At 44.3% G+C, this 144179-nt stretch overlaps 1 protein-coding gene across 1 annotated transcript; it reads right to left on the bottom strand.

Moving 5' to 3' along the window:
• Positions 1–506: 506 nt before the first annotated feature.
• NFATC3 (nuclear factor of activated T cells 3) lies at positions 507–76780 on the bottom strand. Its single transcript, XM_055000350.1, has 10 exons — positions 76429–76780; positions 62952–64089; positions 52590–52752; positions 36689–36888; positions 33909–34081; positions 31085–31225; positions 28052–28107; positions 27287–27413; positions 18634–19701; positions 507–4079 (listed from the first exon to the last, which is right to left on the bottom strand). Exons 1-10 carry the CDS (start codon positions 76568–76570, stop codon positions 3955–3957), a joined length of 3333 nt encoding a protein of 1110 aa, XP_054856325.1. The 5' UTR covers positions 76571–76780; the 3' UTR covers positions 507–3954.
• Positions 76781–144179: the final 67399 nt, after the last annotated feature.

Below are 144179 nucleotides of genomic sequence, written 5' to 3' on the forward strand. Positions count from 1 at the left end.
ACCTGCTAGGTCTTTTAAAATATTGTTTCAACCACACACAAGCCATTCATGGAAGGGTAGCAGTTCCCGCTAGGCATCCCATTTACCAGCCCAGGGCAGGGAATTACAAGCCCCAGCCTCAATTGAGGAGCGTGATGAAAAACATGGCCTCCACATGACACTAGGAATTTCTGCTAGTCTCTATGGTAAAGACCATAGAGACTAGGGTAGGCTGCCTACAGGGTCACCTGGAAGTGACATAATCTCTTCAAACTCCATCCTCATCAGGCATTCTCCCTCACCCCAAATCTCCTGGCACTTGACAAGGAACCCTAGGTCTCATGCAGTTGGGATGAAGGGGGCATTGCTGGCTGTTTCCCAGCCATCTACCATCATAATGTTTGGTCATGTTCAGGAGCAAATTGTGATGCCTGGGTAAGTCGTATGAGTTCTCTATCCCTTGCACAAACAAAACATGGTCCAAAACAGAATATACACTTCCACAGAAAGAGAGACTGTTATGCATTTTCTTCTTTATTTCAACACTATGATTCAAGAGCCTAAAATGCAAGTTCTTCCCTTTGTATTTCTGCATGTAGCACTGCAATCATAACTTACAAAAGGTTTAATACACAAAATGTACATTAAAATTACAATACAAGGCTCTGTAAACATCTAAAATGTAACCTTTAGTCTTAAATCATTATTGTCCCACATTGTTAAATACAAAATTTCAATTCTGAACAATCTCCAAACCTCAAAGGAATGACATTCTTTCTGTGTATCAAAAATAGAGTTTTCAAAGCTCTGTTTGCACCCAAACAAAATGTGTCATTTTTTCCTCTTCTTTAATCTTTGGTTTTAAAAATGGCAGTTCCATTTCCATATTGAAGAGTTTATTACAAGTGCCAGATTGTGGTCAAACTTTGGTAAAAACTAAACCTACTCTGACAGCCCATATCAAATGGGCCACATATTCCCCCCCGCATTTGATTTAGAAACTTCTACTTTTTCTGTAAAAAGGGGGGGATTAGTAATTTCCCTGCTATTTTAAAAATTTGGACTCCAGCATTGAAAGCAATTGTACATTTTGAAGTGGGGGAGGCTAGCAAAGGAGATTCCAAAGTGCCTGAGACTCAGGCTGCTACTGAAAAAAATGTAAATTTGCATAGTCCAATGGAGATCATGAGCTTTTCATACCCACTACATTTCACAAGATCAACAGTCTTACCTATAGCATCACACAAGCAATAAAACAAAATTAAGACCCTTGTACTGAAGCTTTTACAAGGCAAAAATACAACAGTTTTTAGTACCGAAATCTATATTTTTTTTGTTTTAAATAGGAAAGCATTTCTACTTCTACAGGCATCAAGGTATTTAAAAGGCATCAGAAGATTGCATGAGCATTCTACCAACTCCGCAGGCACAAAACCCCGTGTCTCAGTGAGCGTGCAAGGTGGCTCCTTGCTGAGCCGGAGAGAGGTTGTGACGCTGCAGAACTTGCTGGATTGCCCACTTAGTGCATAGCAAGTCAGGATGGGTTGGGCTCCCACATTTTAGGTACAGTATCAATTCAAAAGAACTCAGGAGGACCTAGACGGAGAAAAGGCTCTACCCTCCCTACCATCAAGGAGCAGAAAACCCCACAGAGTACAAAAAAGCTCAGAAACCTGAAATATTCCAGTAACCATCGGTTACTGCAGACTCATTACAGGAGCAAAAACTGGAATACAGCCACTGTTACGAGGGAAAATGGCTTATACTAGTTCAAGGGAGTGAAATGCTACAAAATGTAACGAGCTATACTCCCAGTTTTTACAAAATGTTTTAAAGTCAGCAAAACAGGACACAGATTTGATTACAACAGCACCTCCACCTCTCCTCTCAAAAACAGAATTACCTTGACCCTTGTGATTTCGAAATATGGCAACGCAGGAACCCCTAGCAAATGGGAATGTTATGCATCTTGGGAGCAAACTGAAAGTGGATCTACCAGTTGGGGACACCGCCAAAAAGTGTGAGCCACTCAAATAAAATTTCCACCAGATTAAAATATTAAAGATAGCATTTTCCTATCAAAGCAACCCCCCCCCACTTGAAATACAGATTCTAATATGTATTTCGTTTCCCATCTCTGAATATGAACACGTTTTATTAGAATTATTGTTTTCATGTTCAAAAGTACAGGGGGACAAATTTGTGCTGTGCTTGGATAGACAACGGAGTGGCAGGAAACTGCAACCCAGGGGCCAAGCTGGTCTGCAGACAGTCCGGTCAGGCTACAATTTATCAATCCCTCTTCTAACGCCAAGTGCTGATGTAAACTTCTTCTTCACAGGAGACAAAACAATTAGACACTGATAGCTTCCTATTCACAAGTTCTCTGGAGGGACCCCTGGACAGACATTTTGTCAACAGTAAGCATGCTGACAAAGGTATGAAAAATAAAGGGGTGTTCTAGTTATGGATCACCTTTAAATGGGGAATCAAAAATTCAGATCCAGTTAAGACTTAGGTGGCAATGCAATTCACCAAGAACAACAAAAAGGGAGTTCATTTTTCACCTCATGAAAAGAGGATTTTTCACAATTTAGAGTATCCACATTCTAGGCTGGCCAAAACTGAATAAAGTTCTGTTTTCATTGTCACCAGAATATTATCTCTATGAACAGAGCAACAAAAATTCTAATATCAAGCCCCTCTAGTGACATTTCTGATATTAAACACTTGGGTTCCATATACAACACTCTGCGTGGTCCAAATCAAACAAGCCCAGAGAATTTTTCAAAATCTGAAATATTTTTCATAAACTTATCAAAATCAGTTTCACCCCCTTTATTACACACTGTACTTAATCTGACTTTACATCGACTCCTATGAAAAATAAACAGCCAGAATCCCATCGAGAAAATATTCTGAAGTAGCAAGTTTGAGTAAGAGGTTTATCCACCAAAATAAGTGGACAGAGTTTAAAAAATAACCCTACCTGAGGGATTTCAAGACAACATTTCTGTGGGGATAACTCCTTAAAACTATTCTGACCAAACAGTGTTACTATAGAGTAGGACATCTAAACGTTGGTTTTAAAGCCAGCCCCCATCTTAGTTTTCTGCTTATGAGTATTTCTATAAATTGTTCTGAACACATAACGCTGTTTCAGTTATAGGGGCCTGTGCTGGCAAGGGGGGGGGGTCACCTATAAAGTTATAAAAGTTGTATCTCGGAATGTCATTTCTATCCCAATATTTCCATGATGGAATGGTCTCTTTTCAGCCTACCAAATGCTTTTAAAAAAATGTGTAGAGAACACAAACCTACAATTTGGCTTTGCTTCCTATAAATCCAAAGAAAATGCTAATAATCTTATACACGACCCTTCCAAGGCATTGGCTTAAGATGACAAGGTACTTTTGTGCCTCTGGAAGATTTCATTTATTTTTTTAAAAAGTTCTCTTTAAAACAATATAAGCTTAAAGGCTCTTCAAAACGACCCCCAAAAGGTATACAAATTTATATTACAATCCTAATCTCTCTCCTAAAGAAAAAGCAGCATACGAAGATGTGTATTTTACAAAATCCCCCCCCCCCACATTCAGTACTGTGCATATTGAGAGCGAAAAAACTACTTCTCCATACATTAAGCACTTAATATAAAAGTATTCTATTCAAATGCACAAAAACAAGCAAAGCTCATTGGTGGTGGTGGTTTCTCCCCCCAAGGTTAAAGTCGCTTGTGCTGCTCCTGTGTCCATTTTTACCAATGTTTACAGCATCCAAGGAAGCTAAAATCAGACCGCTCCGGTCTCCAAGCCAGAAGTATCACCCTCCCCCCCCACCCTCCCCAAAACAGCCACACCGCTCCAGATCATCAAGGCCACAAAGTCGGAAGCACAGTAAGTCTAAGGAAGGGATGAAGCAGTCTTCGGAGGAAAAGTGCAGCACGGTCTGGATCGCTTCCCACAAGCTGAGCTGCTACTGAACGCCATCCGATAGGCCCGCCTCTAGAGACGCAGGACACGTGTGCGGAGGATGGATGGCCACCGCGGCTCCATGGGACACGGAAATCTGCGACATGTCTCTTCCTATGATTTCATTCACTGAAAGGCAGGGGAAGAAAAAATAGGTCAATGTGTTTTTCCAGCTCTTGTAAAGGCTTTCTGGGGAGAGCTTTAAAAGAAAAAAAAAAGCCACTCACTCATGTTAAATAAAATTATAACTTCAAGGTTTAAAGACTTGTAATGCTAGTGTTTTTTTCTAAATAAACCAAAAATATATGTAGACTAAGAAACTCTGGGAAACGGCAGGTAAGATCACGAGCCAGCCATTTTTAGAACTGGCTAAGCGCTCCGTTAGATCTGATCTAGTCCACCAGCAGAAGGGCCAGGGCTGATTAGGAGAACTGTGACTTTGGCATCCTCCCATCCACTAGAGAGAAATGAGAAGTTATCCCCTTGAAATCTGTAGTTCACTGGGACAGGATATTACTTCTCCAGGTTGTTGGCTGCTCTAGGCTAAACACACCAATCGTCTGGGCTCAGTAGAAGGCAGCACTCCTGTCACTCAACACAGACTTTTTTGGCTCCTCTCTAACTTGGCACTCGAGACAGTTACTTCGATTTGCCTAGTGGCCAGGCCAGCCCTTGAGAGGTGCATTGTTCTGGTAGAAGAGACTATTGCATCAGGAAAGGATCACTGGCCAGAGGAAAGGGTCACCGTGGGATCCAACCCTGTGTCTTGCATTTGCTAGCTTTTTGCTGCAGCTCAAGTTTATTTCATGGTTGTGAAAACTAAGAAGAACTTATGCAACAAGCAACAGCCTCTCTCAACAGCTGGCCTTTGTCTCTCTGGCAGCTCAGCTCACCAGACAGGAGCCACAGAAATGTTGAGGGCCACCAAGGTCTTGGAAACAGCCCCATCAAAGTATATCCAGACGACACTCCAACACACGCACTTCACTGGAACTGTTCTGAGCAGCAACATGCAAGGCCACAAAAATGTTTTTTTCTCTATTGCCCACCTGAAAGATGATTCTTTCCTGTCTACTTCCAACCTTGGTTTTATCGTGGAAGAAAACAGTCATTTCCCATTTTACTGTACGGACAGACCCTTGAGGGTATTACTGCAAAGTACCAGCAAAAGTTCACAGGCAGGGGAAAGAAGGGTTGCAGCATTCTCTAGTCTGTTGTCCTAAGCTGTTCCAACAGTACTCCTCCACCTCCAATTTCTCCTCTTCTCTCCGATTAGTAATATGGCGAATCTGGAACGAGCTGGAGAAAGCACTGGAACGCCTCCAATTTTGGCTAGCACAAACATTTCCAGTAGATTTAATGTACAGAGGCGTCTGCGAACAGCACACTTGGATCTCTACCATCATCATTTCCATACGCTGCTCAAATTGGACAGTTCCTTACATAGCCAAGTCTCTGCAGCCTTTCACCTACTTTACCACAGCCAGGAAGTAGACTGATGACTGTGAGCCTAACAATCATAAAGACAGGGCCTTTTCTGTGGTGGCACTTTCCTTTGGAATGCCTTCCCCCCTTGTGATTCACCTGGTACCTAACTTTACTGTTTTTTTTTTTTTAAGGATCAGATCAAAGCACATCTCTCCCTCCCCCCCCCCACCTCAGTTTTAATTAGGGCTTTTATCTTATCAGCTTTTAAATGGTCTGCTTCTGTTTTATGGATAGATTTTATGCTGCTTATGCCCAGTTACTTGTTTTTATATTTTAGTTTTTAATTGAAAGTTGCCTCAAACAGGCAAAACAGCATAGAAATATCCTAAATAAATTAAAAAATAAGGAAATAATATGTCAACAAACTCTAACAGTCACTATAGCAAAAACTATTTCATCAACAGCTTTCAATCCAGTCATATTTTATTTCATTTTTCTATCTTAATGGCAGGCATCATGTGAAATTAATAACCCACTTAAGTGATTCAATGCATGCCTGGCACACCTCTAAAATTGTTAACTAAACAGAATGTATGTCGACACACTGTTGAATGACAACAGATTACATATATTTTGCACTTTCATTCTGTCATTTTGATTTTAAGAAGCCGTTTTGTGATGCTGGTTTTAATGAATGAATACAGGAACAGAGTAGTGACAGCAACCTGATACACCACCAGTTATGAACAAAATGCTGCTATTGAACCCACTGCTGTTCAAGTCAATGGCTGCGGCTCCTTGCTACTGCTACATTCCTGATAAGCAGGGCTTTTTTTCAGCGGGAACGCAGTGGAACGGCATTCTGGCACCTCTTAAAAATGGTCACATGGCCGGTGGCCCCGCCCTCTGTCTGGAGATCAAGGGGTGGGGCCACCGGCCATGTGACCATTTTCACCAAGGGCAATTTAAACTTTAAAAAACTCCCCCCTTGTTCCAGCTGACCCAAAGTGATGTCATTGTGCAGTCTTGAGTTCCACCACCTCTTTTCCCCCCAAAAAGCCCTGCTGATAAGAAATGGCAACACGTGAATCCAGCAAAGAAGTTGGATTTAGAAGCAGATTGCTGCTAATTTTCAGCTCTTATAGCTTAGATCCTGCACCGTATTTTGTGCTTCCACAGCTAAACCTCTGCTATAAACTGCTCAGGACAGAAATAGTAAGAGCGAAACAGCAAAAGGCAGAACAGTATGATATCATTAAGTCATAGTGAATGAAAACAAAGAGCAACCCAGGACCTGAATTTAAAATTCAAAGCCAAAGGTTTAACAAAAAGTTTAAAACAGAGCAAATCATTACAACAGCCTTATCTTGCATTGATATTGGCTATTATCTGGTCACTGAGTCAGCAACAGAAATCTATCATTGCAAAATGGAGTATAAATATTTTAAAAATAAATAATGCAGACAGATTTTGGCACACTACTTTTGGCTTTTAGTTACTGCTATTCCAAAAGGGTTAAATCCCACTTTTTTAAAAAAATGAGAAGAAAAACTGATAAAAGAAGGCAAAAATGGGATAACTCACACTAAAGTTCTTTTGTCCAAAGCCAGAATAAAGGAATCATAAAAATTACTGAAGGTGACTCTAAACTAAGAGATACTGAGGAAGCATCTATGCTCTGCAGTAGCAGAGAAAAACCTGATGGTTAGGCGCTCCTCCCCTGCTCACTGCACTGAAAAAGGCAGGAAAAATTAGCACATGGTGGGGTCAGGGAGCGCTTCTCGTGTTCTGAAGAGCTCTGGAAGTTTCTCCCATCGAAGGCTTGCCCGCACACACAGCCCCCCCCATGTGGAACTGCACTGTGACAATAACAATGAATCCTATGAGAACAATCTGCCCATTGCACTCTAACCGCCACAGCCACTAGCAAGTCTTAAAGGTAAAGGTAGTCCCCCTGTGAAAGCACCGAGCCATTACTGACGCATGGGGGGACATCACATCCGGACGTTTTCTTGGCAGACTTTTTATGGGGTGGTTTGCCATTGTCTTCCCCAGTCATCTACACTTTCCCCCCAGGAACCTGGGTACTCATTTTACTGACCTCGGAAGGATGGAAGGCTGAGTCAACCTTGAGTCGGCTATCTGAACTCGGTTTCTGCCAGGATCGAACTCAGGTCGTGAGCAGAGCTTGGGCTGCAGTACTGCAGCTTACCACTCTGCGCCACGGGGTCTTAGGCACTCCAATAGCAAAAATTTTGGCTGCAGTTAGGAAGTGCACTGGTTAATATCACTTCTAAGGGAACTGCATTTAGAGTATGCTGTTAGAATGGATGGATGGAGTCGATGTTTACTAAAAACAGAGTGGCAAACGATTCACCTGATAAACTACCAGACTGGTAGGAGCATCAGCAAGAAGGGAACAGAATACATTAGCACAGGACGTTTACAGAGATGGGTTGTGTTTATATGTATTTTCAGAGGGATACTTGAGGGGAAAGAGTGGTGATTCTATACCACAGGCGTTGAGAGGAAGGAAAGCAAAATGGGACTCCTGTTTGCATGAGCCTGCAGATTTGGAATTCCAGACTACTTAATTACCTGCTGACTATTTAGAAATTATTTTGAGGGAGTATAGTGGTGAGCAGAACAGATGGCAAGTGACATTTGATGAAGTTGCTGGAATGAACTGCCTTGCCTTTTGATCTTTAAGGTAGAAGTATATTAGCAGGCAAGCTTTACAAATATTTAGTTCGGGCGTTTTTATGGCACCCTTGCTGCAAGGAGCTAATACATAGCTCTTCCTTTTTCCATTTTACCTTCACAACAGCCCTGTGAGGTAGGTTAGGCTGAAAGAGTGACTGGACCAAGGTCACCCAATAATTTTTATGATATGTGGGGATTGAAACTCTGATCTTCCTAGTTAAATTCTAATGTTCTAACTACTATGCTCCAATGCCCTCTACAAATCTGGTTTTATATGGTAAAACCCCATCCCAATGGACAAGAGGAGAATGATGTTAAGTTTCTTTGTATCCCAACCAGGGAGAAAGGCAGGGTATAAATGAAGTGAACAAAACCAACCAACCAACCAACTTGCGCAAGCACATCTAGATTCTAAGGCCACTAATCCTGCCCAGAGTGTTAAGTGACACATCCATATAACTAATGAGAGAAACATTAATTTCATGCAGGGACCATCCAGGAAGCAGAAAAGGTTTGCTTAAACCGGTTGTTCAGCAGAATTCCTCACTCCTCCTCAGTGCCTTTCACCGGCCCTTCCCTTGCTAGGGTGCAATCGGTCCTCGTTTGGATATGGGCCTTGCAGTCGCCACCACTTACTCTGGAACACATTACAAAAGTGGCGAGGATGGCTCCCTCCTGACTGACCTTGCAGAGGTGCTGTGAAACAGATTTCAGGAAGGAAATTCAGGGCTGGTGAAACACTGTTTTGGACTAAAAAGAAAAAGGGATGCACATCTGACCGACTGAAAGCCTGGACATGGGCTCTGAAATCCCATTTATTACAGTTTGCTGTCTTTGTCTGTTTAGTGGGTTTATTGATTTAGTTACTTTTAAAATTTATTTTGCTACTCACCTTGGGAGAACAGCTTAGAAGTATTTTAAACACGCATAAATGACTACGGAAACTATTCCCTTTTAAAACTATGCTCAGGAAGCCACAAACAGAACTCAGAAATGACCATAAGGTTACTGCGTTTGTTACTCTAAAAGTCTAATGACGGGAGTGGGTTAACACAGGAGCTCAGTCAACAATTCTCCCTATGGCCAAAGGCTGCCAAGGGCTCAGAGTTGCTGCTACAATCCACTCACCAAAAGCCATCCGCTCACTAACTCTTCAGTAGCGCCCTACTACAGCACTAGAGAGGAACTATGAAGTTGCTACAACTTCCCTTTCACTGCAACTTCCTTGTTCTTTTCTGCTCTTGCAAGAAGCCGTCTGACTGTGCCTGGCTCTGAATGAGTAGAAAGCATCGCTGAGGGAGGACTGGGAGAGAGAATGCTGCAGATGGCTGTAAGAATCAATAGCTGCTGTTATATAAGGCTTTCTGACCACCCAGTCATGGGCTCCTGAGTCAGCCTGCCCAGAGGCATGCAGTTTATCATTTGCCTGTCCATCTTGGGTGAGTAGCAACACCTCTGAATTCACTGTCAAGTGATACACTGTATGGATGTTACAGCCAAGCTGATTTTTCACAGGTTTTGTTCCATGGAAGATATTTATATATTTGATTCGGGAAAGTCATTCAATTTCTGCAGAATTAAACAACTTCCTCCTTCTGGCCCGAGTCTGGATATTAATCACATACCTGACAGAGCTGGACGAATCCCACTCCCCAGTGTTTAACGCCTCTGAGAGGTCAAGAGGCCTGACAGAAAGAGAGCCCTGCAACTGAGCTCGCTTGACCAAGCTCTTCCAACTGCTCCAACCCCACTGAAGTTCTTGCATCATTATGTAACCTCAGTACGTCTTTTCCAGCTTATGTGACTGGTAACAAACCTTCCCTAGTCCCACTCTACCTAAAGTCTCATGGGCTCAGAGGAGGGCTAGAAAAAGCATCCAAAGGAACTCGGACAAAACTTTAGCTCATTGGACTGGAGAGCTTGAGCAGACATGCTGCTTTACTAAAACTTGGGAGGTTCTCCATCCAAACGACCCTTCAGACTGCACACTCCCATACAGTCTTCAAATGCTGCCTCATGAGCTTCTACACACTTCTTTCTAGTGTTCAGAGCCTGAATAAAATACATGAAATTGTAGGGAGTCAGACAAAGACATACCGCAACATCCAAGCGCTTTGAAACAATGAAAAGTGGAAACAAAAGGAGAATGGGATGTTCCTTTCCTTCCACATCTGAGGGTCCCCCACCTCTTAGAGACCTAATTCTCAACCTGGCACTGTGTGTTGATCAAGATACAACAGGGCCAGTTGTGAATTGGGCAGGTGTTTCTGCAGATCTGGGGGAAAGTTCCAGTCTTGAATAAGAATATACAGGGGTCATTTCGTAGAAAAAGAGCTGCAGGAACTCATCAGCATAACTCATTAGCATATGCCACACCCCTTGCCATCACCGGAAGTGTGTCATTAGCATAACTGGTTTGCATATGCCACACCCCCTGGCCTTACCTATCCTGGCTGTTTTGGACCCAATCCTGGCCATTTTGGGCCCAATCCAGGCCAAAACGGGCCCCAAATGGCCAAAAATCAGGTGGGCAGGGCCACCTGACATGTGACCTCTTTGGAGAACTACCGGAACTGCGTTCCTGCGTGTTCCCCCTCAAAATGAGCCCTGAGAATATAAATTCTACAAGTAACAAAGGGGGCGGGGAGTAACAACCCCAAACCTATAAATGAATTTGCTAAGCAGATATCTCAACCAACAAAAAAGAAATGTCAATTGAGAGCTCATGACAGTACACTGCAAGATCTCAGCCACCACTTTGGGATTGCTAGGCAACCTGTGTTAACATTGCCTACAAGCTGATGGAGAGGGGTGCCCGTGCTTTCCACTCCCCCATTCATCAACTGGATGGCCTCAAATCCAGGGGGAAGGGGGAGAACAGAAGGGTAAGAAACAGAGACCAGCAGGGGTGGGTGGGATTCCCCCCACCCTCATAAATTATCACAGAACAGCGCCTCCTTTTGTTATTTATAATTGTTTTTTTAATTCAGAATCATTTTTTAGGAATCTGCCAGTAAGAGTTCTAAATTTTAGAGTAAATGGATCCACATGAAAATAATTTCGACCCTTTTCTAGATCACACTGTCAAAACTTATTGTAAAAATACTCACCTATTTCAGGGTGGTCAAGGCTGCTGGGTGATAAAATGCTTCCTTCAGTAAAAAAAAAACATGTTCACTAGACTGAAAGGGCAGATGAGTCAACTGAATAAATGATCCCTCCAAAAGAAAGGGGCAGAAGCCAGATTAAGGTGCCCTAAACTCTGTTAAAGTGAAAAAACAAGACCCTCTGGAAGCAAAGAAAAAACTTAAAAGTCTTATATTGATATTTGTAACTTAATATGCGCACACAGCGGAGAACTGTGCCAACTTTACACACTCCCACTACCTACAATCAGAGAGTTGGAAATGTCCCTAAGGGCCATCGAGTCCACTGTTTCCTAACCTGTGAGTTAGGCCCCAAAAGTGGGTAGTGAAGCCTCTGAAAAGTGGGTTGCAGGCTGGCCCTTCCTGACGACAGTTCCTGCTCTTTGCACCCTTCTCTCTCTCTCCTCTTCTTCCTTTCCATCTTCTCACATTTTTGCTTCTCCCTTCCTCTTCGTGACAATAACGAGGGGGTCTGGCGACTAGTAACTTTACAATAATAGTGAAAGAAGAGGGGCAAGTCTGGAGAGTAGGTGGGACCTGTTCAGTGCATGGAAAAGTCAGAGGAGTGAAAGAGATGGTGTGCGTGTACAGGTTTGGCCTTGGCACTGCTCCTTCAGCAGCCCAACCCTTTGCCCAGCTCCCTGAAGCGTCTCACTGCCCTCTACCTGCTGGGAGGGATGAACTGCACTACGCCACTTGTCCTACCTCTTTGTCAACATCTGCCATCCTCCCACATCTCCTCAACCCTGTGCCCCACCCACCCTACCTTCTCAAACTCCTGGGCCAGCCCGGGATGGGTCACCATAACAAAGTAAATTTGTCCAGACAATACCTGTTTTAACTTCAGAAGGACCATTTAAACAGTGGCAAAAGGATATATCAACATTTATATGGAAAGGAGAAAAAACCAAGAGTTAAATACAAAATTTTACAAGATGCAAAGGAGAGAGGGGCTTAGGTCTACCAGACTTGAAGTTGTATTTCGCTGCCTCGTGTCTAATGTGGATGAAGGAAGGGATGCTTCTGAGAAATGATAGGCTCTTGACTTTGGAAGGTCATGACCTGAGATGTGGATGGCATGCTTATTTGTGGAATGATAAAGTGAAGGTCAACGTAGACTTTAAAAATCATTATATTAGGAGAGCCATTTTGAGAATTTGGTATAAATATAAACTGAGACTATCATAGAAGACACCGCTTTGGATTTCAACACAGAAAGCTTTCTATAGATGTGAAATGATAACCAAACAGAGATGGTTGATATATGGAGAATTAATAGAGTTCTCACAAGAAGATTGTAAACTGAAGACAAGGGAAAATTTAATAGCTAAAGGCTATAAATGTGAATGGTTTTTCTATGCACAATTGCTAAAAAGGTTTAAATTATATAAAAAATTATGGGGCTTTGATTATGATAAAGCAGTCTGGAAAAGAGCTTTGTACAAATGATAAGAACATTATTGCCAAAATGTACAAACTTTTGTTGAAATTTGAAACAGAAGAATCTGAAAGATCGTATGGTAAAATGGGCTAAAAATTTTGGGTATAATATTCCAATGGACCAGTGGGAAAATATGTGGGTAAAGGGGCTCGAATTCACACTTAAAGAAAATTTCTATAAAATGATGTATTGGTAGTATATGTCTCCTGATAAATTAGCAAAAATGAGCAAAGGTATGCCAAACGTTGGAAATGTGAGCAATATGAAGGAACATTTTATCATCTTTGGTGGACTTGTCTTAAAGCAAAAAAAAATTGGTCACAAATTCTTATGATGATACAGACAATTTTGAAAATCAATATACAATTTAAATCAGAAGCCTTTTTGTTGGGATTAATGGACAAACAGTTGGAAAACAAACATGGTATTCTATTTCTATATAAGACAATGATGGCTAGGCTTTTATACGTGCAAAAATGGAAAAGTACAGTATTGCCTTCAATGGATGACTGGATTGTGAAAATGATGAAGTTAGCGGAGATGGCTAAACTTACAGCTCTGATAAAACACCGTCTACTTTCATGGTTAAATGGAAATACCTTACTGATTTTCATTTCTTTCTCTTTTTTCTCTATTCTTTAATTTTTTCTTTCTCCGCCCCTTTATTGGGCTTTTAATCTTATTAATAAAATTGTTTTTTTAAACAAAAAAAGTCAATTTGGACTTGTGGGGTACATTTCACATTTGCATCTACACAAAGAAAACAGTATGCACAGGTCCCATTTGCATGCTCTGTATACCTTGATTTTATAGCATACAAGTCACACATCAAGTTAGATTTGTTAGACACTCAAGTGTCAGATGAGGCCAAGAGCATGAAAGAGGTGGGGTGACAAGACCCTAACTCCACACTTGTATTTTAAAGGTCATCCCTAGGATATGCACACCAACCCCTGCTTTAAACAGGAGCATCTGAAGTCAGCCAAAATCTGCTTTGATCCTCACGTATAGTACACAGAATTGTTTTCTGAAGTAGCAAGATAGGAACTACTCAGGTTTCTTGGCCCACCTCCTACATTTTGTTCGTTCCCCTCACTTGTTAGCAGAAGCACAACATGTGCCGCCAAACCAAATCTCAGACAGCAATCCTCTAAGCATGGTTAGTGAGGCACTGCCTGCTTTTTTGGCTGCTGGTTTTATGACTTAGTCTAGTTTTGAAGAGGGTGGGAATAGTTTTACTGAGTTGTGTTACTGACCTATTATATTGATTTAAATTCTTAATTGCTACCCTTTTTGTTGTTAGCCACCAAGGTTGCTTCTGCATTACAGCCAGTATCGGTCTTCATCTCTCATTTGCAATATTAGAATGTTACAGGTTTTGTGATATAAAAAAATAGTTTAACTTAGCTGTGCTGTGTCGGTAAACAGATTCACAAATGCAAAAAGAATTAAAGATTAAATTAGCGAAGCCTCAAGGACAACAACGATCATAATGGAGCCTGGGGCTTTTTTTCCCTGCACAATCTATCTGTATCTACATGCAAAAGACTAACAGCGGTGATAAGGTTACAAGTCCCTCTAACTATACAAGCTTTGGCAATACAATATATTTAGCTTTATCTTTTGTTGTACACAACCAGCAAGAGGTATCATGTCAACTTTCAGTATAGCAGCAGGCCAGGATATAATTAACTTGTACTGTGAAGAAACAAGCTGCAATTGCTGGTTTGTGATCAAGAGGACATGAGGAAGACAAGTATTACACATGTCTTGGAAAAAAAGTCCCACCACAAGCAGCACAGGAGCTCCTAATAAACAATTAAAATTAAAAGTCGATTTGTTGTCCTGTATTATTTCCATATAGGGTCTGATCTATTACACACAGAAGTTATACAAACTGAGCACATCACTTAATTTACTGATCAGCATTGAATGCCATTATAAAAACCCAGCACTGAACAAGAGAAGCCACAGAAGATCTTCAAACTATCTACCAGCTACCAGCAGGACAATATATGAAAGGCTTCCCATAAAGGCAGTTCACATGTCACCCTATGAATGACGGAAAGCTTGTAGTGACTTACACTGTGTCATCCACCTTAAGTCTCAGCGAGAAAGGCAGAATATAAATAACACAAATAAATAAATATTCAAGTCTCACTGTGGATGTCCGGGAGTCTAGAAGGGAGGGAGCAGACTCCATTTCGCCAGCATCCAGTGTAAGACATGATGACCAGAGAAGTTTGACTTCTCTTTGCCTACCTCCACAGGGCACCTGGAAAAAGTGGTGCTGGAGGATGCCTGGTAGCAGCAATGTCTCGCTTTAAGGCACCACCTAACAATGTCATTCTAAGCAAAGTCACATCCTTCTAAGCCCACTTGTGTCAATGGACTTAGAAAACTGTAATTCTGCTTAGGATGTCTCTGTAAATCTACACGCTCTGGCAGGGGCTTCTGTCCAAAACGAAGTCCCCCAGTGCCGTCACAGCAGTTAGTACCGAACGTAGCTCGACAGATGGCACCTGCAGAAATGCATAGCAGCGCCTCCGAGAAAAGCTACAGTCAAGTAGCTTTCTCTCTCTCTCTCTTATTCCTTGACATCTCTGCCAACATGGATTCAGGAGACTGACCAGCTGCCTACACGGTTCAGCCCTCTGTTTTTTACCGGTAACACAATCCTATGAGACGGACACTCTTAGCCTGCTATGACCTAAGGTCATTCCGAAAGCGCCACAGCTGATCGGAGATCTGAACTCAGGTCTCCCCAGTCTTATCTGCACCACTCTATGCTTGCACTGGAGGTGAAGCTACTATGCCCTCTAGCACATGAACTTGGGGGGCAGCCTAGCCAGTGAGCTTCCAAGACCTGCTCCTGAGCACTGCAAAGACACAATACTGCTAGTGAATTAAATAAGGCTGTAGTATAAGTTAATGGACTAGCTCCAATGATGACTCCTATTCTAAACAGAAATCCGAGAGGGGGTGGGGCTAGCTTTCGGTTTTTATCTAGGATAAAGGCATAGCCCTATTACTTGGCTTTCTAATCTGCAGCTTTATGTAATGGGAGGGACAACAGAAAAGGAAGTGAAAAATGATTAGCAAAAGGTCCATCAACCTAATTCTGAAGATACCTTCAGACTAACATAACCTCTTAAACTGGTAGGGGAGAAGCCATGGCTCAGTCTAGCGTATCTGCTTTGCATGCCTAAGGTCCAAGGTTTAATTCCTGGCATCTCCAGTTTAAAGGATCAGGTAACTGAGATGTGAAAGACTTCAACCAGAGACCCTGGACAACTGCTGCCAGTTAGGGAAGACAACACTTTGATAGACCAATGGTCTGACTAAGGCAGCTTCATGTTTTGGTTAATAAAGGTCTTTTCCACATAGAGCTTTTTCATTGGTTCTAGCCCAATACTGCACTGATTTCTCTCCAGAGTTCTGCATGTATGATCAAAATACCCCAATTCAGTCTCCAAACTGCTTCTCCGACTATTTTGCATTCTGCACAGAAAAAGACTGCATCTGTCACAGAAACGATCCTTGGCTTTTCTGCAGCTTTTCTCCCTGCACGCACACCCCAATGTCCCCCCACTCCCTGAAGTGAAACTACAGCTTTCTTGAAGTGCAAAATGCTTTCTTTGGTGTGAAGCCTAGCCCTGGCCCTAACTTTCACCCTCTCCTTTATCCCCACACACCCTGATTGGTTGAACAGCAACCAATTCAGTTTTTTCATGAATTAAAAAAATTTAAACTACAACATTACAACGCTGGTGCCTAAAAACAAACTGATGGGGGGGGGGGGAAGGCTGCAATATGTCTAACTCAAAAAACTCTGCAGAGAGCCCTGAACCCCACTTGAAACGTTAAAGTTTCCCTCTGTGCTTCCCATACGTTTAACTCCATTTTTCTGGCATTTAATTTTTTTTTTACATAGCAATGTCAGTGCCTTAAACAAACAACAAAAAACTTGTAAGTTTCTCAGCTGATCAACTGAATAAACTGAGGTGTCCTCAGCAAATCAACCAACAAAGCTGATGTTTTCTCCCAAAATTCTGCAGCAGAAATGGGGCATTTTTCTAGTGCAGAAAAAATCCTTGCAGATCAAATATCCAGAAAACCCAGCATAAGTGTGCATATGGAAAACTGGATTGACATCAATATTACAGTTACACTAAAAAAGATTTCCCCCAAAAAATGTAAAAGCATCTTCTTCATGGAGAAGCATGTCACACAAATAAGAGATTTTTACAATCACAGAAGCTCCCCAGAGGCTACATTTAAAAGAACTTATGGTTAAGAAACAGTATGGAAATAATTTAGAAAAGTAAAATAAAATTAATTGCATTTCTACTTATTATTATCATCAGTGACCCTCTTGTCTGCATCAATATTACAGTTACACTAAAAAAGATTTCCCCCCCCAAAATGTAAAAGCATCTTCTTGACTCATTTCTATATTTTTAAGTTAAGCTGAAATATGCATTTTAACTACATAAACAGATGAAGCTGCCTTATACAAGTCAGACCGCTGTGCTTCAGTGTCAATGGCACTGACTCTCCAAGCGCACAGGCAAAGGCCTTTCACATCACTTACTACCAGATCCTTTTAACAGTAGATGCTGGGGATTGAACCTAGGACCTTCTGCATGAGAAGTAGGTGCTCTACCACGGAGACGTGGCCCCTCCCCAAATGAAAGCCTGAAAATGGACACCGCAGCTCAGCCCCACTCACTAGTAATTGTGATTCTGGATATCGCACGGGGAAGGAGAGACAGTTGGGTGTTGTGGTTAAGAGTGGCAGGGCTCTAATCTGGAGAACTGGGTCTGATTCCCTTCTCCTCCACCTGAAGCCAGCTGGGAGATGCTGGGTCAGTCACAGCTCTTCCAGAACTCTCTAAGCCCCACCCACCTCACAGGGTGGTTGTTGTGGAGATAATAACACACTTTGTAAACAGCTCTGAGTAGGCGTTAAGTTGTCTGAGGGGCAGAATATAATATTATTCTACTCATAAGAACTTTAAAGGCAAAAATCAGTCAGTTCTTATTCTGTACAGAAATTTGGAGTTCATTATGCATATTTGACTAGGAAATGTTACGAGTAACTTATTTTAAAGTCTTGTTTTACTCTTACGTTACTGGATTAACAGGTAAAGCTTCTGCAGTTAGTCCAGTTTAAGTCTAGTCCAGTTATGCTGACCTTACTAGTTTGCGAAGCAGATTTTAGAAATATCCATTTTTCTATACTAATTATCATGACGATATTATTCAGACATTTAATGTGTGTGCAAGACAAACCACACAAAAATTCTACATACCTAGCAGTTTTGAAAGGATAAAGCATAAAGTGAACACATATGAATAAAGCTCCAAGTAATATTCTTTATTCAGCTGCCATGACTTGTACCTCATGTATGAAAGATTTAGCCAGTCACCCAAACCAAGGAGCAGCCAATTTTATGCTATTGCAAGACAATCTGAAAACAAATTGTACAATTCACTAGTAAAAACAGCTTTTTCCTATGCTTTTTGGGCCAGTTCAAAATACCAAAGAGGAACTACCTTAAGTAGCTTATCAAGGCAAGACATATTCATATAGGAATTTCCACACACAGGTGAATCCATCCAGCTTTTTTCACTCAATCTTGCACAATTCCCCTCCTTACTACACTCCACCACCCACACAGCTTTGGTCGAGGCAGGTTCCATGACACTCAGAACGGCCACTTCGGTGACCAAATGGGACTCTCCCCTCCTTTTTCAATGGATGAAAAGCTGGTTGGGTCTAACTTAACATGCTAACAAAATGTGCATTTTCCCAACTGCACCTTCATTGCTTCGCCCAACACTGTTGCAAACAATACAGCTCACAAGAATCCAAAGTATACCAAGCCTTGCAGAACAGAATCCTTATTCCACAGTTATCACACGATTTAACCTCCAACCCCAGACAGAAAAAGATACTTACCATCATCTAAGGTGATGTCTTGCAGCCCTATTGTCTGAAAATTCAGCTCTCTATCTTCAGGTTCAGGCTTTACGTTAATCGCTGTCTCCTCTGGTGAAAATGGAGACGCATCACAAACGTTATGATGTATCAAGGATGAAGCTGCAGCAATTCCTCCTAAACCTGGACTGTGTGCCTGAGGCGACTGCTGCCCAGAGTGGCCAACAGCAGTTGGAGGCGGAGGTGAGGAGGCAGGTCCTGAGCTAGAAGTCTGGTAAGGCATAGGCTGCAGTTGCGGAGAAGATGGTCCAGATCGTGGTGAATGGACCATAGAATGAGAAGATTTGGGGGACGGTGAGGAAGTGTTACCTGGATTTGAAGAATGGTAAGCGACCTGCTGCAGCTGAGCGGAAGGGTGTCCAAGGGACTGAGTCATTACAGAAGAGGCAGAACTTTGCCGGGGATTTGGACAATGATACCCCACCGATTGCAGGTGAGGAGACGATTGTCTATGTTGAGCAGGGTGCGATGAAGGATGGCCTCCCGCTACAGCTGGAGTTGACACTGAACCCAGATTTGAAGAATGATACGGCATCGGTGGTAGAGATTGGCAGCTAAGGTTTATCAACTGAGGTACAGCTGCTGCATCTTGTTGAAACGAAATTGCATCAAATCCTTGGCCAGCAGAGGCAGAGTTCATGGGAAGACCAGACTGTCCGTTAAACATAACATTCGATTGCATAGGCTGGTAGGAAGGCCTCGCAGAAGGTGCTGACGTGACCTGAAAAGACTGGTGGACTACAGCTGAAGACAAAACAGGATGCTCTTCACCTGTGCTAATGTTTCTACCTTGGATGTGAGACATCGGGGATACCGTGGAGGACACCAGAGGTGTATATGCTTGCTGAACTGGGCATACAAGGCTCCTGGATGAAGTAGAAAGTAAACTCTCATGGGAGAGCCCAGAATCTGGTGAAGATAGCTGAGCTTGAAGAGAAGGAAGTCCTTTAACACCAGTACAACGAGTCAGGGACAATGAGGGAACTGAAGACAAATCCATTTCGTCTCTGTTCTCTTGTTTCAGTACAACTGTAAAGTTAGGAAACCAATGAAATTAAAATTCATGAGGTACAATGTTCACCACATTAACATGTAAGACGCTGCACTGTCCTAAGTTGGAACCCTGGCACATCTAGCCGTGCGCTCTTAACACAGAAAAATAGCTGCAATTAAGATACCAAGATAGGTATTTTCCCCAGCTGTCCTATTCAAGGCCCTGTTTTAAGGGGAAGTAGATTAACTGAGGATATTCTGCATTCACTTGCTATACTTCCATTTAGTATGCAAGAATGAAACTATTGCAATAAAAGGAAGAACAGTAAATTTGCTTTCAAACATGTATCTGTGCATACTGAGATAGTGTTTATCTTACAACTGTATGCCCCACTACTTTACAGATTTTGAAATTTTTCACTCTGAACAAGTCTTATAGCGCTATCTTGTGAAAAAAATATCAAGAGGGAGAAGCATGTCACACAAATAAGAGATTTTTACAAGCACAGAAGCTCCCCAGAGGCTACATATAAAAGAACTTATGGTTAAGAAACAGTAGGGAAATAATTTAGAAAAGTAAAATTAAATTAATTGCATTTCTACTTATTATTATATTCAGCAGTGACCCTCTTGTCTGCAAAAGCTGTTTCCCCTTTTTTATTAAGTTTTTATTTTATTAAAATTGTTACACCTTGTCTTTCCTCATAAAAACGGACCCAAGGCAACCTTCTTCCCAACCTTCCTGGAATTATTTAACCAATATTTACTGTGAGGGGGGGGGTGTCTTAGTCTGCAGCTATCTGGACCCAAACATGAAACTGGTGGAAACTCAAGAAACTGACCATAATACTAGACAGCCACAACACACTGGCAGGAGAAGTCTGTGTGTGTGTGCGCCACCAGAAGTATTTACAGTTTTTAACATCCAGCTGAATGAGCAATATAATTTATTTTTATCATCATCATCATCTTTTTTTTTTTTTTTTTTGAAAAATTTTTATTGGGTTAGAATCCATTATTTCCACATTTACATTCAATTTTCCCCAATTTTTTCATCTCTAACCCCCTCCCTTTCCCCCCCCTTTTTGTTGACTTCCAACAGCTTTCCAACCCTTTGTCCCCTTTCCCTTACTTTTATTAGCTTCCTCTATCTAAAACAAATATATATTCTCCATTATTCTAAGCAGTACATCCTTAACTATTTTTTAACATTATATGCCCAAACTGTAAGCCTTTGTTTCTATCTTAGATAAACAATTTATCCCAATTTTTCAATTTCAGGTATTTCTATATATCATAAACCATATAGATCATACATTCGTTTATATCAAACAATTTGACTTATTCTCTATATATATTACTCATTCTATCTTTTTATAATAGTTCTATATATCTCTCCTCACGTAGTCAATCAATTTGACCCATCTATATCTTCAGACATTCAGTTTGGTACAAAACTTGTCAGAAAAAAAAGAAAATATTGTTAGTTAATCGCTCCTTATATTTAGTCCTTATAATTAATTATTTTCTCTATGTTCTGTTTGTTAACCTATATATATCTATATATATGTCAATCTATTAATCTGACTGCTTATTAATTCACATTTATCTCTTCTCCCCCCGGTAAAGTCTCCCCCCTCTACTTCAATACTTCAGTAGTTCTCAAACTGCCACAGTTTTCCTCCCACCTCCCATTTCTTCTCCAGGTATTGTTTCAGCTTCTCCCAGTCTGTGTTGAACTGCCCTGAGTCCAGATCTCTCAATTTTCTTGTCATCTTGTCCATTTCAGCCATATACAGCAATTTGTAAGTCCAATCTTCAATAGTTGGCACTTCTTGTACTTTCCATTTTTGCGCATACAAAAGTCTAGCTGCTGCTGTCATATAAAATATCAACGTCCTGTGTTGGGCTGGAATTCCCTCCATTCCCAAGTTCAGTAGCAGGAGTTCTGGGTTCTTATTAATTTGAAATTGTAAAATTTCACTCATTTCTCTTATTATTTCCCCCCAGTACTGCCTGGCTACCTCACACGACCACCACATATGATAGAGGGAGCCCTCATGCTTCTTACATTTCCAGCATTTATTAGAAGTATTCAAATTCCCTAGCGCAATCTTCTTTGGTGTCATGTACCAACGATAGATCATTTTATGAATGTTCTCTTTGATATTAATACATGTCGTTGTCTTCATTGTAGTTTTCCACAAGTATTCCCATGCCTCCATTGTTATTTCTTTATTAAAGTTTATAGCCCATTTCACCATTTGTGTTTTAACTATCTCATCCTCGGTATACCACTTCAACAGTACTTGGTATACCTTGGATATTCTTTTCTTATCTTCTTTAAGAAGGGTCTGCTCTAGTTCCGAATTCTCTATTCGTATACCTCCCTTTACAGAGTCCGAATTATATAAGTCTCTGATCTGTCTATACTGGAACCAATCGTAGTTAGGTGATAGTTCCTCTTGTGTCTTTATTCTAAGTTTGGATGCTTCAGTTTTAGTTATTTCTTTATACGTTAAACATTGTTGTTCATTATCAACAGCTCTCGGGTCTATCACCTCATATGGAACCACCCACAAAGGGGTTCCTTCTTGTAAATAAATTCTGTACTTCTTCCAGATTATGTATAGACTTCTCCGAACAAAGTGATGCAGGAACATCGAGTTGACCTTTACTTTGTCATGCCATAAATATGCGTGCCATCCAAATATTTTTTTATATCCCTCTAGGGCTAATAGTTTCTTGTTCTTTAATGTCATCCATTCTTTCAACCAAACTAGGCAGATTGCATCATGATAAAGTCTCAGATTGGGCAGTTGCATTCCGCCTCTTTCCTTTGCATCTTGTAAAACTTTCACTTTCACTCGAGGCTTCTTGCCTGCCCAAACAAAATCTGATATTTTCCTCTGCCATTTTTCAAATTGTTTGGAGTCTCTGATGATTGGTATTGTCTGTAGCAAAAACATTACTCTTGGTAACACATTCATCTTAACTGCTGCAATCCTACCCAACCATGACAAATTCAATCTATTCCATTTAATCAAGTCTCTCTCTATCTGAGTCCATAGTTTTTCATAATTGTTTTTGAATAGATCTATGTTCTTTGCAGTTAATTCGACTCCCAAATATTTCACTTTACTTGTTACTTCACAATCCGTTGTTTCCATTAACAATTGTTGTTTCTGCTTAGTCATATTTTTGCATAATATCTTTGACTTCTTTTTGTTAATGAAGAAACCTGCCAAGTCTCCAAACTCCTTGATCTTATCTATCACTCTTGGCATGTTCTCCAATGGGTCCTCTACAATTAACATTATGTCATCCGCAAATGCTCTGACCTTGTATGAATAGTCCTTTATTTTTATTCCACGAATTTCATCATCTTGACGTATTTGTATCATCAGAATCTCCAATACTAAAATGAACAACAATGGAGATAACGGGCAACCTTGTCTTGTTCCTTTACTTATCGTCAATTTCTTGGTCAATTCATCATTCACCACAATTGCTGCAGTCTGGTCTCTATAAATTTCCTTAATTGCTCTGATGAATCTTTCTCCCAATTGTAGCTTTTCCATAGTGGCAAACATAAAGTCCCAGTTTAAATTGTCAAACGCTTTTTCAGCGTCAACAAAAAAGAAACCAACCTCTTTGTCACAACGCTTGTCATAATATTCAATAGCATTGATCACTGTCCTTAAGTTGTCTCTTATTTGTCTGTCTGGCAAAAAGCCTGCTTGTTCCTCCTCTATGACTTCCGAGAGCCACCCCTTCAATCTCTCCGCCAATATCTTCGCAAAAATTTTGTAGTCATTGTTGAGTAGCGATATAGGTCTATAATTTTTCACATTAGTCAGGTCTTGGCCCTCTTTTGGGATCAATGATATATTCGCTTCACTCCAAGTTTCTGGAATCCTTTGATCCCTTAAAACCCCATTCATCACCTCTTTTAGGAATGGTGCCAGTTCATTAGCCATTGTCTTATAGAATTTAGCCGTAAGTCCATCTGGCCCTGGCGCCTTTCCTAGATTTGCAGATTGTATTGCCTTACTTATTTCCTCGTCAGTTACTTCACTATTCAACTTATTTCTCCAAGCTTCCGAGATTTCTGGAAGTTTGGTTTTCTCCAAATATGACGCTAGTGATTCTTTGTTTACTTCTTTTTTATTATACAGCTTAGCGTAAAATTTATAAAAGGCTCTACTAATGGTAGCCTGCTCCAAATACGTTTTGTTATCTTCGCAAATTTTATTTATTATCTTCTTTTCCCTTTTCTTCTTCAATTGCCATGCCAGGTACTTCCCAGGTTTATTAGCACCCTCAAACGCTTTTTGATTCAGTCTTTTGAGATTCCACTCCAATTCTTTATTGCTCATTGCTGTTAGCTGTTCTTGAAGTATTTTAATTTCCTGGTATACCTTCTTTTTCCCTGGTCTCTTTTTTAGCTGTGTTTCTTTGGCTTTTATTTTCTCCTCAATCTCTTGTCTTTTCTCCTCTTTCTTCTTTCTTGCTCTACCATTTAAGTCCATTAGTATGCCCCTTACAACCGCCTTGTAAGCATCCCAAACTTTATTGGTTGGTACTTCTTTATTCACGTTGTATTGTATAAAAAACTTTGTCTCTCTTCTCAGTATTTCCATATTCTCTCTTTCCTGTAACAAGTCCTCATTTATTCTCCATGCTTTCCTTTTTCTCTTTTTTCCAAATTTCCACATAATTGGGTTGTGATCTGAGCCTACCATAGGCATTATTTCTACCTCCTTAGTCCATAATGCTAAGTCTTTTGAGGCCCAGATCATATCAATTCTTGATAATGTAGAATGCCTTGCAGAATAAAAAGTAAACTGTCTGCTTTTAGGATATTCTCTCCTCCATACATCTTCAAGAGTCTCTTGTTGAATCAACTCAAAAAAAAGCTTTGGTAATAGTCCTCTTTTCTTTTGTGCCGTTGTAGTCTTTTTGTCTAGTTCCAAGTCTGTCACTCCATTGAAGTCTCCAGCAAGAATTATCTGGTCGTATGCAAGATCGTCTAAATGCTTCCTTAAATCCTCAAAGAAGCTTTCTTTTGCACCGTTAGGTGCATAAAGTCCGACTACCAACACTCTCTTTAAATTCCAAATACATTCCACTGCTACAAATCTAGCTTCCACATCTCTCATAACAAATTTTGGCTGTAGCTCCTCTTTTATGTACAACACCACTCCTCTTTTTTTCTTGTTGGAGGCCGCTACATATTCTTTGCCCAATTTTCCAGATTTTAAATATTTTACATCCTGCTTTCTGATATGGGTCTCTTGCAAACAAACAATGTCACATTTTTGTTTTAGTAGCCAGTGAAAAGTATTTTTCCTCTTATTCGGTGAGTTTAGTCCATTTACATTCCAAGATAATACTTTACACTCCATACTCATGATCTTGTTGGTAAGTCTTTTTCATTGTCCTTAATAAATCGCTCCATCTCTCGCTCAGATCTGATGCGTTTTTTGGCCCCTCCAAACTCAAAGGACACTCCTTCCGGTAACTCCCATCTGTACCTGATTTTCATGTCCTTCAAAATCTGAATTAGCACTTTATATTTTTTCCGGTCCAGTAACACTGATCTGGGCAATTCCTTCATTATAATAATCGTCTTGCCATCAATCTCCAATGGATCTTGAAACTGTTTTGTCACAATCCTCTCTTTCATATTTCGTGTTGTAAACTGCACAATCACATCTCTTGGTAGTTTCCTCTGGGTTGCTATTCTCGAATTCACACGGTATGCCACATCTAGGATAGCCACAACTTCCTCCTCCTCCTTCCCCAGGTACTCAGCCAACACCTCAGTCATCTGTTCTTGCGCTGACTTTCCTTCCACTTCTGGCAAGCCACGAAAACGTAGCTGCTTCTCCATATGTTTAGTTTCTGCAACTGACATTCTCCCCTTCACCAATCTCATCTCTGTTTGTTGCGTGTCTGCTAAATTCTCCATCGCGTCTTCTACTGTTTTAACTCTCTGCTGCGTTCCTTGTAATTCACTTCGTATTGTTTCCATACCTTTTTTCACTTCTGACAGCTCCGATTTTACTGTCTGTGTAACCTCTTTAACCTCTTTTATCAGCTCCAATTTCGTGTCCTTAAGTTCTTTAATCATATCTAAAAGTTTTTTGTCCAGGTTTTTATCCAGGTTTTCTATTGCCGATTGCCACTCTTTTTTTGACATCGTGGGGCTTGCTTTAGCTCGCTCCCACGAATCCGCTCTCTTCCTTAACTCCGTGGCGTAAAATTTAACGTTTTTCTATTTTAAATGTCCCGGTCTTCTTATAGAAATTAAGTTTTAAAGAGTCCAAAATGTCGGGCGTCTTTTCTCTATGGTTTCTCTATGATTTTGTAATCCAAGATGGCCTACTTCCTCTTCCGCTGAAGCCGCGACCCTTCCCCTTTCAAAAATGGCGATTCCCTACTTCCTGCCCTCCAGCAAGGGCCGCTTCTCTCCAGCCACTCTATTGTTATTACGCACTTCCTGTCTCCCGTCTTCCCACAGCAGATCTCGCGATGGTGTCTTTTTCTCACAGCTCCAAAGCCACAGGTATTCAAAACAATAGTCCCATTTCTTTAATAACTTCTTTAAACTTAGTCTCTTTTTAAATTCGATTCCTGCCGAGTCTTCCCCTCCTTTTCACTAGTCTGTTGCAGTTTAAAAATCTACTTTTTTTCCTCTCTGTTTTTATCAATCTGTCCCGTCTCAGAAGATAATGATCTTTACCTTCTCTTCACTTTTCTCGGGTTGTAATCGCTGTTTCGATTTTAAGTTCTCCTCTCAGCTTCTTCCCCCAATCGATGCTTGGGTATGTAGGTCTTATGCCAGCCGAATTGGCCCCAAAACTGCCGCAGAGATTATAGCCGACCCGTCGCAAGGTGGGACCTCAAGGATCGGGGGGAGACTCGCTGTGTAGAGCCCCCCCTCGTCCGAGATCTAGCTCACCCTAGGGTCTTGAGCGTTCTTTGCCTGCTCCCCGCCTGAGAGCAGTCGGCCGCGGGCTATTTTCACCCCGCCGGCCGGTTAAAACGGCAGTCCGGTCAGCTCCGCAAGTGGAGCTGCGTTAGACCTCCATGGATCCCAAACAGGAAGTCCAATCATCATCATCAATATCAATAACCACCACCAATTTATGTGCTGCCCTTCAGGACGACTTAACGTCCACTCAGAGTGGTTTACAAAGTGTGTTATTATTATCCTCACAACAACCACCCTGTGAGGTGGGTGGGGCTGAGAGAGCTCTGGAAGAGCTGTGCCTGACCCAACGTCACCCAGCTGGCTTCAAGTGGAGGAGTAGGGAATCAAACCCAGTTCTCCAGATTAGAGTCCTGCCGCTCTTTGCCACTACACTAAACGGGCTCTCTCCTGATTTGCCCATTCAGCTGCGTGTTCAGCTGCAGTAAAACATTCAAATACTGCATGCATCCTTCTCTACCACCCAGTTGTAGACTGGGTCAAAATCCAACTCAAGCCCTGAAAAAATGCACATGCCCAAATTTTGCTTTGAAACCCAATTTAAGGGCCATAGTAAACAAAAGAAAAATTAAGAACTTTTTGAACATCACCCACTGTGCTACAATCAGAGAAAAGTGTACATACTTGGTGTGTAAGTAAAACGTTGAGATTGGCTTTTTTTCCTCTTGCCATTGCAAACATAGAACTGGACCTGGACAGCAGTTGAAACCGCTTTGTTGTGGTATGGAGGAACTTCAAGAACAATTGTAGTCTGAATGGAAAAAATGAATACGCTTTATGTGAAAAAAGTTAAGGGCACACCTTCAGAAAACACTTTCTTCCTCACAAGCCACCACATACCCTGCTCATGTGCCATGCTGTCAAGAAAGAGTCACTGGACTACAGAACAGAGCCTTTTAAGTGGTGGTCCCTTTTTCCTTTTCATGAAAAGCCTGTTAGGCCACCAAACCACCGACATGCATGCTATTGCAGCCACCAGAGCCCAAACAACTCTGTCCCCTTGTCACCCGCCCGCAACACTATCATTTGTTATTTTTGCACAGCATCAACTAGGCCAGTCTGGGCTCTGACATTTCTCAGTTGAGCACTGCCTGGAAGATGTTAGCTAGAGTGAGGGGATGGGGAAGAAACAGAAGGCATCGACAGGAGCAGGATCTTTCCCCCTCCCGCCAGGTCCATCTCCCTTCCTCAGAGCCAGCTCCCGAGTTCCACAAACACATCTGCATATCTGCTAACCGATACGTCAATGAATTCCATTACTTTCCCTTAGTTATCACTGATTTCTAGCATAATGATAAGGTTACCCACATTTGTCAAGCTAATTATGAGGTACCAATATTAAAATAAAGACAACTAAAATTAAGAATCCCCATTTTAACGAAATCTCACCTCTTGGCTCCTCTCCCTAATTATTTTTCCTTCTACCTCCCACTGAGGCCGTCCATCTGGTAAAATAAAGTTTAAAGTGTCAAATTATTCAAAAATCATCCAGCTGATAAGGACAGATAAATAACACAGAGATAAATAACACACAAACTGCAAAAATACTTAATAGCCATTTTCATCTGGGAACAAGATATTTTTTTTACTGAAAGACATCTTCAATAGAGGTGCTGAGAAAAGGTGGAACAAAAGGTGAAGGGAGAAGAAAGAACTTGTACATGGCAGGAATCAGATGGCACAGAAAGGGCAGTGCCGTACAAGGGAGGTTTCAAAGAAGAAGTGGGGCAGAGTAGTTGCCTCAGCAAGCAATGCTGTTCTGGCACAGGGCGGAAGCAGTCCCAGAATTGCAGCAAGGAATAACTAAAGTAAGGCATACAGTGACAGGACGTTTCGACCCAGTTACAGAGATGGGTACTGATAGAATTCTAGTATCTACGGGCCAAGCTACAAGTGACGCCTGACACAGGCTGGACACTAGTCAACTTCCCTCAAATTTTGATGGGAAATGTAGGCGTCCTGGTCTTACAGTTTGGCTCTCTGACTGCTGTCCAACAGATTTTTCAACTGTCACTTATCCAACATTCCGCCAAGCTGCCTACATTTCCCATCAAAACTTGAGGGAAGCAGACAAGTGTCTAACCCGTGTCATTTGTCACTTGTAGTTTGGTCCTATGAAGGCAACTATTCTGGATCCTTGTGCATCCTGGCTACTAACATCTTGTAAAGACTGCATAAAGGTGTCTTTGATGCCTATCATAAATCAATCACTAGCTCAAGGCACCTTCCCTCAGCCTCTCAGACAGGTCGTCATCCACCTACAAGTTTAAAAAACTCATCTTTGGACAAAAATGATGTAGCCAATTATCACCCAATCTCTAATCAACCCTTTCTGGGCATCGGTTATCAGGCTCAATTCAAGGTCATGACTATCACATTCATGGCCTTGGCCCCTCATATCTGTGTGACCACCTCTCCTGTTTTGCCAAGGCAGCTTTGTTCATCTTGACAGGGCCTTCTGTAGATACCACACTATAGTTGGATAAAATCAACAGCTGCCCACACACGTGCTCTCTCTAAAATGGTTTGCCTGAGGAGGTCAGGAATGCTCCCACTCACTTGGCTTTTCACAAACTACACAAGACTAAATTATTCAGGAGGGCTTTCTACCCAGATTATAAGGGTGTGTCATAAGAAGTAGCTCAAAAAGATGCATTGGCAGGGACAGGGACTACACACTACACTGTTGGGTACTGTCTGCTAATGTAGACATGTGCCCACCTACTAGGGCGTTTCCATGTTGCTAAACATACCATGTAAATTAGTTATGCTTGGTTTAGAAAGACTTCATCGTTGTGCTTTCGCTTTATGCTTGTTTTCTTTTCTTTTTTTTGCTACCATACTCAATTGTATGTTTCTCTGAATGTTCTGACTGTTGTTTGTTACTGTGCTTTGCTCAGCGAATGTCCTCGCTGTTAATTATATTGTATTTTCACTTGTAGTGGGTAATCCGCTTTGGATCTCAGTGAGAAAGGCAGACTATAAGTAGCAACAACAACAACTAGGAGATGTAGAGTTAAAGGGCCACACTAGATGCAACATCTGCTGAAGTCAGTGAACGAACAGACCCACAGCTGGGCAAATGTGTTGTCCAGCCCATCCCATCCCCTGCCACAGCAGTTTTGGCTTAGGAAAATACTGTGTGGGGAGGAGACCGAAGCCTTTCCTATCTCTGCATCACACTCTCGTGCTAAATCAGATTGGGGGATCTTGGGAACATTAGTTCCCCAACGTCCTGTTATGTCTCTAGAGAGTTGGGTTGGGGAGCAAGAGCCAACTGGTGGCAGACGTCAAGTCTACCCTGCCCTGACAGCTACTTCACACATCACAAAAAAGCAAATCCACCAAGTGCCGCAAAAATGAGAAGTAGGCCCTTGCTGTGGAAAGGTCCTGCACCAAGTCTGAGAATATTTGGGTAAATGTGCATTATTCTTCTTTTTAAAGAGAGAGACACAGAGACAGAGAGAGAGCAGCACTGGAAACAGAGAGAGAGAAGCAGCAGCATTCGGAACTCCTGGGTTTATCCAATTTTCTGTTTTCTACCCGTACCTTCTTCTCAGCTTGGTTTAAAATCTGAGCTGCCATACACCTTAGGCTTAGAACACGGTCTGATGCCAGCTGAAGTCTTTTCCTTTTTCTCATCAGTACACAATTGCTTATTATAAAGGCTGCTGCTTGTGATTTCAATATACTGCTAACAGCTGGAGAAATGCACAGCTGCAATAAAGCAACTATACCATGGTTTTACGGATGGTGTTCTCGCATCAAGTGTATTCAATCACACGGATATTTTAGTGACAGCAGCTCTATATAATGTACTGAAAACATTACAGCTTTTCATACTTCAGCATCAAGAGGCATGTAAGATTACTTTTGGAGGGATTTTTAATTAAGTTTGTCTCTATGGGAGACAAACTGAGGAAAGGAGACTACATTATTTCTTCTTTCCAAAACTAGGGGAGGGGAGGGGGATGGACAAACTTCTTCTTTTCCTAACATCTTTAAGAATTAATGTTTTGGAGAACACCACAGATCAATGCTCCATGCAACTTGTACCTAGCTAAAAAGAGAATTTGGGAGAGAGTTTTTTTAGAGTATCCACTAAAGTATTATGAACATACGGGGCTGAGTTTATTAGATATTGTTCAACATCAGTCACACCACCTTAGTTCTTAAATTCTGATGCTACATAAAGGGCTGGGAACTAGCACAAGAAAGATACCAATATACTATATATAGAATTTAAACATGCATGCATAAAAATAAAAAACAAACCTCTCTCTACACCTGTGTTTTAGTGTACGGTATCAGTATCGTATTTATAAGGAGACAGGATGTGTTAGTTACAACATAAACATCTTCCACTATTCCACCAGACCTCAAATTAAGCCACGTCTTACTATTTAGAACAGATAAACGTACCTTGCCCTTTTTCAAGAAATATTATTTTTGATTCTGGAAGGAAGTTAGATCCAGTAACCGCCATTTCGTGCCCTCCATTTACTGAGCAACTGCTGATGCTGTATTTCTCTATCTGAGGAAGTTCTTGAGCTGATCTCTGAGCTTTGAGAAAAAGGGTATACAAAAATATGTAAGTATTCTGGTTGTTGTACCCATTCTTTCAAATTATGCCTAAGCAATAAGAAGCAAAAACTTCATTAACCTCTCTCTATAAAATATAGGTGCTGGACATAGGATTTTTCTCCCACTACAGATGCTAATTTTCTGCTCCTTACACTCCTGCTCTATCAAGCAAATGACAACATTATAGCTAGCTTCCTGACACTGATTTGGCAATACTGCTCCCATTCTCTGCTTGGATTATAAAAACTCCTACTTTTTCCCACTCCCGTCCTTGAATGTGATGAAGGAAGGTTTGACTCTTGAAAGCTCATACCCTGGAAATCTAGTTGGTCTCTAATGTGCAACTGGACTCAATCTTGCTCTTTTTTTTTTTTTTTAAAGAAAAACACCATTTTTTTAAAACACGCTAATTTTAAAATTTCAGGTGTAAGAGATTCACAATCAATATTACTTGCAGGGCTTTTTTCAGCTGGAAGGCAGTGGAGCGGAGTTCCGGCACCTCTTGGAAATGGTCACATGGCCGGTGGCCCCGCCCCCTGATCTCCAGAGGGCAATCTAAACTCCCCTCTGTCTGGAGATCAGGGGGCGGGGCCACCGACCCTTTTCACCGGTGATTTAAACTTTAAAAAACTCCACCCTTGTTCCAGCTGACCCAAAGTGACATCACTGTGCGGTCCTGAGTACCACTACCTCTTTTCCCAGAAAAAAAGACCTGATTACTTGTAACCTTTACTGTTCTTCCCATTCATATATAATGATTCTAAGTTACTACTACCCTGTCATACAATTTTTTGATGCAAATGTTATGGAAAAGTTTGTTTTGCAGCAAAGAGAAAAACAAAAACAAAAACAGGCAGACATATAGGCATCATAAAGCAGCATGAAAAGCCTTTATAAGAAAAATGTTAAAAATGTTACAAAGAACGTATCACCTTAATTCAGAAATAGACTTTAATGCTAATTAAATACAGTGTGTGAGAGTAATATGTGCAGTCAAGCTGCTTCTGACACATGGTGACCCTACGAATGAAAGTCCTCCAAAAGGTCGTATCATGAACAGACTTGCTCAGATCTTGCAAACTGGAGGAACTGTCTTCCTTTATCGAGTCAAGCCATCTCATCTTGCATCTTCCTCTTTTCCTGCAGCCTTTCACCTTTCCTAGCATTGTTGACTTTTCCAGAGAGTCTTGTCTTCTCATGACGTGACCAAGTACAATAGCCTCAGTTTTGTCATTTTAGCTTCTAGGGAGAATTCAGGCTTGATTTGACCTAGAATCCACTTATTTGTCTTTTGGGCTGTCCATGGTACCCACAAAACTCTTCTCCAGCACCACATTTCAAATGAATCAATTTTTTTCCTGTCGGCTTTCTTCACTGTCCAACTGTCACATCCACACATAGTAACAGGGAATACCATAGTGTGGATTATCTTGATCGCGGTCCCCAGAGAGATATCCTTATCCTTAAGGATCTTTTCTAGTTTTCTCATGGCTGGTCTTCCAAGTCTCAATCTTCTTTTGATTTTTTGGTTGCGCTCTCTCTTTTGGTTGATGATTGAGCCAAGGAATAAAAAAACCTTTATTTCAATTTCTTCACTGTCAATAAAATTGTGTAATTCTTGAACAGTCACTATTTTGTCTTCTTGATGTTCAGATGTAATCCTGCGTTTGTATTTTCTCTTTTAATCTTCAACAGAAATTGTTTCAAGTCTTCACCGTTTTCTGCCAGTAATATAGGGTCATCTGCATATCTCAAATTTTTAATATTTCTTCCACAATTTTCACTCCGCCTTCTTCTAAATCTAATCCATCTTTCCTTATATGTTCTGCATATAGGTTGAACAAATAGGGAGATAATATACATCCTTGTCTGACACCTTTGCCAAGTGGAAACTGTTTAGTTTCCCCATATTTTGTTCTGACCGCAGCCTCTTGTCTAGAGTACAGGTTGCGCATCAAAACAACCAGATGCTGTAGCACGCCCATTTCTTTTAACACCATCCATAGCTTTTCATGACCCACAACATCGAAAGCATTGCTACACTCTATGTGCAACTGAATCAACCTCCCCCCATCCATGGGCCATAATCAGTAAAGTTATAGATCACTGAAAATACAGTATAAACATAAGTTGTAAATCCTCTGACAGCAAATAAACATCTTTATACAAGTCTATTCTTGCCATGGTGCATTCTAACAGCATAAGTAACAAAAGGCATCTGTAATTCCATACGGTTTTTTTTTCTTTTTCAAGCTCCTGGTCACCTGCTTCATACTTCAGTCACACTCTGGTTTTCTCCTCAACGGGGAACCAAAGTGGCCCACGTCATTCTCCCCCCCTCCATTTTATCCTCCCAAGAGCCCTGTAAGAGAGGTTAGGCTGAGAGTGGCCCAAGGTCACCTAGCAAGCTTACGTGATGGAGCAGGGATTTGAACCTGGACCTCCCAAATACTAGTCTGACACTCTGACCACTATACAACACTCTCTCCCAATTTCAAAATTTGATAACAAATCTTAGAGATTAGAGTATGAAACTTCAGCTATTTGTAAGTTGGTTTAAGTATAGTTAGTGTTTACGCTTGAAATTCACTGCTTCTATAAACCACAATTTTGATTCTCTAAATAAACAGCAAAGGTATTTATAACTAGGAAAAAAACTTACAGCATTCAACAGGTATCGAAGCAACTTGGAGGGACAGGACTTTTCCACTAGGCTGTGGGATGTGTACCCGGAACACAAGTCGGACCCTTGTATTTTTCCTTCCAATATCTGTCTCACCCTTACGAAGTTCTATATCAGAATTGCGGAGTTTCAAAATGCCTGCACAATCAATACTGTGGAGAACCACAGGAAACACAGCAGCGTTACAAGCCATTTGTTACTCATTAAAAACAAGACATATTCTACAAGAAGATTTTCCTGTTTGGAAACTTGTCAAATACAAAGAAAACGGAAAAGTCACAGCCAATATATTCTTCTTTTGTTCATCCTGTACATTGCACGGCTGGCCTGTAGTCTAAGTGTGAAGTGATGTATTTATCCCCTTTCAACTTATGTGAAATATAAACTAACAGCAATTAACAGCCAAACAAAGGAATTCCTCTTCAGAGCTACGCTCCTCCCCCCCCAAAAGAAACTGGACTATATTTTCCTATGAATAATCTGGAAATGTTGTAGGAAAGTTTTTTTTAAAAAAAAAATCACTTTTGGTACGAGTAAAATGTTTTTTTAAGAAAATGCTTTAGTAATTCAAAATGCACTTTATGATGACTGTTATGTAATAGCTACAGCATTAGATTAGATGCTAATCCTATACAGCATATTCTCAAGGACATTTATTGTTTAAATTATTTTATTCACAATTAATAGGCTACAGAATTAGGGGTATGCAGGTAAAAAGTTATCCTTTTAATTCCGTATCAGAAAGGGCATGCTTATTGTTAAATACGTAGTATACTGTATCAGAAAGTCATTCCAAATAGACTAGAACAATACTCCTGATAATAAAAAGAAAAGTGGGCCCTTCCCTATACAAAATTTAAAACTTTTTTGGGGGGGGGGGAGACCCTAAGAGAAAGTTGTCAACTTACATCTGAGAGTCAGGCCTCAGCTCTTTAAAATTTTAAGGGGGCATTATTTTCTATGGGGGAAAACCTGAAGCCCAAAATTTTCATGCCCCCCACCTCCAACAGAAAAATGATACTTTCGCTCATTACTTCAAAATTTCCAGAAACTTTACACTTCTACTCTTTACTCCTCCATGCAAGCATTAGAAAGTGGCAGAATACTCCTATAACAAAATCATATCAAAGTATCTTCATATTGCACATTTTTAAATTGGTAAAATTAAATTGGGCACAATGTGCACGCACTCTTATTGCATCACAGGCTTACAGCAGAAATGACATGTTCGTCATTAGGGGCCATGACAAGTTAGAATGCCACTAATCCTTTGCATATATTAACTGTACAAAATCAATAAAATGTACAAATGTTTCTCGCTAAAACTGCACATACCTAACTACAAAAGGAGAACTTTATGCTTTTGCTACAACACTATGGTTCTTAAAGTGTTGCCAGTGGATGCAGTAAAAAATTATTGTGATTAAATTGGTTTAATCAGTTTATGAGGAAGAAACAAAATATTCTGCTCAGGTAGTCACATCTGGACACAGCAAGAGATTGGGAGCTTCACTAAAAGTTTCCCAAACCAAGACACTTCACATCAGGATCCCAAACCAGAATAATCCACACACAAAAGGAAGAGGGAAGTAACTTGAAGGCACCGGATTCATGCATGTTACAAACAGAAGCTTGATAAAAATGTCAATTCCGCTCTCAAGTAGCTGCCACAGCATCTTGTGGGATCCAAAGCACTGTACATAAAAAGCAGCATTAAAAAGATGACAGACTGCACAGGCTCTGCTGTGTATGAGCCAGGGCAACCAGGCCAGCTGGGGCAAATGGGAGAAGATATAACTGTCAGTTTATAGTAGCAAAAGATCCTCTTGCAGCCAGGCAATCTGGGAAATGATCTGCAATTACGGGATGGTTACTCTTTACTGCCCAGTGTGAAAATATCTCCATCTCTTTGATTTGGTAATGCCTTTCTAATGGATCAGAGGGTTCAGATCCACAAACTCACAGTAGTTAGTCTACCCTGGGACACGAGTGAGCTGGGCTCTGACAAAGTGCTGTCCCTTTGTCTTTGTGTGCACACATGCATGTGTGTGCACACATAAGACGGTGATGATGTACTCACCCAACAGTGTCCACACTGGAGCTGACATGCAGAAACCGTACGTTCTTCTTAACTAGAAACTATTACTTATTTTCCTTAAGCCTGTGCTTTAGTCCTGCACCTGTATCACCACAGGGTTGTTCTTTGTAATGATAAAGTTATTCCTTAATTAGGAGCATTGTCTCAATTTCTCTTGCACACTCCAATTACTCACCAGTGCTAATACCTTGGGAGCAGCTGTCCTGCCAGGCAGCTGCTCAGTCCCAAGGGGAAGTCCCTTAAGAGGCACTGGGGGGGGGGGGCGCAAATATCCACGGTTGGTGGCACACAATGCAAAGAGACTCCAGTGTTCTCCTTTGCATTGAAAGGAAACCAGGGCACAAACTCCCCAACCTCAGCCTTCCAGTTGGGGTCGCATATCAGTGAGAGGGTCTCGCTAGGGGTGGGTCAAGGGTGAGGAAAAATGTAACAGGCTTGTTCTTTGCTTGTTTCAGACTTAGAAGGCAGTCCAAAACTCTTACATCAAACAGAAATGTTTAGCAATAAAGTGACTAATGAAAAGATAATCCTAGAAGAAAATTGAGAAAAGTTAGTTTCCCTAAGAGATCGTACCCTGTGACTCATTTGTAATGCCTACCTGGCAACTGATAAGACTTGGACTACAATTTACTGACTGGCTTGGGAAAGTCTTCCGACATACCTGGCTGACATATTGTTTTCAGGAAGCAGTGGAATTTCCAGGACTTTTGTGCTTGTAATAATTATTTCTTGACTTGCAGTAGCAACTGTTTTCCCTGTGATTCTGTGCACCTGGTAGAAGGCATGCGGCCTTAAGTAGCGATCATCCGCTGTCCCAATGAACATCTGTAGGTTTACTGGCTTTTCACTATAACCCAGGAGCTGATAAAAAAAGAAAGACGAAATATTCAAATATTGACTTGCATTATCTGGTAATTGTGCCATTTTTTTTTTAAAGGGAAGACAAGTCACAAAGAAGCACAGTTTTACTCCCCAAGCCCAAATATATAAACTGGCAGCTGAATCTGAGATGCATGTCAATACAAAACTTTTTTTAAATGCTCAGTTTTCTTTTTGTGCCATTACTTAAAACTTCACACATGATTTTTCAATAAATAATACTTGGCTCTTAGCACTTAAAACCGGGGTTCTACAACCTACTGCTCTAGAGTCAAATGTGACTCAGTGGGGGACCAAATATTGTTCTTTTAAAAAAAACATCAAATCAGGTTAAAGTACATTGGAAGGATAGATGGGATCCTAGAATAAGGCAAAGATTTTTATGGGAATAAAGAGCTTCTTAGAGATGTATTGTCGAAGGCTTTCACGGCCGGAGAACGATGGTTGTTTAAGAATGAACAGAGCATGGTTTCCAGTTCTGAAAAACACCAGGCTAACAAAACACTCTACACCCGACAATAGCCCTGCGGAGAAGATTAGCACATCAAGCACCAATCCATATGCAAAAGAACCTCCTCAGGATACAGTGAAGCCTCCCTCCATTAGCATTCCACACCCTGGGAAACTCTTACAGGATGACTCAGCTCAACCCCACCCCTCCTGAGTAGATACAAATGACCTGCCAACACCTTTTCCACACTGTGACACTGAGAGATCTCCGTCTTTTGGTGCTACACCTCTGAAGATGCCAGCCACAGCTGCTGGCGAAACGTCAGGAACTACAATGCCAAGACCACGGCAATACAGCCCGGAAAACCCACAACAACCATCCTTCTTAGAGATGCTTCACAAAAAAAAGGGAATGATAGAGGTGGTAGCCTAGAATTCAAGTGCAAACCATGTGCAGATTGATGGTTGTTGTGGGTTTTCCGGGCTGTATTGCCGTGGCCTTGGCATTGTAGTTCCTGACGTTTCGCCAGCAGCTGTGGCTGGCATCTTAAGCTGCTGGCGAAACGTCAGGAACTACAATGCCAAGACCACGGCAATACAGCCTGGAAAACCCACAACAACCATCGTTCTCCGGCCATGAAAGCCTTCGACAATACATGTGCAGATTTATGCCAGTGTGCTAAAACAATTGAGCAGTGTGGCCCTATGTATATTTATTACTCATTGTTAAACCTTGTCTGTGCCCCTTCCTAATAAAGGACTGCCAGCAACCAGCGTCTGGGCTGCAGAAACATTATAGGTCAATGAGTCATTCATCATTAATATATATTAATCATTATTTTATATATAGTTTCAGTTATGCAAACAGGCTCTTATAAGAGTTTTGTGGATCTCTTACTCTGAAGTCTGACTTTAGTTCTTTCCCTGTAAAATTGTTAAAAAAAAAACACCCTTCTTAAGGCTGTTCAGAGGGCTTTGCATATGCTCTTAGCAATCTTTGTAATGACCATGTAAGATAAAAAATGTATTTTAAACATCCCTTTATTGTAAATAGGAAGCTACAGCTGAGGAAACAGCAGTGTCTTATCACAAATTCTAGTAAGTTCACTGCAGGGGGTGGGAGGGAACTAAACTAGGAACTTCCAGGCTCACAAATGATGGGCCATTTTAAACAACGGATATCCACAACCAGTTTCCTCACTTAAAAAAATAAAATAAAATAGCAACTTCAACGTGTCTTATACTTGGCTCTTCCAGCCAGGTAGCATGGTGTAGTGGTTACTGGTTAGTGCTGAATTAGGAAATGGGAGACTCAAGTTTGACTCCCCTCCCTGCTATAGAAGCTTACTGAGAGCGGGACCACAAGTGACACCTGACACTGGTTGGACACTAGTCAGCTTCCCTCAAGTTTTGATGGGAAATGTAGGCGTCCTGGTCTTGCAGCTTGACTCTCTGACTGCTGTCCGATGGACTTTTCAACTGTCACTTGTCCAACATTCCGCCAAGCTGCCTACATTTCCCATCAAAACTTGAGGGAAGCTGGCAAGTGTCCAACCTGTGTCAGGCGTCACTTGTGGTCCCGCTCTGAGTAACTTCGGGCCAGTCACACACAAACTAACCCAACTTCACTGAGCTGATATGAGCATCAAATGGAGGCAAAGGGAACAATGTAAACCACGTGCAGCCCTCCCCACTAGAGAGAAAGGTGGGGTATAGGAGAAGGCAATAAATAAATATAAGTTATACTTGGCTCTCCCATCCTAACTTTCAGCAGGGCTCTCAAAAATCCCAACAAGTGACAAGTAAGCAAGCTAAATAAACGAGGGCCCCTCAGTAAAGCCAAGTTCCATGTGGATTTCAGCATGACACTGTAACATCAAGTTACAGCAGAGAAAATCCACTACTTGGCAGCAAGTAGTGGATTTCCATCTGAACTGGCCCAGGTAAGAAAAATAGCACTTTAACACTTTATGAAGGAGTCTGGCCTTAGTGCCCCGCTACCCTGCTTTTTTTTTTTTTTTTGCAAACTCCAGCAGCCGCTGAGAAGAACATGATGTTATAGACTAAGATATTTTAAGGAAGCAGCAATGTGCTGTATCAACTGTACTAATCTTAAATTAACTACCATTTAATGCAAAGCGCTTGCAAAACTCACTGTGGTGTATACTATTTATTCCCCAGTATTTCAAGGAATTGTGTTGGTTGGAAGGTCTTAGAACTGACCTGAAACAACTACAACTGCATTGGTTGCCAGTGGAGTACTGGATCAGATTCAAGGTTCTGGTATTGACCTATAAGGCCCTGTGCAGACTGGGACCAGTGTATCTACGGGACCGTCTCTCCCCATATATTCCCCGGAGGACACTCCGATCAGGGGACAAACAGCTGTTGGTGGTCCCTGGCCCCAAGGAGGCCTGCCTAGCCTCGACTAGAGCCAGGGCCTTTTGTGTCCTGGCTCCCACCTGGTGGAACGCTCCGTCTGCTGAAATCAGGGCCCGGCAGGACCTACTATCTTTTTGCCAGGCCTGCAAGACAGAGTTGTTCCACTAGGCATATGGCTGAGGCTGGGCCTCCGCCGGCCTGGACAAAAGGGGTGTATAAATCTTAACCTACCCCGTGAAGGCTGCCCACCATACTGTTTTAAATGTGTTGTTTTTAATGAACATGAATGTTTAATTGTATTTTTAATATGTTGTTATCCGCCCTGAGCCCGCTCGCGGGGAGGGCGGAATACAAATTTGAAATTATTTTAAAAATACAATGGAATAGGTCTCTTACTCTTGAGAAAAAGCACTTTACCAATCTGGGGCCAAATAAGTTCAAATTATATGATGGTTCGGGGAAAAAAAACATCAATGAGATTTGACAAAGAACTTGAAACCGTGTACAAAATATGAGACTGGATAATGGATTATTATTTTCCAAACTGGGATACAACTATACAGGAGTCATGTTTGGCACGGGACTTGCCCACTAATTCCCACATGGTCTCACACCCAACAGCTTATTCATGTACCTTTCCCTTCAACAAACCTTCATAAAGGTAAGAACACATGCCACCATTAAGTACTAACAGAACCTTATCCTTAACTGCTGCATCAACATATGAGTACCTTTGGTGTTAAATGGAAATGCACTTTACTGGGCTACCTTAGGACCTTGCACACTGAGTGTTTTACTCTATTCTCCTCCCTCTCACCTCATCACTTATAGTGCAATCCTAAACAGAGATACCCCAGTCCAGGCTTCAACTGGAGTAACTCTGCTTAGGACTGAGTTGTTGGCTGGTATCTCAGTATAATCTCACTGGTCTCCTAATGAATCCCTTAAACTTAGTCAAATTGGAGGGGGTGTAGACATATGGAACAGCACAGAGCAACCAATTATCTTTATAACAGAATACTTGGAGTATGAAGCGACAGGTGTGAAGGTAGAGAATTTTCACATTTCATACCCCTTTGTTATCACTAACATAAAATGATTAAAGAACCATAAAATCAAAACCATAAACTACTTCTTAAATCATGCACATTACTTCCGATTAAACTTCACTTCGCTGAAACAAAGTAAACGAATAATAAATTACAGAAAAGAAAACCTAAAAATAAACATGAATAAGATTTTTAAGCTAATAAAGTTGGAACCATAAAATAAGGCACACACGTTCCCTGTACAGCCCCAATAACTGGTGACATGTCGGTCTTCAAATACATTTTTTTAAAGACCTGCCATTTTCACCTCATAGCTTGGAGAGGAACTACACAGCAAACTTATACTCCCAAATGCATACATGCAGCAATAACAAAAGTGAAAGGAGACATTTGTAAGAAAGAATCCAAAGGTGTGCAAAGTTTCCTTAACTCTTCCTGCACCCCTGCGTTGCTAACAAACGCTCCTCCAGCTCCCCCAACCATGTTTTCTCTGTAATCAAACTTATTTTCAGACTGTGAATCTGGGGGAAAACCTGGGATAAAAGCAGCCTGGGATCTTTGCAAGAAAAATAAACAGAATTAGGAAGAGTTAGCCACCCCATGAGGGAGCCCATCTATCCTCCCTGCAAATTCTCCATTACAGGGAAAGCACAGCTGGAAATAGAGAAACACGTAACACGAGCCTTTCCCTTATTTATAACTGTCCTACTATAAGGAAGAAGTTTCTATTTAAAAATTAAAATATTCAGTAATGCCACCACTATAATTTTCTTGACCTCAAAGACTGAAGTGTTCCCCTTTGGCTTGGACCAAACTCAAGAATGTCAGAATGTTCTATTTTCACTATGAATCTTTTATGATGATCGTGTTTGTTGAATTCAGAAACTTCACAGGAGAGCATTCACTAATATGCTTATTATGAGCAAGGCACAGCGGTAACAACTTGACAGCAGCAACTAGCAAGAGGAAAACTGAGCGACTGTTTTATATAGCTTTTATTGAACTGACTGAGTTTTTAAAATTTATACTACCTTGTTTTTATTGAATTTATTACCTTTTGTAATCCACTCTGAGACCGCTTGCGGGGAGAGCAGAATATAAATTGAATAAAATATATAAAAATAAATGCATTTCGATCCACAATCAGTCCCACAGGAATCCTTTCCACAGAACTGAAAATACACTTTTCAAGAAACATGCAGGAGCAGAATGCCAGAATACTGATGGCTCCTTGCTCAGCAACCTTTTCCAGATTCCAATATAAGACCCTTCCCAAGTGAATTCCCAATTCCAACACAACACTTCCCACGTGAATTCCACCAATAGAATAATTTTTAAAATAGTCCAAAAAAAGTTATACCAAAAGAGACTCCTAAAAATGCATTATGTTTATACAGCTGTTGCATCTTTATGAAGCGTGCATTCTCTCTCTCATCTCTGCCCTCCATCCCTTTAGCGTGGCCAACAGGGAACTTGACATTTCTTCCTAGTCTTGACATCAAATTGTATGAATAGTGAAAAAAAACATCGCTATATCATTTTTCTCCTGCAAATGAACTTAAAATCCTTTAGCTATATTTATTCTAAACAACTGCCACTCTGAAGGAGTTCAAAGAATGCATTTTTTGAGAAAGTATGAAAATGCTATAATGACCCTCCAAACCATAGCTTGGAAGACTGGGGACTTGGCAAAGGCTCATATGTTATCCCTTGCCCTATCATGTGCCATTTCCTTCTTTCTTACAATTAAGTAAGGCCCCTTAAGCCTTAATATTCTGCCACTGGATGCCAGATCAGTAAATGGAAAAATTGTGGTCATTCAGGATTTGATCCTAGAGGGGCAGGCTTATCTGGCATGTATTACAGAGACCTGACCAGATAAGGCAGGGGTGAAAATCTGATCCAGATGTGCCCTCCAAGTTTCTCTATACAGCAGCAGGCTAGGCCAGGGGAACAGGGAGGTGGAGTTGGGGTGGTCTATTGATATTACATACATCTATTGAGATCCCTCGTCCAACAACCTGCTGAGTTTGTGTTCCTGAACGTGGGTGACTAGGACAGGGTAGGGATTCTGCTAGCGTACCATCCACTCCATTGCCCAGCCATCTCTTTCCCTGAACTAGCCGAGCTGGTCTTGGGTGTGTTGCTGGACACCCCAAGACTGGTAGTTCTGGGCGATTTCAACATCTGTACTGAGGCCAGGCTGTTAGGATTTCATGGCCTCCATGACAGTTATGAGTTTATCCCAAGTAATTGCTAACCCCACACATTTAGCAGGGCACACACTGCATCTGGTCTATTATACTTCTGGGGAGCTGGAGGTGGGAAGTGTTAAAACTTATTTCATTGCCACAGACAGATTATTACCTGATAAAGCTTAGATTTGCTCCCTTTTTTCTCTGCAGGGGTGGTGGACCCATTAAGATGGTCCACCCCGGACGCCTGTTGGATCCCGATAGGTTCTGGTCGGTGCTTGGGAATTTCCTCACCTTGTCTGCTGCTGCCAAGGACCTGACCGCTCTCTGGAACAGGGAGATGGCCCAGGCTCTTGACACAATTGCCCCTAAGTGACCTCTCCCCCCAACAAGAGCCAAGCAGACTCCCTGGTTTACTGGGGAATTGATGACAATGAAATGGGAAAGAGGACAGAGCACTGCTGGCAGAAAACTCAGAGTGAGGCTAATCAAACAGCACAGAGCCCATATCAGAGCCTATTCTGTGGCAACGTTGGCAGCAAAAAGGCAGTATTTCTCTGCCACCATTGCATCTGCTCGTAATCATCCAGCTGAGCTGTTCTGTGTGGTTCAGGGGGGTTTGCATTATATCCCCAGAGAAATGGATGCTGCCCACGCATCAGCCCACACATTTTGCTGACAAAATCACCCAGATTTGCTCTGAATTAGTTGCTGACATGGATGCATGTCTGGATGATGTACTTCTGGCACAGAGACTCCACTCGTTGTCTTAGTTGATGACCCTTACTGAGAACTGGGTGGGCTCCTTTTTAGCCGGTCTCCTCTTGAGTGGAGAATGCAGCCCCCTCCTCCCGACTGTCTTGTCAATTCACCCAACAGGCATGCCATTGCCCATACCATGGGATGTTTTAGGTCAGGTTTCAGCATATGGATTGCTGTTAAACATTGCTACCTCTTGTACCTTTGGGTAGCTTCAGACGGGGTTCCCAGACAGGTTACTTGGGACAGGTTCCCACTGGTTCCGCCTTGGCTTGGTGTGGATCCTCTTGTCCCTTAAACCTGGCTCCCTGTACTGAACACCACAGTGTGACTCCCTCACATCTCCATGCCTTCCAGCACCCCAGCGTCAACTGTCTCCCCGGTAAGCCCATAGTTCTGTCTGCAATCTCCCTATGGGCCTTCGGATGAGCTGCCTACACCCTATGCCCTTCAAAAACCTTGCCTAGTTGGTGCAGGACTCTCCTGCTGGACATCTCCTTTCTGGGCCCTTGGAGGCTCCTGCAAGAACACCTCCTCCCCAGGCCAATACGGTGCCATGTCAGGTTCTTCTGTGCCTGTCCTCTCTTGCCGTTAGCTGCCCATGGCCTCCTCCAGCCTCTGCAGCTGCTCCTATTCGTCTCCACCCAGCAGCCCATCTCCAGCAGCCTTTGACAGTCCTGGCAGTCAGGTCAGGCTCCCGCCCTGTTAGCAGCAGCATGCTACTTCCGGAACAGTCACGTTTACTTCTGATTGGCCTTGCTGCCATAGGGGACTAGCACCCACCCAATCACTCAAAGGTTACTCAATGTGCGCATCATGGTCAATTAGGGCCAGAGAATATCAAGAAACGATGGCAGGAATCTGCACACACGAAAGAGAGGAGGAAGCGCCACCAGCCAGTATGCTCCCATACCTCCATGGTTGAGCCAGGCCAAAAATCTTTTTAAGCTCTAATCTTTAATGCAGAACTGAAAACTAAGAAAGCTCTTAAGCTATGGTGAGCAAAAGATAACTTAATTCTGAGCCATACGACTCCAAATAAGTAATTAATACAACTAATGACAAGCTGGATAAAATACTGCTTAGCTGAAATTCCTGGTATGTACCTGCAAACTTTTTAAAATGAAATTTTAAGGCAAATAACAGAACTTTGAGTGCGTTTGGGGGACATGTTGATCTGTGATGCTCCCACGACTGAGGTTCCTCTCTCATGTTGCAACTACAGTAAAATGAGACGCCTCGAGACCTGTGAGGGGGAGCCTACGCGGATCCTTCTCCATGCCATTGCTCAGATTCTAGAAGGGGGAATATTAGTGGAGAAAAAAGCGGCAGAGTGTGTTGCTTCCCGTGTGTTGCTCAGGGCTCCTTCCAGGCTATGAGTCCATGCTCCTTTTTAAATGTGATACAAGAGCAACAAGCAGTGTTGAGAGTAGTGCGGTGTGCCAAGAGAAGACAAGAATATTCCAGCAGTCGAATCAAATGCAGAAGACAACAAGCTCACAACCCAAGCAACAAGCAGCTGTGACAGTTTGTTCATTTTTACTTTCTTTATTTAAGCACTTATCTCCCAGCTTTCCCCATAGTTCAAGGCAGCTTACAAAAAGAATTAAAAATTTACCAATTAGAACCAAGATAAAATACACCCCCCTCTCAAAAGATGTCTGCCCTTTGACAGCAGACTGAAAGTGAACGGCAAGGGAGAAAGAAGTCAAATATAACGCACACTCTGCAGCTCAGTCAACAGGGTTTATAATAAATACTTTATCCATCCAAAGGCAGCTGTGCCTGGACGTATGAGTTTGAGGGTGTGATGGAAATAAGAGGCAGTAATATTCAGAACAGGTGGTAGAAAGGCATGGTATAGCCTGATCTTGGAAGCTAAGCAGGATGGGAGACCACCAAGGAAGACTGGAGTTACTCTGCAGAGGAAGACATGGCAAACCACCTCTGCTTCTCACTTGCCTTGAAAGACCCTTACTAGGGTCGCCATAATGGCATACACAGGCATACATAATAGTCAGAACTGGAGAGAAGAGAAAGGTCCAGAGGAGAAAAGTGTAACTGGGTGTCATCAGCATATAGGCAATACTGAAAATCATGGGATTCAATAAGGTCACCTGCATATAGCAGGGGACCAAGAACAAAACCCTGAGGAACTTCAGAGAAGGGGAAAAAAACCCTCTAAATTTGTTCCAGGTGAAATCCAGAGCAAGTGCCCTGATGGGTAGAATCACACTGGCAAGAGCGGTCCACAGTGTCCAATTTTCTATTCTGTACCCATACATTTATTGTATGTTTCCTTGGACCGGTTCTTTAGAAGAGTTTTTTTTTTAAAAAAGGTTATAATTGCTTTTTTCATAAATCTGGAGTTTCAAGAGACAGTTCTGCTCTCCTTCTAGGCTATAAATACTGCCAACTAAGCGGAAGAGTTCAGTGGTGAGTTACGTGGTTCTCCCCAAAAAGTCACCCAGACAAAAAATACGGACCTCCGCTAAAAATGACAAACAGCAGCTGCGCTGCCGGTTACCCTTCTCTAAAAACCAACACGGTCATCCGCTAATAAACTGCAGCATAAACCACCCCATGAATATTAAGTTATATTAGACTACTGACATTAATGCCACCCTGGTGAATATACAACCCCATGTCCTTTACACAGAGATAGTAAATTAAACTGGTAGTTGAGATATGAAGAGCTAGATGTATAGTATTACAAAAAAGGGGAAGACTTTAAAGCATATTTATATTTACTACCAGCATCTGCTGCAGTCAAATATAAACATGCCCATATGTGAGAGAATAAACTTTCATTTTGTAAACATAACCAGACCACTCTTCATGCTATGAGTAACACAGAATGTTATAAATAATGAAAAAGTTACAGCACGCTGTCACTACTGACCTCCAAAAACCCTCCGCTAGTAACTGTATACTGTGACACACAACCCACTGCTTTGTGGAGGAAACTCTGCCAAGCTGTTTGTGTGTTTCTGTATCGTTTCCATAGCAAAGGTCAGTGAATGCGTAAGTTAAACTAAAGCTGGAAGGCTAAAGACAGAAGGTCACCACAGGATAAGCTACAACAGCTTCCCTTTGAGAAACTTCCAATTGTATTAATATATTGGGGGGGGGGGTTTTGAGGAATAACTGTGCCTTTATGGAGACGTAAGGGATGCATAAAAAACTGAGTTTAAGAAAATCACTACCCAGCATTTTAAGCCTGTAAAAAACGTCTAGAACTATGACAGACATTTACAAGCAAGGATGTGGAGATTGTTACAAAGTTACACTTGGAGCCATATTGTTAGTATTGATAACTGAAGACTAGACATTTTAGGAGTAGTTGGATTTTACCATCTTCAACATTACGTTAATTCCCCCCAGGTCTACAAGTTACCTTTTATGCAGACCTTTATTTCATAAACTAGCTCGTTCCCCAAATATCAACTTCCAGGCCTGATTGTTCAACTGTGCCACTTTTGATCTGTTATCTGATGAACTAAATTAAGAACTTGTGGTCTGAATCAGAAATATAATCGTTCTTTTCATTTACTTTTTATAAGGGGCCTCTCGCTGCCATCTTTATTCCTGTGCTGTCCTTCATTTGCAGTAAGCATAAATATCAAGGCAGGAGTATACAGACAAAGAGGCAACCACTTTGATAGAAAGGGCAGGCCACTCGTAAGCAGAGTTTACAAAACAAATAATCTGTTGGTTGGGACAAGTCCAGGAAGCCTCCTTGCTACCAACTTTAGCCAATGCCCAGCAGCGTCCCCAATTACAACTCTACTCCTGAGTGCTGTTGTACAAAAGTCAGTGCGTTCATTAAAGTAGTACTAATGTTTCTGAAAAGTGCAAGGAACACTGTCCCTACAAGATTAGCTTACCTGGAGATCTAATCGTGATTAAGCACCCGAGCCTGCAGTGTCAACAGAACGGCACACAGCTGAGCAGCTCCCCAGTCAGCTGTAGGCTTATGATGCAATCTCCCTCATCTGTTCTCGGCAACTATTCAGAGAACACCCAATTTATTCTTCTTGCAAGCAAGTCCACACACCCCTACCCCCCCAGCAGAGGTTCCAGTGGAAATGGAGGTATACCACCCTTGCGATTCTCTCGTGGCTTTCGTTGAGAAACCAGAGGGTTAGAAGGCCTCAGAAGGCAACTTTGTCCAGCTACATACAAAGAAGAATCACCCACCTGCCAACAGATAAATCCAAACAATCAAGATAAGCCTACCACTAGCAAAGAGCAGGTGCACTCCAGAAAGGCACCTGCAAAACCAAATGTACATTTCATCACAAAAACAGGCCAACTCTTAAGTATTTTAGCGAAACATAATATTCAGCATTTTTCAATTCTGAAAAATTTGTCAGATCTGCTTTAAGACAGAAAACACAAGCTCTATTAGAGGAACAACTTCTTTAAATTTAACCACTGAGAGACTGTCCTAGGACACAACAGTAGCCAATAAAAGGCAAATTAACATTCAACATTAGGCTCCAATATTAAAACCACAACATTTCCATCACAATCACCTTGTCAATTATCTTGCAAGCTCGTCAGCTATCAGGCCTGAGATTTTATAATTAAGTGCCAAATTCTAAACACTCACTGATGCTAACACGTCAGAAAACTGCCACTGCATGTATATGGTAGCCAAGGGTACAAATCATATACAGAATAGGAACAGTAGTAGACCCAACTGCACATGGAGAAAGAAAAGCAGAGCAAACAAGAAAAGCGAGAGATATCATGGATGGGCTGAGACGAATCTTAGCACAGGGAAACAGTTTTAGCACCTTAACTTGTCTTAGAAGAATACAAAATAGGATCCAAGAGACCACCAGCAAGAAAGAGAATAACCAAAGTCAGAAATGACTAAGGCACAAACAACGACCTCAATAATCAATACAGATGGTTCGATTTTAATATGACATTAACAGAAAGGAAAGAGGCAAGGGGTCAACTTTTGCCATGTTTCATTTGAAACTGCACCAAAGGAAAGAAGGGAAGCAGTGGGGTGACAGTGATGTCTATAATGGTAAGCTAGTCCAGTGTGAGGAGCTGACTGGCCCATATGCGTCACTGAGTGAGCCAGGTATACATCCGCCTTGGATCTCAGTGAGAAAGTCGGACTTTAAATAAGTAATAAAGGACAGGTGTCTTTCCTTCTATTTTGATCCACTTACAGCAGCAGACAACAGTATAGCCTGTTCCCAACATCCCTGCATGTTAGTTTAGGTGAGACTATGATCTGCCCAGGTGTGCTTCACGAGTGAGTCCGACAATGCATTAACTCTGCTTCCCCACCATCCACCTAATGTAATTGGGTAAATCTTCTGGACAGGAGGATGTATTGACTCCACGTGCCGCCTGCACACTACTGGTGCTTAAAGGAGTTCCAAGTAATCTCTTTTTACATTGACTATCTTAAAAAAAAATCTGCAAGAGCTAGTTCATTCTGAGCATAAAACAGTTCGCAGCCTGTTTCTATGAATTTCACATCACATAATCTAACAGGCTCTAACAGCCACTATAAAGCAGAACAAGGTCTCGTGAACTGTCAGTTTAGGCAAAGTTAGTTCAATAATCCCAACTGTACACACCTGCACTTTCGGCAAGCAGTGTGAAGGGCTGGTTTGCCGAGACTGCTTTTGAAGACTGCCTCCCTAGCAAATGAAAATTGCAGGAGCAGTCCGAATAACCAATTCCATTATTGAAACAGAAGAGACAATAACGCGGCTCAGACTCATTGATTCTATCCACAAGTACACGTTAGACAATACTGTATGTCTTGTAGAAGAGCCTTTTTGCCCTAAATCTGAGTTCACTGGTGGGGAGGGGAGGGGGAGAAGAGGATGATAAGATGATCAAGATGCCTATTTGGTGTGGAGGAATACAGGACAGCTTCACTGCTTGGACCAAAGGCCTCCTCTGCTCTTCTCAGTCGGAGTGGGGAACTGTAGCAGACCCTGGATGGACAGGCAGCAGCCGTTCCATCACAAGTTCTCCCCAGGAATAAATATAAACTTTAAGATCTATTACTGAAACTGTATCAGAAAGCATATGCCCATATCCTAGAAGCAAGCAACTACACAAAAACATCCTTCCAGAGCTATTCTCCCAGTCTACACCAAGCACTAAAGCTTAATTCTGATCTACATATGCAGAAAGGTAGTAGAGTGATCTATCAGTCTACATTCCAATACCCAAAAAAGGGGATGCCAAGGAGTGCAGCAACTATCGGACAATCGCATTAATTACCCATGCAAGCAAAGTGATGCTCAAAATTATACAGCAAAGACTCTTACCATATATGGAACGAGAAATGCAAGATGTTCCAGCTGCATTCAGAAAAGGAAGCGGCACCAGAGATCACACTGCGAATTTACGATGGCTGATGGAACATACCAGGGAATTTTAGAAGAAAATCAGCCTGTGTTTTATGGATACAGCAAAGCTTTTGACTGTGTGGATCATGAAAAGCTATGGAGAGCCTTAAAAGAAATATGGGTGCCACAACATCTGATTGTTTTGATGCGCAACCTGTACTCTGGACAAGAGGCTACTGTCAGAACAGAATATGGGGAAACAGAATAATTTCCAACCGGCAAGGGTGTCAGACAAGGGTGCATATTATCTCCCTACCTGTTCAACCTCTATGCAGAGTATATCACAAGGAAAGCTGGATTAGATCTAGAAGGCGGAGTGAAAATTGGTGGGAGGAACATTAGCAATTTGAGATGAGCAGATGACGCCACATTACTAGCAGAAAATACTGAAGACTTGAAATGACTACTGATGAAGGTGAAAGGAGAAAGCACCAAAGCAGGATGTCTCTCTGGGAACCACTGCCATGTATGGATGTGAAAGTTGGACAGTAAAGAAAGCTGACAGGAAGAAAATTGATTCATTTGAAATGTGGTGCTGGCGGAGAATTTTGTGGATACCATGGACAGCAAAAAGAACAAATAAGTGGGTACTAGATCAAATCAAGCCTGAATTCTCCTTAGAAGCTAAAATGACAAGACTAAAGCTATTGTACTTTGGTCACATCATGAGAAGACAAGATTCTCTGGAAAAGTCAATAATGCTAGGAAAAGTGGAAGGCAGCAGGAAAAGTGGAAGACCTAAAACGAGGTGGCTTGACTCGATAAAAGAAGCCACGTCCTCCAGTTTGCAGGATCTGAGCAAGTCTGTTAAAGAGAACATTTTGGAGGTCTTTCATTCATAGGGTCACCATAGGTCGGAGACAACTTGACGACACATAACACAACACAGAAGCGTGAATGGCATCACTTGAGCTGGAGGGAGGTTGGACACTTGATGGTCCTGTCCCATCCATAGGGTGGCAAAATAGGGTCATGCACAGAAGTTCCTATGTTATCTCCTGCCTTAGAGGTGCAGAAAAATATAATTGTGCAAGTTAAAAGAGAAAAGCAAGTCCCGTTTTCCCTACAGTGGTTCAACAAGGACTGAACATAGGCATGACCTGGAAGGAGCCAAGCTAAAGAATGCCAAGGGAGGCTGCGTGTCAGTTAAGGTTGAAAAAAATGAAGGACGTGAAAAACTGGCAAACAAAGTGAAGAGCGAGACCGACCTGTTCGAGCGTCTTACAACTTATAGTAGCCTGAAGGATGGGGGTTACACATACTGCAAAACCACCTGCAAACTTCCCTTGTAGGGAAGGGGTAGGTGGGTAAGACACCCTAACTAGAGGAGCATCCTGCTCACTTAATTCCAAATCTCAGCAATAAACATCATGGGAGAATCCACTTGGTTTCTAGAGCGCTGCAGGAGATTTTGAGTGTTGGTGGCACCTCCACTCTTAATAACTGCCTACAATGATAGATTATCCAGTATGGCAGACAGTGCCCCTTCTTGGTGTCCTCTGCCGCCACCAGCACCACCCCAAAGAAGAGTCCTAGACCCACTGTTTACCAGGGAGTAAGAAGGGACCTTATACAATAAAGACACCAAGTACAAAATGTACACAGTCCATCAAGCATAGAGAATACGTGCATACTGAATTCAACTTTAAAGTGGTTAGAAGTAAGGCCCCAGATCCTTCCCCAGTTGCCACTTCAAAGAACTTGAAAAGGATTCCCATCCAAATTTTCATACTTGATCATTTTTGTGCTCTGGTATCCCTATCTGAGAAGCAGCACGAAGCTACTGTGTTGGAAACAAACATAGAATCCTAGAGTTGGAAGGAGCCATACAGACCATCTAGTCCAACCCCCTGCCCAGTGCAGGATCGGCCTAAAGCATCTCTGACATGGTTAAGTACAAGCAGCTCCTCCTGCACAAAACAGCCAAATTGCTCCTAAGTATTCTATTGCTGGGCAACTGCCCACAGGATTCAATGCCCACTAGCACTGTCCAAAGAAACTCTCTCCCTGGTAGACAACGGTTCAAGTTGAAGCCCCATTGGATTTTAATAGGGCACAAGCATTTAAATCACATGCTTCTCATTTCAAACAAACAGATCTGAAAACTATGAGCCAGCAGTGTCATTATTCTTTACAGCTTAAAGAGGCTCCAGCTTTTAGAAAACATGGACGTTATACAGGCAGCCCTTATTATCCTGCCCACATACAATTCTATTCCTGTTAACGACATAAGAATCCATAGGGTAGCAGAGGAAATGAGCCTGGTCCTTGAACAGCAACTGCTATTTGTTTCACATGATTAGGAGAGTGCTGAATTGAAAGGTTTTTCCTAATACCCATAAAAAAGCATTCGTTGTCATTCTTACCGATAATCTTAAGGGTGTCCTCAGGATTCAAGAGAAAAAGGAAGGGAATGGTGGTAATTCAAATAGGCTTTCATCAGCACTGCTTACCTTCACTACAGGATGACCGCCAGTGGATGCTTTCACAGCTCCTCTGCTACCTTCTGTTTCGTAATGTGCTCTGTGATGAGTTTTTGGTTGCACTTCTATTTTTAGTTCACACTGTCCATATTGAGCAGGTAAAGGCCAGTCTAGGGGAGGCAACGAAGATGTGCTAAAAACAAGAAGTGCATAGATTTCAGTGAAATTCTTAATAAGGGAAGAAACCAGAGTACCAGCCTAACAGACCAAAGAGTCTGACAACTGCCAGAACTCATACACCCCTAAAGTGTAGAATACTACAAGCTACTATTGCCAATAGACACAGGGTATCCTTTGCACAAAAGGCTTGGCTCCTAGACCGCATCAGAAGAGTTGCACAAGATGAAGGGGGCTCTTCCCCCTATAGCTTTGTGCCTGCACAGGTCAGTGGACCCCCAGGAACATCATACAGGTCAAAGCGGGGGGGGGGGGGGGAGATGGGAGAATCAGAGGGCATCGCCTTTTCCCTCTTCCTCAAGTGGAACAGAAGTATAGGAGGCCAAGACACAGTACCCTGCTATTGAAGCGACCTCTCTTACACATGATCATAAATTTTCCAGACATAGGAACAGCTTCAAGAATCCCAACCATCAAAAATTAGCTTACCTAGGGTTGGAGCACCGATCCACTGAGCAGTCCAATGTTGTAAAATACTGGCTCCGGTCAAGAATGCCACTGTGTGAGGTGTTAGTCTGCACTTTTATTTCATTCTGGTGGTGTTAGCAAGGGCAGGAGTAAGGGCTACTTCCCACCCCCGCAACCCCTGTATCAGTCATGAGTAGATTTAACAGCACAGCAAAACTTCTCCTACTATCCACTTGCTATAACCGCAGGTATCTATTCCTCAGAACCTCCCCCCCACCCCGGAATTCATTAAATTATACATTTTAAAAAAATAATTTTCATGGGTTCACGCAACCAAGGTACACAACAACTGCATGTACATATGTATTTGCTGTTGAGGCTCCTACCTTGTAGAATGGCCTGCCTGAGGAGGTCAGGAAGGCTCCTATACTTTAGCATTCTGAAGTTTGCGAAAACAGTCTTTAGACAAGGAACAAAGCTGTAGTCTATTCAAAGTTTATTGTAGGTTTCATCCTGCCTTCACTACCACTGTCTTCTGCCTTTGTAATTCCATTTCTGTTGCTTTGTTTATGATTTCATGCTTGATACATTTTTCCTTTTGCATTTTCCCTAACTTCTGTAATCTTGGTCTTATTGCATTGTTTATTGAATGACTTATGCTGTCCATTTGTGTTTTTTTGTTAACAATTAAAGCACTTTGTTGTAAATAAAGCAGCCCAGTCAAGACAACCTTACCAGAAGCCCAATATGCCCTTGGTCTAACACTTCCTCATACGTGACCTTTGTGGAAGATGCCCTGTTCCAGATATGACCACTTGAAGAGACAAAATTTAAGAATGCAGAGCAATCTTTTCTTCTAGCGCCCATCGACAAAACTACTTTCCCACAGGGAGCCCGCGGAAGCCCAAAACTGCAGTCATTCAGAAGAAATGTAGAACTGTTCTATTTAGACAAGATTTTTGGAGAGAGTTTTAGTATTTGGTCAACAACTGTTTGTTTTATAGGTTCTACTATTTCGGCACTTTATAGGTGACTGGGAATTGTTTTAGGAAATAATACCAGTAGCCCACACTAGGTTTATTACTGAAAGATACACGTTTTATAAATAAAAGGGCATTATTTTGATTTTGTTGTCAAAGCAAGAAGTAAGCCTAGCAAGATCAGACTTACTTGCCAAATAAAGTTATATACTCAACAAAATTTAAACACAAGGTGGCTGTCGTACACAGCAAAATGTGCAGCTGGAACCCTAATTCTTATCTAATATAGCAATGAAAATTATTTTAATCTAACAGTTATTTAAGGAAGTATACTACAAAGTCAAGAAATACACTGGCCTCTGGAGCACAAACATACCTGCAAACCGTTTGACACAACTTTTGATACACCTTGCAATCATCATCAACAATTATCTGAGCAAGACTGCCGCCTTGATGTCTAATTGGAAAGAGGCACAGTGCTTGGATTACTTTAACTCACCCGCCAGAATCAAAGAATTTTCCTCCAAAACAATGCAATAATACTCTAGGAAATGGGGAGTCACAGACCTGCCACCCAATCAAGGGATTGAGCTACACGGTCAACCACCATATATCAGGAGATAAAACACCATGGAGACACATGGCCCTCTCAAAAACGAGAGACCAAGAAAACAGAATTTCCTAGTTGCTTACCTGGCCAGCAAAGGAATGGATGGGACGTGTGAGTACTTGCTCATCTCAGATAAAGTGTCAAATATTTATTTACTTCATTTATACCACACTTCTCCCCTTGCTGGAGACCCAAAGTAGCTTATACTGTTCTTCTCTCTTCCATTTTATCCTTACGACAATCCTTTGAGGTAGGTTAGGCTGAGAGTGCACAATTGCCCAAGGTCACCAAATTAGCTTCCATGGCAGAGTGGGGATCTCAACCTGGGGCTCCTAGATCCTAGTCCAACACTCCAACCACACACCATATTGGCTCTCAAATATTATCAGCAGTTATTAATAAGAACACTCTTGATTTGTTACTACTTGATCTCTGTAGGCAAGGATCAAGAGGTATTAGAATACAGAAAAAAGCAGCTTTATTAATCGTACTAGCAACAAAGCCTGTTGTGGGGGAAAACACAATGGGCTCTAGAAAGGGGAAGGTGGGCTGGCAAGCATTCCCTCCTCCTCCGTCACTGATCCCGGCCGGATGAAGGCAGGGGGTGCGAGCATGGCCACTTTCTCTGCACCTGATCCCGGTCGAAGGGGGATGGGCACTGCCTCCTGCTCCATGCCTGATTCCAGCTGGGTGAAGAAGGGGTGGGCATTGCCTCCTGCTCTGCACCTGATTCCAACCAGGTGAAGGGAGGGCAGGCATTACTTCTTGCTCTGCACCTGATCCAGGCCAGGAGAAGGGGGGGGTGGCCATTGCCTCATCCTCTGCTTCTGATCCCGGTCAGGTAAAGGGGGCCAATGTTGCCGCCACCTCTGCTCCTGATCTTGGCTAGGTGAAGGGGGAGCGGGCATTTCCTCCTGCTCCATGGCTGATCCCGGCCAGGTGAAGACGAGGTGGGCATTGCCGCCTGCTCTGCTCCTGATCCCAGCTGGGTGAAGGCGGGGAGCAGGCATTGCTGCCTGCTCCATGCCTGATCTCGGTCTGGACTTCTGCTGCGGCGTGCTCTCTGAAGGTCTGGCTGCCTCATCTTGGCTTCCCTCCACAGCAGCGCCCTCTGGAGGCGCACCAGGGTAGGAAGTGAATTGTTTGGAACACACATAGCCTTTTACATAGGATATTAGGTGATGCACTGTTTTATCCTCTGATATTACAAGGAAAGTATATGGAGCAATATGAAACCCATTTAACTTGCAAAAGTCCCTAGGGGGATGCCAACTTTTAGAGTCAGAGGTTATGTTTTTAAAACGGGAAGGTGTGAAGCGAAAACTAAGACAATACTTATTCATTTATATATTTATTCCCCACTCCCGTCTCCAGTGAGAGGAGATACAAAGTGGTTTACAACATCATCCTCCCCTTCTCTATCATTCTCCCATTTGGCATACAACAATAAATAATGGACAGTATTTTGGCTTGCTGGCTAACAGATGACATTGTGAGTTAACCTGGAAGGGAAAGTAGGTGTCCAGCACACCACTTAAGCTCCTTCTCCCCCTAAGCCCTGAATTCCAGGTTACCACCAGCAGAGGTGAGGCAAGTCACAGCCAGATACTTTTTCCAGTGGAGGCACCATGCATTTGGAATGCCCTCCCTTTGGAGATTCGCCTGACCTCTGCTTTGATGCCCTTTAAGTGCCAGGGCAAAACATTTTTCATCAGGGCTCTGTCTTTTTAGGGGTTGGTTTTATGACCTGCTGCTAGCAGAGTACTATTTTATAATGCTAAAATTCTTCATGCTGCGTATGTGGACACTTTGGACACTTTGCTTGCTTAATTGCTGGCTTTAACAATGGGGATTTTTAGGGGGGGTTGTCTTGTGAGCTACTCTGAGAAGGTGTCTACAGAGGCAGCATACATTCCCTAAATAAGTAAAAAACCCACTAAGTATATTTTCATGCACAATGAGGAAGACACAGATCTGCAACCCAACAAAAGTTGGGGGGGGGGGAGGGAAGTGCTCTCTCAGAGGCTTTACGGTTTATCATTAAAACTGAAGGAGATGTTGAGAGGCTTTTTGTGCTAGAAGGCAAACCAATACATTAAAGTGACAAATAAGCTTCAAATGCACACACAAACTGGCTACCCAACAGATTTTTCTAGATGCGTAGCAGGATTTTTGAGCAGCCAGAGTGTATCCCGTTTGTTTCACGAGGACAATGGAAAATGAACATATGTAAATCACTGAGCTAAACATTTGAATGCAAGAAACTGTCTAAAGGTTGTTGGTACTGCTTGTCAACCACTATGCTATTTCTCCACAGGAAACTATCCATTACAGGCTTAATTCATACAGAAATTCTTGATGGCAGTCTTGAAATTATTATTTTTTCTATCTCCACCTCCCCTTTAAAAAGCTCAAGTCACCATACGTTAAAACTCCTAGGCAGCTTCCCATTTCTGCACAGCCGGACCATGAGCACGACAACCTCACCTGCCCAGTAACTGCCAGTGGCTGGCAGCTGGGACAGCACTGGCAGACATGGGGCAGAGCATGGGCATTACTGCCGTTGCAAAAAACATACACCGTTCAGACACACAGGTGCCTAGAATGTAGAATGATCGACCAAAAAATGCTATTTCCAGCCTAGGAATCTAACTTCAAGAACCAGGCTACCAACTCTAAGGGTTACTCTTACCAGCTTGCCAGAAACTAAAGAGCTCCATGATACTATTAAACCTAAGCCAGAACTGATCTTTTGTTAAATTGTCTGTCAGAAAGGTGATCAGCTGTTCTTAGCCAAACAGTAGCAGCTGCGTGAAACATGCACAAGCAGCAAATGGGATTTTTAGTCTCATTTCATTCCTTAAAGCTTTCCCCTCAATCTCTGTCCTGTCCCAGCCACGCTAAGTTAGTTTAAGAATCAGTTGTAAGAGTTATACAACAGCTTAAATGTGGATTGTTTAAAAAAAATTCAAGATATATTTGGATGCACCAATAAATAAATATCACCTAGTAACCAGGGGGATAAGAACAGCCTTTCTACCAAGCTTACCTGTATTGGCTCCAATTCAATAGGAGTCTAGGAAAAATTTAGTAAAGCTATCCCGCTGTATCTGTATGCTTTCAAGATGAGACATCAGTGGTTTGAATATTAAAAAGTTTGCCACTGCTACACAACTGGAAATCAGAGCAAAACAGGTTGAAACAAGCACCTGTAACAAAAGGTTTAAACTTCTCAGATTTATCTGTAAGAGAGCCATTATATGGTGTGCAAACTTTGAATTGTTTAGTTTTCTAAAGTTAAGGACTTCAAAGGTTCTTGCTCAGCTTATTTGGGTATTTATCCCCAGGTCAACAAATTTATGTGAAGGCAATGTTTATCTAATGCAGTAATATAAATTAGTCTGACTATTAGTGAGCAGAATGTAATCAAAACAGCCCTAGCATAAATTGTTTGTTCTACTTTGTTCCCTTACAGGCAGAGTCGCCATATCTTTGAATGATAACCTTAAGAGGATTAAAGGATCTTTGAACTGCTAATTTAAAATTAGGGTTAAAGTTTGAAAAAAAAAAAGAGCTTTGATGGGCCAGTGAACAAATGCTAAGTAGTAAAGCCTTACTGTAACTCCTTACTGATAAAGGAGAAAACCTGGCAGGCATTATGGAGCACTCCCTTTCTCTGTCACATAGATCAAGAACTGAAAGATTTAGCTTGACATGCAAGAAGGGAATTCTTTATATATTTGACTTGGGGAGGAGAGAGAGCCAGGAAAACCTCAAAGAAAACCTAAAGGTTTCACTGGGAGGCAGAACTCAGACCTGTCAACCAAGGCAGAGTGGAAGCAGCCAAACTGACCATGTTCAAGCCTGGGCAACGTGCACCTGAAGTGGCACTGAACAGCTTTCAGTATGAAAGCACCAACTGTATGAGTAAGTCAAAGAGGCATGAACACACGCTTCAAGCTTTCAGAACCTTCTTGGCCATTCCTCACTCCTCTCTTTTTTAGAGGGAAAAAAGTCCCTAGACTCAGACCATGGCAAAACTAACAAAAGAACAGAGAAAATAACCAATCCAGAACTCATATACAATGTTTAATACATACATTGGTTTCCAAGCTCTTAACTTCAGGAAACTATTTCCATTAGAGAGAGTTTGGGGGCATGTTATTAGGGCACACACCCCAAAATGCTCAGTGACTGTGTGTTGCGGAATAAGATAACAGGATGAGCAAGCTGTTTTAGGGAAGCGCGTATGCATTCCAAAGGCCCAATAAAAACTTCTGAGGAATCATCTGCTTCCATTCCCAGTCCTCAGAACATACACTGAAATCATTCACATATAAATGCTTTTAGACGGGAAGCATCTTTCTTGTGAAACAATGCCATGCAAAACTGACAAAAGGCTATGCACGAGATAAGCCCTTGGCATAACTTACAATGCTAATAGCAACAAAAATGTATGGAATATATTCTTCCGCAAAGAACTGCCCTGTCCAATTACAAAACTACAGTATTCATAATAAGCAATGTTGACCCAAAAAAAAGTGTCAAAAGCATCATCTTGACTCTATCAAAATAAAGTTCTTGCCGGGCTTGTAGAAGGCTGAAGACGGGTCTGTCCTGTTGCAGAATTATGCTAGGTGTGGTGAGTTACTGAAATCTTTTTCAAGAAATATGTATCAAGCAATGTTTTTAGAATACAGACAGCAAATCCATTCTTTTGCAAGAGTGATGCACAGCCTGGGCTGCCATAATAAAGGACGAACTCTAAGCCAGTGTACTAGAACAGGTAAAATGTCCGTAACAGCTCAACAAATGAAAGGAAAACGTACTAGTAAACAGGACTGCAAAATAAAACCTCGATTTGCAATATATTTTCTTAAGCTCGAGGAAGTTCCAATTCCATTTAATGAATGAATAATAATCACTCTACTGTTTACCATAATCAATGATAAGATGTTATTGGGAAACAGGGGATAAAACACCTTTGCAATGTGTGGTGACTCCAACAGTCTGAAGAGAACTGATCATGAAGAACTTTAAATATATAGGTCCCAAATTATTAAGGGCTTTTTCTTAGTCTTATTGGAGGCTGCTGGATCTCTGGGCCAATTCTAAGGGTCTGCATTTGTTTGGAACTGGTGAAGTATATTTATAGAGAACAGTAAGTTGTTTTAAATATTTGTTATTTACTTACTGCACATATTTTAAAAGCTGCCTTGAGGCAATGCAAGATGATAAATGTTTATAAATAAATAAATTAAAGCCGTTGCTGGATTAATAAACTTGTCAATGTATCAGGTTAGTTAGGACAAGATCACAATATATCCACTTGTCCTGACCTTGAATACGGGAAATCAGTTTACCAGCTTGTACTGTAAGCTAAAACTGGAACGGGAAACCCTAAGTTATCAGACTACTTGTCAAATCTGGACAGACACTCTGTTTAACAGAAACACAACATCTTCAAAGGGGGGAAAAAAATCACCCCCGCACGACAGAAGCCTCCATGCATGAGTGTAATTCCATTCCTCACAAGCACAGTTGGCATTACAACAGTGATCTTTTTACCTTAATGTAAGCCACAAGCTACATCTAGAAAGGTTCGACTGAGCTTTTCTCCTCCTTGGAAGAAACAGAATCCTAAAAGAAAGCTCCTAGCCATGTCAGCGCAAGTAGCCGCAGGAGATAACTACATTATATCTACAAAGGGCTGCCAAGGTCACTTGGCTGTACTGCCTTGTAAGCATTTGCTATAGCAGTGTCCTTATTTGGGATTATATCTAGATCAGATATATTTATAGAACTCAGGTTTTCCCCAAGTTACCATCCTCATAAAGCTTCTTCAGGAAAGTTCTGGTATCTGAAAAGGACAGCTGGTATATTAGGACCATTGTATTCGAAAAGACATGTCACACAAACAGAATTATAAATCCACTTATAACGCAATAGAGGGAGAGGGAACAGAGCTTGCAGCGAAGAAGGCCTGCAGTTAACCACCTGCCTTGTCGCCAGCGGAGAACAGCTCCTGCTGCAGAACAGATTTGTTCAGAAGGGCCGGAGCAAAGAAAGCAGAAGCTTCTAGACTCTCTGTATTTCATCAGCCGATCTTCCTCTAATCAGAGGAATGGTGTGCAGCATACCTCCACAGCAGCAGTAACATGCTTTATACAGCACGGGACTGAAGGAGTGTGTGCATGGAACAACAGAGGTTGCGCTTTACTTCCCTAATCAGACAGCATCAGCTGCTGGAAAGGGGCAAAACAAAGGGAAGATGACTGGCAGAGTTAGCAACACAGGGAAGCTGGGGGCAGGGGGCGGGGTAATCAGCAACTTGGATGGAGAGAAGTAGCCATAGGAAGCTTATTAGGAGAAAAACAGGCCAGGTATGGTTATCCTTCAAATACCATCTCTGTCAATACAGATGCAAAGACTCATTCTGCACCCTCCCTATGTTCCTTCGGCAGTCCTTTCGACACCTGGAAGATTTCACATCCTCTAGAGTTGGTTTTCTTTGAAGCACTGAATGAAATTAATTTATACACATTGCTTACAATTTGCCCTTCAGATTCCGTCTTGGTTTGCCTTAAGGTACGTATCATTTGAATAGGGGTTTTTGCTTAAAACTTCTGAGTTGCACAGTTGATTGTGAACTGCAATAATACACTTCATGAAAACTTCATATTCTCATGCTTTACCAAGTAGCAAAAGCCTGCTGCTAGCAGAGGCTATGAGCCATTTCTATCAAGAGAGCTCTAGAGCGGTCCAACTATATGCCTACTCATACCTCAGCACAACCACCATGGAACCATACAACAATGGACCTGTGGGAAAGGAAGGAAAGGATAACAGGGCCTACCACTGACACCAATACGCAGGCCGGTATACACACCATCCACAGCTACTGGCTTCACGCACCACTTCCCAAAAATTAGAAAACATTAAGCAGCAACCCACATGTTAGCTTTTAGCTTATCAGACTTAACACACTATCAATCTAGTGAGATGGCTTTAGGTTAAAAAGGGGGTAGTTTTTCAAAGCTTTCATGTACTAATTTAGGATGGGGATAACTAACCCAACATACCCCAGTGTTACCTTGTAGACACATTTAACCTGTCTTAAGTTGGAACTGTTGCTTATCCTACCTCATACCCAGACCTCATGGCCAGTAAGTGCTTTCCTGTTTGGAAAGTTTCAGAGGCTGCACGAGTACCAATTTTTATTCAATAGTCTAGAAAAGTATCCAATTATATTTTTAATGGGATCAGACTTAAGTGATCGGTTGGATAAACAACCTTTACTTTATTGTAGTATTATTTCGGCAACTGAACTTGTTTTAGTATAGAAGTATCCAGGAATATATGCTTTATTGTTACAGCTCCTGGTTACACATTACACAAAAATAAAACTAGAAAACGTCTAGTGACATGATAATATTTTAAGTGCTAAAAAAATTCAGCAACTTTTAGCAAGGCAATGTGAATTAAACATTATGAAACTATAATAGGACTTGGGAGGCAGAGATCTGCATTAGCAAATTAGTTAAACCATTTGCTGTACAACAAGATAATACCTGAAAATCTTCAGCCTTTAGAATTTTAGTAATTGATTGATTACTACTTCATACCCGCTTAATATCTATGCTTACTAAATAATGGCTAGCTAGCGAGTCCCAAAGCTAGATGCCTTATAACTTTTCTTTTTACTGTAAATTGCATTTAATAGATACTTGAGACAGTCTGGGCACTGTGACTAACCTGTACACAGCGGCATTGACACACATATTGCCTCCATACAGAATAAGTGAAGAATTACAGGCTATTTAAGAAGCAACTAAAATGGCTGTATAATAAGGTTCAGCAGGCGCTAGGAGACCTGTTTACTGAAAAATACTTCTAGGAATCCATTTGTCTAATAAAACTCAGTATACTATATTTATGTGATTTACAGTCCACCTTTCTCATTGAGACGGGAGGTGTGTTACACAGAGTTGTAATACAATCAACAGCTGGTACATCCAACAAACAATGCAACAGGATAAGGACAGCAGACAGAGCAGAAAAACAATGTCAATTACAGTATGTTCCCTCATATAACATGCACGTGAGCCTTCTCCCAAGAGGCAGAAAATATTGTTTCATTATCTTTACACCACTTACCGAAATATAGGAGTATGGCCAGATGTATGACCAGGCTTTGGTTTGTTCCAGGTAAAATGTGAAGGAACAGAAAGAAATTGGTCACCAGGCAGATCTTTTTTCAGTGTGTGAGGGGACGCTGAGCTTTCCTCTATCGCAGATTCAAGGGATGGTGATAAACTGCCCTGTTCCTCAGAACAAAGCTCTATTTTCCCCGACATGATGGCAGTTTGATCCTCAGAGGTCTTTCTCGTTTTAAGAGGGATGTTAGTCTCGGCACAGCACTGGAATGGCGAAAGGCCAGGTGCCAGACCATGGAGAGAAGAATTTAGCCATGTGTCTTCTGTTATGCTTCCCCGAGGAGAGTGACCTGGGGAGGGGGTTGGAGAATGATGAGGAGAAAGTGAACCAACATAACAGATCTCAGCGCTAGAATGCCGCCGCTTTCCACACGGCGACGTCGGCCTGGATGACGGTCTTGAGGTCGGCCGAGGGCTAAGCCAATTTTCATCTGTGATACTAGTCCTAGGAGAATGGCAAGGAGATTGTCTAGGTGACAAGGTATGACCAAATCCATAAGATGCCTGCCAAGGTTCATCTACTGGACAGCCCCTTGGAGAACCTCCAGGAGACGCCAAAGGTGACCCAAGGTTGAATCGAGCAGCAGCTTCATTCAGCTCTGAATCCACATCATCGTAAATGTGAGAGATCGACTCACAAGAGGAGGCATCTGAGAACCAGCTCCGAGAGGAAATGCTGCTGGCAGGACTTGGACTAAGGGACGATTCCCTGTAAGATGGCTCAAGGGGAAGATACAAGTGGTCCCTCGAAGGCCTGTCCATATATTCATTTTGAGGGCCATTTGTGTGCAATTCATTTTCACTGGCTTCTATTCCTTGATGACAGTTAGGAGAGATAGACGTAATTTGAATACTAGGACACTCAAAGGGCTTAGGACCACCTAGTGGACTGTATTTAGATTCGGGTACTTCACATGTTCCTTCATAGCTTTTATGACCCTGCAGTCTAGTAGGTGAAGACAAAGGAGAAGGGTGTGACTGAAATCCATGGCATGGGATACAAATAGGATGATTTACAGACGATGACGAATGGTCTACACTGAAGATACACCCAGATGTACAATCATCTGGATCAAGATCTGAAAAAGGAAAGCAAAGACAGATATTGAAGCGGATTATATACAGGTAATTCACATTTAAGAGCACTGCCTTAGCAGTAGCCAAACATTTTCCAGCATTTCTATTACAAACCAACTAATACTCAAATTACTGGCCCACTACAAAATTCCAGTTTTATTCAGCCAGAACCTGCCTTCCCTCAGTATGCTTAGTTTAGACTCCTCAAACTGCCACAATATACTGCTAGTTAGTGAAGAAATACAAATTAAAAACCTCATAGGGCTATCTATGCACACCATTTACTCCAGATTTGAGACACTGTTTAGGAATAAGCTGCCAGATTTTTTAAACTTGTTTCTCTAAAACACATGCACATACAAAGCTACTTTAAAGCAAGTCAGACCACTGGTCCATGTACTCTGACAGGCAGCACCTACCCAGCGGAGGCCTTGCTCAATACCTGCTACTCTGAGATGCTCCGATATGCCATGAATGATGTGCTCGTGCCCTACTGATCATTTGCCTCTTCCTGCCTATGGTTCATAGAAAAAGTTTTGACACCTGGAAAATCTACTGCCCCTCTGTATGATACACTGTACGATACACAAAGAAATATCTCGCTTTAGACGGGAATAAGAGGGCCACTCTTTCAATCAGGGAGAGACTGACAAATGATGGGACTGTGTCATCCTACTACACCAGCCACACTGTGCCAGAGGACAAAGATATAGAGCTAACCATTGCCTGCACTCTTATTCAACAAACAGGAGATGTCACTGAAACTTTAGCCAGTATAGACAAGTTGAGAGAGAGTCTGATTCTAAACTACTACAGGACGCAGGGGGTGGGGGGGATGTTGGATTGGTTTAAATCATAGATTAGGAATATCCCTAACCAAACAGCATAAAGATGGCTGCATATAGCTCAGTTTTGTATAATACACACAGAAGTCACCAGAGGTCAAAACATCTTTTCCAGAAGTCACATTAAGCTGCAATTAAATTCTAATTAGTTTGTAGATGAGCATATGTACAGCTCTTGTTCCTCCCATAGCACATTAAACCAAAACAGACATTTATGTCCAACTGGAACTGAAATGCAATTTGTTGCAAAATCCAAAGGTGGACCATGAAAGCTAGAGGTGAGAGGCATTCTCTATTAGGTCACAAATTACTAACACAGATGCATGAACAAACAGGCAAATAATTTTTGTGGGCATTTTGTGTGTTTTAACCTGGCATATTTGCATATTTTTAATCTTGCAAATATTTGCATATTTGCAAGATTAAAACAACCATGAATACTTGCTGATTCACAGTCATCTAAAAGGATAAACGTAAAATATTTCACTATATTTAAGAGGCATTATATATAATTCAATTGCTTTAGAAAATGATACAGGATTCCATAGCCAATGCAGCCTTCATTCATTTAGTACTAAACTATATGAATATAGTAACTAGAAGCTAGCTATACAACACCACCTAATTATATTTTTATTTCAAAACATGGCAAAAATACAGGATGGATTCCTTAGAGCCAAGGGTTCCGTTACCTAGCATGTTAAACCAGTACCAAGCTGAACTTTCTGCTATTTGTACGTACGCATCTCAAACCATGCTGTGAGGTAAACTGTACAATAGAAAGTGGAGTTGGGAGCACTCATTCATAGCCCACACTAATGTGAAAGCAACACCATCAGATCTGAGCCCTGGTGTAATTCTGTACACATACACAGCTGAATCGTTAGCAAGAATCATTACTAGCAAGATTAAAGGTTAATACAGACTTGCATATAAACACATATTAACTCTGAAAAAGTACTGTCTTTATTATGACCAATATACCTGAAATTACACAGCACTGTATTTCAGTTTTAGGTGTAGCTGAAATACACCTCGTTGTTCCCACAGGCTGGGCAAAAGTTTTTACTGCCACCGCCAGAAGCATTCTTTATAAACAGACATCCTAAAATCCTTGAATATATACAGAAGTTTTCTAGTCTGCTGAAGTAACAAGGGAAGACTATGACTTGGATTCAGAGTAGCATTTGTTCAGCACAAGGAATTCTGCCCTAAGAGTGAGACTTTCTTGCCACTCTCCATCCCATAGATCCAGAGGAGTTAGCTGTGTTAGTCTGTAGTAGCAAAATAGAAAAGAGTCGAGTAGCCCCTTTAAGACTAACCAACTTTACTGTAGCGTAAGCTTTCGAGAATCACAGTTCTCTTCGTCAGATGAAAGGTCCCCCCCAAAAGACTGCTCCTAGGTTGAGGCAATCCCCAAGGATGCCACAGAGGGCACCAAGAAAGTCTTGCTTGAGCGCAGAAATCCTTGTGCCCATGGAAATACTAGTCTGAACCCCAGCCTATGTACCTTTAGTTATCAAAGAAATTTAGCCAATGGTTAACATTTACCCTCCATATTTTGAAAGCAAACACTGCGCGCCAAAATTAGCACAGTAGACATACAGTATTCCACTTCAATATCTGTGGTGTCTTATACCAATTCTGGTGTACAGTGTTTTACACTCCATCTTTTATTCACCCTTACAACCCTGGAAAGTAAGGCCTGGTCCACACATACAGGACAATGAAGTAGGAGCGAGATGGAAAAATGACTACATCACTGAGACTAAAGGATATAAACTCCACGCAGACAGAAAACTAGAAAGCAGAAAGGAAGTTTCTAATTCCTTCCTCTGCTTCCCTTACTGATTTCTATTTGCAGGTATGTTGTTTAAAATATATGTAGAAAGAAGAGCTTCCCAAAAAGTGACTGTTCATCTACAGTCTGTAGTGGTACAGTCCATTTTACCCTTTCAGGGCTCTGCCATCTTACGGTGTCGCATGTGCGAACTAGACCCCTAAGTCACTGCAATTCCCATTTCACACAAAGATCAACACTTAGAGGCAACGACTTCCAGTCGAAAACCAAGGCTAAACTGTGATTTGAACCTCAGTCATCAAATTCCAAATCCATTCACTGACTCACATTTCCTCAATTTTGCCACGTGCCTGTATTGCTCTCCCCTACCCCTTCATAGGTGTCAAATGCAAATATATACATCAAGTGAGAAAAACTATTTTTAAATGCTGGATTAAAAAATATTGCGCATGAAAAATTACTTTAAAAGCCAAATTTTTGTAGGAATGCAGCCATAATCCTCAAGAACACTGCTCTCTTGGGACCTTATTCCAAGTTTTAATCAAAGTATTGCTCCCAACCAAGGTCCGCTGATCATCTCCAGGAGGAAGTCCTTTAAACAGAAACAAAGGGGTGGGGTTTCACCTTTTCAGACCCTTGATATTTTCCTACCTTGACTTTTTACAATGTCTTGGTTATCTTGAATGAACTTGTTTAGGGCAACAAAATACAACCTTCTGTCCATCAGGTAATTTTCAAAACAGCACAAGTTCTCTCTGGAATGTGCCACTTCCAATATGTCCAGTTATTCACTGATTGACTAGATCAATCCAGATCATTCTACTTAGTAGCAGCAGGAAAGTCAGCAATTGCCTGTCTTCCCTGACCTGATCACCTTGATTACAGCAGTTATCTTGCTTTAATCACACCTTCCATCATACTGCACTGCCAGAATCAGTCACCTCTAGTGTTTATATCTTGCAATGCCCTTCCTGTTCACTTCTCCTTCCTTCTCTTCAAGCATACCCAGGGCTTTTTTTCTGGGAAAAGAAGTGGTGGAACCCAGTGGGTTGCCCTCGGCGAAAATGGTCACATGGCCGGTGGCCCCGCCCCCTGATCTCCAGACAGAGGGGAGTTTAGATTGCCCTACGCGCTGTGCGAAGGGCAGTCTAAACTCCCCTCTGTCTGGATATCAGGGGGTGGAGCCACCAGCCATGTGACCATTTTCAAGAGGTTCCAGAACTCCGTTCCACCGCATTCCTGCTGAAAAACAGCCCTGAGCATACCTGAGAGGGAGCAGTTCAGCAAATGCCGAGCCCTCACTCAGCACTGCCGCTCCTTCCCCACTGTGGGGTGATTAAATACCTTGGATATTCAGATTGGAACCTGCCCCCTTTTTCCAAACCATACTACATGCTTGCTGTAATTTGAAGCAAGCAGAAAGTATGATATACAGTATTCAAAATAATTACACATAATACATATAACCTGCTTAAATCAGTTTTAAGAGCAGTTCCTTTGTGCGTATTTGTTGTTTCTTTTTTTAAAAAAACGGTTTTCCAGGCTTTTAGAACTGCAGCAAGTTTTACATCTCTTCTTGCACGAAATATGGCTGCACATTTGCTTTAACCAGACATCTCCCAAGAACACTTCAATTATTACTGTGTATAGTAGATACTTTGCCAGGCTGGATAAACTAACATAGAAGGGGCAGGAGCCACCCAAGAGAAGAGTCCAGCCCCCAAACTGCAATCCTGTGGGGTTCATTTTAAAAAGTACAAGGTATTTGCAGTAGAAGCTCATAAACTTGAGGATGCAGAACTCCTCAGCCCCTCCCTCCACTTGTGGCAGTTTCAGCAACAGTCAGAAAAGCATCTTGCACTTCCATAAATAACAGTTTGAATTTTGCAAAATGCTTTAATACATAAACAGTTTGAGCTATTTTAGTTTCAGTCCTGTTTTTATTAGCAGTACTACATCAGCAGTATGGGCAGTAATAGGACACGGCACACACTAGTTTTATAACTGAATTTTGTTTTGCTGGATCACCGCAGGTACGTCGGGTTTGTTTGTTTCACCAGACTTTCATTTCAATGATAATCCTGTTTAGTAAGAACATTACAGCTGCATTCAGATGCAATGTTAAAGCACGGACGTTGTTCTAGGAACAAGCCTTGGAGGTTTACAGACTGAAGTAGTTCCTCTTGCATGCAGAACGGCAAAATTCTGCATTCCAAACAGTGTTCCGTTCCCAAAGCTGTGGGGGGGGGGGGGAGAGGTGTGAGAGAACATGAGAGTAACATAGCCATGGTTTGTCATTGCCTCTGAAAGCAACCCCAACTCACAAAGTGACCCAAAGCGTGCATGTAAGCACTGGTCTGATAATACGTCAATGCAAACCCAGTTATTTAGAATCTTTTAATTACTCTGCGGCAAGCCAGTTGACCTTCTGATTCCAAGGTTGCCAGTACATGGCATGGCTCAACACATTCTCGCTTCTGTCCCTTTTCAGCTTTAACAGCACAACATCCCAGCATTCAATCATTCACTCCAGCCATCTTGAGAGGAAAGGCAGCCCTTCCAAATAAAAGAAAATGACAACGCATCATTGCTGAAAGTCAGGCTTTCAGTTGCTCGTTACTAGAGATATGAAGGCTGGGAAGGGGGGGGGAGATATCCAGCAAAATCCTATACTTTTATCTTTTAGAATGAAATGTTTTTTTTAAACTCAAAATGAGTTGCATGAAAAATTGTATGTACAACCATCTACAGCCTTCACGGTTAATTCCTGTGTGTATGACAGATATACACATCATATTTATGAAAATGATTTATTTGTAACAAAGTGAATAATTATGGTAACAAAAATGGGTTATGATGTTGATGATCATTCATTATAACACTGAAAACACTGAACTCTTTAAAGTTGAAATCCCAAGGTGCCAGTAGTCCTCCTATTGTGACTTTATGACACTGTGTTTCTGTCTCAATACCACTTTCCATTGTTTACTACAAAATTTATTTTATTAAGTTCAATCTCTTCCTCCACCCCTAATTCTCAAATAGCAAAAATTAAGTTAGTATGGGGGACAACAGTGTGTAGCTCCCTTTCAAGTACTGGCTATATTTATTTAAGCCAGGAAATTTGTATGCCTCCTCATCAAAATCCTGCTCAGCCGTTGCAGTTTTGCTTGTAGAAAACTATTTTTAAATTCCATAAACATGCTAACTGGTACAATGCTACACATTTGGTTGTAAATTATGCTTTTTATTGTTGTCAAAGCAGTAAAAATGTTAGGCTGATAGGAAAGTAAGTATTGCTTACATTTCAGTTTGTCTCAAAGTTTCCATTTTTTCCAGAAAAAAAAATGGAAAAATATTGCCCTGGCTTCAAAATTTTTGGAAATGTGTATTTCTTCTTGCTACCTCAAGGGAAAAAAATATATTGATACGTGAGTAGATCTGTATAATCAAAGCAAGTGCACACCAAGCACCAAAATGTCAACAAAAACATTAAACAGAAGTCCACAATACACTGTGTAAGCATTGAGAGTGAGGGACAGTCACATCACTTGCAACCGGTAACACACCACAGCTTCCAACGGATGCCTGCAAACTGATTCCACACAGCTGTTAAAAGGGAGATAAAATATCACACTGAGTGCAGAGAAGATGCAATATCCCAGAAAAAAAAATGTAACTTGGGGCCATGCACACCAAATGAGAAACAAATGGGCACTTAGGCGTAAGAACAATTATGCTGGGGTACAGAAAAATACGAAATAGACCCAATTCACATATGGCACAGCTTACTCAGAAAACTACTGAACATGCTATGAGATGCAGGCTCGATGGTATTCAGAAATTACAAGAAATTGGTACACATGAAATACATTTTCCTGTAACACATTATACAGCACCATGATGTCTAGCCTGAATGGACACCATGCTTTACAGTTCAATTATTCAAGTATGCTTGAACTCATAGTTTAATGCCGTATGTACTTGGGTTGACTGAAATACAAATGCTGCAAGCTCTTAAAACAGATTTACAAATATGCCCACAAAAGTCTCTAGCTTCTTGCCCACACAAGCCCGCAATAGACAATACATTAGTCGCTTGAATGCAAACAAGAACAGACTCTTATCCACTTTATAAATAGTAAAGAGTCGAGTAGCACCTTTAAGACTAACCAACTTTACTGTAGCATAAGCTTTCGAGAGCCACAGCTGAAGAGTGGATACAAAAGTTGCTGTACATGGCAGAAATGGACAAGATGACAAGAAGGCTGAGAGACCAGAACTCTGAAGAATTTTTTAAGGACTGGGGGAGACTGAAGGAGTATTTGGAGAAAAAATGGGATGTGAAGGGGAAATTATGGCAATTCGAAAGTTACTAATTGGAGAAAATATTGGAGATAGGGATTTTTACCATTTAAAGTGAAGTTTTAATTATTGTTAAGTATAAGTTTTGAATAGATCTGAATTTAATGGATATTATTAGTTTATTAGGGAAATATGAGATAATTTATAAATGAAATAGATAAATAAGGAATAGAATAAGATAAGGGTTGGAAAACTGTTGGAAGTCTGAGAAAAGGGGGGGAGGGAAAGGGTGGGGGGGAACTGATATTTAGGTTTTAAATAAACTTATAAACTTTTTTTTTTAAAAGAGCCACAGCTCTCTTCGTCAGATACATCTGATGAAGACAGCTGTGCCTCTTGAAAGCTTATGCTACAATAAAGTTGGTTAGTCTTAAAGGTGCTACTGGACTCTTTACTAGTTTGCTACTACAAACTAACACGGTTAACTCCTCTGGATCTATGACCACTTAATAAAAGATTCCTCCTCACTGGGTCACCTGACGCAATTCTTACTCTTTGCAGGCCACCGTCCACATGGCTATTTATGAATCTGATTTACAATTAAGAAGTCTATGACATGCAGACAGAGAAGCACCACCTTTGAATTAAGAACTCTAGCCAGCATTTTACATACTTTCCCATAGTATACAGCATTTTTTCAACTGATCTCCAGAAAGTACCTCTACCTTATCTATGCAGCATCTTCTCAAAATCTGTTCACATTTCACCTAAGTTCCTAGCTTCCCACAGGTTTTCTAAGCAGCTGGGCTACATTTTAGAAGTACACTGGTTATTCAAGTCACAAGCATACACTGGGGAACTATTAATCTTACTCCTTTTCAGAAACTGATACAGCCAAATGTTTTACAACTTTTAGCACAAGAAGTTTGTGCTGTATTTTATCACAGCTTTTTTTATAATAAACAGCTTTCCAAAACATTGGGTGAACACCAAAGATGAAAATTGGATAGCAATTATTTAAAAGGCTGTATAACACAAAGCAAATTTTTTTCATTCACTGTAATCATTTGAATTAAGGTATTATTATAGAGTCATAAGAACTTTTGCCAACAGCCAGTAGTTTTCTTAAATGGACCAACTGCTTCTTCAGAATCTAACTGAATATATTAAGTAGGGCTTCTGTAGAATTTCAGTCATTAAAGCCTAATACTTTTATGAACTGACAGCATACAAAGATAGAAGAACAGTATGGTGGTGTTTATCCCCGCCCTATCCTAGTCTAGAATTGTATGAACACACTACATTCAAGAATGCAGGAGTAATTCACAAGTTTATGCCAAGTCTCTTACTGGGGCAAAAAGGATCTAAATCCCCTCTATTTTGAAATTTACTATGAAAATTTAAAAAACTGCAGAAACATGAAAACCACTGAGCATCTATCAGATTCTCCAACAGCACCCAACGCAGAGATTCATCAGGAACATAAACTATACTTTAACAGCACTATAAAAAGGATTCTTCATCAAACTATTTCTTAAGGAGGGTAGCAAAGGTGTGAGCTCTTTTAGCCACACATTAGCAGGTCAAGCATCCTTCTTACAACATGAGGTAGATTCATGGACAGCCTGCCTCAAAGGCGGTAACCTTCAGGAAGGTTTCCGGCACTACACCCTCAGTCCTGATTCTATTACACACTCGACGTTTTTACTACTTAGGAGGCTGTTTATAATATTCGGACTCGTGGTGCTATCAAGCCAGTGTAGCGTAGTGGTTAGAGTGCTGGACTAGGAACTGGAAGACCCAGGTTCGGATCCCCGCTCTGCCATGGAAGCTCACTGAGTGACTTTGGGCTAGTCACATACTCCAAGCCTAACCTACCTTGCAGGGTTGTTGTGAGGATAAATTGAAGGAGAGGAGAATGATTTAAGTCACTTTGGGTCTCTACTAGGGAGGAAGGCAGGGTATAAATATAGCCATTTCCTTCACAGAGCCTCTGTTCTGAATATGTAACTCCCTCAAGTGCAGGGGGGACGGGAGGGGTAGATACTCAACATTCAAGTATCTCTCCAAAAACTCATTTTCTGCTTGCCAGCTACAACCATCATGGCCACCACCCCTTGCTGCCATGGTGAGGGTAAGATTATTATTTCTAGACTACCCTCAGCCAGTATGGTGCAGTGGCTAGTGTGTCAAATTAGGATCTAGGAGACTCAAGTTCATATCCCCATTTGGCAATAATAAAGTTTATCAGACCATCTTAGGTCACTATCCGTCAACCTCACCTAACTCACAGCATAAAATTGGGAGAGACCTAGAAACCCCTTGAACACAGCCCACTTTGTATTTCCTCACCACAACTTGCATGTCCTAAATAAACCAAACATCTCCGAAACACAACTACCAGAACCCAGAAAGCCCTGGGATACTTCACACAATTCCTCCCCTGCGCCACAAACGGCTAGCTTGAATGTCAGCACGCTCCCTGAGCTCTTCTTTTCAAGCCCAATCGCTTGATAGATCTAACATTGCTAGTTCAGAACAAACCCACTGGCTGGAAAGTCCCCAATTCAAGACTCGCTAGGTGGCCTTAGGTATGTCATTATATCTGTTTGAAATCTGCTACATAAACAAGAAGCCTTATTATGGGATTCTTCAGCTACCACACAGCTTCTCTACTTTTTTTCCATACGTGAACACAGCTCACAGATGCAACTTCAGCCTATAACAACTAAAAGTCTAAACCTATTCGAGTCACCAGTTTCAGGTTAGCCTGCACCCCCATTAACCCATCTGAAACAAAGACAGGAACCTGCACAACAAAGAGGAAGATCCCATAACTCAGTAGGAGAGGATATGTGCACGCAAAGCATAGACAAGGTCCCAAGTTCAATCCCTGACAGCTAAGAGGATCACGGAGAGAAGGGCAAGGGGAAGCTCCACCTCAAGACCTTGAAGAGCCACCCCAGTCAGCAAAGACAACACTGAGCTAAGTGGATCAGCAGCCTGATTTGGTAGAAGACAGCTTCTCCCGTGCTGAAAAGAGCATGTACAGCACCCACAGAGCTTCCCAGACACTTCTCTTTATCAAGCAGCGGTCCAAAAGTTTCAGCCACGATGACCCAAACATATAGCCAGTTACTTCCTCGCTCACACTAAACGTGAAAGGAGAGACATGTCATGCCCAGCTTCTTCCACCTGGAGAAGAAAAAGGATCATCCAGGGAGCATGAGCAGGGGCTCCAGAGAGTCACATGAGAGAACAAGCACAAGCGAGTCTCCCCACGGGCTTATCGCTTAGCAAGCTTGCAGAGATGACTGCCAGCTCCCGACCCTACATATGATTATTCAGAACCAAGACTAACTTCCAAGGAAGTATGAATAGCATTACAGCAGCCAGGACCTAAATTAGCATAGAAGCAAGCCGGTGATGTTATACTGCTGGAGCAGACCAGTGAACCGTCTAGTCCAGCATCCATCCCGTCACACAGAAGCCAGTTGCCTTGGTACAACAGAGACCCAGGCCTTCCCTTCATGTTGCCTCTTAACAATGGTATGCAGACGTTTATCTCCTGAGGATGTGGTTGTCCTTAGTCACCACGGCTAGTAGTCCTGATAGACCCACCCTCCCAGAGTCTGTCTAATCACTTTTTAAATCCACCCATGCCAGCGGCTTCCACCATATTCGGTAGCAACGTGTTTCTGCGGCAGTGCTGCTGTGCGTTAAGCAGCACTTCTGACTGTCCCAAATCTATCAACGTCCATTTCATCTGGCGCAGAGACCTAGTATTTTGGGAGATGGAGGAAAAGTTCTCTCTATTTTTGAGTTCTAATTTTATAAATCCCTATCACGCCCCCTTAGTCATTTTCCCTCTCTGTAGCCAGCAGAGCACTGCATCCAATATAGATTTACTCTGAAGCGAGGCACAGTGAAACTCAACCTACACACATGGACTGGTCAAAGCAAACCCCAAGAGGAGCAGAGCAATATAATCCCTATGCAACTTTTCCTGAAAATCAAGTCCCACAGAACAATGGAGCTGACAGCCCCACTCCTATATGTGTTCACTCAGGAATAAGCCAGATTCCAAAATGTCCATTTACAAGTACGTGAGTGCACCATCCCACCCTGAACATACACTTACTGAGCAGAGGTTACAATGAATGCACATAGATCCTCTGTAAGTATGTTCTCTTTCTAAGAACCCATCAACATGTGTTCCAACTGAGAAATGAAACCAGGGACCAGCACCTGGTTCGACTACCCATTGAATGCAACAGAATTACTCAATACATGTATAAGGAAAAAGTCAAGTGCACACTGGATACAGATGGAATATGTATTTACCATAACCTGCAAACAGAACTTGGGGGGGGGGGGGGAGCTAAGCACAACAGCTCAACCCCTGGTCTACCACAGTCAAAATACTACCTCCTCTGTCTGATAGCCTCCCCTAGGGTCTCTCCCACATCACCTGCTACCTGACTGCTGGAAATTACTGAACTCGGGGGGCCTTCATCATACAGAGCAAATGTTAATTTATTTATTTTATTATTACACTTCTAGACCGCCCTCCCCATCAGACAGGCTCAGGGCAGTGTTTAGCCACAGCTACAAATGCAGGTCTCCCATGAAGCTGCCCTTAGACCAAGTCAAGTCTTTTGCACCCCCTGCTATGTGCACCTTCTGGGGGTGCACCTACCAGAGGTTGTCTCTCAAAAGCCCTCAAGGGAAGAAGCTGCCTTGCATCCAGTCCGGCCCTCCCTTGGTTTATCTAGGTCAGTGTTGTCTGCTCAGGCCGGCGGGTGGCTCTCTGGGTCTAGGGGGGAGATTTCCCCCCATCCCCTCCGATCTGTTCCCATTTAGCGAGAGATGACTGAAGGTGGGGCTTAGCCCTGGGCCACAGCCCAGCCAAGAACCAAACACAAGCACAAGCAAACAAGTCTCCCATGAAGCTGCCCTTGGACTAGGTAAAGACTTTTGCATCCTCCTACCGTGCACACCTAGGGCTGTCCCCCAAACTTTGTGCACGCAAGGCAGAGCCAAGGTCCTTAAGGAAGTTGCCTTGCAGCCAGCCGGACCCTCCCTTGGTCGGTTTCGCCTGCTCGGGCGGGCTTGCGGCTCTCCGGGTCTGGGGGGGCGGGGGGGGAGTTCCGTCACCCCCTCCTATCTGTTCCATTTAGCGGGAGATACCAAGGGCTGAGCCAACCACGAGCACGGGCTCGGCGCGGGGCTTGGGCAGGGTCGGGGCTTTTGCAGCCCCCGACCGGCTGCGCCGGGAACCGAACCCGGGACCCGCTGCGCGCGGGGCGGGCGCTCTGCCCCCGAGCCCCGCTCCCCCCGCCCCGCTCCGAGGCGCGCGAGCCCGGTCGGCGTCGGTCGGCGAGGCGCACCTGCTGCGGCGGCGGCGGCAGCGGCAGGCCCAAGCGCGCGCGGCAGTGGCGTCGGCGGGCCCGGCCCGGGCTGGGCGTCCTCCCCGAAGATGAGCCTGAAGTCGAAGTCGTCGTTGGCGCCTCCGCAGTTTGCCGCAGTCATCGGGGGCCGGGTGAGCAGAGCCCAGACCCCGCAGCAGCCGCCGCCGCGCCGGGCTCCGCTGAGGCGAGAAGGAGGCGGGAGGCGGGAGCGAAGCGGGCAGGGCGGGAGGCAGGGCGGCGCACACCGGCGGCTTCCCCGCCACGCTTAAGGCCGCCTCCGAGCCCGGCGGGAGGACGACGGCGAAGGCAGGAGCAGCGGCCGCGGCAGCCCTTCGCCCTCTCGGCTCCTCAGCGCGCGTCTGTCACTCACCCGTGGGGGAGGGGAGGGAGAGGCCGCCTCAAGCCGCGCGCAGGCCCCGCCCCCTCCGTCCCTCCCGCTCATTGGCTGCCCCAAAGAGGGCAAGGCGAGGCGGGCTCCATCGCGCGCGGTACGTCCGGCTCACCATCGAGGGCTGGAAGCCAGTGGGTAAAGGGCCCGCAGCCTTCGCAGCACAGGCCTCAGTGGAGTTGTGCCTGGGGCGGCCAACTTCCAGGTGGATTAGAAGAAATGCCACCTTGCCAAGACAAAGACCAATTATATCCCAGTCTGTCTGTAAGAGTAGGAAAGAGCAAGAGTCCAGTTGCACTTCTGAGACTAACAACATTTGTGGTGGGAGATGAGCTTTCCTGAGTCACACAGCTCACTTCTTCAGATCTGACTCTTGCTCTTTTCTACAATTACATTAAGTAGTTAAATCCGTAAGCCCTAACCTGGATAGCCCAGGTGAGCCTCATCTCCTCAGATCTCAGCAGCTAAGCAGGGCTAGTAATTGATTAATTGGTTAATTGGATGGGAGACCTCCAAGGAAGACCAGGGTTGCAGAGGCAGGCAATGGCAAACCACTTCTGTTGCCATGAAAACACCTATTAGTCAGTTATGACTTGAAGGCACTCTCCACTACCATCTACCATATGATAATAATTGGCCATTTTGTAAGGAAGCAGACAGTCATCTTTATCTTGGAAGTATTCTCTGGAGAGCAAATATAGACTTAATAATTAAAGACTTTGCATGCACTTTGAGGAAGTTTATAAAAACGTGCCCACCTTGCTGTGAATTAGACTGAACACAGGAAAAGCAGATAAGATTAAATGCGTCCTCCTTTCCCTGTTCTCTAACTTACTCCTATGTTGTTAAAGAGATCAGTGAATCTGACTTAACAATGCCAGGTCTCTTTTTCAGACTGAGATTATCTAGAGTCTTAGCCTATTTTCTGTGCACTTGTGTCGGTGTCAGTGGGCTTCGATTGCATATTTTTTATTTATGTCGTTTATAGTCTGCCTCTCACTGACGCTCAAGACGGATTACACAGTATAACAGTACAATCAGCATGGAGTGCATTTCAATACGGTATCAAGGACATTTCCATAAGCAATGCCATAGGGTAAACAAATACAAGTTTAAAAGACATAGCATCAGCAAGAATCCAATACAGAGTAGAAAAACTAGCTCTGCAGAACTCTGCATAGGGTGGTACTTTGAAACAGGAATGAAGTGCCTTGGTCTTTAAAGTGACACTGGATTCCTATTTTATTCAGGGGTAAAAGTAACTTTCTTTACAGTGCAACTTTGGGCAGGGGGTGGTAGAAGATGGGAGATACCGCTTCAGTTACTTTCATACAGGTATTCCAGCCCTGTTTATTTTCACCCCTAGTTTTAGTCCCTTTTCAAACAAGTAGGTTTAGGATGCAATCCTAAACATAGTCACCTAGGGAGTAAACTGTTGGAGTTAATGGGACTTTCTGCCAAGGAATCATAAGGAAGATCTGGCTGTAGTCTGTTGCAGCAAAAATAACAATAAAAATGTCTTGTGTGTGTCTTTAAGTTTTGCTGCAGCATAAATAAATAGACGTGTGTGCCTCTAAAGGCTCAGGTGGCGCCACTTTGAAATAATCTTCCTGCTCTGCTTCGACCACCATCTCTGAACGTTATTTTGCTTCCAGTTTGGTGGGCAGCCTTTAGAGAAAGGGAAGGAGAGGTCGGTATAGCATCTTTTCTGCTCGTTGCAGAGGAACGTGAATTTTTAAGTTTTGTATCCTCTGAGAAGGCTAAAAATGAATCGAAGCACAAGATGTCATGGGCTACAGAATATAGTTTTTATTCCTTTTGAAAATATACGTGCTGCCTCTCTGGAGAGCTGCGCGAAAAGCTCAACAGCGATAAAATAATGCAACCTGCAAACATAACAATTATCAGCATTAAAACCGGCCATAGAAAACACGTGCAGACACTCAGCCAACAATTCAGCTGCAGCAACTTAGAGGCTAACGGGGCTCTCCTCCGGTCGAGAGCAGTCCGACTGCAACCGGAAACGTAGCTAACAATCGTAGAGACTCTTCCCCTTAGTTCGCCCCACCCGCCGGCTCCGTTCTCTGTCGTCGCTCATTGGTGAGTCTGGACCCCGCCCCTCCTTTGATGTCACGGCTTTCGGTGTTCTCCGTCTCAACTGCTGCTTTTGATTTAGCCACGCCCACGACCTGCCTTCTCGCTCATCCTCAAGTGCTTGGGCCACTTGGCCCCGCCCTCTTGAAGCTTGTTTGGTGGATGACGTTAAACAAGCCTAGAATGTATCACCTCGTGACTAAAGTATGGGGGGGGGAATATGGGTCACGTGGTGCCATAATCCCTTTCCTGGCCTTTTGGGAGTTGTAGTTTGAACTGAAGCTTTTCCTGTATAGAGAGGAAACGGTTCTCAGTCGCCTTTTCCGTGGATTGTAGGGGAGCGTATCAATTGTATTAAGCCCTTGAGGGTAGCCTTGTTGTAGCAAAATTGCACAGCAATCTGCAGTGATTCCACACACGTTGAATAATGCACTTTCATTGCGCTTTATTAATCGTTTGAGGTGGATTTTTTGTTCCGCACACAAAAAAATCCGTTCCAAATGATCTATAAAGAGGATTGGAAGTGCATTATCCAACGTGTGCGGAATCCATACTGGTAACACCTTAAAAACTAACAACTTTTATTTAAGCATGAGCTTTCATGAGAGATCATTTCCTCGCATACATTGTTTCAGGTGGGTAGCCGTTTTTGTCTGCAGTAGAAGATCAAGATTCGGGTCCAGTAGTACCTTTTTATTTTTATTTTTTAATTTTTAATCTTTAATATAAACCAAAGATTTGGCAGATACAAGCGGTTAAAAAATTAAATTACAAAGCAGTATACAGTCTAAAACAACTAAAAATGCACACTATAAGGAGAGGAAAATAATCAAAAGAATATGAAATCCCCCTGGAAGAAAAACTTCTGAGCAACAAGGGCCCCCAGCGAGAAAACTCCCCAAACTCTGTGCATTGAACTAAGCAATGAGAGATGATGAAACTGTACGCGACGAACAGAAGGAAAGGCCAAATGTTTCAGTATCTGGAGGTGGGGGGGGCGGGGATTGGAGAAAAATAGGGGGGGCGATATTGACAGCTGTGTTAGTTGGTAGCACATCCAGTACGCAAAGCAGAAAGCGGGCTAAGATTCCAGGGGGACCTACCAGACGATGACAAAAAGATCTCTGACTCTCAAACGCTCATGCCCCTGGAAATCTAGTTGGTCTTTAAAGTGCCACTGGGCTCTAATCTTGCTCTTTCTTAGACCCAGATCCCTTAAACTCCGATACTTAATTTATGCTTCAGTTCTGAAGAGTATTAATTCAAGCCGAGTCTCAGCCTTCTTGGGACATGAGTTGTTGTCATAAAGACGCGTGTGCCTTCTCAGCATGCGCAGCGTGCCTTTCCTGCATTACCAGCACCTGGATGCGCAGAGAGTCTTTTCTTCATGAGTTGCCTCTGATGATGTGTAGCGGTGTCTATTCTGAATGACAACTGTCTTGAAATTCCTCATGGAACGGGGAGCAAAACTCATTTATTATTATTATTATTATTTTGGCTTGGCATTTCTCAGCAATGAATTTCCTAATGCTATGACAGTGTTCTGAGCTTTGGCATTTCTGCTCTCTGACGTGAAGATGTTCTTGCGCCCTCTCTATGACAAGGAACACCTTTCCTGCTTCGTAACACCTTTCCATAAGCAATAAATATGAGCCCCTCTGAGTATTCCCAGTGTATCATACCTGCTTCCCCACCCAATAAAAACAAAAATAGGTCCCTCCGAGCACGTGCAGAGTGAAGTTCCTTATGTTTGGAATTAAGGCCACTGTTTTGCAATAGCATCTGATCACTGGCTAGCCCTGAGTCTGCCTGCAGCTCCTTCTCCAGGGTCCAGAAGAGCCTGAGTTCAGCTCCAGGGCATCTCCTTTGACCTGAATCCTCCATTAGCCGTTAGCCGGCCTTCAACCCATCAGCAACTGACCTCTCTCTGCCCTCCCTGCCCCCCTTTTCTCTTGCCATCTTGTGATCCATCAGGCAGGGATGTGTCTTTTTTTAAATTCCACGTAGTACATTTAGATTATTTTAAGCTCTAAACAAATTAAGGAGGGGGAGGAGGTCTACTTCGAGACCGATTTAAACCTTTGAACAGAAACAAAGATGTGGGGGTGGAAGTGAGCAGGGGATGTGGACTGATTCTGCTTTGGGATGCTAGCACCACCTGTGCTCTGGCACTGCGCCTCTAACATTTCTTTTTAATTGTTCATTTGCAAACAAGCTGGTGTTTAAAGCCACTGTGCTCCCAGTGGCGTCTATTCTGAATGACAACTGTCTTGAAGTTCCTCATGGAAGGGGGAGCAAAACTCATTTGTGATTTTTTTTTTTTTGGCTTGGCATTTCTCAGCAATGAATTTCCTAATGCTATGACAGTGTTCTGAGCTTTGGCATTTATGCTGTCTGAAGTGGAAGGTCCATAGCTCAGCAGCCAAGCGCATAATTTGCACACAAGGAGGTCACTGTGTCAATCCAGGGCATGTCCACTTACAAAAATCTGAAGTCACAGGGCTGGGAGAGACTTCTTCCTAAGAACTCGGAGAGTCCTTTCCGATTAAAGGAGACAATTCTGGGCTGATTGGACGGGTGGTCTGACCTGATAGGTGGCAGCTTCGTAGCATGTATGGTAAACTCACTGCCCATCTACCCTGACTGAGCGTTCGGCCTATTCTAACTAGAATTCTCCGTCCCGGTGATAACCAAATGATGTTGCAAAGATGACTGCACATGGACATCACATACTATAAGTTTCATATGCTGTGGTTGTTGTGGGTTTTCCGGGCTGTATTGCCGTGGTCTTGGCATTGTAGTTCCTGACATTTCGCCAGCAGCTGTGGCTGGCATCTTCAGAGGTGTAACACCAAAAGACAGAGATCTCTCAGTGTCATATGCTGTATTTATTATTTTATTTACTGCTTATATACCCCACTTTTGTCCCCCATAGGGACCCAAAGTGGCTGGCAACAGGCTTCTTTTCTCCATTGTATCCTCACAACAACCCTGTGAGGTAGGACAGGCTGAGTGTTTGACCAGTCCAAGGTCACCCAGAAAGCTTCTGTGGCAGGAGGGTGGGATTGGACCCTCAGTCTCCCAGATACTAATCCATTGCTGTAATCACTACATCATACTGTTGCCTATTTACATAAAATACGTCCTTGAAGATTGGCAGGTCTTCAAAGAGACTGAAGATATGTATAATATCTTCAGGTGGGTTTATTGTAGCAACACAAAATGGAATCTGACAACTGCAAAACCACAAACCCGTAATGAAAAAAAGTGGTGAGTTTGGATGGTAAGAGTATGAACAGGGAGAAACGAGCGGGGGGCGGGGGGAGAAACTAGTAGAGTCTCTGAGGGAGGAAAAAGTTGGCAGGGGAAGAGAAAAAATGAGGGGGGTGAAGAAGATGGGGTGGGGAGATGGGGTGAGGCTGTGGCTCAGTGGCTGAGTATTTGCTTTCCACTCAGAAGGTCCCGAGGTTAATATAACAACAACAACAACTTTCAATTTATATACTGCTCTTCAGAATTACTTTAACACCCTCTCAGAGCGGTTTACAAAATGTGTTGTTATTATCCCCACAATAATCACTCTGTGAGGTGGATGGGGCTGAGAGAGCTCCAACTGACCCAGGGAAGAGGTGATGAGGAAGAGAGGAAACCCCGGAGAACCACTCTTTAGACTCATGGAGTCGGGTAGGTGGTTGGGTACGGTGACAATGACAGGAAAGGAAAAGATCAGGAAAGGACACAACTGGGTGCTGGAAACAAAAAGATGGTCCCACAGGACTCTGGCGAAATCAGCTTCGAAGAGAGGGAAGAAAGCAAGAGAGGAGATGGGGGCGGGCAGTGGGGGAAGAGAAAATGGGATTTCCACATCCTTGGGGGTGCCGCTCACTTGTCATTTATAATAAGCCCAACTCTGTTCACAGCACTTGAATAATTTATCAATTGCCCTTCTGTTATATTTGTAGAGAGCTCTTTTTAGGGAGATTAATCATTAAGAAAAGTGATTTGGTCTGAGTGCGAGACAAAAGCATGAATATCTGATCGCTGATTTACGCTGAGTGTGGTGACACTTTGATAAGAACTGTAAGAACAGCTGCCGTATCATTTAACAGCAAAGCAACAGGATTAATTAAAATGTAGCTGTTAGGGGTTCCGAATGTGACGCTGTGTATGCAGCGATGATGTGAGTACGCGGCACTGACACTGACTTTGCATGTTAGGCCTGGGGCTGGATCCATCCGGTTTTTCTGCTACTGAGAAGGGGGAAAGGGGCCCCTTTTGGCCACCCAGAAATGGACAAAAGCCAAGTAGGATGAGCTCCGTAGTAAGGAGGGGAATTGGGTGAGAATGAGTGGAAAGTCTGGCTGGATCCAACCTGTGGGCGCTCTGTCCACAACCTCTGTTTTATTTTCCCTGGTTCCGCACAATCAGACACGTGTTGTAAGTACCATGCTTGATCACATGAACACGGGGGTGGGGGGTTGTAAAGTGTAGATAGACACTGAGCGATCTGATTTAAATGCATTTTAGACTTTATTTTGGTTATTGTTGCTTGAGAAAGAACCCAACATTGTGCATTGTAAAGCGCAGCAAAGCTAATATATAGCTGTAATGCAACCTTCCAGCACGTCTGTCAATGGAGTCAGAACCAGATAAAAGCTCAACTAAGGCCCCCTTTCAGATTTTCACACATCTGTGTAGAGTTTTCTTTATTTAAACTATAAACTATAAACGATAACATAAAAACTATAAACAATAAACATAGAGGATGAAAAAACCCCAACATTCTAAAAATAAGGCAATACATAACAATACTAACAATACATAAACACGTTTTTTAAAAAAACCCTAAAACTACACTACAGGTTGAGTTCTTCTGATTATCTCCGCAACAAATATGAATCATTTCTAGAGTCTCACTTATTCTAAGTTAAACATTAGAACCCTCTTTTTTCTATTGTTCACATTTCTTAATCCAAAAATCCAGATGTCATCAAATCCTTGTTATCCATCTCATGTAAAAAGTCTATAAATGGTTTCCATTCCATCAATAAGTTAACTAATGTCCTTTCTCTAATCAATGAAGTAAGTTTTGCCATTGACGCAAACTCCACACATCTCCACCAACAGTGGGAGAGAGGCTTTGGAACACACTTTGTTTGTTTGTTTGTTTGTTTGTTTGTTTGTTTGTTTGTTTGTTTGTTTGTTTGTTTGTTTGTTTGTTTGTTTGTTTGTTTGATGTCATTCATAGTTCACCTTTCTCACTGAGACTTAAGGTTGATTACATAGTGTGAGATTAGTACAGTCAATATCAAGGACCAGGACTTTTTGTGGGGGGAAAGAGGTGGTGGAACTCAGTGGGTTGCCCTCGGAGAAAATGGTCACATGGCTGGTGGCCCCGCCCCCTGATCTCCAGACAGAGGGGAGTTTAGATTGGGGCGCGGAGGTCAATCTCAACTCCCCTCTGTCTGGAGATCAGGGGGTGGGGCCACCAGCCATGTGACCATTTTCAAGAGGTTCCGGAACTCCGTTCCACCGCGTTCCCCCTGAAAAAAAGCCCTGTCAAGGACATTTCAATAAACAATGCCATAGGATAAACGAACGCAAGTTTACAAAGACATAGCATTCGCAAAAATCGAATACAGAGTTGAAGAAATGCTGAGAAAGAACCGAAGGCAACATAGCGGTGAAGTCTATGGTCCCTAACTCATTACTGAAGCATCTCTTTGAGATCCCCTCCCTACAACACAGCCCTCCTATCTGAGTCAAAAAACCCTTTGAATAATTCAGCTTTGCATCATTTGTGGAAAGTCAGGAGCGTGGGGCTCTCCTGACCTCCTCAGGGAGGCCGTTCGATAAGGTGGAGGCCACCACAGAGAATGTACATGTACAGCTCGATGTTGATTTCACCCTGGGCTTTTTTTCAGCTGGAATGTGATGGAACAGAGTTCCGGAACCTCTTGAAAATGGTCACATGACTGGTGGCCCCGCCCCCTGATCTTCAGACAGAAGGGAGTTTAGATTGTTCTCTGTTTGGAGATCAGGGGGCGGGGCCACCAGCCATGTGACCATTTTCGCCGAGGGCAATTTAAACTTCTCAAAACTCCCCCCTTGTTCCAGCTGACCCAAAGGGACGTCATTGGCCCTGGGAGCATGTGTGCGCTTTGCGCGTGCCCATGTGGTACCAGGGGCACCACCTCCCACCAAGAGTTGCTCCCTGTGCTGGCAACCCACTGACTTCCACCACCTCTTTTCCCAGAAAAAAAAGCCCTGATTTCACCCATGTGCAGAGAATTCTCTGCTGGAGATCTCTAGTGAATTACAGCTCTCTCCTGTAGGGGAAAGACTATCTGTTAACCCTGTTTAAGTCAGTAGCGTACACATACCAAGAGACAATTGTTTCTGTTTCTTGGTTCTGCAGAGTTCATAATCTGTTCTGCCCCTTCGTCATCTTTTTTAGGTGCCACTTGTTAATCTGGTCCTCCTTTGACTCAAGGACAGGGAGCATCTCCTGATTTTCACACAGTTTCACTGAACGGCAACACTTGAGGGGTGCCTTCATTTTTATTTCTCTGAGGCTTCTCTCTTGGATTTCTCACATTCCAGACCAAAATCTGGAATAACTGGAATATGTACAGGCTGCCTCTTTGGGGACCTGCTCAGTGCAACTCCCCAAGCAGAAACAATGAGATAAAAATCAGAAAGACAACCACCATAAAATTAGCAACATTCAAACAAGCCATAAAAACAAGCTAAAGGTTGAATCTTATCAGTCCGTCTACTGGCGCAAGTGAGAGGAGGAGCCGCTTTTGATCCTCAAAAAATGCTGTGGCAGGTATTGCGAGACCCATGTGGACAAAGGCTATGTGACTGAGGCCGCATGGGATGAAAATCACAGTAAGGAGAGGGGAATCTTTTCTGGGCCAGCAGAGAAGCTGGTGGAATCCAAGCTTTCATCTTGCCCAGACCCTTCTGTCAGCACACAATAAGCTCCCAGTTGTTCGGTGAACATCAGCCCACGTGTATTTTCATGATTAGGTTCCTCCTATCCATTCCAGAATCAGCAGCAATTCTGGGTGTTCCACAGGGTGTGGTTCCATTATTCTCGGTGTAGCCAGCCCTGGCTTCGATGCTGTTTTCACTCCGGTGTGTAGGAAGCAGATTCCCTCCCCCCAACCCTCTATTATTTCAGGAATTATAGCATCAAACATCTGGTTGGCACAGGTGCGGCTCCATTGACAGCAAGAGTGTTTTAGCCTTGCCTGGAGCATCGGGGAAGCCTCTGGTTTTGGTCTGGAAATGTCAGGAGTGCTACCGAGGGAAAACCCAGCCAAAGTGCTGTCTGTGAAGCAGAGCCTGGGGAGGGGGGGGAGTTCCGCCTTTTAGGCAGCCAAACGCAGACACGCCAGGTGGCCAGAGAAAAGAACTGAAGGCAGAATCCCTGTGGAGGGGGTTGTTTTCCAGCAGGATCCCATTAAAATGAAATGGGTCTGATTTCGACAGCACCCTCATCATTCTTTCGGTGGGGCTTGCACAAAAGAACTTCCCACTGGCTTGTATCCTTGAAATATGACCTATCCCAAGAGATGTTTTTTTTCCAACGTGGTGGCTGCCTTCAATTATCCCCATATGGTCAACTATAAATCAAGCTAGGCTAGCTCATGGGACAGCAACTTTTTATTGTTAAATAGCCAAACGATGTCAAAATTCAGAGCTAGAGATTAACAGACTGTAAAAATGGCCCATTTGCATTAACCGAAAAGATACCATTTCACATTACTGACAATTGATTAAGAAACCCAAGAATTATATTGAATCAGACAATCAGTCCATTGTGGTCAGTATTGTCTGTTCAGACTGGTAGCTGCTCTCTTGGAGTCTCAGGCAGAGAATCTTTCATATCACATCACCTACTTCCTCATTTTTATCAATAGCCAGGAAGAGGCTAGGAGCATTATTCCCATACTGCCTGCGGGAGGAATGACAGCTTGGCTAAGAATCTCTCTACACAAGACGTCCGACACGTGTTTTTCACGTGTTAGCTGGGAAGCGTAGTTTTGAAAGACAGAGCCGATGGAGATCACTCAGGAGGGGATGGATTCTCTCACAGCCCTCCACTGCCTCTGGCGTCTCCTCTTCCAGAGCCTTTTCACTGTCGAGGCTCAGTTTATTCAAGGTTTTAAGCCGCAAGGGCAGCAGGTAAGAGCTCCAGAAGGGGAGATGGCACGTCGGAGGCAGTGGAGGGCTGTGAGAGAACCCGTTCCCTCCAGAGAGATCTCCGCCGGCTCTGTCCTTCAAAACTATGCTTGCCGGCTAACATTGCGTCTCCTCCTGACACTTGACGAACATGCACCCAGGTGTCTCATGTAGAGAGACTCTAAAGCTATCTGCTGAGAAACAGGTTAAATTTGAATCCAGGACTGTGTGTATCACAGTTACTATGCTACACCTGTGTGCAACTGCACAAAGGAGGCAGTAGCATTTATTTTAGAATATTATTTAGACTCAAAACACATTTGGCCATATTTACTCTTAGGGAAGATGGTTATGTAGCGGTGGCAGGGGGGTGCTGGGAATTTTGTCACAAGCATGAGCAACAGTCAAACTTAACTTGTAGGTCTATAATGATCAGCCATGGACCAATCACCTGGGCCATTTCCACACAGCTTACCTTATTCTGAAAACTTCTGAAAAACAGCATCTTTGCACGCTGTTATCGCGTGAAATCTCGCGAGATGATGCTGTTTTCCACGATAACAGCATCTTCTTGTGCGGGTTTGCGTGATAACAGCGTCTTCTTGCGCAATTTTGCACGATAACAGCGTCTTCCTGGCGCAATTTCACGCACAAAGATGCTGTTTTTCGGAAGTTTTTGGAAGAAGGTAAGCCGTGTGGAAACGGCCCTGGTCTGTTTGGTTTGGCACCTTATGACTTGAAGTCCTTCAAACACATTCACATTAGGTTTTTAAAAAACTGCATTATATGCAGCACTTCTGCTGATTCAAACAGATTGGCAGCCATTAGTGTAATTAATGTCTGCTCACTGTCTATTTAAAGAATTTCCTGCTCACTGGGACACCAGTGCAGTGGGAGAGGAGGCCTCCTGCTCCAGGAACAAAATGGGAGGAGCAGCATCACAGTGACTCCATGACATCACTTCCAGCACAAATCCAGAAGTGACATCACAGCACTGGAGTAGGGCTCTAGGATTCACCCTAAAGCAACTCTGCAGCAGTGGTGTGGCAACAAATGTCTGGACTCCACATGCCCTGCATCTTCTGGGGTAGCCAGGAATCGGTTGGCAACTTAAAGTCAAACTAAATCAGGTTGTGTGACTGTGCACATGTGTGAAAAGCTGATTGTGCTGTAGTGCACGCATGGTTAGGAAGGAGTAGGGTGAAGTAGCCTGCCAAACAGCCACAAACAGGTCAACAAACAGATAAACAGTCCATTGAAAAATCTGTTCCCTGTTTCCAACTGACAACCAGGACGTGAGCAGAACTGGGAGTTATTTGAGCATCCGGAGGGCTCTGTGCTGTGGCATTATGTGCCTCAGAACATATATGTGCCCTAGATGTCCTCATGCAGAGCGGCATGCCGCCAGCAGAGCGGCGGCAGCACCGGCGGCTGAGAGGCCCGCTGAGGGGGTGGCCGGCTTGCCGCACGCTCCCTGTCCTGCTGGGCAGGCAAATGGCGTGGGCGGCCTCTCAGCCCTCTGTGCCACTCGCTTGCCCAGCAGGACAGGGAGCACGTGGCAAGCCAGCCGCCCCCTCAGCGGGACAGGCAAGTGGCGCGGGCAGCCTCCCAGCTCTCCGTGCCATTCACCTTCTCGGTTGAGGGGACGGCCAGCTTGCCGCGCACTCCCTGTCCTCCTGGGCAAGCGAATGGCACGGGCAGCCGCTCAGCCACCCGCGCTGCCACCAGCGGCTGGCAGCTGCACCCGGCACCCCCTCTTCGGGGGCGCCGGGGGCAGACTACCCCCCCTGCCCCCCCTCGATCCAGCCCTGAGTGGGTTCTAGACAACAGTGACTGTCCTGGAACATATGAAGAGTTGGAGCATATGCTACCTTCCCTCCCCCTAGCAGCAGCATTAAAGGGGGGGGGGAAATACAGCTGTAGCAGCAAAACCAGCTGCAAGAAAAGTTACTGCAACTGATCCAAAGTAGTTTCCTGTTCTCTTCTGTGAAAGGAGCTATTTGTGCAGAGGCAGGCACTCCCCCACAGCCCCCTGATGAGCACAGAATGTTCTCCCCGCAGTGCTTAATTGCTAAAAAAAGATGCCAGACCTCAAATATGTCTAAAAACAACACTCTGCAATTTAGAAGCCCCCCCACCTCCAACAACACATACTTAATTCCTGATGTGTGAGGACTCGGTAGCTACTTTGGGATGAGAGAAATGACTTCTGTGCTTGCTCTGGTGCACTGAAGTCCTTAACTATGAGTCTTTCTACACGAGACATCTTGCACGGGAAGTTCAAGTGTAGGGAGGGAGACGCAATGTTAGCCGGGAAGCGTAGTTTAAAAAGACAGAGCTGAGGCTCTGTCAATTTCACCTTTCTGCAGGAGTATAGTTTAAAACTGGCAGAGATCACTGCTCAAAGGGTTTGTTAATTTCATCTTCTCCTCCCTGGAGACTCATATGATTAATTAATTAATCATATGATTTTATATTGGATAATTAGTTAGTTCAGTTGGCATACATTTGTATATGACTACAATCTTCTGGTGGAAAAAAAATACAACTCTCTCTGTCTTTTTCAGACTATTTCATAGTAGGCATCACTTCTGTGTGTGAGGGGGGGGAACGCCTGTTCTAAGATGGTGTCTACCACCTTCACTTTTTCTAAGCATGTTGATTAAAAATAGTTAACGATTGTATTTTAAAAAGCTATCTGTTGCTCAGCGTCCTGCATTAGTTAGAGTGTTGGACCAAGGAAACCTAGATTCCAGGTTCCACGTCCTGCTCAGCTGTGAAACTCACGGGTCGATCCTGGATGACCTTTAGTTGGTCACAAAATCTACCTGAATTTTTGTAATGTTAAAACAGAGGGAGGGGTTTATGTGCGTGTTAACTTAAAGCTCTTTGGAGAAAGGATAAAAAGACAGATAAATAAATGGGGGTAGCTCGTAAATTCAACAACTCAGAGCTTCCTCTGGTCTATCCTGCTTTCCAGAATCTCAAGCGGTGAAAGGTCTTTCCCAATACTCACTAGCTGACCCCTCTTCACTAGTAATGCCAGGGACTGAACTGGAGTCCTTTTGAAGGCACATCACAAACTCTACCCACTGAGCACAACAGCCTCTGTTGTTAAAAAAAGATCACCAATTAAGTCATGTGACTCTGCCTTTAGAACCAGGAAGCCCTTGTATTAACAGTGCTTAGCCAGTGTGCCCATGAGAGCATTCATATTAATCCTACATTTCACAGGCACCAACAAGTTTACAGACTGCACTACAATCTTAGTGGCTGGCCCTATCCATTCTTCTGTGCTACATTTGGGGGTGTTTTTGGTGCTGAGATGAGGCTGACCCTGCCTAGCAGACAGATTGGATGGAGGTTGATGGGTTTTCCCAAACCAAACTGGAAACCAAGGGCCATTTGGTTGTTGCGGGTTTTCCGGGCTGTATTGCCGTGGTCTTGGCGTTGTAGTTCCTGATGTTTCGCCAGCAGCTGTGGCTGGCATCTTCAGAGGGCCATTTGTTTCTCTAGTGTTTCTGCCTTTATGCCTGCCCTGTGCATCCAAACCCTGCTCCAAACAACAAAGCCTTCTCTCAGGAATGAGGTTGCTGCCATAGCTGGCAACCCAGTTGTCATGGCCCAGTCTGGACTCGGTGAGGGTGAGGTCTCCTCTGGAGGAGAGGAGCCTCATGTAGCCAGCCAGGACTCTTCAGGAGAAGTTCTATGTAGCCAGCCCTATCCCTGATTCAGCAGAAGCCGGTGATCAGGAGCAACAGCTGCTGGCTGATCAGAGCTTACAGCCAGCAGCTGAGGCACCAGCACCCTCTGGCCCCAATACCACAGGGGAAGCTCAGCCAGGGACAGCCAAGGCTACAGGTGCAGCGCAGCCAAGGGCCTCCACCCCCCAGGTTCACCCACGCCCAAGGAACGCCGCAGGCAGCGCCAGAGACTGGAACTGCAGGAGAGACGGCGCAGCGCTCGTCTCCTGAGCCAACGCCAGCTGCTGGAGAGTGACGATGAGTAGCATCAGGATGGAGCCCCAGCAGCTGGCTGAAAACCACGCCTGGCTATAAGAGCCAGTTTGGAGAAACTGCCAGGCGTGGAAGTAGCGTGTTGATTACCGGCAATCACTCCTTGCATCTTGACTTGAAACCCTCATGCTCTGACCTACGGTCTGGACTCGTCTTGGCTTTTGGATCCTGGACACATCCCTGGTGTTTACCTTGTGCTCTAACTACAGACTGGACTTGGCTTGTGAATCCTGAACACTCCTTGGCTTCGTGTTAGTTCTTGGACTATCGGCTGGGGGGGCCCAGGCCATGACACCAATAGTATAAAAAATTTTTGCATGTTGCACTTCAAATGAAAGCAAGGAACTATACGGACTGTAAAGACTTGGTTGAATGATATATGTGCTGTATATAATTGTACTGTGTATTCCTGTATTGTATATTTGAACACATTGCACTTTGCACTTTGCACTTTTATATGTGGATAGGAATATATTTATATTTGCTACAGTGGTTGCCTGGTATTGTGTGGCCCCCATGACACCAGTAGTAGCATTTGGGGGATGGAACACTCTTCAGCAGACACATGGCATCACTTCTGGTGCAAAACTGTAAATAACATCATTGTGTTGGGATGATGCTCTAGGATTCACCCAAAATTAAACCATATAAATGTTGGACCATAGAGTTTGGAGTGACTCCTAGAGCATCGCCCTGATGTGATGATGTCACTTCAGGCTTTCTTCAGAAGTGACATCACATGTCAGTACAATGCTAAAGAGTCGTTCCCCCATTCCCTCCCCACTAGCCTGGCAACTGGCAACAGGGAACGGGGGCCTGAATCAGCAGGTCTCCTGCTATAGTGGGAGACCAGACCTCCTAGGTACCAGCCAACTTTTCAGGCACAAAGACTAGCAACTCCTGAGAAACTACACATCATACTTTTTTGTTGTTGTGACAGAAAGATGTCTGGGGCACTACCAGCTTCAGCACCACCCAATGGTGATGGTACATTTCAAATGTTCAAAGTGTTTCACAGATATTCTTTCAGTGAACAGCCCAAAAGGTAGGCCGCTATTATTATCCTCCATGTTGCAGATGGGAAGAAGTGCTGCAAAAGTTGTGATGATAGGCAAACATACCATGTTTGACAGTTGCAGTAACCCTGAGACAAACCTCATATCTGTTAGCTTGTCCACTGTTTACTTCAAATGGCCATCAAACAGTTTTGCAACTGTTCAGTAGCTGTAGTGGTGGAGTTTCATTTCTTTGAGGTTGTGGAGTTTCTGTTTCTTTGTCTTGTGGGTGGTTTTGTATCTGTGCAGTAGGTGAGATTGATTCTATCCAGGTTCATGGATAGTCAGATCATGTCATTAAACTGATGTATGAAAAACTGGCTTCCTGTTCACAACCAGGGTACAACCTGTGAGTCCAACTGAAGGGTGTTCAAATATCTCTGCTGCTTTCTGGGTAAGAGCACAATGGGTCAGGACAGCCTCTCTAGTAGCCCAACATATTTAGTCGCAGCAAAGGTCAACACTGATGTTGGTTGAAAGTTTATAGAGTCTACTCCATTTTGCTGTACAGTCAAACTATCTAAATTTAAAGATGCCAGGAAAAGCCTTAAAGAAGACCCAGGTCTTTAGCAATCCCATATGAAGAGATAATAAAGAGTCCAATAGCACCTTTAAGACTAACCAACCTTATTGTAGCATAAGCTTTCAAGAACCACAAGAGACAGTAACTAAGATGGTGACCAAGGTGGAGTCCATGGTCATGGAGGTTCATCAAGTCTCCAGTCAACATGTAGGGCTGGATGCAACCAGCTTTTCTGTTGGTTAAAAAGGAAGGTTTGTCTTTGACCACCAAAGACTGCTGAGAATCACCACGACCCCTGCTTGTATAAAAGCCATGTGGGACAGGAGCTGTTGCACTGAGGGGAATTGGACAAGATTGAATGAAAAAGCTGGGAGCATGCGCACACTTTGCATGCGTGCATGTGGTACCAGAGGCACCAGCTCCCACTAGGAGTTGCCCCCTGTCCTGGCAACCCACTGAGTTCCACCACCTCTCTTCCCATAAAAAAAGCCCTGCTCGGAGCCAAGCTACAAGTGACGAATTGCACTTCCCTGGCAAGTGAACAGACTCACGTGTATTCCTCCCTGTTCACTTGCCATTCACCCTGTTCACTTGCAAGTGAATGGCAAGTGAACAGGGAGGAATACACGTGAGTCTGTTCACTTGCCAGGGAAGTGCAATTCATCACTTGTAGCTTGGCTCTCTGTGGAAGAGATTCATAGGATCTACCTCTATATTATTTAACATTCATACTGGGCCACTTACAGTGCAAACCTAATCAGAGTTACACTTTCCTAAATCCATTGAAGTCAGTTTAGAAGGGTGTTAACTCTGTTTAGGATTGCACTGTTAATGAGAGTGCTCATAGCTTTGAGGCTGGTGCTATCAATATGCTGATGCCATCTAGTTCTTGGTTTCATTACTACTGCTGTCTCTGTCCTGGATCACTGTTTGGGTGCCAAGATTATTATTATCACTATTAATTATTATTATTAATATTATAATAGTACTAATAATACAATAACTGCACTTTTATACCGCTCTTCTAGACAGATTAGTGTCCCACTCAGAGCAGTGAACAAGTTAGTGTTATTATTATCCACACAATACAGCTGGGGCTGAGAGGAGTGGCTTACCCAAGGCCACCTACTGAGCTCTTGGCAGTAGTGAGATTCGAACCAGTAGAGTGCTGATTTGTAGCCAAATCAATTAACTGCTGTGCTACCGCAATTAAGACCAAACAAGCTGAAGCAGAACCAGATAAGGCAGACATGGTGTTGATCAGAAAAGCTGATAGTGTGAACTACCCCTGGATGGAGAGTTCTCCATTTGGCAGAATGTGTGATGAGCTTACAGGTACTTTGAGGCTCAGCTGCTAATGGGTTGGCGCTGCTGCTAAAACTGTCTTCCAATTAGATCAAAGATTAGTTGCCTCTCCTAGAATCAGCTGATCTGGCCAGGTAATCCATTCTACGGTAACCTTGAGGCTGCCCTTAAAGACAGCCTGGAAGCTCCAGAAGTGGCTCATTTTTTAGCTAGGAATAACTGAATTTTGGAGCAATAGCATTAGCAGTTGATTTGTTTCCAGGCCCAATTTCAGGTGCTGATTTTGACCTTTAAAGGCCTTCATAGAGACCTGCATTCCTGAAGAACCATCCTACCTTCTACGCCAGCGTGGATCATCCTAGAAACTCCTGCTTTCTCTGCTGTCCTATACAGAGGTATAATCTTTAGGAGCTTGTTCTAGGATTCTTCTTATATTCACTACAACTGACACAAGCTGCCAACAGAGCTACTCCTTCCCTGTCCATTTCTAGGAGAGGTTTTTTTGTTTGTTTGTTTTGCATTTTTCTGGAGGGCCTTGGGCTGGTATTGCTGCTGTCTGTATTGCATATAGGTACAAATTGCTGCTGTGACAGTGATGTGAATTATGGCTCTATGTTCATTTAAGCATTCTTTGGTAAACTGCCTTGAGCCTGCTATGTCGGCAGAAAGCCTGAGGTGAGCCTTTGTCTTGCCCATTTCTCCTTCCTTTGCAGGCAGCTCAGAACTTCCCTTTTGTCTTGAACAAAAGTTTCATTCAAACCACAAACTGTGGTTTGTTCACTCCCAAGCGAGATTGCAAACTGCAGTTTACTTCTGTTTTGGATCTTGGTTGGAAGAGAAGAAAACAAAACGTCGTTTGTGGGTCAGAGAAAATGACTGCTACAGTTTGCTGAAAATGCAGAAATGGTGAATGAACTGGACCTTCCCGTGGCAAGGAGGAAGGAGGATGTGAGCCTCAGGAGGATTCTGCAGTCTTATTCATGCAACGACACAGCCCATAGGTTGTTATTATATCTAAACCCCATGGCTGTATTTTGTGTCCTCTTTGCTCGACTGAAGTCGGCCACTCTTTTGGATCGAGTGCTTCCTTCTAATCCCAGATTCACCCTTGCTCTTCTTTTAAGAGCTTTGCACAGTATATCTGAGGAAAGCATGAGAAAGAAGCTATTTTGGGCCACCAAGTAATATTTAGATGATCTTTTCTAATTTTAAACTACACTGAGGAAAAAGATCTGCTGGCTCACTACATTCAATGGATTCTTGGGTTCAGCACAGAAGGTCATAGGTGACTTCTGTTTAATACATGACATTGGGCTGTTTTAATAACTTCCTCAGCCACTTACCCAGGGTGAAACACAAAACTCTTGGCAAAAGTGAATTGGATATTGCGCGTGTGTGTACAGTACATGGCACTGAAACTTTGGTTATGCTTTTGACAGCTGCTCCCACTCAACTGTTAAAATCTTTACTGTTCATTGAAACATTTTTTAAATAAGAGGGTTGGTGAAGTCAGGTCAAATGTCCTATCCATATATACACAAGATGAGATGGGGTGCAAGCGGACGCCAGGTTTCCTAACAAGAATGTCTCTGAACTCACTGGCCCTTTCCTCTTAAAAAAAATACAGAATTTCTAGTGAAGGGAATGTTTGTCCTACACCAATAATTAAGGCTGCCCGCAAGGTGAGCCCGGACGAAAATACACCTCACATAAAAACTTATAAGGGTCACACAGAGTCTCTCATAACCACTTTTATGGCCTTCCCTAGGAAGTTTAATAGCTCCTCAGAAGTTGCAGGGGTACGATTAATCCACTACAGTGTTATTTTGCCTCAGTGTATTTCGGATACGAAACAATTGCTGCCTTTCTTTATTGTTTGTTTAGTGTTTTACCATACCACATAGACATTACCTCATAAAATTCTCTGCTGTTTATTATATTTCTAGTGATTATGAAGTAGCAGACAGGAACAGCTGCCTCCCACAGGGCCTGCCACTGTGTATGGCTCAGTTTGAGAACCATGGAGAATGGGGTTTGGGGCCCAACACTAACTCAGCCATAGGCAAATACAAATGTCCACCATGAAACAGTGATTTTTTAAAAAATAATATTAAAGCATGAGAGCCAGTAGCCATCATACAGTGAACACCCACCATCCTGAATGCACATCCGTTTGTAAGGAACAGCCAATGAGTATTTACTTCACAAATGAAACCAAGAGCTAGCATCTTGATAAATGTAGGTTTTATATCCCATGTCCAAGCATACATGTGTTGGCTGTAACATGAGGATTATTCAAAGCATGTATTAAAAACAAGGCTTTTTTTCAGTGAGATCTCCCCGTATCTGAGATCCGGCACCTCTGAAAAAAGATCATGTGACTGGTGGCCCCGCCCCTGGTGCCCAAAGACCCGTGGGCCATCTCCCTGGGTGGAGCTTCTCCTGGGCTGCCTGCTTCCCCGGACACTTCCCCAGCCTTTCCCTCCCTCCCTCCCTTTCTCTTTCTTTCCTTCTTTCCTTGCTTCCTTCTTTCTTTCCCTTCCTCCCTTTCTCTTTTGAGGAATAAGCTTTTGAGACCACATGCATAAGTGGGTGTTATCAAAATATTGATGACACCAGTGGGTTAAAAAGCAAGAAAATTAAAAAGTGCTTGGAGAGATTTAAATGGACTGTGCACTATATAAAGAGAGAAAGAAGGGGTGTGTGTGGTTATTCAGTTTCATTTTCTATGGATTGATGTCTATATTGCAATTTTTTCTGAAATATTGATCATATAATGGATTATCTTGTACACGAATCTGAGACAAAAAAGTTCTCTTTTTTGTATTTTTTGAAAATTTAATAAAACACACACACACACACACACACACACATATTGATGGCACCCAATACCAATGCCTCAGACAATCTAATTCAAAAGTCTTTTAATCAAATGGATTCTGGTTTTGGAAAAGGCATGACCAAACTTGCAATCTGCTGCTCACAAAGTAGATTTCTGGCTCACAGCACTGCACCGCTTAGAGGGAACATTGCTGCCCGGTAAGGGGCGGGGAGGCGAGCGGGTCTGAATCAAGGGAGCGGTTCGGGGGGGGGGGGGTGGCTGCGCCCTGCACAGTCACTTCCAGGCAGTGAGGTCGTGTGTTTCCAGGGGCACGCGCATGCTTCGCGTGTGCACATATGATAACAGAGAGATTCACCACCTCTTTTCCCAGAAAAAAGCCCTGGTTAAAAAAATCAAACATACACTGCACATGAATTGAAACTGCATTCACTGTTACTTGTGAACAGGGCTAGTGTAATCCGGTGGAGAGAGAAGGTAGATTTGTGTTAGGTTTGAATGGTAAAAAGGAGCATGGAAAGGGTGGTTCCCCGTTGGGGGCCATGCTTTGTTGTGCAAAGCACAGTGTAGTGGGGGGTGGGGGGAGGCTGAAAGGCGATGGGCAATGTCTAAACTTTTCAGTTCATGTCTGCAAATCCCAAGCGACTATGGGCAGCTTACAGCCAGGCCTTAGAAGCTGGCAGGTCTGGGCAGGCAGGTTGATCCAGGATGGTCTAGGTCAGGAGAATATTTCCCTCTCGACCATACTTCTCAAATATAAAATGCGGGATGAACCGCAGCACTTGGTACTTTTTTGCAGCAATGGGAGGAAGTTTTCATTTTATTCTAAAAAAAACCAGAGCTCACAGGTAAAGAGACCTAAACCCTGCCCCCTCCTGTAGTGGTGGTAGAAAGTGTCAGCAAGTCGTCGCTGACTTACAGCGACCTCTGCAGGCGTTTTCAAGGTAAGAGATGGTTTGCCATTGCCTGCCTCTGCATAGTGACACCCTGGTCTTCTTTGGAGGTCTCCCATCCAATTACTAACCAAGACTGACCCTGTTTAGCTTCCAAGATCTGACGGGGTCAAGCTTGCCCGGCTCCTGCACCTTACTTCATCTTACTATGTGTTGCTTTGGGTATTAGAAAGAGGAAGAGAAAAATGTACTTCAGACAGTGGAAAGCAGTGAAGTAGGCCAGTGCTAAGGAAGTAGACTAAGAGCCTAGCTACAAGTGACAAATGACACAAGTTGGACACTTGTCATCTTCCCTCAAGTTTTGATGGGAAATGTAGGCATCCTGGTCTTGTAGCTTGGCTCTCCGACTGCTGTCCAATGGACTTTTCAACTGTCACTTGTCCAACATTCTGCCAAGCTGCCTACATTTCCCGCCAAAACTTGAGGGAAGCTGACAAGTGTCCAACCTGTCTCATTTGTCACTTGTAGTTTGGCCCTAATTCTACTCACTGGCCTGGATGCTTTGGTCTTGTTTAAAAATGGAAAGCTTCCCCCAGAGATGTGAATGGGCAGGCTTCCACGTATCAGGTTCCCCCCTAAAACATGATTGCTTTTAGACACAATAAAGGCATCTCTGAGATCCCTGAATCACCCGCTCTTTCTTGCACAGACCATCTGATCCTTTGTCGTAGCCAATTTCTCTTGGTTTTGTTGAGTATCTGTTTATTATCACTAGGGGATAGGAACTTGACACCTATACTTCTGTTCCTCCCAGTCGGCATAGTAGGCGGGATGCCTGTCACGGACGGAGAGGGCAAAGCCTGGGCCCCTGTCTCTATCCAACTTCTCAATTTCTGATGCCTTCCAGCATTTGCATCCAAAACCTTAGCCCCTTTTCACAGATATAGCCAGAAATATAGGGGAACTGTTGCTGGATTTGACCGAGAAGATCGTGGAAGAGAGCTAGACTTGCCAAGAAGGGAGTCTAGAGGCCCAGAATAGAACAATTTCAAAGAGTTGTATGAAACAAAAGAATAACGCAATTGTATGGCCTTTTATAGATAAGAAGAGCCATCTAACACATATCAACAGATACTATTTGTTGAGGCCCCAGAGCGGAGCACATTTGAGAATGGTAGGAATGTCCAACCAAGGCTGGCGCCAGGGTTTCTGGCGCCTGAGGCCAGGGGCAACTTCAGGTCTGCTCTTGCCCGCTCACATGCGTGCACCCAGACTGTGGGGTGGCTGGGTGGGAAGGCTGCCCGCTCAGACTGTCCCACACTGCCGTTGCTCATGTGCACTCCCAGCCAGGCACGGTGGGTGGCTGGGGAGGCACACGTGCATCCTCCCAGCCCTCCTGCTCCGTTGCTCCTCGCACCACCCTGGACGCCTGCCGCACCTGGCCCACAGCTGCTGCTCCTGGCCAGGGGCTCATGCTGGCGGTGGCGGCAGCGCAGGAGGGCTGGGAGGCTGCAGTAGCTGGGGGCCAGGCCTGGCAGGTGGCCAAGGCGATGCGCAGGTGGCTTCCCATCCCTCCTGCTCAGCTGCCCGTGTGCTGCTGCCGCCAGCTCTGCAGCGTGCACCCTCGCCCCTGGTGCCCCCTCTGGCACCTCAGTGTTGGAGGCGGTTGCCGGACCTGCCTCAATGAAGGCGCTGGCCCGGTGTCCAACTTCACAGAAGTAAAGATATAATTCAAGGATGGATCATTTTTTGAGGGCCAAAAAGATTCATCTGTATGACAAACTTTCAATAACTAATTTGACATAGACTTTGTTAACATAAAAAGTAACAAGAACGGACTAACCATTCATATATTTTAAGAAGACATTTCAAGGATAGGTAACCTTGTCCAGTGTTTGAAGTGATGATAATTAGTTAGTCAAGAATGTAAGCCCTTATCAAGCGGGACAGTTAGTTGTTGTTAGGAGATGATGCCAAAATCGTATAAATATGAGGAGCTGAATTGAGTGGGAGCTTCTTTCTAGAAGGAGCTCCTTGCCTGTGACCTGCTTATCTTTGGGTAAGATCAGGGCTCATTTTGAGGGGGAATGCGCTGGAACACAGTTCCGGCAGTTCCCCAAAGAGGTCACATGTCAGGTGGCCCAGCCCATCTGACTCTTTGCCATTTGGGGCCCATTTCGGCCTGGATTGGGGCTGAAACGGCCCAGATTGGGCCTCTGATGGATGGTGGATCATTCTTCTGCTCAGCAGCAGCCCAATCCTGACCATTTTGTGCCCCTTTTCAGCCATTTTCAGCCCCTTTTTGCCATTTTGGGCCCAATTTCGGCCCTGAATGGCCAGAATTGGGTCCAAAACAGCCAGGATAGGTGATGTCAGGGGGTGTGGCATATGCAAATCAGTTATGCTAATGACACGCTTCCAGTGATATCGAGGGGGGTGGCATATGCTAATGAGCTATGCTAATGAGTTCCTCCAGCTCTTTTTCTATGAAATGACCCCTGGTTAAGATACTTTCTTGCACTCTTGTAATTGCTCTCCTTAATAATCTACATAGCAATGATAGATGATAAGATTTTTTTTCTTGATTTCTCTCATATTAAGAATTCTGAATAATCCTGTTTTAATAAAAGCTTAAAAATAGAAGCAGCGATTCTATGATAGAATGAACTTGTCCACCATACCCAGTAAGAAATCTAACATGTTATTGAGGTGTGCTTCTTGCCAGAAGTTAAATGATCCAATATAGGAAAACTAACTAGACATGGCTTTTTAAGTGCACGCCTATATCTGAATCAGGCCTAACCAGAGTTATCCAGAAAACCCTGCTTGGAAAATTCTCCCAGAGATTCCCAGATGGTGCAATGACCCATAGAAAGTGGCACAGAGATGCATATCAGGGCAGTTGTGTTTGGTGAAAAGGTTATTCTGGTTGAATGATGACAGATCACATACCTGCTAAGTCACTCTCTGCCCTCCCAGCTTCTGAGGCAAGTGAAACCAGGCAGCAAGGCACCAGAATAACAGCCAGATTAGAAGGTTGCCAATTTCTCCCAAATGCTGGAAGTAGTGCTGTATTCACAAATTGGTGCAGTTGTATTGAAAAGGGATTAACAACTTTCTGAATTGTCATCTTCAGTGAGCTTTATGGGAATACCCAGTTGTCCCCCCCCCCATTCCCTGCAGGTTTCCTTCTTTGCTTTAATCATTTAGAACTTTAGTATTCCAAGCTTCAGTCATGACAAACCTTCAAGGTTGCTTGGAAATGATTGATATAAAATAGGAAGTTTCATTTAAAGATGCACGACTGCCTGATTCTGTGATGAGCCACATTTGAAACCGTGTCCATCTTTTATTGTCAGTTCTTTCTATTCCTGTCTAACATACTCCACGTTATTCTCTTTCATAGATGTGTGAGAGGACAGCAGCCCCACAATTAAAGCATGCCAACAATCTAACAACAACACAAAATTAATCAGTTTTTATTGACACCCTTATCAACTAAACTGTTCCCTGTGATCTTGGCAATTCCATTTCTTTATGCCATTGCCAGCCAAGAAAGTTCACCTAAGGTCAAAATAAAGCAAAGGAGTCCTTGAGAGAGTCATAAAAGAGGGGGGGGGACAAGGAAGCAAAAATTCAGTTATGTCTAGAAAGCTTAAATGATGATACGTGGCTTAAGATCCAAAGATGAACTATAAATTAGTAGAATGAAAATTATTATGTGGAAGAAAGGCGGGCCTAAGACAGCTAGTAATGTTTCTGTTGTTTTGAAACTGCCTTGATCTTTAATTCAGCTCCTTATGTTACCTTTTACCTCAGGAGGGCCCTGGTCGCAGCCAACGTTCCTTTTATTTCCACTCACCCTGAGCTTCAGGTGTTCTCTGCTTTTCCCAGGCTTATACCTTGAGAACACCTTCCCTTTGGGGTTTGAATCCCACTGTTAACCCCACCTGTGATGTTTTGCCCAGTTTGTGTGACCTGTATATTACTACTTCCCAAAAGGTTTTCACTGCCACCAAAGGTTTTTGTCTTAGATCTCTTCTGTTTAACTGGTATTATAAAAAGGCCAAGCTACAAGTGACGAATGACACTTGAATGGCAAGTGGATCGAGTGGAGAGCAAGTGGAGGGAAAGTGAACAGGGAGGAATACACTTGCCGTTCAAGAGTCATTCGTCACTTGTAGCTTGGTCCATAGACGGTAGATGGTAATATGACAGAAGAGTCAGTACATGGGGGTGGCTCTGAGGTTAAAGAAGAGATCATTTCTTGCTTAATCAGAAGTAGACTTTATTTGTAAGTATATAAACATGACGGTTGAAGAGTACTGATAAACATATTGGTTTCAGAATAATTCATAAGCATGGTGGTTTCAAAAATAGTTATATATTCTCAGATCCACCACAAAGACTAACTTTTCACACAGATCTTCACTAACAGAATAAACTCTCATTTACACAGACAGAGATTCACTCGGGCCTTTCCACGCAGCTTGTCCACCTAGACAGAATTAGTCCCCTTCAGGCTTCTACACAGTTCACCCAACTTAATCCGGAATAACCTTTCTCTGAAATACACAAAGATCGACTCAGAAGTGCATACAAGAAAGTCTTACAATAAAGTCTCTTTCTGCCAGGATTCTCTGGTTTGACATAGGTTCTGCTGAGATTCTATGGTTTGATGTTGGTTATGTTGGGCTTTTGGGGGGGGGGGTTGCATTGGGATGCTTTTGGCCAATGTGGATGCTCTTGTGTGTTTGGCTTAGGCTCTTAGGTTTCTATCTTTGCTCTGAAGAACGCACTGGATTTTTCCTTCCTATAGGAAACAATGGAGAATGGCTGAGGGCACCTTGTTCTGGGGCACATAGAATAGGACCTCTTGAACCAATAGACTGGAAACCTGATGGTTCTTTAGTAGACAGGTAGGACTAAGTTCCCTTTAATTTTGGTGTAGTTTCCTTGAAAAATACTCCCCAGAAAAGTTCCATTATAGGGAATAATGGAGCCAAGTATATTGGGGTTCCCCAAAAAAACCCAAATCTGTATACTGAACCAATATTTTTTGACCCAAATATCTGGAATATTGAAATTTATGGCCTTTCCGAAATCCCTTTTTAGTGCACATCCCTAGCTCTTCCAACAGGTCCTATGTAGCCCCAAGTCATGCTCCTCAAGTGAACTTAAGAAGCTATCTTGTTCTGAATGTGACCATGTGCAGCCTACAACTTGATTTTTCTTTGTACAGTTGCGTGATTCTCATGTGACAGTCAACACATGTACCCTTGGACCTCTGATTGAAACCGCACATTTATCCAGGTACTGGTCCCCGGTTTCGTTTGCAAAGGGAATGCATGTTGGCTCTTTCTTACAAACAGATGTAGATGCAGGATGTAGACGTGTTTGCTGTAACATGCGAACAGGGCTATAAATTTCAAGTGGTTGCTGCTCCAGTCCTTTTCCATTGCAGGACAAGGGACAGTGTTTGCTCCTCATTTGGTATTTGCGCTTTTTAATCAAAAACTGCAATGTGATTTCCTTCCATGGTCTGAGCAAAGGGCAATTGGGGGCTTGTGCTGAAAGGGAAGTCAGCTGGGGAGAAGTCAGCCAGCAGATCTCTATGTACCCAAAAATTCCACCAGGCAATGGCACTGAGCGATTCTCTGCTCTGACATGCTCTCGCTTGGCGGGGAAATGCCAGAGACAGCGACAGCTGCCTTGCGTGCTGCTCTCCTGCAGACTCTAATCCACTGGGTTTACACAGTTGTTGAAGGAAGATTAAAGGCAAGAGCCATTCACATACAACACACACACACACACACACATGGAGGCACCAACTGGGGAAACTGTTCCAACTAGACCAGCTACGGTAGGACTGAACGGCACATGAGGCCTAGCCCTGCCTCTGCAAAGTTCCCAGGGATTGCCAGCCAACGATCCATCTAGTCCAGAATTCTGTTTCCGACAGCAGCCAAACCAGGAGCCCTGGGCTGCCAAACAAAGCAGACAAAGCTGTTCCCCAGTGCTGCCTGCTAGCGCCAAGAGTCTCAACATGGGGCATGTGAAGAACACGTGTCGGGAGATGCAATGTTAGCCGGGAAGGGTAGTTTCAAAAGACAGGGCCGGGGGGCAGGGCAAAGGCTTTGCATATCACTGAAGCTGTGTGAAGGGGCTGTGAAATGCCAGAAGGGAAACTTCAGCCCATTAGTACCTCACCAGGTTCAAGCCCGGCTCTGGAAGGCAGCTCCAGCCCATTTCCATTCTTCGTTGCCCTCTGGTTGCGATCCCACACAGTTTTAGACTAGAGAGATTAAACTGTCAGAGCCTTCAGGGAGGCAAAGATGAAATTAACAAACCCTCTGAGTAGCAATCTCTGCCAGCTCCAGGGCCGGATCGAGGAGGGGGCAGGGGGGTAGCCTGCCCCTGGCGCCGCCAGGGAGGGGGTGCCGGGAGCAGCTGCCAGCTGCCGAGAGCGCATGGGCAGCAGCGCGGGCAGCCTTGCAGCCTCCTGCGCTGTCTTTCACCTGCCCCGCAGGCAAAAGGCAGCCCGGCCACACACACCATTCGCCTGCCCTGCAGGACAGGGGGCGGCCGGGCGCCCCCTGTCCTGCAGGGCAGGCAAAAGGCAGTGTGGGGGGGCTACGAGGCTGCCCACGCCATTTGCCTGCAGGGAGGCGAATGGCGCGGGCGGCTTCCCAGCCCCACACGCTGCCTCTGCCACTCCGCCCTGCATGATGACATCACCGCAATGACATCATCATGCAGCACCAGGAGCATGCGCGCACACAGCACGCACGCGAGGGGTCAGGCTAGGGTTGCTCTGGGCGCTGGCAACCCTAGATCCGGCCCTGGCCAGCTCTGTCATTTTAAACTACGCGAACATTGCGTCTCCCTACACTTGATGAACACACACTGAGCCATCTCAGTTAGAGGGACTCTGAGTTTCAGAGATTTACCACTTCTTAATACGGAGGCTCCCTTTACTCGTCATGGCTAGTAGCCTTTGATGGATCTGCTCTCCATGAATCTGTCTACCCCACCCCCCTTTTAAAGCCATCTATTCTTGTGCCCTCCACTGGCAGTGAGTTCCACAGTTTAATTAGTCATTGAGCAAAATATTTCCTCTAGCTGTCCTAAACCTATTTCCCATGGGACACCCTGAGCTGTAGTATTATGGGAGGCAGAGAAAAAGTTGTCAGTGGCTGGGGAGCCGTCTGTAGAGGAAGGTCTGTTGTCTGCAGGCCCCGCTTGCCAGCTTCCACGTGACCCCTGGCTGGCCATTGTTGGAAACATGATGCTCGACGAGATGAACCACGGGTCTGATCCCACGTGGCTAGTCTTATGCCCTGCATAATTTTTATCGGTGTAAAAAAAAAAAACCCACCCGGGAAGACTTATCTGGAAACCTACTCGTGCAGAGATCATTTTAATTTCTGCTGGCCATAAATGTCTTTTTAAACAAATCATGCACTCACAAGCCCTAAAAAGTGCTGCTGGGAGGGCTCAGGAAGATAAAGGGGAACGTGAGGATTCTTGAGTTATCTCCAAAATTCACTGTTCAGCCAGCAACTTTGTTCCTGCACGTTGGCACTTTGTAACTGCTTGCTAGATGAGAACAGGCTTGGCATCGTTTGATCCACTTGCATACAGAACACAGGGACGCCCTTCCATTCAGCACTGTGCAAAACTGCCAGGCTAATAACATCTTTTGCCTATTATACGCCATTTGATAAAACCCCATGTGCAGCCCAACGTCAGCTGCAGCCTAGCCAATGGTGTCAGCGGTAGCTCAGCCTCTGTTCCCTAGATGCCAAGTTGTTCTGGCAACTGGTCAATCTGACACAGTTCCAGGAATCTGTGTGTGTGCTAGGTCTCCCCTAGGGGCCAAGCTAGAAGTGACGAATGACACTTGAACGGCAAGTGAACAGACTCACGTGTATTCCTCCCTGTTTACTTGCCTTCCACTTGCACTCCACTCGATCACATGTATTCCTCCCTGTTTACTTGCATTCCACTTGCACTCCACTCGATCACATGTATTCCTCCCTGTTCACTTGCACTCCACTTGCACTCCACTTGATCACATGTATTCCTCCCTGTTCACTTGCACTCCACTTGCACTCCACTCGATCATATGTATTCCTCCCTGTTCACCTGCACTCCACTCATGATCAAGTGGAGTGCACGTGGAGTGCAAGTGAACAGGGAGGAATACACATGAGTCTGTTCACTTGCTGTTCAAGTGTCATTCATCACTTCTAGCTTGGCCCTAGGCTGACTTTTTACTGCACAACTGCTTAGTTAGGAATGTTTTGTCTGGGGGCATCCCAAGAAAACAGGGAGAAAATGTGGGAGGTTGCTGCCACCTCCCAGGACTTTTCCAAGTACCCTTCCTTGAATTTTCAGTTTCCCCTTTTTAAAAATAAGTCTTCTTAAAGAGAGAGAAACCAAGAGAAACAGCAAGAATACTCACCTACATTGTTGTCAAGATTGCAAAAGAGAACATAACCGAAACATATCAAACACTTGAACGCTTTGTACAAATGTTCGATACTGGTATTATAGGATGGAAAATATGCTGGGCTGCTTTCTACCTAGCAAAATTCAAACCTCTTCCCATAGCGCAGAGGTCTAGGCAATTAGCGCAAGAGCTTGAGGCTTTGGCTTATATGCATTTGACACTTTTTAAAAACAATATATTTATTAATTTAGGGCCAAGCTACACATGACGAATGACACTTGAACGGCAAGTGGATTGAGTGGAGGGCAAGCGAACAGGGAGAAATACACGTGCCGTTCAAGTGTCATTCGTCATGTGTAGCTTGGCCCTTAGATGTTTATACCCTGCTTTTTTCCGCCATGGGAACCCATACTGGCTTATGTCATTTGCCCCCACCCCACCCTCCATTTTGTCCTCACTACAACAACACACTGATGAGGAAGGTTAGCCCGAGTGTGTGTGACTGGCCCAAGGCTAACCAGCAAGCTTTGTAGTACTGCAGGGATTTGAACCCTCATTTCCCAGATCCTATAGTTTGACATGCTAACCGCTACACCAGGCTGGTCTTCAGCCGCTACTCTTTTGCATTGAGTAATACACAGCAGCAATCATAATAATAGCTAGGATGACTCCTGCGACAGAGTTCGGGCTACCATTCAAAGACGGACAATTACCCATGGTCCGCTTCTTTATGATGATTTTAACACCCTCGTAGGGCAGCGGGTACCATCTGCATTTTCTGCCTCCTCGGTGCATGCAAAACAGTAGCCCTAACAGAGTCTCTCTAAACATCTTACTCAGGGACGCTCAAGTGAAAGATCTTACTCTTGTTCTCCCACTGTGGATACACGTGCACTGCTAGGGAGACAGAGGACACTTGAATATAAGACCACTCAGAAAGTAAGAACCAAGCTACAAGTGACGAATGACACTTGCCTGGCAAGTGAATAGACTCACGGGTATTCCTCCCTGTTCACTTGCCATTCACTTGTGCTCCACTTAATCAAGTGGAGTGCAAGTGAATGGCAAGTGAACAGGAAGGAATACATGTGAGTCTGTTCACTTGCCAGGCAAGTGTCATTCGTCACTTGTAGCTTGGCCCTTAGTCACTTGAGCATCCCCTTGTAAGGGCCAAGCTACACGTGACGAATGACACTTGACCGGCAAGTGAACAGACTCACGTGTATTCCTCCCTGTTCACTTGTGCTCCACTTGCCCTCCACTTGATCACTCCATGATCAAGCTACAAGTGATGAATGTGAACAGACTCACGTGTGATCATGGAGTGAGCAAGTGGAGGGCAAGTGGAGCGCAAGTGAACAAGGAGGAATACACGTGAGTCTGTTCACTTGCCGGTCAAGTGTCATTCGTCACTTGTAGCTTGGCCCTAAGATGTCTTGTGCAGAGAGACTCTTAGTCTGTCTAGCAAAATAAAACCCAAGTCCCAGGGCACCTTAAAAACTACCAACATTTTATTTCAATATGAGCTTTCCAGAGTCCCAGCTCACGTCTTCCCGAGTCTCCCTCCCTCCCACAGACAACAGTTCTGGCTATCAGCCAAGGGGGCATTTTCTTGCTTGCATTAAATCCCCACAGATGGCTCTTTAATCCAGCACAGGCGTTTCCCAAAGGCAGTGGTGGCAGTGGGGTGGGGGATCTTGCCTCTGCTCCTGCATTCCTTGCGGTTTGGCAGGGGTGGGGAGAGGAGGGGAACAGGGGGCTGGAGGACGGGTGGTCTTGTATTGGGTTGAGCGTAAAGATCTCCTGGTTTCTTCCCATCCAGGCTGTTTTTGCTTTGAGACTGATTTATTGCTTACGTATTGTATTTCTTATCTCGCTTGGCGGCTTAAAAAAGAATTGGCTGTCCCAAAGCGAATCACAGGAATCAAAGGATAACAACGCAACGAACAGTTAGATCTTTCTATTGAGAATGACCAAAATGACATCCAGCAGTGTGCAAGTGTTCAAATTCTGCAGAACTCTTCATCGGGCTGGATATTAAAAGGGATGAGGGGAGAAAAACCCCTTTCATGTCCGTGAGAGATGCACTGTTTCTTGTCAAAGACTCGGATAGGAAGGAGGCCTAAAGGCCAAGCTAGAAATAGACACGTACGGTACTTTGATATTTCTCCGCACATGCTAAGTTTTCTCCTGGGTTTTCCAGATAGCTTTTTGTAAACGAAGAGTTCTTAGTGGAGAGCAGAATTGCATGTTGGTTGCGCTGTTATCACTGATCTTTTTCTTTTTGTAAACCAGAAGGAGCCTTGGAGGTAGGCTTGCCGGGTTCCCTCTGGTGGTTGGCAAACTCCCAGAGGTTTGCCCCTCTGCCTTCCCATCGCAGGCAATTCACAGGAGAAGGCAAGCCACTCCACGATCGCCCAGCAGGCAACCTGGGCAAACAGGCAGCTCGCACACTCCCAGCTGGTGCAGGACGACATCGCAGGAGTGCTCTTTAAGAATCGCCCCCAAGCAAGCTGGTTCTTAAAGAATCAGTCCTGAGTGAAGTGTAGGAGCACTCCTATGGCCAGCATGATGATGTCACTTCCGGAAGTGATGTCATTATACCCCCGCTGGAAGCACATGTGCAGGTATGCCCTGGTAAGTACGAGGCCTCTCCCACTCTGCCTCTGGAGACTTGACTACCCAAATCAGAAGCAGCAAAAGACATTTGACCAGGGCTTTTTTTCAGCGGGAATGCGGTGGAACGGAGTTCCGGCACCTCTTGAAAATGGTCACATGACCAGTGGCCCCGCCCCCTGATCTCCAGACAGAGGGGAGTTTAGATTGCCTCCAGCACGGAGGGCAATCTAAACTCCCCTCTGTCTGGAGATCAGGGGGCAGGGCCACCAGCCATGTGACCATTTTTGCTGAGGGCGATTTAAACTTTAAAAAACTCCCCCCTTGTTCCAGCTGACCCAAAGTGATGTCATTGTGCAGTCTGAGTTCCACCACCTCTTTTCCCAGAAAAAAAGCCCTGCATTTGACCCTTCCCCTCTGGCCATTTTTTCCCATTCAGAATGGCCCCACTTCAGCTGCTTTTCCAAAACTGAGCTCCCAAACTAGGGTTGCTGGAGATTTGGAGGATGGAGTAGGGCTGCCCGGTCCTCTGGTTGGGGGCGGTGGATCCCCCCTCCCAACCTCTGCCCCCTGCCACCACTCACCTGGCTGATGAGGTCGGGAAAGGCCCAGGGGATGGGGACGGGAAACAACAAACCTTCCAGGCCAGCGCATTCCAGTCACCTGTGACAACATCACTGTCCGGGGTCTGAGCCCCAGCCCCCAGACTTGACAAGAGGGAACAGCAGGGGACAAAAGGGTGGCAGCAACTCCACCCCCCAAGCCGGCAACCAGGGCCAGAACCTACCTACTCCATGGGGAAGGGGAAAAAGGCCAGTACCTCAGAGGGGTGGAGGGGGCAAGGAGAAACCAGCCAGCCCCACCCTCCAGGGGGAAGAGAGGGGGCTAAGCAGGCTGGAGGGAAAGGGACACAGCAGGGAGAAGGTGGGTCCAGCAGCAGCAGCAGCAACCCAAGCAGAGCCCTTACCTGGCAGGGAGAGGACGCCGCCGCTGCAGCCCAGAGCCACACCATGGCTAGAAGACAGCAGCCTGGCTCAGGAGTTGCTAGAAGCCAAGCCTCTCCAGGGGGGGGCTGCCACAGGCATTCTGGGGGAGGAGATGGGTAACCCCGCCCAGCATTGCTGAGCAGGCAGCGCAGAAGCTGGCTAAGGCAGCTCCTCGTGAGCAGGGCCAGGCAAGCCCAATAGCACAGAGGCTGGCTGGGGCAGCTCCTCGTGAGCAAGGCCAGGCAAGCTCAGTAGCTCAGAGGCTGGCTGGGGCAGCTCCTCAGGAGCAAGGCCAGGCAAGCCCAATAGCACAGAGGCTGGCCGGGGCAGCTCCTCGTGAGCAAGGCCAGGCAAGCTCAATAGCACAAGGGCTGGCTGGGGCAGCTCCTCGTGAGCAAGGCCAAGGAGCCCTCAGCTGGGGATGGCTCGCACTCAACCCCACCCTGCCAGCATGGCAAAAGGGCCCAGGAGGGATTAGTGGTTGGAGGGAAACACCTGGAGGAATGCACAGCTGGGCCCAGTCAGGAGAGGGAACAAGCCTGGAAGGAGGGCGGGGTGGAGAAAGGAAACCCTATAAAGGGTGGCTGGGAAGAGCTCTGCGGTGGTGGGTGTGAGTGAGGAGTGATGATGTGGAGTGAGAGCAGTAGGATGCAAGGGTGGAGGCTTGGAGGAGAGTTCTGGAAGGAGGAGATGGAGGACACAGAGGGTAAGCAGGCCAGGTTGAGCAGGCCAGCGAGTGGACTGAGAGGGAGTCTGGGTGAGGTATACCGCCCCTCCTTCCACAGAGCAGGGTCCTGCAGAGTCCCTGGCCCCCCTGTGATGTCAGGAGCAGACCGCCCAGTGCCACGCCCAGCGGCAGCTGCGGCAAGCCCTGACAATCACTTCCTTGAGTGACATCATCCCGCCCAGCCAGGAACGTGTGCAATGCCAGGTCCTCCCCCTCCTGCTGGGAGGGTAAAGGGACTTGGCAACCTTGAGCTGGAGCCTGGGGAGGGCAGTGTTTAGGGAGGGGAGAGGAAGGAGCTCAGGGGGGTATAATGCTATAATAGAGTCCACCCTCCAAAGCAGCCATTTTCTCCTGGGGAACTGATCTCTGTAGTCTGAGATTACTTGTAATTCCAGGAGATCTCTAGGCTCCACTGGGAACTCAAAAACAAAGGGAACCCCCGGAGAGAGGAACAACACAAAATACAGAATCTGGGGAACAACAATAAATTACCAATCAATTGAAAGTTAATTTTTATATATATATTTTTGCTTGTGTAAAGTGCTGAAGTGCAAATGCATATATATCAATTCAAAGTGCAGTTATGAACAATAATAATGAGGTAGTCTGTCAATCCAGAAGTAATACAATATATACAATCTCAACTGGTGGATAGAGAGTACACAAGGATGGGGAGAAACGTCCCGCTTGAGATGAAATTCAGACCATCAGTCCAAGGAACACTGCCGGCGGGCTTATGCGCAAATTTCCCTTTCCCGTTTCGTTCTTACTTCTTCTTGGGCATAATTCAATGGACTATGATGGAAGTTTTTATGCGATATTAATTAATACATTATTTCTTATAAAACATAGTGTCTTGTATAGTAATTCATATGCATACTCACTGCTCACAGGTATCTCTCCTCACACCTCACTCTAAACAATAAAATCCATCTCTATTCCTTGGGAAAGCGACCCGACCTAAGTTTACTGAGAATCCAAGAAACGCTTCAATTCCCTGAAGAAGGCATTCACAAGTGACATGTGAGGAGATATTTACTGGAGGGAAAAGTTGTGATTGCCTTCCCTTGGAGAGATCCTTAAAAGAAATCCTATGAGGAGGGTGAAACTGAGAGAAACCAAAGTAAACAGCATCCTTTGGCTGTCAAAGGCAAGGGAAGAAGAACTCGAAGAAGCCTGTTTGTTATTGCTGCCAGAAACTAATCCTTCTACCCCTCTGGCATTCAAAATGATAGTTTATGGGCCAGGGAGGATTGTGTGTGTGCAAAAGCAAATATTGAGATTAAATGCCTTGCTTTTAGGAGCTGTAAAAAGAAGGCGGGGCCCATTCTATGAAAGGCTAGTATTGTCAGAGACGGTGTGATAAGCATCTTTGGATGGATGGAAAGAATGGCCTGAAACTTTGCTGATCTTAGCTGAAGAAAGGCATCATTCCTGTTCAAAGAATAATTAAGAAGTGTGTCCACAGCAGTGTGAGCCTCAAAGCAAGTGTTATATGGGGGGAGGGGACTATGGGGCATGAAACAACCTATGAAAACAAACCCTGAAAGTCCAAATTGTTACAGGTGGCTGCATACCTTTTTGTGCTGTTAGTGGATCTGAAAGAGGGCCCAGATTTAGGAATCTGGCTGTTTGGAGATCTGCCTGTTGATCTGAAGGGGCCAAATCTCTGGAATTAAGAGGAGGAAAAAAATCAGTTTGGAAGTCTCCTGAGAACTGAGCTTGTTTGCGAGAGATTGCTGGCGTAAGCATTTCACGCTGATCCCGGCTGGAATACTGTGAGAACAGCCAATTTCTCTCCTGCGGGTTTCAGAAGCTGGAAGCACCAGGGTCAAAGGAGGGCGGAAGAAAGATTTAGCGCTATAAATGTCCAGCCAAAAAAACGTTGAGGGTAGGATTTTTTCCCCCTCCCGCTTCTGCTGTGGTTGGCCAACATCAGAGACAATCAAATGGAAGGAAAGATCCTCCAAATGGCTTCTATAATAACCTCTGGTTATTGTTGTCGTTATAATTATTGTTGCTATTAACAATATATTTTTGCTGCCTGGTCTTCTTGTATTCTGTTTTGAAATGCTTAGGGTTCCTACTGATTTCTACATTTTATGTCCATTTGCTGTTTGTTTTCACAAAGTTTGTTTTGCCTCTTTACTGTATTTCTGGTTTTGTTGTTGAGACCAGCAATTAGCTGAAAATAGAGGTTGTACATACCTATCATCAACCTGTTGATCATATAACATCCATTCCTTTCAATAGGCCTGCCAGGCACCAGCTGCTCAAATGCCACCCCTATGTAGGGTAAGGTTGCCAGCAGTGTCTTGGCAGATGCTGGGGGATCTTGAAGGTGGTGCCTGGGGAAGGTGGACCTTCTTGAGTGCTAGGACGAGAGGGCAGAGGCTGCAGAGAATGGTGGGGCATTTTTGAAGAGCGGAGGACCTTTATTTGAATTTCGTTCCTGGCAAAACGCCTGCACTGCTGAGAGTTTCATGTCTTACTCATCTTCCAGTGGTGGCTTTTTCAATGGGGGAGCCACATCACAGCCATCAGCCCTGGGGCCATATTGGGAAACAGTGTTCAGAAGAGCCACTGGTGGCATGTCAAAGTGCCACGTGTGGTATCCAAACAATTGGTTATCACTGCCCTGATCCAAAACTCTTACCACCAGGGCACATTTCAAGGAGGAATGCACAGGAACGCAGTTCCGGCAGTTCCCCAAAGAGGTCACATGTCAGGTGGCCCCACCCACCTGACTCTTGGCCATTTGGGGCCCGTTTTGGGCTGGATTGGGGCCAAAACAGCCCAGATTGGGCCTCTGACGGGTGGTGGATCACTCTCCCACTCAGCAACGGCCTGATCCTGACCATTTTGGGCCACTTTTTGCCATTTTGGGCCCAATTTCGTCCCTGAATGGCCAGGATTGGGTCCAAAACAGCCAGGATAGGTGATGTCAGGAGGTGTGGCATATGCAAATCAGTTATGCTAATGACACACTTCCGGTGATGTCAAGGGGTGTAACATATGCTAATGAGCTCTGCTACTGAGTTATGCTAATGAGTTCCTCCAGCTCTTTTTCTATGAAATGACCCCTACTTCCCCTTTATTCCACACCGGCTCAAAGTGCCAAGGGGGTGGCAACGTATGACTTACCATTCGTGGCTGTCATACGGCTAAGTGTGTTGGGTTGGGGAAAGGAATGGTAAACTACCCTGTAAAAACTTCACTGCGAGAATCTGCAGATCTCTCCCAACGCGCTATAGGACAGTAAGGCCTGGAGGGGGACGATCTACGGAGTAGCCGAGGGTCGGACGCGACTGTGTGGCTTGGATCGGATCAGACCCCTACTTACCACTATACCAAACCAGCTTTCTGTGTTGAAGCAGCCTTGGTCTTGACATCACCTACCGTTAGGCAGAATCTACCAGGTTCGTGTGGCTATGTCATGATGACTAACAGCCAGGGGTAGACCTATCCTCCCATAAATTAGCCCAACCTCCTTTCCTAACAACATAGTGTTCAAGGACTCAGCATATTAAAAAGAATACAGCCAAGTACATGACAGATGGGGCTTGGAAGGAGGTTACAGTTCTATTCTAAGCAGAGTTACTCCCTTCTAAGTTTGTTAAAGTCACTGGGCTCAGAAAAGCATCTCTTTGCTTAGGGCTGCGTTGTCTCAGGCCAAGGGAGAGGATGAAGCGAGGGAACAGAATCGTCAAAGAGCGGTCCCAGCGTATGTCTTGCCCTTGTACAGAAGAAATGCAACCGAGCTTTTATTGCATAGCTCAGCTGGTGTGCAGCTGGATGAATCTGCTTCTTTTCAGAACACCTAATTAATTAGATTTCAAATGGATGGACGGGCCCTGGTGAGAGAATCAGGGTTACCAAATACCCTCCGGAGATCGAGCAGGAAATGCGAAGCAGAGATCGCTCTTGGGAATAACGTGACAAAAACTGAAGACGTGACAGCTTATCTCTTCAGGGACCGCCACAGTATTCAGGTGCTGACGGCACAGTTCATCATCTTTTGTCCACATGCACACTGTTAATGACACAGACTGCAGCAACGCAAGTCTCTGTGGATTCTAGCCTCACACAACCTTAACAATCACACAAGAGTAAGATTCAAACAATTCTACAACCCCACCCCCAACTCTCTTTCCTTGCAGCCAAATGGTAGTTGCAGGGAACGTCTTTCCCAAGCACCACAAGGCCTGGTTTGGATCAGGGCCACAGTGGGAGGGGAGAAGGCTTCAAGAGGGTTGCCAACTCTGACTCGGGAAATTCCTGGAGATTTGCAGGTGGTGCCATGGAAGGGCAGAATGTGGGTGGGGAGGGAGCTCGGTGAGGATGTGATATCACTCTAGGTTGTCTGTGTACCATACTGTCCGCCCTCTGAAGCAGTCATTTCCGCCAGGGTCATAGATCCAGAGGAATTAGCCGTGTTAGTCTGTAGTCACAACATAGTAAAGAGTCCAGTAGCACCTTTAAGACTAACCAACTTTATTGTAGCATAAGCTTTCGAGAACCACAGCTCTCTTCGTCAGATGCATCTGATGATGCATCTGACGAAGAGAGCTGTGGTTCTTGAAAGCTTATGCTACAATAAAATTGCATCTGATAAAGAGAGCTGTGGTTCTCGGAAGCTTATGCTACAATAAAGTTGCATCTGACGAAGAGAGCTGTGGTTCTCAGAAGCTTATGCTACAATAAAGTTGCATCTGACGAAGAGAGCTGTGGCTCTCGGAAGCTTATGCTACAATAAAGTTGGTTAGTCTTAAAGGTGCTACTGGACTCTTTACTATTTCCTCCAGGGGAGCTGATCTCTGTAGCCTGGAATTCAGTTGTAATTCCAGAAGAACTCCATGTCCTACCTGGAAGTTGGTAAACCTAGACTTCAGCCTTTCCTTTGCCATTTTCCCAACCTGAAATGGCCCCAGGAGGGCAGTATTTGCTCCACTGGAGGGGGGATACATGTGCAATATTTAGCACACATCAGCAACTCCGACCCAATTTTTGTCCAAACATATTGTATAGTTTGGACCTACATGACACCTTAAAGATAAACAGATTTACAGTGGCATGAACTTCCATGGACAAGAGCTCGCTTTGCTGGATGCATCAAGAGCATTTCAGTTGGCAACTATTTATTTCATTCATTTATTTAATGGTTAAAATAATACCGTACAGTTAGACTAACAAAACTGAGATTATATCATTGGAAAGGAACCAGTTTTGCATAGTCTAAAATACTCTGGATGTCTGTTCCAATAATCAAGAAATTACAGGGTTGTTGTGAAGATAAAATGAAGGAAAGGAGAACAATGTGAGCTGCTTTAGATCCCCATTGGGAAGAAAAGCAGAGTATAATAAAGTAAATTTAAAAAATAACTAAAGTCCATGTTGATTGATAGAAGAGTGCCTTCCCATACTTAGAATGACATTTTTTCCTAAATGCACCCATCAACACAACGTCTAAAGCCATTCTTTGGTTGTTGACACAGATTAATCCTTTGAAGATTTTGCCCAATCTATTTTAGCAGCGAACAACGGATTTGTTTTTAATAGTTTATTGCTAAATTGAATATTTACATAGATACAATGCAGTAAAATCCCTCATGAATCAGATGGTAACCTGACCCAGTAATTGTTTGGATAACTGAACAAATAATTTGTGACCTACTTGTCTGTCTAGTTACACACACACACGTGTGCATACACTAGAACACAGAAAAATGGTTAATTGTAGGCAGGGGTCATTTCGTAGAAAAAGAACTGGAAGAACTCATTAGCACAACTCATTAGCATACGTCATGCCCCTTGACATCACCGGAAGTGTATCATTAACATAACTGATTTGCATATGCCACACCCCCTGACATCAGCTAGCCTGGCTGTTTTGGGCCCAATCCCGGCCATTCAGGGCCAAAATTGGGCCCGAAATGGCAAAAGGGGGCTGAAAATGGCCAAAAAGGGGCCCCAAATGGTCAGGATCAGACCGCTGCCGAGCGAGAGAGTGATCCACCACCCATCAGAGGCCCAATCCAGGCCGTTTCAGCCCCAATCCAGACCAAAATGGGCCAAAAATGGCCAAGAGTCAGGTGGGTGGGGCCACCTGACATGATGTGACCTCTTTGGGGAACTGCTGGAACTGCGTTCCTGCGCATTCCCCCTCAAAATGAGCCCTGATTGTAGGCTCATAGGACAATGAAATGTCTTTTTTGGTATCCATTGAGTTTTTGCAATTTGCAATCTGAATGTTGCATATGGAAATAGTGGGCTGAGCAAGTCCGAGTTAGGGATAAGTGAATGGTTCTGCATTCTGTTTGGGAGTTAACTATGCCGTGCTTTCCACTTGTATCGTCTGGTTTAACTCGGACAGGTTCCAAAATTAACTTTGGAACTGGTGCATGTGAGATTGGATGTAGACTTTCCCCCCCTTACGAGTTACTGATGTGCAAGAGAACACGAGCACCCGGATTAAACGAATCTTGACATGGGCTGCATGATTTAATTTATGCACGTTTATGCTCCTGAGCATTGATAATTTGGAAGGAGCAGACAGGAGTGGAGCTCTTCAGCAAACTGCATATTCACAGCGGGTTGTAAGAACAGCCGATTGCTAACTGATCACTGTTTCTCTGGAGGTCAGATCGAGGCATTCAGAAACCCCAAATCCAAGGGAGAAATTCAGAGAAGGGGGATTTGATAAGCATCTCTGGTCTGACTGCACAAGCAGCTCCAAAGGGCCACTTGGGGTGGGGCAACATTTGAAGGGCAGCACACTGCCCTCAGGTGCCTTGCAGTATCCCAGGGCTGGTTACCTTTTTAACATTGTCTGTAACTTTTTACAGTGCTTTTACTTTGAGTGCTACTTTGCAAACTGAAAAGGTGACCTAGTTGACTTATGCATTTAACTAAGTAAAGAAATAAAGAAATAATACTATTTTATTGAAAGGGGGATGTTGTAAAGACTACAGAGCAAATGCATGTGGGATGCTTTGAAAACTCAAAAACAGCAGTCCTCAGTGCGGTGCCTAAGGGCACCACAGCACTCATTGACGTGCTTCCCACTTGCTTCTTCCTCAAAGCATCCCTTTCATTTCACCACCTCACTGGAGTAGAAGATGCTTCAGAAAAGCCCTTAAGGCATTCCTTCTGTGTCTGCAGGGAGCACCAATCAGCTGCCTCCATTATGGAATCTCCCAACATTGTGTGATCAGACATAATAATAATGACATTCAATTTATATATCGCCCTTCAGAACAATTTAACGCCCGCTCAGAGCGGTTTACAAAGTGTGTTATTATTATCCTCGCGACAATCACTCTGCAAGGTGGGTGGGGCTGAGAGAGCTCCGGGAAGCTGTGACCGACCCAAAGTCACCCAGCAGGCTTCAAGCAGAGGCGTGGGGAATCAAACCCTGTTTTCCAGATTAGAGTCCTGCTGCTCTTAACCACTGCACCAAACTGGTTCTCTTTTGCTGTGCTGCCCACTATCTGGTCTCAAAATTCCAAAAGAACGGCCAATAGTTCAACAAAGTGCTACATAAAAAGGGCCATAATGGTGTACTGGTTAGATGAGTGGCTGATTCACGTGATACACAGTACAGTCCTAAACACAGTTACACTCGTCTAAATCTGTTCAAGTCAATGAGCCTAGAAAGGTATAACTCAGTTCAGGATGGCACTGCATAAGGACTTAGTATCAGATGTGCAATGGAAATTCCATGCCGTCCAAATGCATGCCGGTCTAATTCTGATCACAACCATGGCACGTAGATAGAATCAGCTTCTGTCTTCTCCAACCCCACTCCGGTTTCTCATCCTAAAATGACCTCCAGGAACTTTTTCCATTACACCTAATTTACTCAGTAGAGCAAATAGCAGCTCCCTGGGGTATTTCAGGATGCAAAAAGAGCATCAGTGGCTACAGCGGGGAGTTTGTATTGTATGAATCAGCCTTAGGATTGGGGAAAATCAATTTCAAATCCCCTTGCTACCATGGATGCTCACTGGGTAACCTTGGCCTAAACTACTTCACAGGTCTGTTGTGTGGAAGAGAGAATCATATATACAACCTTATTTATTTATGTCATTTATCGTCTGCCTTTCTCACTGAGACTCGAGGCAGATTACATAGTGTGAGATTAGTACAATCAGTATCAAGGATATTTCCATACAGTGGTTGCTTCCACACGCATTGGATAATGCACTTTCAATGCTCTTTAATGATTATTCAGAAATGGGTTTTCATGTGTGGAACACAAAATCCACTTCTAAAGGACTTCTAAAGTGCATTGAAAGTGCATTATTCAACGTGTGTGGAAATGGCCAGTATCAGGGACAGTTCCATAAACAATGCCATAGGGTAAATAAATACAAGTCTACAAAGACATAGCTTTAGCAAGGATCCAATACAGAATTGAAGAACTGCTGAAACAGAACATAATCCTAGGACTGACACACACATATATATCCATGCATGTTCTTGAATTAGCGGGTGGGGCGGGGGAGGTTAGGTCACTGGGCTGGCCAGAAATAGCAGTGGCAATTCTATCCTAAGCATCCTTGCTGCTTGATTTCTTTTTCCAGAGGAGGGGTGAATAGGTGAAGTTGTCATGCTGCCACATCCCCATGTACCCCAGAACTGGAGCCCACCTGTACCTGGTTGTTCCTGAAGGAATCTTGTGGAGAGACCCCATCATTCCTGTGCTGGTACAAACTGTTCTACCTCTTCTTATCCTGTTTGCATTTGTCTAGGCAGAGCAGAGAATGATCAGTTGCAATAAGGACTCTTGTCTGTTTAATGCCTAAGTCAGGCAGGATCATTAACCTTGGGGAAGGGCAGGGATTAAAAAAAAATGATAGCTAGATGAATGCTTGATATTACTGTCTCATACTCACATGCACAAAAAGTAACTTATGGCTTCCAACAAAAGGGGGTGTAAAGGCTGGTCTGGTTTAAATTCCACAGCTGCATGAACAAGCTCTTTGTTCCCCAAATCCTGCCACGTTTATTGGGAAACATTAAAACAGCCGTGACACCTTTATAATCGCACAGAACCTAAATATTAAACCTACCCGTGGTCAGCCATAGGTTTGCTTGTCCCCAAAACACACATCATTACACAATAGAGCCATTTGTGCAAGAACAGTCATCAATGGGAATTTATTGGCTCAGTAATAGGGAGAGTCAAAGCTGGTTAAGGCGCTGTCACTTATTCCCGAGTTTTATGAATGTTGCATTAAGTTATTATTACTTTGTCTCTTATGCTTGCATTAGATCAGAGGTTTTAATAAACACATTGTATGGGAAACACAGGCTATGGACACACCAATGTATTTGGTATAAGAGGACCCAGTTTGCTTTTGGTAGCTGTAGCATTCACCCTATCCAACATCAGCCGCATGATAACTGTACAGTTGTTTATTTTACTTCATGTAAAAAAAACCCTTTTCACCTCACTGGGGACTCAAAGTAGCTTTCAACATGCTATCCTTCTCCATGGTCACAGATCCAGAGAAGTTAGCCATGTTAGTCTATAGTTGCAAAACAGTAAAAAGTCCAGTAGCACCTTTAAGACTAACCAACTTTATTAAGGCATAAGCTTTCGAGAACCACAGCTCTCTTCGTCAGATGCTTCTGACAAAGAGGGCTGTGGTTCTCGAAAGCTTATGCCTCGATAAAGTTGGTTAGTCTTAAAGGTGCTACTGGACTTTTGACCCTTCTCCGTGTCATCCTCCGAACAACCTTGTAAGGAGGGTTAGACTAAAGAGGGTTAGGCTAAGAAGGTGGGACTGGCCCAGGTCACCAAGCCAGTTTCCATGGCAGAGTGAAGATTCGAACCTGGGTTTTTCAAGTCCTAGTCCAACACCGTAACCAGTATACCACAAGGGGGATGGAGAGGTGAACCTTACTGCAATGAGGCATGGGCTTTTTTCCCTCCACTCTCTCACTTGCCGGCTCCACCCCACCCTGAACCCCTAGACAATTCAGAGGAGATGAGAAATTGATTGGATCCAGCTCAAGGACTTCCTCGTGTAGTCAATTTCATCCCCAGAGAAACTTCACACTTCTTGTATTTGTTGACTGCAGATATAGGTTTGATGGCATCCTTTTATATGTAAAAAAAATTACCACACATACACACTGAAAGCAGTGTGTTTCCTGGTTACCATTCTTGTGGTTTTATTGCAGTGACGTGGCTCTAGGCCCCTCAGTCCCTGTCCACCACAGCTGCCCAGTCCTTCCTCCACATCTATATCAGCCAGCTGCATGATGGTGCCAACAGATGACATCATTTCTGGGTCATGGCAGAACCAGGCAGAGCCACTGGCCAGAAATCATTATTGGTCAAGGAGGAGGTAAGCAGGTGACATGTAGCGATTTACGGAAGCCAGATTACTACCTACGCCTGGATCTGATATCCTCCTGCGGGCTGCTTCCACTAGTGTTTTTATGGGGACTGGAATTTCTTTTTATGGAATTCCCTTTATTAGAATACAGCCATTGGTCCCTCTTATTTCCTTTTTTTCTCTTTCAAAAGAATTTCTCTTTAATTTCTCTTTGTCGCTCCCTCTTACACCTTTATGCACCACCCTGGCCTTTTCCGCACACCAAGTGTACCCCCAATTTTCCACAGTGTTGTCTGGCAAGGTTCCAAATTGGCATGGCTGCAGTCATTCCACATCATTGCCGGAAGAGAGGAAACTTTGGGAAGACGTTGCCTGCTTCTAAGCATCTGCAGAATGATATTCTGAAATTTTGTAGGACCTCGCTTCCTGTCCCTCCTCTCTTCAAATTTTGCTCAAAAGAGGCCGTAGCTCAGTGGCAGAGCATCTGTTTGGCATGCAGAAGGTCCTTGGTTCAATCCCCGGCATCTCCAGTTAAAAATATCAGTTAATGCGAAAGGTGTTTTTCTGAGGCTCTGGAAAGCCACTATCAGTCTGAGTGGACGATGCTGACCTTGATGGTCCAATGGTCTGATTCGACATAAGGCAGATTAATATGTCCGTGTGATTCAACAGATGCCAAATTCCTTAAAAGAGGAAAAGAAAGAGATTTTCGGATTTCAGGGAGAAACTGGGTAAAGAGGAATTAGGAGAATGTCTCTTTAACAATGCTAGCTTCCAACCCATGAGTTCTTTCTAGGCTTGCCAACCTCCAGGTGAGGCCAGGAGATCTCCCAAAATCACAACTGATCTCCAAAAGACAGAGATCGCTTCCTCTGAAAAAATTGCTGCTTTGGAGGGTGGACTCTATGGCATTATACCCCACTGGGGTCCCTCTCTCCCTAAAATCCCACCTTTCCCAGATTCCACCCCAAACCTCCAGGAATTCCCCAACCCAAAGTTGGCAGTTCTAGTTCCTTCTTTTCCGGTTGCAGTCAGAGAGGCATTTGTCACAGGAACAAAGAGTTTCCTTGAGTCAGTTGCCTGTTGCTAATATCCCCATCAATGGGTGGACTTTTTAAAAAAATGGTAATTGACATCTTGCTATTAGAGTGGTGCGTCAATTACCATGTTTTTTTTAAATCCCTCAGACCCCGCTGGTGGTGTGAGGGTGAGTGGCTGCAAAACTGCTCACCTTCCCTCCTGTGGGAGTTCAAACGGAGTTTGACTGCAATACTTCCGAAAAGATCGCATCAAAGTGGGGCCATTTCCACACGTCTTAACTGCCTGCGGAACATCGCACAGAAGATCCAGAAGACAGCATCTTCTCGTGCGAAATCGCGCCAAGAAGACGCAATTTTGTGCAAAACTCCTGGAAAACAGCGTCTTCCTGGCATGATTTCGCACGAGAAGATGCTGTCTTCTGGGTCTTTTGTGCGATGTTCCACAGGCAGTTAAGACGTGTGGAAACAGCCTGGGTTTGGGAAATATCGCAGCCAAGCCAGGGGAAACTGAAGGAGGACAGAAAGAGGATGACTCCATGTAGATGCCCTCCAAATTAGCAGTAAGGTGGTGCAAAACATCCATGTGAAAGCTACCTGGCAGACCCTTCTATCCAATGAATAAACATCATTCTTCCACTAGCTTATACCTTATGTACTTCCAGTCTAGATGCTTTTCCATTCAGCACAAACTGAAAAGACCATGAGATGCTAATTCATCAGTTCAAGGAATCAATTTTATTGGCCGAGACGAAATCGCTTTCTATGGCGAGCAAACTAAAGTAATAGATAACAACAATAAAAGAAATTTGTATCTCTTTGTTTTTGCTTCTGTTACTCTGGAAACTGAATAAAGTTGCCATCAATTTATGTTTGTTGCCATGGCTATTAATGCCTTGAAACAAAGCAAGGGAATACTATTTCTCTTATTTCTACTATAGAAGGTAAGACTGAACGTGTCACAGTGACATTTCTCACAAGGGTAGCCAATGACACGAAACGGCTTCTTAATAGCTAGGAATCAATAAGATTTAGGCACACAGAGTTGTGCATGCTGACAAACCATAGCCCTTTTCAGGCTTTACGTTTCTGGCACTCCTGTCTCTCATGCCAGGAGAGCAGGCTACGTGCAATTCTTCCAGTATGCATGACTGCCATTTTGCATGAAACAGGCAGCGCATGCATTTTTCAGCCATGGGTACGTGATACCCGAAATTCAGATTTTTCAGGGGTAAACATTTGCATGTACTAAATCTGCAATAAGTGCCTTTTGCCTGTTTCATGCAAAATGACTATTGTGTCATTGAAGAGAATCAGAGGTAGCCCACTGTCTTGGTACACAAGATAGATGTCATGGGGCTCAGTGATAGTGAGGACTCCTCAGGAGGAGAAGAGCCTTGTGTAGCCAGCTGGGACTCCTCAGGAGGAGAGGAGCCTTGTGTAGCCAGCCCTGACTCCTCAGGAGGAGAGGAGCCTCATGTAGCAAGGAGAGGAGCCTCATGTAGTCAGCCCTGACTCCTCAGGAGGAGAGGAGCCTCATGTAGCCAGCCCTGACTCCTCAGGAGGAGAGGAGCCTCATGTAGTGAGGAGAGGAGCCTCATGTAGCCAGCCCTGACTCAGCAGAGCACAGGGATCAGGAAGAACAGCTGCTGGCTGATCAGCCTCCACAACCAGCAGCTGAACCAGAAGCACGGACACCTTCTAGACCCAACACCACTGGTGAAGCGCAGTCAAGGACGTCCAAACCCCCAGCTTCACCCAGAGAGCGCTGCAGACAAAGGCAACGTGTGGAGCTGTCGAGTTGCAGGAAAGACGGCAAAGCGCACGCCTCCTGGCCAGACGCCAGCTGCTTGTGGCAAGTGATGAGGAGTGACCACGGGATAGTGCCCAAGCAGCTGGCTGCAAGCCCAGCCTCACTATAAAACACAGCCACAGAAGACCAGGCGTGGAAGCAAGCGTCAGAATCCTGCTTAGGGCTAGGACTGCGCCATTGGACTCTGCCTTTGCACCTTGTTGATAACTGATCTTTGGACTGCCTGACCTTGCTATTTGGACTCTGGAATGGACTCTGACCATGCTACTGAACCAGTGCATGACAGTAGGAATGTCAGAAACGTAATGCATGAATGGGGGATGTGACCGGCAGGCTAGCTGCAGAAGGCAGGTATGGTTCTAGGTTGGGGGGGGGGGTGAGCAGAAAGTACCCAGTGCCCGCCCTCCCCTCCCTTTTGTGCCATGGAATAGGGCATGGGCAGGCAGCAGAGGCAGTACACTGGTTAATGAGGGTGGGCTCTGCCAGAAGCCCTCGGACCCTGCAGCTGCCGCACCCCTGAGTATGCTGATACTGGCCCTGCCAGAAAAAAACCCTTTCATAGCAAATAACTCAGGTCATTCTACTCAATGGTGGTGGTGGTAAAGAGTGCCCTCAAGTCAGAGTTGACTTATGGCGACCTCTGGTGGGGTATTCATGGCAAAAGACTAACAGAGGCGATTTGCCATCGCCCATGTCTGCAACCCTGGTCTTCGTTGGAGGTCTCCCATCCAATTACTAACCAAGACTGACTCTGCTTAGCTTCTGAGATCCGACAAGATCAGGCTCACCTGGGCTATCCAGGTCAGGGCACTCAACACGGGATCCAGTGAAAAATCCCTATGCCCAGTATGTCATCAGTCTAATGTCAGCAGGTTGGCTCCAGCCCATTCAATCTCACCTTTCTAAAGCCGCCGCACAACATAGCTTTTGTCCATGCCAGTCACAGCTTTTCCTTTTTCACTAGCTGGGAAACTCGTTGGATCCAACCCCACATGGAGCGGATCAAACCAAAAAAAGAACCCCAAACAAAAATGTACGCACAAAAATGCATGAAGAAACTACAGCTATGCTATCTGGAGAGATCATATCGGCTATCTGGAGAGTTTCTTGTCCGGCTCTTCACACAGGAATAACTGGTTGTTTGAAGAGATTGCTCACACCATAATTGATGCATATTATCCCAACCTTCTGTTTATCCATCCGTCTATCTGTCCTCTACCACATTTTTATCTGCCCTTCCTGCAAAGATCTCAGGGTGTCCATTTAGTGACTGCCCCAAAGACACCCACGAATTTCATGGCAAAGCTTATCCTTCTCTAAACAAACATCATGCAAAAATTGGTCAGTTTGTATACCTGATGTAGGGGCTGACCTGGAAGGCCCAGGCTAGCCCAATCTCAGCAAATCTCGGATGCTAAGTAGGGTTGGCCCTGGTTAGTGCTTGGATGGGAGACCACCAAGGAAGTCCAGGCTACAGAGAGGCAGGCAATGGCAACCCATGTCTATTTATCTCTTGAAAACCCCAGCAGGGGTCGCTGTAAGTCAACCATGACTTGATGGTGCTTTATAAACACACATACTTGATGTATACATTCTCTGCCACCTTTCTATCAGATGTATGCAGGGCCGGTTCCAGGGTTTGGGGGGCCCTGAGCTGAGAGTGTTGAGGGCCCCCTTATGCCCACTACTAGGCTCTCCTTCTTGCCCTCCCACCCACCTGCCCCACCTGCCTCTGCATCTTCCCTTCGCCCCCTTGCAAGCTCACCCACCACCTGCAGTCCCACCTGTCTACTAGGGTTGCCAGGTCCATGTTGGAAAATTCCTGGAGATTTAGGAGGTGGAGCCTGGAAAGGGCAGGGTTCGGGGAGGGGAGGAACCTCAGCTGGGTATAATGTCGTATAGTCCACCTTCCAAGTCAGGCATTTTCTCCAGGGGAACTGATTGTTGTTGCCTGGAGATCAGTTGTAATTCTGGGAGATGTCCAGCCACCACCAGGAGACTGGCAACTCTACTGCCTACAAGCCCTTTCCCTGATGTTGCTGGGCGATGGGTTCAGCTAGGAGCGCCCCTGCCATGGCCACCAGGAATGCTGATGCTTTGTGCACCACCCACACGCCCTTGTCCATCAGCACCAGGCAGCATATGCAGCTGGGAGCAGAGGTCACAAAGCACTTACAAGCAGGCAGTGGAGGGGTGTGAGTGCAGGCATAGGAGAAGGGAGTGAGCAGTGGTGGGCCCCACCAGAAGCCACAGGCCCAGGCAGCTGCCCACCTCGCTCATGCTGGCCCTAGATGTACATTCCCCACTTCCCAGGCAAGAAAGGGACCAGTGGAGGAGTGGGGTTTGATTCCCCACTCCTCCACTTGAAGCCAGCTGGGTGACCTTGGGCTAGTCACAGCTCTCTCAGAGCTCTCTCAGCCCCACCCACCTCACAGGGTGTTTTGTTGTGGGGATAATAATGACATACTTTGTAAACCGCTCTGAGTGGGCATTAAGTTGTCCTGAAGGGCAGCATATAAATCGAACATTGTTATTATTATTCAGATGGGGATTATTATTCAGATTCAGTGTTTTTCTGACATGAAGCAGTCCCAGGGAGTGCTATACCACCCCACATCAGGGAGTGCTGCTCTGTCAAAGAAACACGGCTTTGTTACTTGTAGGGAAGGAAGGGAGAAGGTCTTTGATAAGACAATGAAACTGGTCAGGAATCGAACTTTGAGGAGAAGGCGAGGGGACAGAGCAGCCTAAAGAACACAGAAGGGAGGTTGGCTTTATCTAGATTCATGAAACCAGCAATGTGACGTGCCTCTCCCGCCTTGTTCTTTCAGTTTCTGTAGTTTTGTTTCTTTTAGCTTGTCAGGGCAAGAGCAGAGTTATCTGCTTATCTTTATGTCTGGAAAACACCTTTCTGGCTGAGAGGACTGTTAGGTTCCAAGAATAGTATTCATACCCAGAGACTGAAGATTCCATTCCAGGGTTTCGCTCAATTTTATGGATTTAATTGACTAGATCTTTCTGCATAGCTGGGAGTAGGCATCTTGAGATGGGGGGGGGGCCCTCCTCCCAACCAGCTTAGTCAATGAGAACCATGGGCTGCTGCTGCTTCACCAGGGCTTTTTTTTCAGCGGGAACGTGGTGGAACGGAGTTCCGGAACCCCTTGAAAATGGTCACATGGCTGGTGGCCCCGCCCCCTGATCTCCAGACAGAGGGGAGTTGAGATTGCCCTCCGTGAGGGCAATCTAAACTCCCCTCTGTCTGGAGTCACGGGGCGGGGCCACCAGCCATGTGACCATTTTCACCGAAGGCGATTTAAACTTTTAAAAACTCCCCCCCCCTTGTTCCAGCTGACCCAAAGTGATGTCATTGGCCCTGGGAGCATGCGTGCACTTTGTGCGCCCACATGTGGTACCAGGGGCACCACCTCCTGCCAAGAGTTGCCCCCTGTGCTGGCAACCCACTGAGTTCCACCACCTCTTTTCCCAGAAAAAAGCCCTGCGCCCCACAATATAAATAATACAGCACCACGGTCTATGGCAGTGATCCTCAATGTGGCACTCAAGGGCACCCCAGTGCCTGCCAGTATATTGCCTGGAATCCACATGCTTTCCCCCCAAAGTATCTCACTCCCAAACAAAAGAACCAATCCTGTCTTTCCATCACCTCATTGGAGCAGGAGGCATTACCTTTCTGCCTTTGGGGAGCACCTATTCAGAAACAGCTGCCTCCATCATAGGAGGAGGCTTGCCTTGGAAAATTTAAATGTTTTTGTGGTTGGCCCCAGCCACTGCTGCAGCTCCATTGTAGTTGCCTGGGTTCTCCCTTTATCCTAGGAGCCATTTCTGTCCAGCTCACAGACTCAACAAGATTGGGTAGCCCTACTCCACAATAAGAAGTCTGGCCTCCAGAAGAAAAGGGTACTTATGGAATTGAAAAGGGGCAAAACAAGTAAAAAGAGAGGATGGAAGGACAACCACAACCAGACCTGTATTGGAATAGTCTGTTAATCCAATCTCAAGACACTGTTACCCTTATATCTCTGCAATGAAAAGAGCTACAGATGTGCATTTTTAGTGGAAACTGGGGAAGAGGAACTAATATATCATGGCACTAGATTCTTATAGTATTATAGCTCAGTTGCAATTACTGTGTGTTTTTTAATTCCCTCTACTGGTATGTTGGAGGGGAATACAAAGGGAATGGCACAGGACAGCACAACATATGCACAAAATTCCCATGTGGCTGCTCCATTGCCAGTGTGAAATGCCTCTGCATTTGCAGCAGCAGTGACAAGGAAACAATCTTCACCCTTTGGATGGAGCCTGATGACTCCAGATATCAATACAGAACATGTTGAGTGGCTCTACCCATGACTTTGTGTAATGCCTCAGCTCATATATAATTATGTATGAACTTTTACTGTTACACAATAGTGGCTTAGTCAGTAAAGGGTCCACTTATGCAACAAAATGAAAGTACCTGTCTCCCCCACCCCAACCCTGAATCTATTGGCTGTTCCTGAACGACACAACTGCATTTCATTGAAGCTGAGATGGAAATGGTAGCATAGCTTTCTACAAGTCCCACAGTGTGGAAGAGCCCATAGACAGTGGTTCAGAAGGGACGGGCCGTCTTCTTTTGCACCCAAAGACTGTCCTTGCAGCTGCTCCCTCAGAGAGTCTGTTTTAGTTTAGGCTCACGAACATGTACATGCATGTGCAAAGATCTCAAAACACGATGACCTTTTTGAGTCAATCCAGCCGGCATGTCAACAGCCATGCTGGCGTGGGAGTCAGAAGATGTGGTTGAAGATACTTTGGTGTAGGAGGAAATTAATGAGGCTGCGCTGTTTCCTTGCCCATCAAGAGGAAAACCTCATGGTTCTGTGTTTTTGTTCAGCAATGATATCCTCAGGGTTGTGCAGAGGGGCCTGCTGCTTAAAGGGACAGATGGCACAAAAAGACATCTCTTGGCTGCTTGTTTTGTGTTCCAGCAGGGATGGTGCAGGGAGTGGGATAGATGTTGGAAACCCAGTTTCATATTTCAGCCAGGAAGCTGTCGACAAAACTGTGTCTTGTGCTGATTCTCTCATACCTTTCTGCTTCTGATCATCCTGCCCTCCTGCCTCCTGTGCTTGTGTCAGCCAGTAAAATGACAGGTACATTAGGATCAGCAATTGATAGTTCTTGAGCCAGACCTAGCCCTCTGAGCAATGCTGTGTAGCCTCTCCATTGCCAACCCCCACCAGAAAAAAGTGGCATTGATGAGTAGCAAGACCTCATGTTGTAGTAGTCAGAATGTAAGTCTGGTGCCTGGGAGATCTGGGTTCGAATTCCCACTCTACCCTGAAAATTTGAGGGCGGTCTTGGGCGTTTCACTCTCCCTCACAACCTAACACACCTCACTGGGTTGTTTTGAGGATCAAATGAAAGAGGGGAGAACCCCCTGTCAGGAAACTCAGTGAACGACCTTGGGCCAACCACACTGTCTCAGCCTAACCCGCCTCTCAGGGTAGTTGTGAGCATAACATGAGGAAGCGAGAAATTCTGGTCACCACACCACAAAAAGATATTATAGCACTGGAGAAAGTGCAGAAAAGGGCAACTAGAATGATTAAAGGGATGGAACGCTTCCCCTATGAAGAAAGGTTAAAGTGCTTGGGGCTCTTTAGCTTGGAGAAATGACGACTGAGGAGTGACATGATAGAGGTTTGCAAGATTATGCATGGGATAGAGAAGGTAGAGAAAGAAGTATTTTTCTCCCTTTCTCACAATACAAGAACTCGTGGGCACTCAATGAAATTGCTGAGCAGTCGGGTTAGAACGGATAAAAGGAAGTACTTCTTCACCCAAAGGGTGATTAACACATGGAATTCACTGTCTCAGGAGGTGGTGGCAGCTTCAAGCATAGACAGCTTCAAGAGGGGATTGGATAAACATATGGAGCAGAGGTCCATCAGTGGCTGTTAGCCACAAGGTATAGATGGAACTCTCTGTCTAGGGCAGTGATGCTCTGTATTCTTGGTGTTTGGGGGGGCAATCAATGGGAGGGCTTCTAGTGCCCCTTCCCCACTGGCAGACCTCCTGAGGACACCTGGGTTTTGGCCACTGTGTGACACAGAGTGTTGGACTGGATGGGCCATTGGCCTGATCCAACATGGCTTCTCTTATGTTCTAATGAGAACCCAGGATGCTGTTCTGATCTTGCTGGGATAAAAATATACCCAATAGACTATTTTTATGACTATTGTTTCATTTAATGGTTGGAATATTTTAGCAATTGTTCAACATTCAATATTCATCTCAACTTGTTTACAATTGAAATGGTTCAAGGTTTTCTATTCCTTGGCTCAATCATCAACCAAAAGGGAGACTGCAATGAAGAAATCAGAAGAAGATTGAGATTTGGAAAAGTAGCTGTGATGGAGTAAGAGAAGATCTTTAAAGATAAAGTTGTCTCTCTGGGAACCAAGATCAAGATAATCCAACCTATGATGTATTGTCGAAGGCTTTCACGGCCGGAGAACGATGGTTGTTGTGGGTTTTCCGGGCTGTATTGCCGTGGTCTTGGCATTGTAGTTCCTGACGTTTTGCCAGCAGCTGTGGCTGGCATCTTCAGAGGTGTAGCACCAAAAGACAGAGATCTCTGTCTTTTGGTGCTACACCTCTGAAGATGCCAGCCACAGCTGCTGGCGAAACGTCAGGAACTACAATGCCAAGACCACGGCAATACAGCCCGGAAAACCCACAACAACCACCCAACCTATGATATTTCCCATTACTATGTATGGATGTGAAAGTTGGACAGTGAAGAAAGCCGACAGGAAGAAAATTGATTCATTTGAAATGTGGTGCTGGAGGAGAGTTTTGTGGGTACCATGGACAGCCCAAAAGACAAATAAGTGGGTACTAGATCAAATCAAGCCTGAATTCTCCCTAGAAGCTAAAATGACAAAACTGAGGCTATCGTACTCACATTGTGAGAAGACAAGATTCTCTGGACAAGTCAATAATGCTAGGAAAAGTGGAAGGCAGAAGGAAAAGAGGAAGACCTAAAATGAGATGGCTTGTTTCAATAAAAGAAGCCGCGTCCTCCAGTTTGCAGAATCCAAGCAAGTCTGTTAATGATAGAATATTTTGGAGGTCTTTCATTCATAGGTTGGAGGTGACTTGATGGCACATCATACACACACACAATATTTTATCGTTGAATTGGTGACATCTGCAGGCATATGTGTACAATGGTAATGGAAGCATCTGACGAAGAGAACTGTGGTCCTCAAAAGCTTATGCTACAGTAAAGTTGGTTAGTCTTAAAGGTGCTCCTGGACTCGTTTCTATATCATTAGCAGAGGTCCTGTTTTTTGTTTGTTTGTTTGTAATCCGCCTTTCTTGCTGAGGTTCAAGGTGGACTGCACAGTGCAGGTCAATACAATTAATAGTTAGGACCTTCAATGAGCAATACAGTGGGGTGTAGGCTGCAGAAATTTGAAGAGTATAAATTCGAAAACAAGCATAAATTTGAATGCAGAGGTGAAACATTGCTGGAAGAAAGAATAAGTGTGCCCAAATTACCAGGTGGTGCAGACGGCTACCAGGGGCCTTTCCTGACTCTGGAACTTTTCCCACCCAGTTCTCCGTTCGGTGCCTGATCTGTTAAGCTTTTGGTGCCAGGTAAAAATGCTTTGTTCTACTCAAGGCTTTGCGAATTATTTGTTGAGGTTTTCTCTCTTTCTCCTGAGTTAGGTGGGTCAATTCTATGGCTTTGCCTGGTTTTATTCCTGGTTTTCAAATGTTCTGATGATGTGAATCTACTGACCTGTTGATACATTATCTGCTTTGTTTAATTTCAGGCTCTTTACTTTTGATATTTTTGTTTTGGTTATGGTTTTCTCTTTAAATCAAAGATTTAAAAGGCATCTTAGGGGGCTTTTTTAAAAAAATTAGTAATCGTTGTATTGCTATAGCATTAAACTACCCAGATCTGTCTATTACCAGCGTTAAGTTATCCAGATATGTCAATTAACAAATACTTAAAAGTGGTAATTGACAGATCATCTTCATTTACAGCTTTAGTGATATGTCAATTATGAATTTTTAAGCCTGCCCCCCCAAGCCATCTTTTAGCATAGGTTGTGTAAAATGGCATCTGCAGAGAGATTGGGAGAGGAAACTATAATACTCACCTTCCGTGACTGCCGCAAATACTTGAGCAGTCAAGATGCAATAGAAGGGACATGGAAAAACATTATACATTTAACATAGCAAACATCAGCTTGTGCATAATGCATATAAGCATAGAAATTGTGCTGGCCACATATTTTAGCAAATGCTACCCACTGCCTCGGTTGTGCAACATCAACAGAATTGTACCGGTACAAGCCAAAGTACCAAAATAGAAGCTATACAACAACCCTCAAAAGGACTGTGAATCCACAGCAGATGTAAACTGTGTGGGTGAGTGGTTCTCATTTTCCTCTTCCTCTAGATTATGGATGGAGACTTTAACACCTAGAATAGGACGGGGAAAGAGAAACAGCCTCAAAGAGATAAACGGGCCAGGCATGCAAAGGAGCTGGGTTTTGTTGATGTAAACAGGATGAGGTTAGCTTTCTACTTGATGGCAACACAGCAGGGCTTTCTGGCACAGCACCCTTTCATCTCAACTTGCTTACGAGTAATTTGGTTTGGTTTCGCCTCTGTGGAGGCGAGGGGCAAGGATGAAATATTCTACTGATACGCACACACACATGCACAGAGATGTGTCATTTTTGCTTCTGGTTTGGCTCTGTTACATTTCAGTCACAAATGCGAGTGTGATGAGCAAAAGATGGTAATCGCTGCCTCCACCCACAATTCTACTGTCTTTGATCAATCCATGAAGCCAGGAGTCTGGGCTTTTATCAGTTGACCACAAGGAGAACCAGTCAACCAACCACGCCGCCTCACGGCACTGCTGCACATAGCTTCTTGGAAGCTGAGCGAAGCAGGGAAGGCCAGGCAAACAGGGACTGTTTGCGAAGATGAAAGTCAAGGAGATGCTGAATCAGAACAATGGGGACGGGTCTCTAATAGAGACAGTTTCAGAATTGCGAATATTTGCAACTCCAAGACTTCGACGCCAACGCCTGGGTTTAGTCTTCCAAGTTTGAGGCTTCCTTCATTACGCTGGTTGGTTTTGGATTGTGTTATGCAGAACGGCGGGTTCCTTGAAGATATATCTGAACAGCAATGACACTTCTCTGAAAGAGGACAGTTTGACCCCCAAGTCTTGATCCTCTTCCATAAAGTGCAACTACGAGAGAGTTTGGAGTGTGTTCAAGGTTTCTCAGTTTCAGCAGGAAGGCACCAAGACACAACAGCTTCACATTACCCAAGGGTATGAGTACCACAATTGTATAGTGGTGAGAGTAACAGACTAGGATCTGGAAGGCTCACATTCAAAACCTAGCTCAGCCATGGAAGCTCACTGAGTGACCTTGGGTCAGCCACACACTCTCAGCCTAGCCTACTTCATAAGTATATTGTCAAAGGTTTTCACAGCCAGAGAACGATGGTTGTTGTGGATTTTCCGGGCTGTATAGCCAAGACCACGGCTATACAGCCCGGAAAATCCGCAACAACCTACTTCATAGGGTTTGTTGTGGGGATAAAATGGAGGGGAGGAGAATGATGATAGCTGTTTTGGGTCCCCATTGTGGAGGAAATGGAGATGTAAAGGAAGTAAATAAAATAAAGTAAAATACTAGACCACTGGCCAATTTCCAGTGAATCATCTGGGGTCCGAGGGACCTTCCTGGACAACATGCAGCCAGCAAGGCACTGCTGATGGGAAAAGATGATGCGGTGCAGCAGCATGTGCTGTGATCCAGGAAGTCCCCTCAGCATTCTGTGCCACCTCGGCCAGGCTAAGCCTCATTAGCACTTTTGAGTCAGCCCCCTATCTTTTTTTCTAATGTTCTAAATCCTTTTATTTCCTGCAGTCTTGGGGAATCCTGAGAGTATGCAGAAATTCCCTGACCCTGTCACTGTCCTCAAGAACCAGTTTGGTGTAGGGGTTAAGAGCGGCAGGACTCTAATCTGGAGAGCCGGGTTTAATTCCCCACTCCTCCACTTGAAGCTAGCTGGGTGACCTTGGGTCAGTCACAGCTCTCTCAGAGCTCTCTCAGCTCCACGCATCTCACAGGGTGATTGTTGTGGGGATAATAATAACTGCTCTGAGTGGGCATTAAGTTGTCCTGAAGGGCAGTATATAAACAAAATGTTATTATGTTATTGTTGTTAAGAGGCACTTGCTCTTCAAGTTCCCTTTTAGAAAAGGGGCTCTTCTCATTGCAGAAGATGGGACTGAACCTAATAATGTCAGGACCACCCTAGCAGGATATTGCCACATTTCGGAAAGAGGAAGATGTTTGAAAGAACTTCACCTATATTTATCTCAGTAATCCTCAAGACACTGTAAGGTAGGACCAGTATTACCATTCCTATATGGGGGTGAGGAGAGAACAGTAATTTGTCTACATCTAGTGATTTTGTTGCAAAAGTGAAATCTGAACTGGGCTCAGAGTGGAAACACATGAGAAATTTCATATGAAGAGCACTTGATGGGTCCCACAAGCTTTCCTGGGAATGGCAGTCTTACTTACCCACCCCCTCTCTAAGCAACTAGAGGAAAATCGAACAAAGTGGATTTTCTTGCAAAGAACAGCCGCTCAGGTGGAGAGATTCTCTTTCAAAGAGATTCTAGACTGGAGAGATTGATTCTCTCTCAAAAATCCAATCAGCTGCTTTCCCTTCAAGAGCTGAAAGATGGCGGGGGGGGGGGAACCCTGCCAGGAGACGAAGAATGGGAGGGACTGGGTTTCTCTCTTGCTCGCAAAACACCTTGGCTTTTTTCCTATCTCTTGTTACATGATTTCCACACACACACCCCGCCCACATCCCAAGCTCTCAGAGGATTTTTGAAAGAGAGAAAGTGTGTGTGTGAAAGTCCCTCCAGTTGTGATTCTCCCCAGCTGAGAATCACATAGAGCGGGTGGTTTTTTAAAAACTACAATTCCCAGGAATCCTTGCAGGATCTGACACTCGCCCGTGCGCCTCGTGTTGCCTGTCTGCTACCACAGCACATGACCATCCATTTGAATTAAAATTTACATATTCATCATTATAGGTTCAAGTGAGTAACTGTGTGGGTCTGTAGCAGAAGAGCAGGAATCAGGTCCAGTAGCACCTTAAAGACCTAACTAGATTTCCAAGCTATGAACTTTCAAGAATTTTGACTCTCAAAAGCTCATATCCTGGAAATCTAGTTGGTCTTTAAAGTGATACTAATAATTATTGTTTACAAAAGCTGGTAACATGCTTGGCATACAAGCTTCAAATATCCTTGCACGGAGGGAAGTATTCAGAAATTCAGCATTATGGGACCGTTGCTAACTGTGGCACTTCAGACAGCAAGTGAAGGAGTGCGTGTCTGAATGGCACCCCGCATTTTTAAAAAAAACAAAAGAGAGCAAATCAGGCTGAAAAGCTGCAACTTTGCCTTCTTTCCTGCACTCTTTTGTTTTATGTGGGGAACATTCAAACATACAACACAGGCCTTGTTCAGCTATTACAGTTTTGGCATTTCAGCCATGCCTAAGAGAGGAAATGGTGCAACCTGAGATCCTCTGGATATGTGCTGACACCAGTTTGTGAGAACAGGGCAACACATATATTTTCCAGCTTTAGTACACACGAGCAAAAACCCAGATTTGCCAAGGTATGTATCTGATCGTACCATAAAAGTAGAAAATATGGGTCCTGGTCATACACAATGGTGACCAAGCATATCAGACATCAGTAAAGTCCTCTCCTAAGGTTGGAGTGCCAAAATCACAATGGCTGAACGGGGTAGGGCCAGGGCTTTTTTTCAGCAGGAACACAGAGTTCTGGCACCTCTTGAAAATGGTCACATGGCCAGTGGCCCCACCCCCTGATCTCCCGACAGAGAGGAGTTTAGATTGCCCTTCGCACTGTGTGGAGGGCAATCTAAACTCCCCTCTGTCTGGAGATCAGGGGGCGGGGGCCACTGGCCATGTGACCATCTTCGCCAAGGGTGATTGAAACTTTAAAAAACTCCCCCCTTGTTCCAGCTGACCCAAAGTGACATCATTGTGCGGTCCTGAGTTCCACCACTGAGTTCCACCACCTCTTTTCCCAGAAAAAAAGCCCTGGGTAGGACACACCCTAGCAGCCTGAAGTGGCGCAGCCCTCGGAGGTTGTAGTATACTGTATTTTTGGATGCTCTTGGTATTACTGGGGTTATAAAGATACTTGGGGATGTACCTTTTGGGAGAAGGAACATCTCTATCAGAGAACCAAATCCCATTCTCATTTCTCCAGGCCTCTGGAAACACACTCTTTCCAGAAGCCGGTAGGTACATAAAGAGGAGCTGATAGATCCCTATCATACCCTGAGCTTGGGAGAATCCACAATGCCCCATTTCTGCCCTTGGCTTTAACGGCATCTATGGCCATGCTAGATAACAAGCGTGTTGATTTGGCGAACAGGGGAAACATGATGTTTCCTCTTCTTTTCTTGGAGAGTTGATTGCTCTGTTTAACTGCCTTCACATCGGTTTCCTGAACCCAACAGTCTTGCTGTGTGAGGCTGGTGGGATCTTCCAAACAAGATTTTCCAACGAAGATAGCCAAAGGCAGTATGTTGAATCTGGCCAGCTATAGTGCCCTTCTTTGATGGGGATCAGAGAGCAAAAATAGGCGGCTAACTGACCGGGTGACAAAGATAGTCCCAGGTAAATTGGGGAGCAGGTTTTCCCAGCTGCCTCAATCAGGCACTGAAACTGAATGTCTAGGAGCCTCCGTTTAATTGTCTGACATGCTGTTGAAGTAGATGCAAGGTAAAGTGATTCTAAAGGTATACCCATACACCTGATTTTTTTTGTGGATTAGTTCCAACCAATTGAATTCATAGAAATCTGAAAGCATTAAAAAAGTAAAGGAGTTTGAATCAGAATTGAATAAAAGGCGAAGCCAAAATTTGATTGTTAGGAGCCATTTTCCAAACGAGTCCTTTTGGTCTATCCCTCCAGAATTGGGTTCAGAAGCCAAGCAATTGGACGGTGCCTGCTTTGGGGGGGGGGCCTCTCTGCAATACTGACCTTGATAGACCAGTTGTCTGACTCAGTATAACGCAACTTCATGTATTTACGTGTATTCATGTGAAGGTGCTCGTTTCCATACTCCAGTAGCAACAGAGCTTAGCTGCAGCCAGGGCTTTTTTTCAGCTGGAACGCAGTGGAACGGAGTTCCGGAACCTCTCGAAAATGGTCACATGGCTGGTGGCCCCGCCCCCTGATCTCCAGACAGAGGGGAGTTGAGAAAAAACAATTCATGCAATATATCAATGACCATAGATAGTTACAATGACCATAAATAGTCCATATCAATTCCAGACAGTCCAACTGGTACAAGTTTCAATGAAAAAGTTATTTTCGTTGTATGTGTAGACCATCCTCCAAATTGAAGGGAACTGCGAGTCGTCCTTCCAAAGCAGCCTATGGGTCTACGCCAGCTGTTTGTCAATTCCCGTTTCACGAAAAATGTTTCCTCATGGGCATGATGTTATGACTACAATAAAGACATATATTCAATATTCTAGTCTACACTGATTTTTAGAGCATTAAACAAATATAATTCCCATACTCACTGGTCTCACAGTGCTCAATCACTCCAACCAGTTGATGCAGTCCGACGGGACAATGCCATACCGCCTACTAATTAACACGAACTTTTATACCCTGGAATTGCATATAGATTGTACATTGGGATACTGTACCTTTAATTCAACTGGGTATAAAAGTTCGAGGATGGTCTACACATACAACAAAAATAACAACTTATTCACTGAAACTTGTACCAGTTGGACTGTCTGGAATTGATACGGATTATTTATGGTCATTGTAACTATCTACGGTCATTGATATATTGCATGAATTGTTTTTAATTGTATCAGATTTGTATGTTCACTATGCACTTCGCACCTTATATACTTGAGATATAAATCACATAATATTTTGATACAATTTAGCTTTATATTGTATTACCTTCCCATTTGGTTGTTGTAGCATCTCAAAAGAGAGGGCAAGTGCCGGTGCTTCATAGTGCTGGATCAGGAACCAATCGCAGGCCTTTGTGAAGTCTGGGCAACCGCTTGACGACGCTGACCCTTCATAACAGTGTAGTATCAGAAAATGCCTCCTTACTACAAAATCTGACAAGCAGCGGTGGAGAGCTGCTGTAGCATAGTGGTTAAGTGGTTGGGCTGTGAATCAGCACTCTGCTGGTTCGAATCCCACCATAGCCATGAGCTCAGCAGGTGGCCTTGGGTAAGCCACTCCCCTCAGCCCCAGCTCTCCAGCTGTATTGTGGGGAAAAGAAGAACGCTGACCTTGTTTACTGCTCTGAGTGGGACACTAATCTGTCTAGAAGAGTAGTATATAAACGTAGTTATTATTGTTGGTCAGTGCAACAAAACAGCTAACCGGAATTAGGCATTTTTTGACAGGAGGGTTGTTTCTGTTGTTTTGATTACCAGCATCCAAGAGACGAAGGCTGTTTCCGCATGTCCTTAAAAAGATGGCCCACTCACTGAACGCTGGAGGCTTTTCTCCTTCACTCTCCATGTCTCTGATTTCAAAGTGGTAGCAGGCTGTTGGGCTTCCTTTTCTTTTCTTTTTTAAAAAATATTTTTATTAACATTTTAAAATCAGTGAACAGAGTTAACAAAGAACAACAAAGTAATAGTTAACTATATACAATTACGTACAGGAATACTTAATCGCGATTGGTTATAGCTTTGAACAAGAAACAAGGATAACAGATAATAGTCAATAAGTCAGCTTTGTTAAGGTTCATATAACTAGATCTTCTTTGGAAGCTATTACTTCAATCTTGAGTAACAAAAAGTAAATGTTTGGGAGGATGCTGATCTGTGATAGAAATAAATTCAATAAATGGTTGCCATTTTGCCATAAAATCAGTTTCCCTTGGGTAAGGGCTTCCTTTTCGACGTCTTTTCGGGGACGCAGGAAAGTGCGGGAAATTGCGTTCTCATAAAAGGCGCCGAAAAAGCAGAAGCCGAACAGCCTGCTACCACTTTGAAATCAGAAATGTGTGGAATGAAGGAGAAAAGCCGCCAGCGTTCAGTGAGTGGGCCGTCCCTTTAAGGACGTGCGGAAACTGCCAAAACCTGACAAGAGGCTTAATCTGACATTACGCTGTAGGGCACAAGGAAAAACTCTCCACATTTATACCAGGCCAATTGAAAGACAAGTTACAAGGACCCATATTAAATCTCCAACTAGCGAATTTGATTGCTGCTATCTTGTATATAAACTGTTTTATACTTACACTTATAGTGTACTGTTCTGATACTGTTGTTTTAAATTGTTTTTAGGGTATAAATTATATGGACTGTTTTTATTTAATGTAATCCGCCCTGGGCCTGCTTTGCAGGGAGGGGAGAATAAAAATCTAAAGTAAACAATAAACAAAACAAACACTGCTATTCTTTTCTGGACCCAAAGAGTGCTCTAAGTGCCCACTGAATTACACCCTGTCCTCTGCCTACGAGGTTTGGGGTCCTAGCCAAAGTAGCCGGAATGAATGTCAAAATCATTTGGAACAAGTTGGCAGTCTCTATTCAAAGGGAGAGCAGCACAAGGACCTGGGAAGAACCTCTTCTGGGGAAGGAGGAAGTTTCCTTAAATGGCCCAGCCACCAGTCCACTCCCATGGATTCTACTTGTCATCCCTAGGGAACTAAACAGCTGTATGGAAAATGCATTTGTGCACATTTTTTAGAAATACAGTTCAGGCTCAGGATCGGGTGTTTTATAGATATCTGTACACAGAACCCCAGGCATCCTGCAAATATCACTCTTTGAACCCAGGGCTTTTTTCCAGCAGGAATGCGGGGGAACAGAGTTCCGGAACCTCTTGAAAATGGTCACATGGCTGGTGGCCCCGCCCCCTGATCTCCAGACAGAGGGGAGTTGAGATTGCCTTCTGCGCTGTTGGAGCGGCGCGGAGGGCAATCTAAACTCCCCTCTGTCTGGAGATCAGGGGGTGGGGCCACCCTGCCATGTGACCATTTTCTCCAAGGGCAACCCACTGAGTTCCACCACCTCTTTTCCTAGAAAAAAAAGCCCTGTTTGAACCAATTTCATGGCTGCATTTCGTCATAAGGGTGGGTAGCAAGAAAGCAAGAGTCCTTTACTGCAGCATCAAGGAAGCCTTGGTGGGAAAGAGTTCAGTGAAGGGCATTTGCATGTAGAGCCAAAAGATTAGAGTAATCCAAGCTAGAGCTGGATTAAGTGCAGCAGAAGATCTGTCCCGGTCTGTCAAATCGTCTCAAGATCACCTACCTCCACCTTCACTTCTCTAATTGCTCTGAAGAGCCCTTGGGACTCCCGCTTGGGACTCCAGAAACATCAGCAAACCAACCATTACTGAACGTGGCTCCATCTCCCAGGGATGCACAGAAACCCCAGCCGGAGAGGCTCAAACTGTTTGTGTAATTCATTATCAGCAAATAAACAGACGAGCACTGAGGTGTAGCTTTAACTCTTTAAGCCGTCCACCAGATTTTGCAAACGGCCAAACTGGCAAGGCAGCAAAAGGCTCCTGCAGAAATCCAAGCACTTGGATTCCGTTTACTGTTTCTGCAGATGGAAGGATTCCGTCCGTGGAAATGCAACTCCCGCCCCCCTCCCCAGCAGCCATTTGAAATGCTGCTCCTGGGGAACACCAGGAAAGAGGTCCAAGCTATAAGTGATGAATGACACATGCCTGGCAAGTGAACAGACTCGCGTGTATTCCTCCCTGTTCACTTGCCCTCTGCTTACATGATCAAGTGGAGGGCAAGTGAACAGGGAGGAATACACGTGTGGGCCAAACTACAAGTGACGCCTGACACTAGCTGGACACTTGTCAGCTTCCCTCAAGTTTTGATGGGAAATGTCCTGGACTTGCAGCTTGGCTCTCCGACTGCTGTCCAATGGACGTTTCAACTGTCACTTGTCCAACATTCCGCCAAGCTGCCTACATTTCCCATCAAACCTTGAAGGAAGCTGACAAGTGTCCAACCTGTGTCATTCATCATGTGTAGCTTGGCCCTAAGTCTGTTCACTTGCCAGGCAAGTGTCATTTGTCACTTGTAGCTTGGCTCACAGTCTCTCTCTCTCTCTCTCTCTCTCTCTCTCTCTCTCTCTCTCTCTCTCTCTCTCTCTGCACAAGACATCTGGGATGCTCAAGTGAAAGATCTTACACTTGTTCTCTCATTGTGGGTACACATGCACTGCTAGGAAGACAGAATACACTTGAATATAAGACCACACTTGAGCGTCCCCGTGTATAATGTCTTATGTAGAGTTAAATGGGAATCAGAGTTCTGCCACAAGAGAGGGTATTAGCGCACACATACACATCACCCTTACATGTGCAGAAATTTTAGACAGAGTCCAACCCCAGATCTCTGCCAAACACCTGGAAAAAAACCAGAAGGAAGACAGTCCCACATTTATAATGCTGGTTCTGGAGTTTTGTGCTTCCCAGGTGTCCACAGACTCAGTTTGAACTGGGACCACTCTAGGATATCCATTTCTCCTAAACTCTGTGGAATACCCAGGGCTGGCGCGCCCATTGAGGCCAGGTAGGCACTGGCCTCAGGCGCGAAGGCACTGGGGGGGGCACGCAGGAGGGGGTGTCGGGGGCAGAGGAGCGCGCAGTGCTTCCGCCGCCACACACCCCAGCCAGGCGCAGCCTCCGCGCACTGTCCCAGCAGCGGCTCGCAGCTTCTGCGCCCGGCTGGGGTGCGTGGCGGCAGCAGTGGAAGCATGGGGCTGCAGCCAGCCATGCCAGCTCCACTGCGCGCTCCTCCACCCCAGCCAGGCGCAGAAGCCGTGAGCTGCTGCTGGGGCGGCGCACGGAGCAGCCTCCGCGCGCTGCCCCAGCAGCAGCTCGCAGCTTCTGCGCTTGGCTGGGGCATGTGGCAGTGGTGGCACAGGGCTGGCTGGCTGCAGCTGCTGCTGCAGCCAGCCACACCAGCTCCGCTGTGCACTCCTCCGTCCTAGCCGAGCGCAGAAGCTGCTGGGGCGGCACACGGAGCAGCCTCCATGCACCGCTCCAGCAGCTTCTGCGCTCGGCGCTCTTCCATGTGCCGCCCAGCCCCCCTGCGGTGTGTGATGATGTCTGCGATGATGTCATCACACAGTACGTGGCGTGCGCACGTGCAGAGCGCATGTGCACGCCGCCGCAGGCACCAGAACCTCTGGCACCAGCCCTGGGAATACCATACTGTATGATATACCATAGAGTCTGCCCTCTGAGGCTGCTATTGGGATCACAGCACAAAGGGAGATGGTGCTTGAAGCCTTCCCTCTTGCACTGTTTTCTCTAAAACACCTCTGGGGAGCTGCTATTTGGCCCCTAAAACTTAGATGTATTGATGGATACAAAAGTGTAACTTTCCCTGGTGGGACAAGTAGCAGCCTGGAGCTTTGGAGAACCATGGCAGCAATACACACACACAAACCCCTGTGGATAATTTTGCCCCTGGGTCTTGGCACCACGGGGGAGACAATTGCAGTGCTTTGTGCTGTTGTCTGATGACTCGGGTGTAATGCCAGCTTTCAAACCTTTATTGCCTAAATCATACAGGCAAGAAGAAAGTGGGTTTGCTGTAGATTCAGACAATTGCCTTCCTTTGTCTGTGTTAAATGCAAAATAATGAAGGTTTTAATAACCGTCTTTCATTAATTGAAGGTTAAGCGTAAATGTTCAGCAAAAGACTCTGGACTTAGAATCCAGTGTCAAAGAAGTGGTGAGGGCGTAAGCGGCAGATCTGTTGCCAAGGACCCCCTCCTCTTCCTATGAGGCCTGCCATGAACTGTGTCAGCTTCCTGTGTTGCTGTTTAAAGATCTACCAAAGACTCTGTTTTAAGGCAGCATTGCCCGTGCCTATTTCCTGTTCTCCTTGCTGCAATGGACTCTGCCATCCATGTCTGTCTCCTGCCTCCATGGGCACCTATCTCACCTGGGCCCAGAGCCATGCTGCCAGCAGCACAGTGCCAGCTGGAGGGAGTCTCCACGAGCCTGTCCAGGCACCCCCTGGTCAGTTCCCGCGGAGAGCCCCTTGCAGGCCGGTCACTGAGTCTGCCCTCGCCACTGGGCAGCCTGCTAGCAAGCCCAAGCCGTGCCAAGGAAGAAGCCATGTTCCCAAGCAGTAAAGAGCCAGCCTGAACAGTTTACCTCGGCTGCCATTTCGTGAAAGTGAGCCGGTCACGTCCGCAGCCGCCGACCTCGCCCCGCTCTGCATATCTCAGAAGCCGCCCGGGAATGGGAGCTAAGTGCCGACTGTCCAGAACAGCTAATGGACACATCTCAATGCAGCCACCGCATTCCAGAGCTGATGCCGTCAAGACAACGCCAGCTTCCTGGCCGATCCAATCAACCTGCCCGGCACTCCCTTCCCCTCCTTTGTCCCCTCTTCCCGAGGTGTCACAATCCTACAATCAGACACTAAAGTGGCCCATCTAGGGTAGTTGTAGAGCCATTAAGCCTTTGTTCCCCTTTTGAGAACCACAGGGAAAGGCACCTGCCCCAGGGTACGTTTTGGGGTATTTAAGCCGGCCTCCCCCGCCATGAGGTGCACGTGCCATTCCTATCCTGAACCTCCGCTGCCTCTCTCTACGGGTCTAGTGCAGGCATTAAATACCATCACGCTTCGCTGCTGCATCTTTCTTCCACGCTGTGACCAGGGGAGTATATCCAGTTCCATCGTTCTCAAGTGGGCTCTCCTGCAAATGCAACCGGCTCTGTTTTTCCTACTCTTTATTTCTTAGTCTCTTGTGTGTACCTTGGTTGTGTGTGCTAGCTTGGGCATACGCAACATTATTAGTAAAAACACGTTTATCTTTATTAGTCTCTCTTTAGTCTCTCGCACAAGTGTTCTGAAAGAAGGACTCTGGTATAGCTGGTCAAGATCCCGCACTAATTTAAATCCAGACTGCAAGCTAATTCCCCCATTAAAAGAGCAGTTCTGGTAACAGATCAGACGGGGAAAAGCGTCTCACCTTCCAATTGCCAGTTCACACATTACTGTGTCAGATGTTACTGTCAGACATGAGTCGCGAGTTCTCAATTCCCATGTGTGCCGTGCTTCATTCCGATCACGGCACACTTCAATTCCCCTCCCTTTGCGATTTTCCCAACTGGAAAGGGTCCAAGGAGGCACAGTTCGACCCACGGGGGAAAATGAAGATAGAAGGACACGATCTTTCTTATGCAGGACCAGATCCCAAAGATTAAAATATGGTCAGGCAACACCTTTAAAGATCATCTGGAGAAACTCTTCCTTTTTCCTAAATATAAACAGTG

Source organism: Eublepharis macularius, chromosome 16, assembly GCF_028583425.1.
Source record: "Eublepharis macularius isolate TG4126 chromosome 16, MPM_Emac_v1.0, whole genome shotgun sequence".
NCBI classification, from domain to species: Eukaryota; Metazoa; Chordata; class Lepidosauria; order Squamata; family Eublepharidae; genus Eublepharis; species Eublepharis macularius.

Excerpts from the sequence above, each read along its gene's own strand:
- NFATC3 (XM_055000350.1), bottom strand. The coding sequence starts at position 76,570 with ATGACTGCGGCAAACTGCGGAGGCGCCAACGACGACTTCGACTTCAGG. Across the intron at positions 31,226-33,908 it reads TTCGATACCTGTTGAATGCT|CTCAGAGATCAGCTCAAGAA; the intron begins GTAAGTTTTTTT and ends TTTTTCTCAAAG. Across the intron at positions 4,080-18,633 it reads AGACATCACCTTAGATGATG|TGAATGAAATCATAGGAAGA; the intron begins GTAAGTATCTTT and ends CCTGCCTTTCAG.